Consider the following 144,179-nt stretch of genomic DNA (forward strand, 5'->3'; position numbering starts at 1 on the left):
TTGAGGAATCCCGTATTCGATGATTTCTCTAACATATAGACATCAGATACTGCCTTATCTGGGATATGGTAAGTCGATGAGCGAGGAGGCTCCATTGCATTGAGACTGATGTACAGGTCACAGACATTTTGTCAAAGCCCCAGGGAAAGGTCAAATCTGTGACTTTCTCAAACAACTTGGAGTCATTGAGAGACCTTCTTATAAGGGTCTTGCATGTTGCATGCATTGAGCTCTGGGAGCTATAGGGGGCTTGGGGTACTTACTGGAGAAACATATGACCACAAGGTGACTCACCCTCCCCTGGTGGTGCACTATGAACACGATGATTAGTTCTCCTGTGGGCCGGGATGATTAGTTCTCCCGTGGCAACTATGTAGCAGGATGATTAGTTCTCCTGTGAGGTTTGGATGATGTGTTCTCCATGACAATTATGTAGTAGGACGATTAGTTCTCCTGTGAGGTCTAGATGATGTGTTCTCCATGATGATTATATAGCAGGATGATTAGCTCTCCTATGAGGCCTGGATGATGTGTTCTCCATGGTGATTGTGTAGCAGGATGATAAGTTCTCCTGTGAGGACAGGATTGATTAGTTCTCCTGTTGAGGCATCCAACCCATGCAGTGTGGGACTCATGGGAAGTAACTCTGATCTAATCAATGAGCAGGGAAATCAGGATAGGGACCATAGTAGTACCGATGAACGCATCACTGTATCTACCGTACTCCCTATGCTAGGATGACCTTCATTGATCTGGGATCAATGATACTGGTTTGGGACCAGTTGTAGGAGTTGTACCTACTATGTTATGTACCTAGGGGGGGTAATATGGGGTACCAAGGGAGGTACCCAAGGTAATAATGTAATAATGGGATGGGCCATAGTAATAAATAAGGTGGTTAACCCATGTCATGTAAGGGACCACAAGTAGTTAATAATAATGTAAGGGGCCCATGGTATTAGTTGATGGTATAAGGAAACCATGGTAATGTTACATGGTATTGTATGTATGAGGCCTATATAAAGGCTAGAGACTCCACATATGAAGATGAAGATGAAGAGAAGTATTCTTGTATGAACAGGCATATGGCTTGTGGAGTGTTCTCCTTCCTTAAGGAGTGAATGTATGGTGTTGCCCTACCATAAGGGTTTTGATAATAAAGAAGCTTTTCTATCTATTTCTATCTTGTTATTCTTGGGTTTATTTCTGTTATCATATATCTTTTGGATCAGATCTACAACATACTATGACGCTGACTTCAGGTCGGTTGAGACTGGTCTGGGACCAGTGGTACATACTTTGAGATTGACTTTAGGTTAGTGGAGGACTGGTCTAGGACCAATGAGAGTGGTACATACTATGATGCTGACTTCGGGTCAGCTGAGACTGGTCTGGGACCAGTGGTACACACACTCTACATATGAAGATGAAGAGGAAGAGAAGTATTATTGTGTCTATAAATCCGAGTTGCAAACAAATTGCACATACACAGGTTGATAATGAGGATGTTCAAGTGTACAAGGATTTGAAGATTTTTATGGATAAATATGTGTTGCATGGTGATTTTTATGCTTCAGAAATGGATAATATGGATGTTGTTTTGGGATATCCTTGGATGAAATCCATGGGTACTATCAATATTAATGTGCAGAAGAAATTCCTCAAGCTATGGTATAAAAAGAAGAAAATTACATTACAGGATATTTCCATCCATAAACAGGTAGAGCACAGGGAGGCTGAAGCAGAAGATGTTCAAGGGACTGACATATCAGATGATGAGCCTTTGATGATCGACAATCAAACACAAACAGAGGCTGCAGAAGAAAAGGTTACAGGTGATGATACATCAAAGGAGGGCTCAGTGGTTGAAGTCATATTGAAAAAGAAGACACCACAACAGGCACCACAGCAGGGTGAAGTCAAGCAAAAGCCATCGTGGGTTAAAACTTCAACATATCATCACCCACATCACCCCGCAAGACAACCATCATGGAAACCAAGTAGTCACATGATGGATAGAAAGGAGAGACGATCCACCTACTACACATCAACACAGAAGAGCTGCCACGGTCAACTTCCATCTCAAGCGAGCGAGGCACCAGTGAGATCGAGGGTTCACCTTTCTCTTGGATGGCTAGATGCACGTGCATGGTATCAGTGGACTACTCTTTTGAGTAGATCTTATTATTTATGTTCTTCCCATGTTTCGGGGACGAAACATGTTTAAGGGGGGTGGAATGTTATGTACCTAGGGGGGGTAATATGGGGTACCAAGGGAGGTACCCAAGGTAATAATGTAATAATGGGATGGGCCATAGTAATAAATAAGGTGGTTAACCCATGTCATGTAAGGGACCACAAGTAGTTAATAATAATGTAAGGGGCCCATGGTATTAGTTGATGGTATAAGGAAACCATGGTAATGGTACATGGTATTGTATGTATGAGGCCTATATAAAGGCTAGAGACTCCACATATGAAGATGAAGAGGAAGAGAAGTATTATTGTATGAACATGCATATGGCTTGTGGAGTGTTCTCCTTCCTTAAGGAGTGAATGTATGGTGTTGCCCTACCTTAAGGGTTTGATCAATAAAGTAGCATTTCATATTATTTCTGGGTTTCTTATTGTTTCTCGGTATATTTGCATTATCTTGTATTCTTATATCAGATCTATAATATCTTGGATCAGATCTACAACACTTATTCCTCCCAAAAATATCCTCCGGCGATGGTGAATGTGCGTTGGCAACCAAAGTTCGAATAACATGCCCGAATCTCTAGGAAAAAGAATGCCATCACTAGGAGGAATACGATGAAGACAATGAGGCTTAGGCTCAACCACCATTTCCATAACTGGAGGTGGAGGTGAAGGAATCCATTCCAACCCTAGGAGGGTGTTGAAAAGTGTAACTAGGCTCGGTCTTCATAATGACATGTAATTGTGACTTTTGTAAATGATGTAATATAGGAAATAAAATTATTTTTGTATGCCTTGCTTCATGGGTTTCATGAGATAGAGATTTTATTTATTGGTGGCTCCCATTGAGAGCCTTAGGATTTATCATGAGGTCAAAGAATTAATGTCATGTACGAAGGGCTATTCTTGAGCATATGTAAAATGTATATGATTCTATGTCTATGTCTAGATAGCCCTCCAATGACAAGCACTTGCCATCCTCTTCTATGTCGGCCTACAAATTGTATGGAAGATCTCATGTCGACTCACCTCAATAGACACATCCATTCATAATGACATGTCTGATTAATATATGGGACAAACTACTATAAATAGGAGTGAAGAATTTTCACATAAATACAGTTCACTAACTCAAATTGTTCTGTAGTTTTCAGAGGGCAGTCATAGTAAAGGATTTTAGATTTCTATCTAGAGTACATAATTTGGATAAGGGAAAGACAATGAAGGGATCTAGGATTAGAATATCATATGAAAACAACTAACTCCTCCAAGGCATATGCAAAAGAATTGCAACCACATGAATTCTCACATCAATGAAGAGAGGATTAGCACAATAGTGCCCTGCAACTGCATCAACAACTAGCTTCGCACAACCACCTTCATACAACCATTTCTGTAGGTTGAAAAAATGTTCCTAAATAATAATTTAAAAGTTCAAAGGCTTCCTCGTCTATGCAAAAATTTTCGTAAATAATAATTCCTAAATAATGATTCCTAAATATTATTTTTTTCAGCACCCTCATCTATGAAAACCGTATAAAACCGCACCAATTATTGCATTGTTCATTAGTATCACATCACTCACTATGCAAATTGTTGAAGGAAGTGTAACTAGGTTCGGTCTTCATAGATGTAATTTTGATATTTGTACTTATTCGAGAAAATAAATACTATTTTTATAATATATGTCAATGAGTTTCTTGGTCATTGAAGTAGGTCTAGCACAGGTTAAAGTGCTATAGATGAGTCAAATAGTCAAGAGAAAATATTGAAGGCCTTAAGGGAATGTTACACTATGTATAAATATATATTAAAGTCAAAGGGAAACCTCCAAGCAAAGTCAAGTCTAATCCTATTTAAGGACACCTTCAAGAAGTTCCTTCAAGCATGCTACACCATCATGGAAAATATGTGAAGATTGCTTAGCAAATTAGCCACCAAACTACCCTCCAAACCAACCTACAAACAACCCTCCAAGTCGGCCTATAAGTCGGCTTAAATGGAGGGACCATCCTCTATTTATAGAGGTTGTCCACTCCAAATGAAATGTATAACTTGGGCTCTGAAATCTTCAAGAAAAGGAGGAGATAAGAAGAACAAAGGAAGCCAAGAAGAAGGGTCTGTTAGGGAAGCGAAGTTAGGAAAAAAGACAATGAAGAAAAATGACTATTTTCTTGGGTATACACAGTCACACATGTGAGGCAATGAAGGATAGTATGTGGCTATAGCATTAGGAAGATCACAATTTTATATTCCTCTTTGTTTGGGGCTAAAACAAGGCTTACAAGGCCTCCTACTCCAGCGTGGAAGGACTCTCAAGCGAAGTAAGGAAGCATAAAACAGAAGTATAAAGGATTGCTTCTAGGGCTAGAAACATTCAAACATGTGAGGTGCAGTAAGGGTATGACAACGACTAACAGTCCTTTGTTTGGGTAGGTGATCAAGACTCCAAGGACTCCCAAGCCTAGCAAAGGAGCCCATCTCTCTAAGGTGAAAGGACTAATTGGAAGACGAAGTGTTGGAAGACGAAGTGCTAGAAGACGTGCCGAGGTATAAGGTGCAGAAAGGAGTGACGACTTGACTTGTTCTTGGAGGATCTCTTTGTCAGGTTTCTAGGGTTTGGCATTGATTAATTGAAGCTTCAATAAGAGAAATTCACTAAAGGGTTTTCCTCTCAAGAGTAGAGAGGTTTTGGCCTTGACAGAGAGCCAACATCTTGTGTTCTTGTTTTTATGTTTTGATAGTAGTTTGATGAAGTACACACATATGCACTAATAATAATAAGAAGAAGAATAAGCTAACAATAAAACTAAAAGTACTCCATAAAGTTTTTATCAAGTAATGAAGAATCACACTACACGACTTTGCCCTAGATTCTTCAACATGGTATCAGAGCTAGGTTACACATCAAGGAAAGGGAAACTCAAGAACACTCATCAAAGGGAAGCATCTACAAAGTTAAAGCATCAAGCCTAGAAGTCTCAATCACTTCAAGGACAATAAGGTTCTACAATCCGTCATTCATCAAGGAGGTCTACAAATATAGAAGAAGAGCCTTGTATAAAGGCACCTACAAAGAGGAGTAGATTGAAGCAGAACCTTCATCAAGATACAAATCCTCAAGCAAACCTCATCAGCAAGCAAGTCCACTTGAAGGAGGAAACTTGAAGGACATCAAGATCCATGGAAGACAAGCCATCAGGCTTTCAAGGAGGAAGCAAATCCATTACATATCAAAATCTATCAAGTAAGTACATGTCTCCTTCTAAATATATTTCAATGTATTTTTGCAAGGAAAGCAATAAATTGGTAGGTGCCAATAAATTTCTTGCATGGAATAGAGGACTATTTACTACTCAAGGAGAATGAACCCCTAGAGCATGTCAAAGGGAACATCACTATCCCTTCTACGGAACATACTCAAGCCTTAGCCAAGTAAAATAAGGATGATACAAGATATCAAAGGATTTTGATAGAATCAAACAAAGACTCTTTCATTCCTTATGTCTCCAAGTTTGAGACATCAAAAGAAATTTATGATAAGCTAGTAGAGCTGTTCTCGGTATCCATAACCGGAGAAGTAATATCTCTAAGGAATGAATTATACAAGATGAAGATAAAAAAGGAAGGAATGGATCCCTACTTCATGAAAATATTTGAAATGAGAGAAAAACTTCAAGAGCTTGGGGAAGTCATGTCTGACAGAAAAATGACAATTGTAATACTCAATGCTCTACCTGAGGAGTGGGGAAACTTCACATCTAGCATATATGCCAAGAAGGAAGTAACCACTCTCAGTGAAATGTGGTCTCTATGCAGAATAGAGGAAACCAGACTTAAGGCAAAAGAATATGTGGGATCAAACGAGCAAGCATTTTCTACCATGGACAAAAGAAAGGGTAAATTTGGAAATTTTGGTCCACAAAGAACAAACAGCAAAGACATGTCCAATATCCAATGTTTTGGATGCCAAGAATATGGACATTACAAAAGGAATTATCCTAAGCTTAAGAATGAGATAAACAACAAAAGGAAGAGGGGATAATCTCACATAACTCAAGAAATGAAAGAAGAAGGAAATAAGGAAAAGAAGGAGATCCTCTAGATCTCTACTATGATTAGGTAAAACCCTTTACTTCTAGACTTCTTTCAAAATTTTGAGTAGAATAAGAGCATGTAGGAATAAATTAAAATTGCATGGCTAGAAACATCCTCTACAATCTAGCAGCAAATGTACATAGAGTTTTAGATACTCATGTAGATGTAGCATTTATGATAAGAACAAAAATTCATAAGTAGAAATATCTTCTAGTATATAGGAGCATGGAAGATATAGCTCAAGATATTCATGTAGAAAAAGCATACCTAGTATAGGACCTCATACATGATGAAAGGAAAATTGATCATTATAAGATTCTTAGAAAACCTACATCATCTAAAGAAAGGAAACATTTTCAAGGCAAGGATATTTAAGATACCATGATAGAATCTTCAAAAGAAGGTTCATGAACCAAAGCAAATGTCTCATTGGGAATCCCATTCATGGGTTTCAAGAAAATAATGATATGCATGCAAGTTAAGATGAAGTGAGAAGGGCCATACCAAAGGATGATCAAAGGAGAATCAAGATGAGGTATGTATGCATTTTAGTCATGTTATCATTTGTATATTATTGATTCATGGGTATAGTTATATAACATGATCAAGCATGAAAGAATCTATTTAACCAAGAACATTCTCGAAGGCATGTACCATAATGCAATGAAGGTCAATAAAATAATATGCTCACATAAGGAGCATAAGATTAGTGACTAAGAAGCAAGAAGAAATGTTGACAAGTCCAAAAATAAAGAATAAAGGAATGCTCTCACAAGAAGCATTATATGGTTGACCTATCTATCTAAGAAGAAGAAAATGAAGAAAAAGATCAAACATGTGAAGAACACCATGATCACCGGGAATCACTATATAACAAAATGCATTGAATATATCTCCTGAAAGAAGGTAGGACAACTTTGATAAAGGAAGAAAGGACCCTTGAAACCTATGAAGGCCTTGGAGATACAAAAGGTGCAGATAATTGATTCTACTCTATGGTGATGTCGTGATGAAGAAGCCATCCAACAAAAGAAGAGAAAATGTTGAAGCAATATCAGGATGAAGTCATGCTGGGCTACTAGGTCAAATCATGTAACCTAGAAAGTACTATGAAGCATCCATGAGGAGACTCGAGAGTATTCCAAAGTATGGACAAGATGACAAAGGAGTAGCCAAGATGACAAGAAAAATCCTAATAGTCACTTTCCACGAATCAATGACATGACAAAACAAGAAGGACAGTGATTAATGGATGGTGCCCTACCCAGAAGAAGTTTGATCAAAGACTTCATGACATCAAGAAAGGAAGGAGATCAAGCAGATGAAGGACCCACGAAGAAGAAGCTGTTGATGAAGCAAAGAGTCCCCAGTTAAGAGGGAGCTCTGACAAGTCCCTGATCAATAGGGAGTTTTTGAATCACCCCTGATTACAAAGGATTGACAATTGTGTTTTCCATTTCATGGGTCATGCACTAGACCAGGACTAACAACTGTAAGTCTAGATGAAGGTCATGAATGGAAATGTAGACACAAGATATACACAACATTCTTGTCTTCACTTGGGAAGAAAGAATGGGAGGATTAGGTAATCATTTGGTATCCGATACCCTTTGAGGATGTGTAGGGAATTCAAGACAAGATTCGGCAAGAGGACTAATATTCTTTTATGGTTGGGAACCCAAGATAAGAATAGTCCTATAAGGTCATATTCGAGAACGCCCAAGTGGGTGTTTATATTGAGAGACAATGATGAAGGTGTCTATAAATCATTGGTCTCACCAACATTGCAGCTCATGGTCTTGTAAAGAGATGGAGCTGTTAGTCAAGGCCTTGTACTATGAAAATGCTGATGGATATGATGCTATAACAGACGGATTACTAATCTGATTTCTCTTATGTGAATTTTTCGATATTGATAATAGCCAAACACCTTGTAATGTTGTATGAATACCTCCCTAGTTAAGAGGGAGTGTTGACAGAAGTGTAACTAGATTCAGTCTTCATAGATGTACTTTTAATATTTGTACTTATTCGAGAAAAGAAATATTATTTTTATAATATATGTCAATGAGTTTCTTGGTCATTGAAGTAGGTCTAGCACATATCAAAGTGATATAGGTGAGTCAAATAGTCAAGATAAAATATTGAAGGCCTTAGGGGCATGTTAAACTATGTATAAATATATTAAAGTCAAAGGGAAACCTCCAAGAAAATTCAAGTATAATCCAATGTAAGGACACCTTCAAGAAGCTCCTTCAAGCGTGCTACACCACCAGGGAAAATGTGTGAAGAATTCTTAGCAAATCAACCACCAAACGTCCCTCCAAATTAGCCTACAAACAATCCTCCAAGTCGTCCTGCTAATGATCAATCAAGTTTCCCTATAAGTCAGCTTAAATGGAGGTAAAATCCTCTATTTATAGAGTATGTCCACTTCAAATGAAACGTATAAATTGGGCTCTAAAATTTGAAAGAAAAATAGGAGATAAGAAGAACGAAGGAAGCTAAGAAGAAGGGTATTTAAGGGTAGTGAAGTTAGGAGAAAAGATAACGAAGAAAAATGACTATTTTCTTGGGTATACACAGTCACACATGTGAGGGAAGGAAGGATAGTTTGTGACTATAACATCAAGAAGATCACAGTTGTATATTCCTCTTTGTTTGGGGCTAAAACTAGGCCTACAAGGCCTCCTACTCCAACGTGGAAGAAGGAATCTCAAGCAAAGTAAGGAAGAAGAAAACCGAAGTATAAAGGATTGTTTCTAGGGCTAGAAACAGTCACACGTGTGAGGTACAATAAGGGTATGAAAACAGCTAATAATCCTTTGTTTGGGTAAGATATCAAGCCTCCAAGGACTCCCAAGCCTAGCAAAGGATTCCATCTCTCTATGGTGAAATGACTCTAATTGGAAGACAAAGTGTTGGATGAAAAAGTGTCAGAAGAAGTGCCGAGGTATAAGGTGCATAAATGAGTGAAGAATTAACTTGTGCTTGGATGATCTCTTTGTCAGGGGTCTAGGGTTTGGCATTGATCAATAGAAGCTTCAATAAGAGAAATTCACTAAAGGGTTTTCCTTTCAAGAGTAGAGAGGTTTTGGCCCTGGCAGAGAGCCAACATCTTGTGTTCTTGTTTTTATGTTTTGGTAGTAGTTTGATGAAGTACACACATATGCACTAATAAGAATAAGAATAAGAATAAGCTAACAAGAAAAGTAAAAATACTCCGCAAATTGTTATCAATCAACGAATAATCACACTACACTACTTTGCCCTAGATTATTCAACACAAAGGGCCCAACTCTTCCACACATAATAATATTATTTTGACATATGCCTCTGCAAAGATTCATAGTTCAAATCTCAAAGTTCTCCACAATTTGCAGATATCATTCAAGGAATCGGAATACCAATTTCCATTAGAACAAATTCACTTACTTTACAATTTTCTTTGGACAATTGTGATTCTATTTAGCAATTTTTTATAAATGTATAAATGTAATATGTTTTATAGGTTATATCGATTTAGAAACTTGTTTAAGCTTTCTATGACAATGAATTATTTAGATGTTTGTTTTGAAAACAAACAAAATCGTTATTGTAAATTAATGTCACCGAAAATTGCAATGTAACGAACTTACATTGAACTTGCAAATTTGATAAATGAAGAAAACAATGTAAAAAGATGATAATGCAGACCAAAAAAAAAGAAAGACATAGCATAGTACAAAACATATAGCCGGAACAGGAAAACTAGTCCATTAGATTACGTTTATGTACAATATTATAGTAGCATTTGCATTGGTAGAAAAAGTCATCTTGTTTATCTAATGAGTAGATTGCTAATGTTGTTTGCATGAGTATAGTGTATTGATTGATAATGCGAATTCAGATTGTAAATGTCTAGTAAAACGAAAGATCTATTAGGATGCCTGGAAATGCAATGAGAAAACACTATGCCCTTTGCAAATTTCTTAACAACGTAAACAAAGAAACCTGTCAATGTATATGTACATCTATGTTTTGGTGGTCTATCGTAAATGTGCCATGGGTCTCGAAGTTTCTCAAGGTTTCAATAGCATCTGTTTTGTTTGCACAATATTGGTCATAGGAAATTTTCTTGTAGGTCATATAATACTCTTTCCAGTTTGAAGCCCCTCAGAGTACACTATTTTTCTGTCTTGTCACTTGCGTGTATGATGCAATTTAGTTGGCAAAAACAAAGAAACTGAGTTTCATGTAAGCATATAGCAAGCACGAAATATTACTATACAGAAGGAAGTTTAGTGTGCATAATTTCAACTCATTGTTGTGACCTATTTATATTCAACCTCTTTCCACACAATAATCTCTTTAGAATTGACGTTTCTATAGATCTCTCAAGATTTCATTGTATGCACTTCGGAAGCACTTCCGCACAACTACCTCCACACAACTTGATTGCCACCTTCATATGGATATGGTATTTAAATAAAGCAATGTGTTCTTGTGCAAAATTGCATTTCGAGTTTCGTGTAAGTAGATAGCAACCAAGAAAAAGTACTATGCAGAAGCAAGTTCAATATGCAGGAGTTCAACTCTTTGTGTGGACCTCTTCACATTGGATCTCTTTCAACACAATAATCTCTTCGTAATCGACACTTTTAAAAATAAATTTTAATTATTGCAACTATGCAAACATCTTTCAAGCTTTTATTGTATACACTTCAGACTCACCTCCGCACAATTTTTTTCTCACAACTATTGTCGCAGTCAATAACGCCTTGTGTTACATCAAATTTGCACACACTTAGTCATCTCCGCATAAGTTCACTTGTACATCTATTTATGTACTCAGTAGCACCATTGGATTAATCCACACATCTAGAAATAATTAAAAAAGAGACTTAAGTTTTTTCTATTTTAACAACTCTTTCACAAAGCCCTCTACACATTCATGTAGCTGCCAGAAAAGTGTATTATTGCATGAATTTTCGATTATGCTGTCTCAGATGAAAGAAATAGAAATGAGATAAATCCTAAATAAGTCTATAATGAATAATAATTAAAATGAATTTTTGTTTACTTTATTCTAATACTCAAAGTTGTATATGTTGCATCTGTTGTGATTAGCATTTGAATCTGAATACAATTCACTATCTTGATAACTATTGAAGGTTATTGGGCTAGAAAGTGTTACTATTCTATTGCATTCATCTTTAATTAGGATAAGAGTTCCATAATGCAGGGGAAGCTGCATGGAGTGAAATATCTACATAACAATCTATGATCACAATAATAAATAATAATAATTATACATTGAACTATGATATTTGTTTTTTTGTAGCATTGTGAAAAGGTTTCATATTTTCATTTTGAGTAATTTGCTTATAGACATATACAATTGTGTTGCTTAAAGCAAATATATTTTTAAATAAGACCTACTGAACATAAAATATTTTTTTATTGTGTGTTTTGTTATGCGAAATCCATTTAAAGCTTATGTTGCAAGTCATAAAAGTTATAGTAGTCAATTTTAAATGAGTATTTTTTAAACATTATTGGATACAAAACTAGCTGTGTTGAAGTGGTTGTGCGTGTGCAAAGGTTTTGAAAGGAACAATGCATATGCAGATTTATGTATTTATATAACTTATATTATATATAGAAACCTCTTTCACTATGAGATTTAATAATTAAATGGCATTATTTAATAATAAATTTTACCAATTTCAATAATAATAATAATAATGTTATAGATGAAGTTTTGCTGGTAATAGTAATCAATATGAAAGGCATATACTGCATACAGAAAAGAGCAGAATTGAAAAATTGCGTTATGTAAAAGCAGAAGAAAGGAGAAGAAGAAGAAACACAAAAATTAAAACACTTTCATTGTGCGGAGTGCAATTTCACCATTTTTCATAGACGACATAATGAAATTAACGGTTCAGTATCCTTTTGGCGAAATGGATGGATCAACATGTAATTGAAAATATAAATGATATTACCTTTAACTGACATTGATACAATATTGGATGCGATTGTTGGCAGCTCGTAAACAAGTTGTTGTTATTAGAAAATATTCACATTTAATTTGTTTCATACATGGAGTAACTAATTTTTGAATTTTGAGATTTTTTTTTGAACTATTTGTACTATTTATCGGTAATGTATCCTTTAATTCACTAGAAGAAAATGAGAAATTAGTGACTAGGCGACTAAAAATGTTAGTCACCGCAACTTTTCCAAGTGAAATACTACCAAAAATGAGCATTCTTAAGTGACCCAGCTAGAAATGACTAACATAAATGACTAATTTAGTCATGGGCTAAAATATACGACAAGCTAATAAATAGTACAACTAAAAATGACTAACATGAATGACTAATTTAGTTTAGGAACAAAAATACGACTACCTAAAAAATACTACAATAATACAAATTAGTCATTTATGTTAGTCATTTTAATTGTGTCACTTCAACAATCTAAACTTGCAAGTGATAGGGGGTTCAAATGCTGTTATAGATTGGTTGAAAGGTTATACTTCCTTAAACACTTCTTTATTGGATCAATGGATGATTAGAGTTATGGAGATGATTAGAATCCTCAAGCTTATATCCTTTGATCACATTCATAGAGAATTAAATTCAAAGGTTGACAAATTATCCAAAATGGGAGTGGTCTTACAACTAGGTCAAATACATTATGAATAATAACTGCAAGGAGAAGTGTTGTTAGTAGAGGACACATTTCCTTTAGTTGAAGACTTAACTTCTCATGCACATCTACATTTTTTATTATTATGGTCCTATCCATTGAACTTAGGATACTAGTTTTTAACATGGATATCAAGTTGTTTATGTTGGAAATATATCCACTACTATGGGGGGGGGGGGGGGGGGGGGGGGTGGTGAATCAGTAGTGTGGCCCTTTTAAATTTTTTCTAAAATTACTTAATATTTTATACCATGCACGTACTAAATCACAAACCATAGATTAGAACATCAAAAATAAAGAATGCAACCATAAAAACAATCAACACATAAACACAAGTGTTTCTGGTGGAAAACCCATCCCGAGAAAAAAACCCCCTGCTGCTGCTATGCTACTCAATTATTTTATTAATCGTCAAGCAAATTACATATGGATAATCTCACTCCAATGAGCCTTGAAGACTCGCTTCTTTCACAAACTTTTGGTCCTTTCAGATAGGAACCTGTTTCTCTCTCGGATCCATGGACTACCATCCACTGAAGGCCACCATGGTTAGTCGATCCTTGCCCCACTCCGTTAGGACTATCCAACTCTTATTGGATGGAGAAAACTCTTCCCTTTACTAAATCCACCAAGTCACTGTCTAGTCAAAGCCTACATGCCTTAACTATCTCCATGAAAGCCTCCTTTCATCTATTTTCTATCTGGACTCTGAAAACTTGCTCAACATGAACACTGCGTCAACGTATCATCAAATCTATATCAAATGATATTTGCAGCACAAGCTGCCATAAAAAATCCAACGAAAAACTCCACACCAGCTGGAATACAGTCTCCTCAACTCACTACATCAATCCACACATCAAACTACTCACTCACTGCATAATGTGATGACTTAAATATGCTTAAGCTCACTGCTTCCACAACTGCAAATTGATTCAGTAAATCTGTATAATATGGCTTAGACAGTTTGTAAGCTCTTCTCCAAGCTCTCACTCACTCAACACACACACACTAGATAATCAATCAACCAAATCAGCTCAATGTCTTCCTCTATTTATCAAATTCCTGAGATGATTAACTTAATAAATGCTACATGTTATGGAAGACTCAACAACTCCTTTCACATGCTTCAGATTTGGTTTAGGATGACATCTTGACCAAATCAAGAACTAGTTTCACTATCCCTTTGATATCTTCAAAACTGATCCGCTTCTAGAGACATCACAACCTTTTTTGACCACATACAAAAAATTTCCGATCAAGACATAATATAAAAACCAAATAAAACATTTGAGGAGTGTGAGAAACATGGAGAAAACTCATCTACAAGCCTGGTCGCTCCCACGACACACTGTGCAAGATTCTAGGTCCTTAGTTGTTCTCATGACACATTGTGCCAACGACTAGAGTTGCTCCTAGAAGCCTTTGTGCATGCGTCCAGTGAAGAGAACCTTCTTTTTCTCCCAATATGGACTGAATTTCGAAAAACTACTCATAAAGAAAATAATTGGGTCTATTCTACACAAAAACCATGTCTCAGAATTTTGAAAGTCATCTTCATTTTCCCAGAAATTCCAATCCAAAGCTTCCAAACACCATACTCAACAATTGGGCCAAAATTTGAAGTAAAACATATGTTCTTCAATCCAGAACCTCTGCCACCTGATCCATCATCTTCTTATGCTCTTGTACGCTCCTCCAAGCCTCTACAATAGGTATGAAACTAATGAATAGGCAAGGAACGAGTATAAGACATGCTAGACCTATTATTCTAACTTTAGGACCTAGACTAACACCTCCAGCTCCTCAAGTAGAAATGTCAACAATTCTAAACACGTCCAACATCTGTATCAACATCTCTGACCTTTGTAGTATCATATCCAAGTCTTGAAGCATAAAAAGCGTGCCATACAACTGCCTCTAACACTGGTGGAAGCACCTCACACAGGAAACCTCAAACCATCACATGCAGCAACAAACCAATGTCTCCAAGACAAGTAGAGACATATGTAGCACCAAGAGATCAACACTCCAACCACTTGTAGCATCTACATCTGACACCATGAGCAATTCACCATCCTCTTGTAGTAGCAACATCTCCAACCAACACATCATGTCTGGAAACCATCTCCTTAGTAGCCACAACATCACTTCTACTAGGTCTGGTCATAAGTATTTTGACATCAATGCCAACTTAACAAGACCATCACCAAACATGCATCCATCACTCATGCATATAAACAACAACACCAAGAGCTCGTTGACATCAATGGAAACACCAAAATGCCAAAAAAATCTCCCTTTGGCATTGATGGCAACCTCAACAGAACATGTGAGACTAATTCATCAATCAAAAATATCTCCCCCTTTGACATCAATGGTAAAGGGCCATGCAAAAATTGAAGTACCATGCCAATAATGTGCCGAAAGAGAAAAGTGCTACCCCTGTCATTCTCAACACCATAACTAATGCATCCCATAGAAGTATCCTCCATAAGATAAACATGTAGAACAAGTAAACTGATTGTGAATACTGCTACCCAATGCCATGCCAACTCTGAAGACTGAAACATGCTCCCCCTAAGCATGTAATGGAGCTACAATCAATCTCTTCTAGTTGAAACAACACATCTGCATGCTGCAATGAGACTCCTTTCCAAATGAAAGAGACTAATACTCATGAACCATGATTCATATTGACTTTGGACATGCTACACAATTCATAACAATACATAATGCTTCATGGAGCAAATACATGGTTGTGACATATACACAAGAGTTGACATATGAATCCTCTAAAACCTCCTATCACCAACCATGACTCTATGGTACCAATATTACATCATGCACCCACATTTGTGGGGATAATTCAATGATATACATCATAATACATGACTTGGACATCCATTGAACCATACATAGTAAATGACAATCCATACTAGACACCATGGGTCTCTCCATGAGCAATGTGCCCAAAAGATGACATAATGACAATCATGAATTTTACATTCACCCACAATGGCGATCTCATCAATACATGCCTGATACATTAAATAACATGAGTACATGGCAAATTAATCCAACACAAGGCCTCCATGTTCAATAACATACTCTCTCAATGTGTAGCAGCAATATAGAAGCACTATCTAAAACATGTGTTAGTGTATGGGGCCATCATCCCATCAACAAATATCCTGTAGCAAAATCACCATGCAACCACCATACTCCTCATGTGCACCAACAAGAAAGTAAACTAATAGAAACAACATAGGAATATGTCATAAGTAGCAACAAATACATCCATAAGATAATGCATCATAGGTAGTAGCAACAACAATAACATTATGTCCAAGCAACAACATCCAACAAACCAAGCATTTTAGGTAGCAACTAATACTTATCCTCATCAAAGGTGAGAAATATATCATCAATGAGGCATAAGCATCAAATTGGTGAGCAAAAACACAAGTATACTCCATATATGAGCAACAATCATCATAACTAAACCATCCAAATACATATCATGAGTAGCAACATGATGCATCTAAAATCGTAAGCATGACCAATAAAATGCATACTCTAGATGAACTAACTCCAACAAAACATATGATCTCCATGGACGCAACATATGCATGACAAAATATAGAAATATGATCTACAAGTAAGATCATCATCAAAATAACAACTATGTCATGCAAGCATACCATCTTGCAACAAAATCAATTCCAAAATCACCATACAATAATTCTATCTTATCCAACATGCAATGTGTGGCAACAACAAAAAAATCTTCTTGACACACAATGCCAACACATTCCAAAACCATTTAGAAGCACAAATCCTCCCCTTGAATGTTTTATTCCTCATCACACTTATACAATTCACATAAAGTAACTGTATGGCTACCATATCAACAAACACATCATAAACACTCCAAGATGCAGCTGCTCGAAAAACCATTAGTAACAACATAACTGATCCACCTCCAATAATACAGGCTGATCCTATGGACCTGAATGTGCATGAGGCTGAAATGAAATCATCATATGTTGTTGTAAACTCCATAATACACTCCCCTTGAGGTTATGTACCTATCATAATCTGTAGTCCTTAATAAGTATGCATGAAATAACCATGGAGTGTAGGAGGGAATGCTCTTCACTAGTTGAAGATATGGAGCTCCTTCTTCTTCCATACGATCTTGGGTTTCTTCCTTTCTTCCTTTATCTGTTTCTTCTCTTCTTTCACTAGTTTTTTTCTAGATCCTCTTGGTTTTTGCTTCTTTTGATGATTTTTCCTTGAGTTATGGGGCAACATACAATCTCTTGCCATATGGTCAAATCTATGGAAAATATAGAACACCACATGGCTAAGAGGATAAAATTTTCTTCTGCTCATGCCAAATCTAAATCATGCATGAAATCTATATCTCCTCCAACGGTTAGGCGTACAATCTATTGCCTTATGGCCAAACAAGTGACATGAGTTACAATAACCATAAAAATCACAAGTATACCTGTTGGCCATTCTCCTTGGCTACTAATATTGTTGGAATCTTTGCTGATATGGTCTATACATTTTTCTCCAACAATTTGCTGCAATATGCCCAAACTTATGACAACTGTAGCATTGTATCTCATGCATCAAAGGAATGAAAGGAATTTGCTTCCTTTGAAATCTAATGGAGCTTCCATGATCATCTCTAGGAGCAAAGGATCTTCTGAATGTAGGTGCTCCTTGAGATTTTCTTCTCCGCTGCTGGTTTTGTTGCTTGATTGGTTGCTCGTTTTGCTTGCTTTTTTGCTGCTAGTTCTTTTTTTTGCTAAATATCTATTAGATCTGCTTCTTGTTTCCTTGGATCTCATTTTTGTTGCTGGTGTTGTTTGCAACAGGTTTCTTGGGTTCTTCTTTGATGTTCTTACCTGCATGCAAACTAGATTCACCCTTTTGAAATCCAAGACCGAATTTATCCAATGGTGATATTTGGATTTCAAGTGAATTATCCAAGGCCACAGTACTCTTCTCCATCTTCCACTGCTTTCTCAAGGAAACAATTTCAACTTCTAATTTTTCACATTCTTCTACCTTTACTTGATATTGTTTCCTCATTCCTTCCTCAACTCTTTCAAACTCTACCATTTTAACTTTCAAGCTCACAACCTCTTCCTTGAGCTTGGCCTCCTTGTCATCACAGATATGCAAAAGTTTCTCTTGATCCTTGCATGCAACTATTAGTCTAGAAATCTCAGATCTAAGACTTTTAATAACATTCTCATCTTCACTATGTGCTTTAGCATGATCTAAATTAGAATCATCAAGATTATAACTTAATAAAAAATCATCACAATTCATACGTTTAGGAGCATGAATTTTTGGGTCCTTCTCATCATCCTCTGAATCATGTGCACTAGAAGAATGAGATTCTTGTAGCTGAGATTCTTGTTTCTGTAAGCTCTTCCTTTTCTTCTTATTTTTGTTCTTCTTCTTCAAATTTTCAAAATTGCTGCTGGTACCATCTCCAAATATGGATTCTAGCTTGTCCCACATATATTTGGCACATTTCAAACCCACTAGTCTCTTCATATCATCATTATGAAGATTCATATACATTATACACCATGCTTGTGCATCCTACTGCAAAAGTTCATCTGGAATTGGATCTTTGCCACAACCCTCACACACTACTTTCCAAATGTTAGGTTTGTTAGTGTCAGTCTTTCCAGCCTTCCTCCAGTGATCAAATATGCTCTTACAAAGTGATTTTAAAGTGTCAAGGTCAAATTTTGTCATTTCAGTGAGTCTTCAAGCAAAATTTGGTCACTAGGCATTAGGTCTAGGGTTTGCTTTCACTCCTTCTAAAGTTGTCCAAATGTCAGTCCATGTCATCATTCAGCTGAGCCTATCATCATTCATAGGGTTTTCATTATCATCTCAGTGTCTAATGAGTCATTGTACACCTTGTTCATGCTTCAATTGCGCCTAGGTAAGGTCATTTCCCTCTCCTAGGGTTTTGAAGGCAATTTCTCTTGGACGGTCAAATCATCGGCAAAACTTGTATCCAAATGTTCATACACCTTCCCCTATCCTTCATATACCTTATCAAATGCTTCCCATCACTGAGATTCCCCAAATTCCTCATTTTCGCACAAACCCTAGTTTCTAGCTACAACCTGGCAATTTTCTAGGTTTGGCCTGTGTTTTGCCCTTTTGGACCCCTTCCCCTCACTCAATCTCTGAGATTCCACTTTCCCCTGCTTCCTAACATCCTTCCCTACTTCCAAAAATTTCCCCAAGAATTTAGAAGCCTCTTATCCCCTTCATTTCGCTTCATTTCGACAAAATTCCTTGTTCCACACATCGGGACAAGTTTCACTCAAAATATGTTTCAGGGAAATCAAAGATGAATTTGGGAAAACTGAGAGAGGTTTTTGTTCACAACATGCCAAAGAAGAAAAACCTCCTTCACTTTTTGCACAGGTTTCATGGTTTTAGAGAAATGTAAAAATTACAATCGCCAGATCCAAGGAGGTTGGCCAAGGCACTAAAACAACGGAAAAGGCCCGATCCACTCCAAATTTTGGCCAAAGCCTCTTTGACTGAGCATGGTACTTTATTGAGGACTCCCAGCCCAAATTTCAAGAAAATTGGAGAAAATTTTGTCAATTGTGAATTTTTTGTGCCAAATACAGGTTTTCTTTTCGTTGGGCAACTCCTTTTTGGGAAAACTCAGAATTTTTGGATTTTTCATGCAAAGATACACTTGCTCAAGAAAGTCAAAAAACAAGCAAAAAATGACTTTCTGCCACCTTTTGACACACAGGAAGAAGTCTTGGGAGATTGCAATTTGGGAGGGGAAAATAACCACCAAATTCAGAAATTCCACTTGGGTTGGAAACTATACATCCATACCTTTCCAACAAGCCCACTTTTGCCTCATTCAGACACCTGGAAGTGCCTCAAAAGCAGCTCCAAAGTAGCGCGACCTGTTCAGGATTAGGGCACGACCTGTTGGGCAGTTTTTCACAGAAATCCACCTACAGCTCAACAAAACGCAGTTTTGACTGGATTTGACTTTTTTGAGTGAATTTTGATCCTCCTTGTTGTAAATGATGTAACTTTATGATATTTTGACACTTATTTATCTCTTCTAGAAGATTCATTCAGGAGATAGGCAAAAATTTAATGAATGAATTGGTTTCCTAGTTTATAGAGGTAAGTTGTTTTGACTACCTAGTTTTTAGTGCTCAGTTTAGAATTGGTTGAAACAGCTCCTAGGATAGTGAGCTCGACCCCTAGAGGCAAGGAAAGATGTTAGATTGCCTATATTATGTACTTTCTTGGTCATTTTCATGGTTGGACTCTTGAGGGAGAAGGCTTCTATTGTATTACTCATTGTATCTCTGCAATTTTGGCAAAGGAAGAAATACCAGGGTTTTGCAGTCCTTTTTGGGATTCCTGTGGTTACATGTATTGATGGTGTGTTTCTCTTTGTACTTGTAAGTTTTTTATGTGATTCATCTTCTTACTTTTCCTTCTGCAAATTAGGCAAATGAAGTGTTAAAGTAGAATTCATGATTGCCATGCTCTGCTTTTAAGTTTGCTTAATATTTATGTTTTCATCTGTCTAAAGAGAACTCTTGAAGGTTTCTTGCTCTCTTTAGCTCCTCACCGGTCATTCCTATCCATTCACTTAATTCAAAGGCATCAGTAAAGTCTCCTACCTTGCCCCAAAGAACCCCCTGCAAAAACTGTGTCCAATCCCCGCACCCAAAATTGCCTTTCCCCAACTTTCCACCAAAACCCTAAAAATCCCAAATCAAACCTTTTATCAGTTTACTAGCCTAAAATCAGTGTTTCCTCATTGGTTATCTCACCCGTTGAAGATCCCTACCGAGATAGACCGGAGAGAGCCCTCTCCTACCCCGTAGGGATAGGTACGAGGCTAAGTGGTTTGATGTTGCCTTGGAGTTTACCTTTTTCAGCCTGAGGTGAAATTTCAAGCGCTAACATATTGGCGTCCATACTGGGGAGAACAACTTGTTTGTGGATTGATGTGTTTGTTTCATAAGTCTTAGACAGAGCCTGAAGTTATGCCAGGTAGCCTTCGAAACGCTTTTGCTTTGCATAAGCAGAAGTAGATAAATGCTGCTTCAGTGAATCTCCGTGAGCTTGTGAATACAACCACTTCGATTGCATTTTACCCTAGTACATGTATCAAGTTCAGATCTGATTTTTGATGGTGGACAACGATCAGACACTGACAAGGCTGAAATCATTCACTAGCGACTCCTTCACTGAAAACTCTAGAGATCAATGCTTCATGGTGACTTCACTGCAGAGAGATCAGTAGCTGTGAGATTTTCAAGATGGACCGAATCACAAGAAGATATGCTCCCTTGAGCCGAGATCACATCCCTGGTTTTCCAAATAAAATTCCGAAGGTAGATTGGTCAAGGAATCTGCCTACATTTAAAGATGATGGTAAGAAGGATGCTGCTTTACATTTAGTTAGATTTCATATGCATATTCGCAAGTTGAAGGTGGATTTTCCTAAAGATTGCTTGATGAAGATATTCTTGGCCACTCTGGAAGGTGAAGCCCAATCATGGTATGAAAGTTTGCCGCCTGCTTGTATTTACTGTTTAAAAGATTTTCATGCTATGTTCATTGAACGATATAAGGACTCTTATCCATCATTAAATTTAGTTCAAGACTGTTGCAAGCATGCTTATAGTTTTATTGAAAGCCTTGAGAAATATTATGAAGATGATAATTTTATGGACTATGAGATCATGGAGGCTCTGTATGAAAATCCGTTTACGCAGCACACAGAAATCTTAGAGGATACTTGTCAAGATCAGCAGGCTGAAGATTTCCATATGGTTGAAAATGAGGAAAGAGCAAATGTTGTTTCGGATCTGCCCACAGAAGACAGCAGCATGCAAGTAAGTCCAGTGCTGATTGTAGATTGTGATAATGCCCAGTCAACTACTTCAGAACTAGATTCAAATTATGATGACCAAGCATATCTTGTGCTGAAGCCCATCAAAGAGAGCTCTGCTGTTGAGATCATAGACAGAGTTTTGGATTCAGATGTTCATGAACAGCAAGGTGAGACCTTTGTGCAAGTAAGTGATGAATCTCCTTTCAATAGCTCAGTAATAAATGATAGTTTGAGTGCCCTATCGTATGAAGATAATTACTGTTCAAGCAGAAGAAAACAAAAGGCATTGTCTCCTTTGTCTGAAGAGGAGATAGATCAGCTCTTGAAAGGTCTTGTTACAGCCCAAGCTACAGCAGATTTGCAGTGCACACATAGTCAGGAAAGTGTTGGGAAAACTTCTTCCTCTGTTGAAAAATATGACTGTCTTGTAGATCAACAAATAGATAATGTTTTCCTTCACAAAGATGATAATCCGGCTGTCATATCATTTGAAGATGACCCACCATATTTTCAAACTACAGAAGATCAGAGCATACAGGATTACCTTTCAGATTCTTCATATGTTTCATGTGTTGAAATGTTTTTCCAAGAAGAGATCTGCTCATCCATTTGTTCGGAGTTTTTTGAAGCTTATGAGCATACTTTTACTGAAGCACATGATGAAGGCAGATCAGAATTTGAAACAAAGGACACCTTGATCTTTCAGCACGAGGTGGTAGTGGTAAAACTTCATGTATTTCAAGATCCAATGGAAACCCTGTTGCAGTCAACAGTGAAGGTGATTATTGCAATATTCAGTGATGAAGGAGAATATGGTCAACTATGTTTTTGGATGCCCAGTGATAGGTTTGTACTGTTGACCAGAAGTTCTGATAGGAAGAATCAGTCAAGAAGCCATCTTCTTGATTGGTTGCATTGGCATTTTGATATAGTTTGATGTATATTATCTTATAAGAAACACAGGTGGTTGTCATCATGATTTCAAATCTTGATGTACTGCTGCCCTTCAATAAGCTTTGTAAGTTTTTGATTTAGTTAAGTCAGTCATGAGTCATGAGTTAGTTTTCAGTCATTTAGGTTTCATAATTGTGTCGGCTTGAGTCAGGTTTTAGTCAATAAATGAGTCAAAGTCTTGTATTTTTTGTCAAATAATGACTCCATTGCCCAATGATTGAAAGGCACTGGTCTGCTCTCCCAAAGGTCTGCGGTTCTTGGCACCTCCAAGGAGCTACCATCCCCATTGGAGCCAATGTTAGTGTCAGTCTTTCCAGCCTTCCTCCAGTGATCAAATATGCTCTTACAAAGTGATTTTAAAGTGTCAAGGTCAAATTTTTTCATTTCAGTGAGTCTTCAAGCAAAATTTGGTCACTAGGCATTAGGTCTAGGGTTTGCTTTCACTCCTTCTAAATTTGTCCAAATGTCAGTCCATGTCATCATTCAGCTGAGTCTATCATCATTCATAGGGTTGTCATTATCATCTCAGTGTCTAATGAGTCATTGTACACCTTGTTCATGCTTCAGTTGCGCCTAGGTAAGGTCATTTCCCTCTCCTAGGGTTTTGAAGGCAATTTCTCTTGGGCAGTCAAATCATCGGCAAAACTTGTATCCAAATGTTCATACACCTTCCCCTATCCTTCATATACCTTATCAAATTCTTCCCATCACTGAGATTCCCCAAATTCCTCATTTTCGCACAAACCCTAGTTTCTAGCTACAACCTGGCAATTTTCTAGGTTTGGCCTGTGTTTTTCCCTTTTGGACCCCTTCCTCTCACTCAATCTCTGAGATTCCACTTTCCCCTGCTTCCTAACATCCTTCCCTACTTCCAAAAATTTCCCCAAGAATTTAGAAGCCTCTTATCCCCTTCATTTCACTTCATTTCGACAAAATTCCTTGTTCCACACATCGGGACAAGTTTCACTCAAAAGATGTTTCAGGGCAATAAAAGATGAATTTGGGAAAACTGAGAGATATTTTTGTTCACAACATGCCAAAGAAGAAAAACCTCCTTCACTTTTTTCATAGGTTTCATGGTTTTAGAGAAATGTCAAAATTACAATCGCCAGATCCAAGGAGGTTGGCCAAGGCACTAAAACGACGGAAAAGGCCCGATCCACTCCAAATTTTGGCCAAAGCCTCTTTGAATGAGCATGGTACTTTATTGAGGACTCCCAGCCCAAATTTCAAGAAATTTGGAGAAAATTTTGTCAATTGTGAATTTTTTGTGCCAAACACAGGTTTTCTTCACCAACGGGTCGCGCGCCGCGCGCGACCTTTTCATTGGGCAACTCCTTTTTGGGAAAACTCAGCATTTTTGGAATTTTCATGCAAATATACACTTGCTAAACAATTTCCAAGAAATTTCACCAAGTTTTGGGCCTCCAGAAAGTCAAAAAACAAGCAAAAAATGACTTTCTGCCACCTTTTTGACACACAGGAAGCAGTCTTGGGAGATTGCAATTTTGGAGGGGCAAATGACCACCAAATTCAGAAATTCCACTTGGGTTGGAAAGTAGACATCCATAACTTTCCAAAAAGTCCACTTTTGCCTCATTTGGACACCTGGAAATTCCTCAAAAGCAGCTCCAAAGTAGCGCGACCTGTTCAGGATTAGGGCGCGACCTGTTGGGCAGTTTTTCACAGAAATCCACCTACAGCTCAACAAAATGCAGTTTTGACTAGATTTCACTTTTTTGAGTGAATTTTGATCCTCCTTGTTGTAAATGATGTAACTTTATGATATTTTGACACTTATTTATCTCTTCTAGAAGATTCATTCATGAGATAGGCAAAAATTTAATGAATGAATTGGTTTCCTAGTTTATAGAGGCAAGTTGTTTTGACTACCTAGTTTTTAGTGCTCAGTTTAGAATTGGTTGAAACAGCTCCTAGGATAGTGAGCTCGACCCCTAGAGGCAAGGAAATATGTTAGATTGCCTATATTATGTACTTTCTTGGTCATTTTCATGGTTGGACTCTTGAGGGAGAAGGCTTCTATTGTATTACTCATTGTATCTCTGCAATTTTGGCAAAGGAAGAAAGACCAGGGTTTTGCAGTCCTTTTTGGGATTCCTGTGGTTACATGTATTGATGGTGTGTTTCTCTTTGTACTTGTAAGTTTGTTATGTGATTCATCTTCTTACTTTTCCTTCTGCAAATTAGGCAAATGAAGTGTTAAAGTAGAATTCATGATTGCCATGCTCTGCTTTTAAGTTTGCTTAATATTTATGTTTTCATCTGTCTAAAGAGAACCCTTGAAGGTTTCTTGCTCTCTTTAGCTCCTCACCGGTCATTCATATCCATTCACTTAATTCAAAGGCATCAGTATAGTCTCCTACCTTGCCCCAAAGAACCCCCTGCAAAAACTGTGTCCAATCCCCGCACCCAAAATTGCCTTTCCCCAACTTTCCACCAAAACCCTAAAAATCCCAAATCAAACCTTTTATCAGTTTACTAGCCTAAAATCAGTGTTTCCTCATTGGTTATCTCGCCCATTGAAGATCCCTACCGAGATAGACCGGAGAGAGCCCTCTCCTGCCCCGTAGGGCTAACTATGAGGCTAAGTGGTTTGATGTTGCCTTGGAGTTTACCTTTCTCAGCCTGAGGTGAAATTTCAAGCGCTAACAAGATCCACAAGATAAAATTTGAGATTTTACATTTTGTGCCATACCTTTTAATTTTCAACATTGAATACAACCATTTTTAATTTCTTTTTTTCAATTTCCGCGAAAAAACCCCTCATCTACTCTCCAGCAATCAAGCTACAACCAAGAGCTTCGTTCTGATACCAATTGTTGGAAATATATTCATTACAAAGAGGAGGGGGGCGGGGTGAATCAGTACTGTGGCTCTTTTAAATTTTTTTTGCAATTACTTAATATTTTATACCATGCACACACTGAATCACAAACCATAGATTAGAGCACCAAAAACAAAGCATGTAACCATAAAAACAATTAACACATAAACGCAAGTGTTTTTGGTGGAAAACCCATCACGGGAAAAAAACCACGCTGCTGCTACTGCGCTGCTCAATTCTTTTATTAATCATCAAGAAAATTACACATTGATAAGCTCACTCCAATGAGCCTTGAACACTTGCTTCTTTCACAATATTTTGGTCCTTTTAGATAGGAACCCGTTTCTCTCTCAATCTACAGATTACCATCCGTTGAAGGTCACCACGATTAATCGATCCTCACCCCACTCTGATGGGACTATCCAACTCCTATTGGATGGAGAAACTCTTCCCTCTACTGAATCCACTAAGTCACTCTCTACTCAAAGCCTCCATGCCTTCACTACCTCCATGTGAGCCTCCTTTCATCTATTTTCAAACTGGACCATGAAAAATTGCTCAACATGACCACTACAACAACATAGCATAAAAGCTTTATCAAATGATATTTTCAACACAAGCTTCCATAAAAAATCCAACAAAAAACTCCACACTAGATGGAACACAGTCTCCTCAACTCACTACATCAATCCACTCATCAAACTCCTCACTCACTGCATAATGTGATGACTTAAATATGCTTAAGCTCATTGCTGCTACAACTGCAAATTGATTTAGTAAATCTACAGAATATGGTTCACACAATTTTCAAGCTCTTCTCCAAGGTCTCACTCACTCAACACACACACACACTAGATAATCGATCAACCAAATAGGCTCAATGTCTTCCTCTATTTATCAAATTCTTGAGATGATTAACTCAATCAATGCTACAGGTTATGGAAGACTCAACAACTCATTTCAAATGCTTCAAATTTCATTTAGAAAGGCACCTTGACCAAATCAATCATTAATTCCACTATCCCTTTGATATCTTCAAGCTTGATCCACTTCTAGATACACCATGACCTTTTTCGGCCACATACTCAAAATTTCCGATCAAGATATAACATAAAAAACAAATAAAACATTTGAGGAGCAAGAGAAAATTGAGAAAACTCATCTACATGCCCGGTCTCTCCCATGACACACTGTGCAAACTTCCAGGTCCTTAGTCGTTCTCATGACACACTGTGCCAGTGACGAGAGCCGCTCCCACAAGCTTCTATGCCCACGTCCAGGGTAGATAACCTTCTTTTTCTCCTAATCTAAACCAAATTTCCAAAAAATGCTCAAAAGGAAGATCATTGGGTCTATTTTACACAAAACCCATGTCTCAGAATTTTGAAATTAATCTTCATTTACCCAGAATTTCCAATAAAAAACTACCACTTCATTCCAAACACCATATTCAACAACAAGGGAAAAAAACTGAAGCAAAACAATTGTTCTTTAGTTCATGAACTCTGCCACCTAATCCACCATCTTCTTTTGCTCGTGTACAATCCTCGAAGCCTCTACAATATTTATGAAATTAATGAATAGGCAAGGAACAAGTCTAAGACATGCTAGACCTATTATGCCAATTTTATGACCAATACCAACACCTCTAGCTCCTCAAGCAACAACCTCAACAAATCTAAACATCTCCAATACCTGTAGCAACATCTTTGACCTCTGTAATAACATCTCCAAGTCTCGAAGCATAAACAACATGCTATATAACTACCTCCAACATTGGTGGAAGAACCTCCAACACAAGAAGCCTCAAACCATCACATGAAGAAACAAACCAATGTCTCCAAGACAGTTAGAGACATGTAGCAGCAAGAGATCGACACTCCAACCACCTATAAAAGTAACATCTCACACCATGAGCAACTCACCATCCTCCTACAACAACAACATCCCCAACCAACACATCTTGTCTAGAAACAATCTCCTTAGCAGCCACAACATTACCTCTACTAGGTCTAGTCATAAGTATGTTGACATCAATGCCAACTAAACAAGACCATCACCAAACATGCATTCGTCACTCATGCATATGACCAGAAACACCAAGAGCTCGTTGACATAAATGGCAACAATTTATCCATTTTGAACGTATATTATGAACATAACAATATTAGACTCTTATGAAATTGTTTTGAATCCTTGGGGATTTTGATATTGTCTGAACATTAGATGTTGTAAATATTAGAATATCATGTCATATATGTGAAGCAGATTTAGTATATGTTAGATCATGCAAATTGCACCTTTGCATTAATACTCTGTCCATCCCACCAGTGAACCAAGATCCGATTAATGTTTATGTGAATTATTAAATTAAATAAGAACTCAAGATCAATAAACTATGGATATGACCCCTTAACCAAAATGCCAGATTGGGGCATTTGGAAAGGCATCCACATGCACCCACATTATTGCCAAAAGTTTAACCCATAGAGCTGTATGTGGAGTTGAATATGGAGTTGTAGCTAGTGATGCACATGTATCATGCGATGATTGAAATTAAGGCTGACTACTTATGTATATGGGTGATTGAATGTCAACCCATGGATATATATATGACACTGAAAAATCTGACGCTGATGAATATTTTCAAGTACATATGGGCAGAAACTCTAATGTCGTACTCTGATAGTTTGGTAGTATTGTCAGATTTTACTTGCATTTTTTGTATTTAAAAAAAATAACCATATTATCATATATCTTACAATACTTCAGTCGTATATCCGATGACAATTGAAACTTGGTCGAATATCTAAAGAGCATTCAATTTTTGTTAGATATCTGACAATTAGCCAAGTCAATTACCCATCAAAATACCATAAATATTACACTATATCTATGAAACATAATACCATAAACATTATATCATATCTATGAAATATATAATACCATAAACATTACATTAATATCTATGAAATACCTAAGTTTAAAAAAATGCATATAAAAAGGTGGATTTTCATATCTTTATTATTTTTTATACTAATAGTCTTATTGTTAGAGATTTTTGTCTTTTTCTTCTTTTCTCTTTTGGTTAATTTTCTTTTAAATTTAGAAAACATTTCTTAAAATAATTAGTTTCAACCATATAATTTTATGGAATGTCAAGGATTCTTTTTAACACTACATTTATTTATACATTAAAAAAACATATTAAACATCTAAACTTTACAATCTTACACTAAATTGTATTGTTAAATTGTTTAAAACATAAATAAATAAATAAAAACAAAAAACACTAATATTTATAATGCTCACTACTCCTTGATCCTTGTCAAGGAGTCCCCCTTTCAATTTTCCACAATTGTAATGGCGAATGTAATATTTATTTATCATTATTCAAATTTAAAAGTAAATTTTCCCGTTAGGGAGTATCCTATTAATTGAAATACAATGAGCCAATTTAAAAGGTTTTTCCAGAGTGTGCACCATATCGACATTATGGTAAACTTCTTATTCTCACTGGTAGCAATGGAGGATTTTGAACTAATAGCTATGCAGGTGGGTGTAAGAAGGAATGGTATTGAATGTGGAAGACATAATTTGATGCCAGATACAGGAATGGTACCCATGTTTCCACAAGGTTTCCATCAAAACCATTCTGCTAGATGAAGGGAACTTATTCCTCCCCAAAATATCCTCCAGCGATGGTGAATATGCGTTGGAAAACAAAGTTCTAATAACATGCCAAAATCTCTAGGCAAAAGATTACCATCACTAGGAGGAAGAAGATGAAGATGACGGGGCTCAGGCTCGACCACTATTTCCATAACTGGAGGAGGAGCTGAACGAATCCATTCCAACCATAGGAGGGTGTTGAAAAGTGTAACTAGGCTCGGTCTTCATAATGAAATGTAATTGTGACTTTTGTAAATGATGTAATAAAGGAAATAATATTATTTTTGTATGCCTTGCTTCATGGGTTTCATGAGCAAGATATTTATTTGTTGGTGGCTCTTATTGAGAGCCTTAGAATTTATCATTAGGTTAAAGAATTAATGTCATTTATGAAGGGATATTCTCGACCATATGTAAAATGTATACGATTCTATGTCTATGTCTAGATAGCCCTTCAACAACAAGCACTTGCGATCCTCTTCTATATCGGCCTACAAATTATATGGAAGATCTCATGTTGACTCACCTCAATAGACACATCCATCCATAATGACATGTCAGATTAATATATGGGACAAACTACTATAAATAGGAGTGAAGGATTTTCCCATAAATACAATTCACTAACTCAGATCCTTCTGTAGTTTTCGGAGGGCAGTCACAGTAAAGGATTTCAGATTTCACAGTAAAGGATTTTGAATGTCTGTCCATAGTACATAATTCAGATAAGGGAAAGACAATGAAGGGATCTAGGATTAGAACATCATAGATCTCAATGATATTCAGATGCGTAGTAGCAAAGGCACGTTCTAATATGTATCTATGAAATTTCGGTGGATAAAAGACAATGTGTATTCAGATCAGTTATGTTCTTGGTGAAGGACAAGACTACAGTTCTGTGGAAGGGAATTCAGATTCCTCTAATAGTTGCAGTTCAATAGCAGCGAAGAATATGAACTATAATAATTCTATTAAAATAATGTATGGGTTTCTATTTTCATATTCATAATTCCAGACCACAAGTTACATGGAAAAACGTGTGGTAGGAATTGGATCTTTTGGAATTGTCTTTCAGGTAAGGCTTTTGCCCATCTATATCACATTAGCCTGTGACAGTGTCTTATTTTTTTCATGCTAGGAATGAGAAGTCATAGATAGTACATTTTACATGATTTAATAAGAATATTGTAAATTTATTATACTTGTTCTCCCTTACCTAGGCTAAATGCTTAGAGACAGGGGATATTGTAGCAATTTAAAAGGTTTTGCTGGACAAATGATATAAGAACTATGAACTGCAAATAATGCACCTTTTGGATCATCCAAATATTTTCTCTCTAAAGCATTGTTTTTTTTCAACCATTGATAAGGATGAGCTCTATCTCAATCTCGTGTTGGAGTATGTACCAAAGATAATTTATTATGTAGCAAAGCACTACAATAGGATGAATCAACTGATGCCTTTTCTTTATGTAAAATTATATACTTATCAGGTTTGGAGATCCTCACTTCCTGTCCATTGTTGTCAAAATGATTTGGCCATTTTATTCTATACTTAGAAATATATTAATTTTAATTTTTTGGCTTTAGATTTGTAGGGCGTTGGCCTATATTCATGGTGGTATTGGAGTATGTCACATGGACATAAAACCACAGAATATTTTAGTCTATCACTTAAGAATCTTGTTTCTTATTTTCATTATTTATCATAATGTAGTGTTCATTTTATTATTTCCTCCATTAATTGAGCTAAAACTTCAATAGGTCAATCGTTACACTCATCTGCTTAAGCTTTGTGACTTTGGAAGTGAGAAAGTGCTAGTGAGAGTTTTGATAGTTTATTGGAGTTACAGTGAGAGTTATTTAGGGATTCTTGTCTATCCAAAATAAGCACACTACATGTAGTCATCAACAATAAATAAAGCAGAAGAAGTATAACCAGAGGAATAAAGCCCTACTGTAGCTCGACAATGAGTTCGTGAGAATTTCCTGAAGCCAACAACCACAATCCCAAAGATGTAGATTATCTCCAGGATCATTTGAATCTCGTGGAGTGAGTTTGGGATGATATAGTAGATGATAAATTGATACAACACATTATAATTAGTATAGTCTTAGTAGGATTTGGGGAAGTGGTAGAAAAATTGAATATTGATCTTGAAATCAGGATTATGTTTTAGTGGTTGAAGGAATCTATTTTTTTCGCTGAGCAGTTAACCTAACTTATTATGTTGTTGAAAAATCATATTGTTGCTAGAGATATTTATTATTGTGGAAATATTGTTCTATTTCAATGTTGTCTACTGTTGAATAAATGAATATTATTGTTGATTTATTGCAACCCTAGTCAAACATAGGGCTAAAATTACCCTAGTACATAACATGAATCACATAGTTGAAGATATGATAGTGACAGAATAGGATGATGATTGCACAGTATATAGGCAAGCTGCAGGGGAATTTTTATTTGTACGATATCATTTCCCCCCTACCAATTCTGGAACATTGGTTATGGAGTCGATAGGGCTCATTCCCCAACCATACATGTTCAAAAAGCACATTGGCATGTCGAGCCATTTTGGTGGGATTATGGGTGACACTTTGGTGATCCCTTGTAGTATGATTCTAGGCGACTTTATTTTTTGTTGCATCATCGACATTTGTTAGCCCCATTTCTCAATGCGAGATGGGTGTCAGTAGATCTGGAGGATAGGTGGGTATTTAATAAGACTTAAAATAGGAGGCTTAGTCAAAGATGTACTATGTTTTTATTCAATATTTGTACATCTAACCTACCTCAAATATCATTGCGTCTTGCCTAACCCTTCATAAGAGACAGTCCAAGATGATGTCTCACCTAACTTTTCTTCAAATATTTTCCACATACCACTTTTGTACTCCTATATATAATTTACAATTGTGGCAATTCTCTTCTTGCACTTTTCCTCATGTTATGATTTTCATAATTGTTTACTTTGAGCACATATCCTTGGTATCTAAGCTTAACAATTAGGCTCTTTCAGTGTTTATGCTAGGTTATTTTGGAGTCCCTCTAACCCAATGCTCTCCATGAAAAACATTATGTGCTTTAATTTGAGTGATAAGAATGTGGGTGACTTCTGAAAATTGTTTGTAATTTCTCTATGTATCTACACTATTGATCACTCTAAGTTCTCCTTATTCATGTAGATTTTATTCTTCATGTTTGTAAAAAGTTATCGATTTTTCCATATACTAGTAAAATTCTACCACTTTTCTTAGAATTTCCAAACCTAGCATAATATCCTTCAAAAACTACCCAAAATCAACATAATTTCTATAGGTTCTTGGAAACTAGTAGAATTTATGTAAAAGTAGTGCTGAAACCAGCGAAATTCATTGGAAAATTGCCAAAAGTAGTAACTTTCCTAGGTTTTTGTAAACTAGAAAAGTTTTGTTGTAAACTTTTTAACTTTTTGTTATAAATTTAGAAGTACTAATTTATTTGAGGCCTAGACTTAAAAGCCTCAAAACAAATAGTCCTGATCTGTCTGCTAAATCATTTTCTCTTTTTCTAATAAATTATAGATTTTCTCTAGGAGTTAGGTTTAACTATCCCAAATATTAATTAGCTGTTGTGAAGGTTTAGTACTTTGGTGATTAAGTTATTCTATATGAAAATTACACTTGAAGTGTTGTTGTAAGCACTATTCCTCAAACTAGTTCATGGCCATAGTGATGAAATAAAAATCTAGTTTGAATCTTTCGAGATTGATAAACTTACCCTTTTATTGGGATTGATTTAGTTTTCTTTCATTCTCAGTGCTATGATCTTGAGTTTGTAGGAAACCATTGAAGGTTGTATGTATGTTTACAATGTTACCAAAATTTGAGGCAATTTGATGTGGAACATACTACTGATGTCCTTTTGCAAATCATGTAGGCCTGAACAATGGAGTGGGTTATTTCAATGTCTGAAATTATATGAAAGTCACTTTTCTCTGTCAAATTCAAAGACAACTACAAAATTGTTTATATAATTGTCTTGTTGTATCCAACGAGGTCTAAGTCAAGAATTTCAGCCCAATCAACACCATACAATTAGAGAACTTATTTGTAGAGTAGTCTAATGAGGCCACATATTTTCCCGGAAAATAGTGGAAATTCCGGCATGGTTTTGGAAAAAGATTTGGCAAGAGTTTTGGGAAATCTAGTTTAGAGGTATCAAGCTTCAAGTTTTGGGTGCCCCAAGGGTTTTTGGTGGTGCTCAATCAATTTCCACAATAAACAAATGATTCAAACACTCCTATGGTCATATTTTTTGAAAACGAAAATGGTCGCATTCCGACAAAAATGATTTTTTAGGCGAAATTGTGGCCTCAGTAGACAATGCCCTTATTGATACAGAATCTAGTACATCATTATTTGAACATAATCATGGAGTAGGGAGATTGCCTCATGGCTTCCTTTTGATATGTTTATGGAAGATGCAATGGAAGGAAAACAACTTCCGACCACATCTGCTATTGAGATACTGGCTGGTATGTGGAAGTTTACATAACAGATTGTTTTTCATAATTTTTTTGCATGGAGGCGGGTCCTTTGTCCCACAAACAAAGGGGTCTCATACACCAATTTGGTGTCTGTCTTGGCCGTGACCTTAAAAATAGATGATTATATTATTTTATTATTATAATATAAAACTTGTTATTTTCTGAAGTTTATGCAAAATTAGGGAAACACAAAATTTTTGATTCTTTAGTTTAAGTCATGGTTTTTTCCAAGAATTTGATCTCTTTACTTATATAGTTTGGGCAACTGGTGTACAGAATTGATAAATTCCCTACAGGATGTAAATGGTGCCAGTTGGTAGGAAACTTTCTTAGGTCTATGGATTGCTTCTCTTCAGTTTGTTCAAAGGTTAGAAAATAACCCACAACTATTTACTCTTATCTTTTGTAACATTAAATCAATTTATTGGAATATCTGAAATAATTACTCGATTTTAATTGGAAGGGAATTGCAAATTTTATTATTTATTGTTTTGGTTTACAATGTACCTTCTATCCATATGTAATTTTGGTCATATTCCATGAACAAGAACGATATCCCCTTCAAGGTCCTATACCCCACTTAGATACACGGTTGTCCATATTTCTTTCCATTACACCATTAGCAGTTATGAAGATCATTGAGGAAGAAGAGAGAATTCTTCAATCTGAAGGGAACATTGCAATAGGATATTTTGCAATGATGAACAAGCTTGATAAAGTGAGGAAAGGGTTAGGTACAAGGAGAGAAGCCTCAATATCAAGCCTTAATATTTTGGGACAATTTGAGGGTCTATTAGTACCTCCTCAATATATAGCCTTTGCAGCCAATCAGGTTGCTACCAAAGCCACAAATGTTGTTTCAAGCATTTATGGTGGGAATGTAAGCTTTGATTATTTGAGAAACAATGATAATTCAAGTAGAACATGTGTCTGGTTTTTGTCAGTAAAAAAAGCTACATTATATTATCATAATTTCAAAAAAAAAATACATCAATAGATTATATGAGTACATCATTGCTTCCACATTAGGAAAAATAGCAGGCTTGAGAGCTAACAAGAGTTCTTCTATGGACAAGATTGAGCCTGTGAAGAAACCAAGACAACCCATGTCATTGATTATTTCTGACCAAAAGTAGCACAAGAAGATAATTTTCCAGAATTACACATTATGGGAGTGGGTTGGGTGGAAACTGTGGCGGGCTACAAAGAATGATGCCCGCTCATGCATGTGGTAAATGAAGGTGCTCCACTTGAGTCTCCAATGCACGAAGTTGGTCATTTGTTCATTGGAGCTATCACCGAAGGCCATCTATGGAGTCAAGGAGTTCATTTTGCGTCTGTTGGAGGTCATTGATGTAGGCCACTAGTTCATACCATTCATCGTAACACTGTTACCTCAGAGTCTCCATGGTAAGATGGAGATTGTTCAATTGTGCCGCAATGGAGTCCAGGGTGGTCGGGGCCTCTACACAGCCCGAGGAGTGACTTGGGGACATGGCTATGTTGGGTGTGGAGCTTGATTATCTTATGTATTCAAAGGTTTTAGCCGGATGTATACCCCAGGAAGACTGTACACCCCTCTACACGGGGGGTGCGGGGGTTCGGGCGTAGTGCCCCCGAAGCTAAAATAAACAGATGTAAAATTTCCTTGTAAAAGTATAGTAATTTCTAGTCAATCTAGGCTGTTCATTAGGCGGATGATCTGACAGTAGAAGTTATGTTTAGTTTAGGGTTTTTTTTCCCTAGAAGGCAACCCCTCACTATATATGAGGGAATTGTATTGCGTCTATGTATATGTATATTCTAAGTGAGGAAAAGAGAGGAGCTTGAGAGCGAAGAGGGAGTTACAATAGATCTACTATAGGTTGTATCTCTTCAGTTTGCTGGATATTATAATAAAAGAAGGACTGGCTATTTCTCCATGGACGTAGCCCAAACTGGGTGAACCACATATATCTGTGTCTCTCTTGTTTTATGCGTTTTCTATGTTTATATTTCTGCAATATTTTATGTGTTCCATTGCTCTGTAATATATAATCCTAACAATTGGTATCAGAGTCGAAGGTCTATTTGGCTGATAAACTCGTAGGAGAGAAGGGTTCTTGGTTCGAGTGGGAGCAATGATGGAATATGGTAGGTTTAGGGTTGAAAAATTCAACGGCCAAAAGTACCAGCTGTGGAAGATGCAGATGGAAGATTATCTATATTAGAGAGATCTGTACCTACCATTGAGCGAAAAGACAAAGAAGCTGACTAGTATGACAGACACAGAATGGGATATTCTTGACAGAATAGCACTTGGAACAATATGGCTGTGCCTAGCAGCATTAGTAGCATTTAATATTTCAAAGGAAACGACAACAAAGGGTTTAATGTTGGCATTAGCCAAACTATATGAAAAACCCTCGGCCTCAAATAAGGTATTTCTTATGAAGCGTTTATTTAATATGAAGATGTCAGAAGGTGGATCTGTTGCTGATCATTTAAATGATTTTAATACAGTTACTAGTCAGTTAAGTTTTGTAGGGGTAACTTTTGATGATGAAGTTAGGGCTCTGTTATTTTTGTGCTCATTGCCAGAAAGTTGGAATGGTTTAGTTATGGCCATTAGTAACTCTGTCTTTGGATCTAGTACTTTAAAGTTTGATGATGTTGTCGGTGCAATCCTTAGCGAGGAAATGCGACAGAAAAGCTCCAGTGAGACATCAAGTAATGCTTTGACTGCAGAGACTAGGGGAAGAAAAATGGAAAGAGGAAAGAGCCCAGGATATCGCAGTAAGTCAAGAAAATCCAGATCCAAGTCCAGATCATGGATAGTGTGCTAGAAATGTGGGAAGAAAGGACACCTGAAGAAAGAATGCAAGTCTTGGAAGGGAAAAGAAGGAGACACACAACAAGAAACTAAGCATGAAGCGAATGTAACAGGTGATGTGTTCCAAGATGCTCTGATTCTTTCATTAGAAAATATTATTGATTCCTGGGCGGTAGATTCAGGGGCTTCATTCCATGCCACACCTGATAGGAAACATTTTCATGATTATGTTCAAGAAGATTTTGGATAGGTTCGATGGGGTGATAATAAACCCTGTAAAATCATTGGAATGGGTACAATTTTCTTAAAATAGAAAAAGGAAATCAGTGGATATTGAAGGAGGTAAGGCATTTTCCAGATCTAAAGAGAAATCTGATTTCAAGAGGGCAGTTGGGAGGTGAAGGTTGCGTAACTACTTTCACAGATAAAACCTGGAAGGTCACTAAAGGATCTCTGGTAATAACGAAAGGAGGAAAGATTGGTACATTGTATTTATGCAATGGTATTTCTAATTATGTTAATGCTTTAACCTCTACAGGAGAAGATACGACATTGTGGCATCATAGGCTCAGGCACATGAGTGAGAAGGGGATGCAGATTCTTCACTCAAGAAATTTGTTGCCAGGTTTGAAGCATGTTGATTTAAAATTCTATGAGAATTGTGTTTATGGAAATAGAAGAGAGTCAGATTCCTTAGAGTTGGGAAAGAAAATAAGAGCGAAAAATTAGAGCTTGTGCATACAGATGTATGGTGACCTGCTCAGGTATCATCTCTTGGTGGCTCTCGTTATTATGTTACTTTTATTGATGATGCAACCAAAAAAACATGGATTTATTGTATTTAAAATAAATTTGATGTATTTGATACTTTCAAGAAATGGAAAGCTTTGGTTGAAAATGAGACAAGAAAAAGGTTGAAGTGTCTCAGATCAGATAATGGAGGTGAATATTGCAGCAAAGAGTTTGATAGGTACTGTTTAGAGAATGGAATTTGTAGAGAGAAGACAGTTCCAGGAACACCACAAGAAAATGGGGTGTCAGAAAAGATGAACAGGACAATCATGGAGCATGCAAGGTGCATGAGATTGCATGCAGGATTGCCTTTACAATTTTGGGAAGATGCTGTAGATACTACTGTCTATCTAATAAACAGAGGGCCTTCAAGTTCCTTGAATGGTGGTATTCCAGAGGATGCATGGACAGGTAAAAAGGTAAACTGCTCTTTTTTGAATACTTTTGGTTGTGAAGCCTTTGTCCACATTAATAAAGAAAATAGAACAAAGCCTAAGGCAAAATAAAATAAATGTACCTTTATTGGATATGGTGTTAATGATTTTGGTTATCGCTTTTATGTTTATGCAAAACACAAAATCGTTAGGAGCATAGATGTCATATTCAATGAAAAGGTTTTGTATAAGGATCAACTGCAGGAAAGAAATAGGAAAAGGAAAATAGAGAATAGATAGTGCTTGACGAGATCACAGAAAAAGTGATGGTGCCTGAAAATCATAATGATCAATAGCCAGAACAACAACCACAATAGCAAAAATCACTTAAAACACCTGAAAGTGGTGTTAAAAGATCTACTAGGATAAGTAGACCCCCTGAACGATACTCTCCTTCATTATATTATGTATTGTTGACTGATTTTGGTGAACCAGAATGTTATGAAGAAGTAGTGTAGGTAGAAACCAAGAAGAAGTGGGAGCAAGCCATGAAAGAAGACATGGACCCCTTAGCACATAACCAGACTTGTGACTTAGTCAGATTGCCTGCAGGGACAACAACATTGAAGAATAAATGGGTTTACAAGTTGAAGGAAGAAGATGGAGGTAGAAAAAGGTATAAACCTAGACTTGTGGTGAAATGGTTTGCACAGAAAAAGGGTATAGACTTTGATGAAATATTTTCTCCTGTTGTTAAAATGACTTCAATCATAACTATTTTAAGTCTAGTAGCAACTGAAGATTTGCATCTTGAGCAATTAGATGTAAAGACAACCTTTCTCCATGGGGATTTGGAGGAAGAAATATATATCCAACAGCCACAAGGATATGAGGTAAAAGGGAAGTAGAAACTAGTGTGCAGGTTGAAGAAGAGCTTGTATGGCTTAAAACAGGCTCCAAGGCAGTGGTATCTAAAATTTGACATCTTTATGTCTGAACAAGGTTATACTAGGTGTCACTATGATCTTTGTGTATATCTCAAAAGGAAAAATGATGGCAGCTATATTATATTGTTATTTTATGTAGATGACATGCTTGTTGTAGGTTCTAACATGCAGGAGATAAACGTGCTCAAAAGAAAATAGGCAAACCAATTTGCAATGAAGGATTTGGGTGCTGCAAAACAAATCCTTGGTATGAGAATAACTAGAGACAGGAAGAATGGCAAAATAACATTGTCTCAAAGTGAGTACCTAGAAAATGTGTTGAAAAGGTTTAATATGCATAATGCAAAACCAATTAGTATACCTTTGGCTAGCCATTTCAAATTAAGTAAGGAGGCCTGTCCCAAGACTTAGGAAGAAATGGCTCATATGTCTAAATTTCCATATGCATCAACAGTTGGAAGCTTAATGTATGCAATGGTCTGCACAAGGCTTGATATTGCACATGCAGTGGGAGTTGTAAGAAGGTACATGAACAACCCAGGAAAAGAACATTGGATGGCGGTGAAGTGGATTCTTAGGTATTTGACAAGTACCATAAATCAAGCATTATGCTTTGGCGGTTCAAACATTGCTATACAGGGATATGTTGATGCAGATATGGCAGGTGACAGATATAACAGGAGGAGCACTATAGGATATGTATTTACTCTAGGTGGAACAACTGTTAGTTGGGTTTCAAAAATCCAAAGTGTTTTTGCACTTTCAACAACAAAAGCAGAGTATGTTGCTATTACAGAGGCTAGTAACGAAATGATTTGGTTACAAAGGTTTCTGGATGAATTGGGTAAAAAGCTGGAGTTGGGAAGGTTATACAGTGACAACCAATGTGCCATACATCTTGCCAAGAACTCTGCATTTCATTCCAAGACTAAACATATACAGCTCAAGTACCATTTCATACAGTCAGCATTGGAAGATGGACAATTGAAGTTGGAAAAGATACACACTTGCCAGAATCCTGCAGATATTAACAAAAGTTGTAACCAGGGAGAAACTGAGAATTTGCTCAGTTTCAATTGGTCTTCAAGTATGATGAAGAAGATGAGAAACAACCAGTCCAAAGTGGAGTCATTGTCTAGCAAATGAAGCAGCGATGGAGTTGCTATAATCAGTCTCCAAGTGGGAGATTGTTGGGTGTGGAGCCTGATTATCTTTTGTATTCAAAGTTTTTAGCCAGATGTATACCCCAGGAAGACTGTACACCCCTCCACACGGGGTGGGGGGGGGGGGGGGACTTGTCCCCCTTGCAGGGGTTTAGGGGCAGCGCCCCTGAAGCTAAAAAACAAATGTAAAACTGCCTTGTAAAAGTCTAGTAATTTCTAGTCAATCTGGGCCATTCATTAGGCGGATTATCTGACAGTAGAAGTTATGTTTAGTTTAGGGTTTTTTGCCCTAGAAGGCCACCCCTCACTATAAATGAGGGAATTGTATTGCGTATATGTATATCTGTATTTTGAATGAGGAAAAGAGAGGAGATTGAGAGCGAAGAGGGAGTTACAGCAGATCTGTTGTAGGTTGTATCTCTTCAGTTTGCTGGATAATATAATAAAAGAAGGACTGGTTGTTTCTCCATGGACGTAGCCCAAACTGGGTGAACCACATATATCTATGTCTCTCTTGTTTTATGTGTTTTCTGTGTTTATATTTCTACAATATTTTATGTGTTCCATTGCTCTGTAATATATAATTTCCTAACAGTCTACCTAAACATCAAAGTGGCAGCTCCCAGTGGACTCTGAGCCCAAACTGGGCACATCCTGTGACGAACGGTTTTCCATATGATGAACAAATCCCCCTCTGTGAGTGCGACCTATCTGTCTTGGCATACAACTAACTCCTCCACCAGTTGCACCACCGCGGGGATGAACCTAGCTACCCTGTGCAACCCACCACACATTCCTAATATGGACCAAACAAAAAAATACATTTCTTACCTCCCCGACGTTAGGGTTCACTGTATACCTGGTGCAATTCCCGTACCCCTCCCCATTGTCTTCTGGTTAGTTGGGGGGCGCACTACCCATCTCTAAAGTTGACAAGCTGCTCCAGGGAAGAGCCATGACCCAAATTATTCACCACACTGCCTCTCCAAAGGAGAAATCTTGTTCATTAAGTAGACCCAGAGTGAGGTAGGGGAAGCAAAAGCCCACCATCCACACTCTCCAACCCTAGGACTGTAATTCTCGTCATGAAAGCTATTCCAGTTTTCTCCCGGATCTCATGGCCAGAGTTCTTGAATGTTCAAGTCCCCCACATATCCACCTGCACCAAAATCGTCCTACACCATCGCCCCAAGCCTTTGCTTCATCAGGATGTCAATACCTCATTGCTCTCCTACACCCAACACTCCCTCGTCATCACCCAACAACTGCAAATGCCCACCCTCCTACCTTTTTTGCACATTAAGTAATGCTCACGGGAGGAGCCTAGGTCCCAATGACCTTTATGACATTCATGCTACATGTGGAGGCCCATCTTGCTCCACACTTCAAAGCTCAACCACCTGTCGTGATGATTGGACACCCCCATCGGGGAAGCAGAACATGTGTCTTATTTGGATATTCTTCCCTGGTTTTTCCTATGTATGCTCATATGTTCTCATATGGATATTCTTCCCTGGTCTTTCCTAATAATGTGTTCTGATATGTAAGCTCCATATTTTCCCTTTACTATTGCTAGAACGAAAATCTAGATATTTTTTTTGGTTTGTTGTATTCTTAATTCATTCTCTCCAAGTGGTTTTCTCACTATGTCTCACCATATATAATGTTTTTGTTGCAAATATACAAAGAGAACAAGTTTTAAAAATGTTAAGATAACTTTTATCTTTCTTTCAGGTGGAAACATGTGGCACCTGATTGTTGAAGCTTGCATTGCTAGAAGATTGGTTGATTCATCAACATATATTTGGCTTGGTTATGTGGGAGAACTAGTACTGCTTCACTCAACACCAGTTGAAGCATCTCCTTGGTCTGCATTTATGGAAGGAGCCACACTCTTTGTTTCACTTAAAAACACTCTTATTGCAACACCTGCATCGAGGTATTTTCAAGTCTTTTGGTGCAAACATTATTTATGTTTGGCATATAAAATTCATGGAGATCTAAAATTTGAGTGTTTTTTTTTTCCCAACGGAAAAATCGTAATCTTTCGTTATATGGTGAAAAATTACATGTAGTAAATGCTGTTCAGCATATGCGGATTTCCTTCATAGCTTGTAGTCTATGGTCCTTTCTGTACATGTCTGTATCATAATAAAAAAATCATCACACAAGATGATGCTGTATCAAGCTGTCAAAAATAAACATCACGCAGGATGTTTGTATAATAGCAAAATATATAATTTCACCTTGCAGGATGATATTCATAAGTAAAAACTAGATTTCTACATCATCATATATACATGGCAAAATCAGTGGTCATCCACCTGGGGGTAGATTTGGTATATGTAAGGCCTGTGGTAGTATCGGTACTATGAGATGCCCCTCTGTTCATGGATTATCCACTGCCCTCCTGGAATGTGCATGGCTTCCTTAGATAATCCGTCGGCACAGTGATTATGCTCCCTGTAGATATGACGAACAATGATGTTATTAAATTGTGATTTGAGATGCAGAACTTCATCCAGAATATTTAAGAGTGTGTGTGCGTGACATCTAGATTTCAGATGGATCCAGTTTATGATAATATTTGAATCCCCATATATCTGTAAGTCTCTGCAATCATGATTTAATGCAAAATGCATAAGGTGTCTAATGGTAATGAGCTCAACGAAATTATTCGTTCCTATGCCCAACCCATATTAACTTTGAAATGATGATGATCTGATAAATATAGAATGAACCCCCCCCCCCCACATCCATGCTGCTGCGTAGCACCATCGAAAAAGGCCCATGGTATGGAGTGATCTATGGGGTCCGGGGCAGCTGGTCTGCGAATGCGAGGAGGGGTATATTCCGACAGTTCATGATATGTTGCAACAATTTTTGTAGTAACAGATTGCCATCGAATCGAGCCATTTTCAAAGATCAGTTTGTTCCTAGCCAGCCAAATTGCCCAGCTAATGATGAGGGGTAGGCACATGTGGTTTGTACCAGAGTGAGCTCGATACCAAGCCTCCCATGCTACTGAGATGTTTTCACCCTCCCAAATACCCATGAAGCTGATCTCCTCAGTCACCTCCTTCCATATCTGTTTAGTTATTTCACATGTAAGAAACAAATGAGCGGTCGATTCGAAATGTTGTTTGCAGAGTATGCACCAGGTGGGACCATGCACAAACCTACGCATGAGCGATTCCCCAGTGGGAACCTTGTTCCGGAGTAAGCACCAGAAGAAGAGTTTTGGCCGGGGTGGGGTCTTTAATTGCCAGATGATCTTCCACCAGCTCTGTATTATTTCCGGTTTTTTGTAAGTAATCAGACACAGGTACCCTTCCTTGGGGGAGTAATATCTAGATTCAGCCTTGTCCCACATGAGTTTGTTTGGTCCATCTTTAATGCGAATATGAGATTCACTCAGAGCATTCGTGTAATCCTCCCAGTTTTGATGCGAGACAGGAGGCAGATTTAACTGCGCTGCTATTTTCCATGCTTGAGTGAATATGGATGAGTTCTCCTGATTCGCAATGTGAGCTATTACTCTAGCATTATGTTGTTCGAGTAACCGAATAAGCTCTTGTGGGAGATAACACCTCCCTCCACCTCCTGTCCATGGATCCATTCCGATGTGTGCCTTGGATCCATCATTTATTCTCCATATTAAATGGTTGCGAATGAGGGGGAGAGAGTACAACAGAGCTTTCCATATTGATGATATGCTTGTTCTATTCCAGCCAGGTAATCGGATCTAATCCATGAGTTGTAAGGGCCATATGTATTTGTGGTATGAGATAGATGTCCAGATATTTTTCTTTGTAAGCAAAGTCCATCCCATTTTTGCAGCCAAAGCATGTGAAAAGTGTGTAAGATCCTTAAGGCCCGAACCTCCCCACTTCTTTGGCAGAGTAATGTTGTCCCAGATGATCCAAGCAAATACTCATTTATCCTGTCTTCCATTCCAAAGGTATCTACAACAAGATTTCTTTAGGCGAGCAAGAATACCTCTAGGTATCCAGGCTAAAGCCATCTAGAATACAGGTGTGGCCTCCAATACTGATTTAATGAGAACTAGCCTCCCTGCTCTGGATAGAAAGCGTTGGCTCCAGTGCGAGATCCGTTTCTCTAATTTTGTGATCAGCCAGGTCCAATCCGCGATCTTGTGTCCCGTCGGCTTGATCCAATAACCCAAATATTTGAACCCCTGATCCAACGGTCGAGGGTTATAAGGGAAACGATGCGAGGCTAGTTCGGATTCTTGAGTTGAAGTATAAGCCTGGGAAATAGTTGATTTTGAGTGGTTAGCCATCATACCAGTCGCCCTGTAGAATGAGGCGAGAATCTTATCAAAGGTGGTCATGTCCCGTACACTTCCATCCAAAAATATGATGACATCATCTACAAATAGGAGGTGTGTTAAATAACACTGATCAGTGATCTTCAAGCTTGATAATCTACCATTCTGCTTTTCATGATAGATGAGTCTGCTCAGTCCTTCCATAACAAGAAGGAAAAGGAGCGGGGAGAGAGGGCATCCCTGCCTGAGACCCCTTTCAACATGGAAAAAAGGGGAGGCGGATCCATTAATGAGCAGACTGTATGAGGGGGTTGATATGCAGGCCATTATCCAATTTGTAAAAGGAAGGGGAAAGCCCAGGTGAATAAGCATCATTTTGATATAAGTCCAGTCCACCCGATCAAAAGCCTTGGCTAAGTCAATTTTGAGAATGATACCTTTAAGATGGCAAGCTTGGATAGAATGAATGCCCTCTTGAGCAATGCCAATCGCTTCATGAATCTGGCGATCTTCAAGAAAACCAAAATTTTCAGGGAGAATGTGCTGAGAAAGAATAGGTCTGATACGATTGGCAATGATTTTCGAAATAATCTTATAGAGGCAATTGCAGAGGGAGATGGGACGAAAGTCATGAAAAGAGACAGGGGAATCAGTCTTAGGAATGAGGGCTATGAAGGTGGAGTTGATAGCATTGAATAGCCTCCCAGATGAATGGCATTCCTCCACAACCTGAAGAAGATCCGAGGCCAATATATCATAGAAAGCCAAATAGAATTCAATAGTCCACCCATCAGGTCCCGGGCTTTTATCCTTCTTGAACCACTTCAGAACCCCCTCCAGTTCCTCCAGAGTAACCGGCGAGGTTAATTCATTTGCTTCTTCCTCACCTACAAAATGGGGGAAAAGTCCAGCCACATGAATGATATCTGCTAAGTTGGCTTCATGGGGTACTTTGAACAGACTCTGAAAATGAGATATGCCCAGTCTGGAGAGTTTTTGGAAATTTTCTGCCAATTCTCCATTAGGAAGGGGTAGTTTCCAGATCGTATTAGTGACCTTCCTTCCTTTGGCATAATTCTGGAAAAATCTGGTATTGTCATCTCCTGCCTTCAACCATATGGCCCTGCTCTTCAATCTCCATGCTTCCTCCCTTTCCTTAAGAATCTTGTCTTTCTGTTGCTCAAGCTCGATCAGTTTGCTCTTTTCTTCAGCTGAGGTAAAGCCAAGATTCCTATCATCCATCAGTGTTTCCAGCTTAGCTTCAATGTCCAGAATCTTTTGATCATCCTTGGCCTTCTTCTCCTTTGCCCAAGCCATGGTTAATTGTTTAAGCTGAGAGAGATTATGGCAGAAACCCTCTGCTGCCGATCTGTGATTAGATATAGGGTGGGACACCCAATAGTCCTTGATCAGTTTAGTATACTCCTCATCTTGAAGCCAGACATGATTGAATTTAAAGGGAGCCCTTGGCTTGGCTTCAGGTCCCAAAATTTCCAAATAGATAGGAGAATGGTCGGATTTACCCCTTGCCCCGACCCATTGTCTGTATCTGGTCAGTCTCTGGAGTAGGGGGATTTTGATCATGAATCTGTCAAGTCTCCTAGCCAGGGCAACATCCCCTATCCTCCGGTTCCTCCAAGTAGGCATCAGCTTATTCATGGGGATATCAGCGAGTTGATGTAGCTCCAGAATGTCTTTAAAGAAATCGGACAAGGGGTCAACCTGTGCATGTGATCCCCAGGATTCCCCAAATCCCATAGAGAAATTAAGATCACCCCCAATGATAATCTGATCTATAGATGTCATGCTTAATCCAAGAAAATTTTGCCAGAATTCCTCTCTCCTCTAGCAGGGGCCATATACATTGATAATCCTCAAGGTCTCCCCTAGCTCGGCCGAGAAGAAATCCATGCCTATGAAACCCACTCCCCCCCAAGTGGCTAATACATTTATTGTTCGAGGATTGTAACCGATGGCTAAACCTCCAGCCCTACCTATGGAATCCAGCACATGGTGATGCCATCCAGGTCGCAGGGTGGCGAGGGTATGCTCAATGGAATCAGCATTGCCCAAAGTTTCTTGTAGCATAAGGATATCAATTGGTTCATTCTCAATCAACCTCCGCATGGCTAGTTTCTTGGAGGTACTAGCCAGACCTCTGCAGTTAAAGGATAGGCATTTCATGGTGGAACCCCCTCTGGGGTTTTCAGTGCTCTAAGGACCCCTTCCATGGTGGATTGCTTGCCGGTTACTACCTCAGCTCCAGCTTTCAGAATAGCTTTGGATAGGTTAGATTTGCGCCCCCGGGATGAAAGAGCAGGGGGTCCAGGGTAAACCATTCCCAAACCAGAATGTGGGTCGGTACCAGATAAGGGCCTTGACCGAAGGTTGTAAGAGTGTGACAATATTTGGCAGGACGAGGCCACGACCTCAATAGGGAGTGGAGAGGAATGAATAGTAGGAGAGGATGGTGCATTGATGGGCGGAGGGGGGGATATTTCACAAGTAACCAGTGATGCAAAAACAATCGAAGGTGCATCAACGGAAAGTGATAATGAAGGTGAAATCAGAGGGGAGGAAGTAGATGTACCCAATTTCCGCGCCACCTCCGCAGCTGCTGCGGCCCTAGCCTGAGTCAAAGGGGGCGAGGGTACCCTGTTTACTTCTTCTGCCTCCTTCGATGATCCACCCAAGTTGAAATTATTTGGTGTCAGTGTACTCATACGCGATGCTGAACCTGGGGCTTGGGATGCCGACACCGGAGCATTTCCTTTTTGAGGCGAAGGCGAGCCTAGGGAGTCTGCTATTTTCGTGAGCAGAGGGCATTCTTTGAATACATGCCCAACCTTGTGACACCTTCTACAATGAAACGATACCCCCTCATAATCCAAGATCTGAATCCTGGTGTAATGCCTCCATTTCAGGGTGATCTTCTCTTCTAAGCCCTCCCTTGTGTCCAAGTGAACCAGTATTCTTGCTAGCGCCTGATTTTTTGTCTGAATATAAGTCTTATCGTATTCCAAATATGTTCCAAGGGCGTTGCCAATCCTAATGTACACTGCTTCAGACCAAAATTGTAGTGGTAGACTAGGTAATCATACCCAAATAGGTCCCGCTCCAATTTGTTCCCACTCCGGGTTGAATAGTGGTGACCAGCATTTGAGGAGGACCGGTGCCATCTCTATGTGCCAATATTTGGCTAGGATCAGGTCGGTGTATTCAGATTTCAAAAAATGTAGGGCAAACCAGCCTCGAGCCAGGCTCTGTACCTTCGGTAGCTCCTGAAGAATGCCACCCCATATCTCCTGTACCCAATTTGAGAGCCTGGTTGCTGAGTAAGCCCTCCCTCGCACATGTCTGACAATTACTCTGTTGGCCTTATCCACGACCTTGCCCATTGGGATATCTTCACCAAAGGTGATGGTAAGATCCTTTGTGGACTTCTTCACACACTTAACCTTTCGCTTTCCTGTTCTCGATGCCGATGGGTGCTCCGTCAATGGATCTGATCCTATATCCTTTAGGGGAGTCGCCAATTTAGGGTTTATGACCGGGGAGTCGAAGCATCCCGAAGGGAGGGAATTAGGGTTTTCCAAAACCGGATGGGGCGATCTCTGGGGGGCACTGGGTTAAAGGAGGGGAGCGGATCGAAATTAGGGGAAGGTGGCGTAATAGTAGAGAGAAGATTGAGTGTACCAAGGGAAAGCGGGGGAATATGTAAACCCGGGGTCTCCAAGGAGAGTTATCCAATACGCAACGGCGTTGTAGAAGATCCAGGGAGTGCAACAGTCGACGAGAGAGCCGGGTGAGAAGGTGTAGATCCGTTTATGCTAAGGTTAGTGTTGTGACCACAAAAAATGGATTGACCTTCATAAGGATCCTGGGAATAATTGATCGCCTCTTCCTCATAATCCATTGCTTCCATAAACGAAAATAACCTTCGAAACCGCCAGGAAAGGAGTTAGTTGACCGAGGACGGTGAGATGGTTGTCGAGCGGTCGAGGAAAACAGGGAAACAACTATCGCTTTTACCCAAAATAACTGCGATTTAATTTCAGTTCTGTCTCTGTGCAGGTGCAGGGAGATGCGGTCGCTACCTCCCTGCCTGCGGCCACGTCAAAGCCCAGAACCCCATTTGTTTTTTGATAGTCCTTCTGAGATAATCAGTCTATGGATTAGCTCGAGAACTTCAATCTAAAATCCAAGTTGTAATACAACAATTTAGTATTTTTAAATATCATAGATGACTTGGGGCCTTGTTTTTATGTTAAGGTTTTTTCTTGGACTCTCTAGTTTTGTCAAAGAGAATGTCATTGAACTCTTCACTGCTTTGATGGAAGTTTACAAAGCTTGAGAAATTTTATCAAATAACAATCAATGGGTCAGACAAGGAAAGGATTGTTGTAGCCAGTATTTTGTGTGGCACATCTCTTATTTGTGGATGGAATGTTCAGGTGACATAGATTTCCAAAAACTTGTGGTTTGAAATATTAAATAAATCCTTGTTTCAATATTCAGACACTGAAACTTTGATTACCTAGCCATTCACTATAGAGTCGATGATGTAATAAATATAGATAATTCAAAGATATGTAGCTGTGTACAATCTTGAGAAATTATATCAGATTTCCAGATGCCTGAAAATGATTTCTTAGCAAGAAATATTTTATTGAGTGTTGGAAAAAATTCTGAGCAAAAGTCTCTCCTTGTTTAAAATTTTCTTGTTAAGGTTCTTATTATTCATCTTACCTCACAGGTACACACAGTACTATGCTTGGGAACTAGTTTCTTGGGAGTGAGAGTTTCTTGAGAGAGTTGGGAACTTGTTTTGTCACATCACCTTCCATGGATTGCCCAACTATAGAGTGTGAATGTAAAATTAGCAATTTTAGGGCATGAAAAGACCAACACTGAATGTATACATGTTTTCAATTAAATAAATGCAACATAATGATCAAGCATAAACTTTAATGGAAATCCACACCCATTTCACTCAAACAAAAATAGAATTAAATTGCCTATTTACAAGCAGAAATATGATACTTGTCTTGTAATCAAAGGATGTTTAAGAACTTGCTGCATACAAACAATTTTCTACCCAATTGTAGGCATCTAGTGCAATTTCCATCTCCAAGTTGGTCTATGAGACCACTAGGGAAAATGAATCAAGCTATAGACTCATAGCTTACTTAACCCAACCCAATTGCTCTCAAACTTAACAAATCTCCTCTTGACATGGCTATTGAGGTAACTCATCAAGCCATCAAGCAATGATGGCATTCTCATCCTCTGGCCTACATAACACAAGGAAGATCTTTCCTTTTTCTTGCTCAATAGTCCCTCAAGAATACTCTTCCCTTCCAATGTTGTTAGTGTAGGCAGGGAGAATTCATTATGTTTATTACAATTGGTGGATGTGGTTAATTTGGTGGTGCTATGTCTCAATTCTAAATTATCTAATGAACAAATGGATAATTTAATGGGGAAATGGGAGGTTTCCTAGTGTTATGCTTGGATATAGCGTCACTGTAGTTTATTTTCTTGTATTTGGATTGCATTTCTTTGTGATGAACTATTTTGAAATTGTATGTGAAGTTTGAACCCATCATGGCATCCACATGAAGAAGGTGGGCTTTATGTCTATTCTTTTCCTTCATCATTTGGAAAGAACAAAATTGTTGAGGGTAATTTTCCAATCACAAACCTTTCACTTGGAAATAGAACCTGACCTTTTTGTATTGTTCCTTGGTATAGTATCATACCTTACCCTAATCAAGGGGCTCCAATTGTTGCCAGGAAACAAATTTTTCTAACATGTGGAGGAATCTCAGTAAAGCCCTCAGTTGTGGTAAATTCTAGAACTCTTGTATGAGTTGTTTTCTATTCTGGGAAGCCTTCTCACTTCCTCCATGTTGATCAGCCATGTCAAGGCTACAAATCTGAATCACATTGTGATATGAATACTAGTTATCTGTTACCATCACAAATGTGTCCTTATTGCAATAGGTAAACAATCATAACAACATGGATGAGAGTGATCTCAAACACAGACTTCAAAATCCAACACAAAATCAACATGGGTGCATATGTGAGGTGTTTTAATACACTTACTCTTCCCTCAATGATTTAAAAACATGGGTAGGCCCTAGCTTCTTTTGCTTGGAACATGCTAGATCCTTTCACAAATTTGCATATTCTAGCTCAATCTAGTGCCTCAATTGCAGTTCCCCTTTACATCAAGATCTACAATATAATGTTGGTAATATATTATCTCCAACATTCCTTTATCTCTTTTTCCATGGATGAATCTATGGTTTTTTTCTACACCCATAATTTAAATGTGATTTAACAACTAGATAACTCCTTGCTTTGACATAATTTGATCAAACCTCAAAATATACCCAAAGAATTTCAAGCAAAGTTTCCTTAAGCATTGTTGTTGCATACTCCTTTTCACAAGATGGAAACTTTTGTTTTGATTATGGGTATGATGGAGAGGAAGATCCTTAGATATGCCAAATGGAACATGCCCTACTAGGAAATAATTCATTCCCTGGTATAATAAGTTTCTCTAAATATTTATATTATTGGGAGAGATTTTGTCTCCTTTGCAACCATTGCATTATAGAGTTTGTTCTAGGATTGGGAGTATTGCTAGGCAAATTACATGCTATTTTGTCCCAATATGAAATTTGTTCTTCTTCCAAATTTGAATTTAAAAATTTCTCTTTGATGACATCCTCATCATTACCACTATATATCTACAACAAGAGTATGGGAGGATCAAATTCACACCCATTTTCCTCCAGATCATACACATATTGCAACTCAACCATTTGATTATCAACAAAACAATCCTTCTTAGTGTCATAATTGTCATAGATATAACCCTATTCAAAATACATAGAATATGATCTGCATCCATTCTAGTCAAAATGTGATTCTAGATTCAAGTACATATAATGGATATTGTTACACTTTATTCCCTGGAAAAGTTCTTCAGTTCCATGATTACATTCCTCATCAAATAATGCTAGGTTTGGCAGAAGTCAATTTAATATTTTCCTCAAGGATCTATTCTAGAATACCTGTTTGATCAATTTTATCTACATTGCAACCAAGCTCCTTGAGACAATCATGGGGTTTCCTCTGTTGTAAGCCTGTGATGTTTTGTTTACATACACTCCATTACCAACATCCTTTTCAACAATGTCATTTTCCATATAGATTGCAATGCTATCCTTTTTCCTCTTTAGAATTACTTGCACTAAGATCCTTATAGTACTTCATGGTCCATCTTGATGTTGATCCACTTGGAGATTCTCTCCATGATTCATACTCAGGCATGGGATAGAAAGAAAATACTTGTACATCCTTATGAGTTTCCTTAACAATAGGGGTAATGTATTCAACAAGAAATGAAGGAATCTTGTGTCGAGATGTCATGCAATATTTTGATGTATGAAACATCATAATCCTAATCTTATAACCTCTCAGTTCAAGTTCATATGAGCTTATGATCCAAACTTTCTAGAGCATATTTCATCATCCAGAAAATAACCTGATATAGTTAGGTATATTAGTTATTCTTGCCAAAAGTTAGCATATATCATTGATTCTTCATGCCACATTCACTATCATTGGCTTTAATTCTGACACCACATTATTGAATGTAGAAATCACTGCCTCGACATAAGATTTTGATGAGAAAGAAACAAATCCATAGCCACCAAACTTTCCTATTTTAGTTATTCATGTGACTTTAGCATTCAAAATGTTTCCCTTCTTAGCAATTTTTATTTATTTAATTTTTTTTTCAGTTTCTCAGTGGTTAGTGTCTTAGCAAGATTACCCACATATATTGTAATGGGATGACAGTAAATTTGGCTTCTTCTATCAAACGATTTAAACCAGATCCATCTAAACTTTTTTCTATAATGTTACTAATATCTGGAAGAAAATATTAAATTTACCCCAAGTAGTGCAGCCCATACATGGGCATCAAGTTCAATTGGCATGTTTTTGATGAAGTCCTCTACCTCATTAGTCAACTAGCATGACCAAGAAGGTTAATCGTGCAACAAAGTGGGTTGTTGTTGGGGTAATGAAGCAATCTTGATTCAATGCATCTACTTTAATTTGCACTTTGTAATTAGCATAGTCAAAATAGTGTTACTGAATATGAAATTGTAGTAGGCTTGAGTTGATTTTGAACAACAAAGATGGCTTTCATTAATATGCTTGAAAGACAGGCCCAACATCCATGATCCAACTAATACATCTTCATGTGTGTATGTTGGGAGAATAACATTGTTTATTGAAATGAGCTATGCCACAACTCATGATACCACATGCATTTCCCTAGTTACATTACAAGGGACCAACTCGACTCATATAGTTGATATGTCCTTCTTGTGGTCCATGTATATTCTTCAACATACCTATAGAGAAGATATGATAGAAGGACATCTATCTTCCTCTTGGTCGTTGTCCTCTTCATTGATGAAGAAAGAGATATTTTCTTCTCCTATCAGTTCTTGCAGCCTCATATCTTCTCTGATTTCATCATGATAAAACTGCACTTTGTTATCATAAGAAGACCTTGGGAATTTTCTACCAACAACTTGCAAATTCTCTGTAAGTATCTTCTCAGAACAATCATTTTAGTGAGGAACCTATATGATGAATAGTTTGTTGTTGGGTCTAAAATGCGGATGCAAATTAGAGTTTCATTTACTATCAATCTGGGTAAGTAAAATTCGAGGATCATCCAATATATATGGACTTAGAGACAACTAAACTAAGCTAGGTGAAGAAATGCCAAAGCTCCCTTACAGGAGGTCTTTCATTGGGATCTCCAACACCTATTCAGTCATTTAACAAAATGGAATCTAAAGACATTATGACAAGTGTAAGAAATATTAAAGCTCCCTTACAGGAGACTGTCCATTAATATTTCTAACATCTTAATCAATTAACTAAGAAATGAAGGCATTTAAACATAATTCAAATTGATTACAGGAAATATTAAAGCTCTCTTACAAGAGACTATTCATTTATGTTTCTAGCATCAAGATATTTAAACTAATGAAATTAAAAACAAAAATGAAATAAATCTTACTATAACAAAACAAGTATGCAAGTGAGGCAGTGGGGGCCATCCATAGCTCCACAAGCACGCTTAGAAAGAAGTCAAATGTAGAAGAAAATCCAATCCACTTTATTTATCGTCAATTGAAAATTGCAATTATAAGCTCCAAGTTCTACATTCCAAGAGTTCCTAATCTCTACATTACAATCATTCTAAAATCTAAAATTACAAATGAAGGACTAAGTTTCTAAATTCTAAAAGTTAAGGTTACAAAATGAAGATTCCAAATGAAGGAGATAACACTCCTATTTATACAAAAGCTATGATAACAAACTCATAAATGTAAATCCACTATTCCCTCCATTGACCCACATATTTCTCAACCAATGGTGACACATAACCCTATCCTCCATGATCTCCTCCATGAGGTCCATATCTTCTCCATGAGGTCCATGATCTACTCAAATTCGAATTTGAACATAGAGTGCCACATAAATATGCCTTGGAAGCTTCCTTTGTACCTACACATGTCAACAAACTCATTCTAATTGTTAGGTATAAGTATATGGAGATTATTTTCTAAAGTTTAACCATAAATTCTCTTAAAAATACTAAGAATTAATAATGTTTTGGAAAACACAAAAGTAACCCATATAATGATGAACGTGAAGCTGATGTGGTGACATGGTGGTGGATTAGAGGTGAGAAAATGTGTGAATGGAGTGAAAGTGGATGTATTTTAAGGATAATTCCTAGGCCCAACATCTGTAGCTTGGGATTGCTGATGAGCACTATGAGATTCTGGAAATAGACCATGGATTTCAGGCATCATGGAGAAGGCCAAAGAAAAAAATGTAGAATTAAAACACTCACTTTTCACCTTTGAGAGCAACTAAGAAAGTTCCGCATGAGTACCTTCCAATCTAGTTGACCCCACGTGGTAACCTGCAAGAGTTTCCCTTGATTTTTCTAGAATTGACTGCAAGTACTTTCACTGTGCTTCTATATGACCTTGCAAGTGTCTTTGAACCTGCTAAAAACAAAGGCTCAAAATCAATGTGACTTTTTTAAGTTCATACTTCACAACAACATAGTAAAATCATCTACAAAGTATGGAAGACAAAAAAATGAAATATAACCCTTACCTCCAGCTATTCGTGTAACCTTCTTTGTACCTCCATTTTCATCCTCAGAGTCTTTGTGATTTGTAAGGTGCTAAGATACAAGAATAGAATGTTAGCTAGATCTTCCTTAATCTTAAGAAGAAAACATCATTTGGAGAGGATAAATATCTTAGAGACCTTAAACCCAGAGAACCATACTCTCCTAATAGAAATAGACTACAACAATCTCACAAATCCTAACAAAATTAATAAACATTTTTTTAACAAAAACCACCTAGTTTTTGGTTGGAAAAAGATCGATTAAAATTTGGGAACATATCAGTCTGGGAATTCTAGAGTGGAGTCCATAAAGGAATGCACTGAGAATAGAAGGTGGGAAAGTTGTGGTTAACTCCTACCAGCCTACAGCTAGACCATAGCCCAATCAACAAAAAAATTGAAAGCATAAACCCAAGATATGAGTAGGTTCAAAAAATAATAGAGTTTGAATTGTATTTATATCCAGATTGAATGGACAGACTATCATAAATAAAATTACATAAAATAGACGAAATAAATTGTGTTGTGTGTAAACAAATGTAGATGAAAATATGATAGTGGTGCTTACTTTTTCATATTTGTTGGAATAATAGTGCCGACCTAGTGTGTTTCATGTGTCATCTGGTATAAAGAGGAGTTTGCATTTAGTTGGATGGAATGAAAGTTATTCTATGCCTAGACTTGGCAATGCTTCCAACTCCAATGGTGGTGCAAGGGAGCGTTAATATTCTCAGCAAGAAGAAGCTAGTTCAAGAAACATGATGATGGGTATTGCTAGTAATACCTAGTTTGTTGTAAGTTCGGAGAACAAAGAAACTAATCATGAATCTGGAAATTGGGTTCCAATGAACGAAATCCAAATGGACTTGGGGATATTGCTTCTTTGATGTTACATCCACTACCAAGTATTCCTTGGGGATCACATCATATTCCATTCACCCAAGCACCTAGGAGAATTTCTTCTCAAGGAAAATGATTATTATCATTTTTTTCTAGGTCTTCACAGGATAATCATTTTAATCCTTCTTGGATGTTCATTCCTCTTCATCATAGATGTGCTTGTGTCACCAGTGAATGGGTTGCAAGTCCCACAATTAATTAGATCAACAATAATATTGATGGAACACCAGGGTGATGGGTTGGTAGGTTTACCATTTGGGTCACTGCAAGCAATTACTGTTGATGGTGATGGACGCAACATAATAATGACTATGGTTTGTACCTTACCAAGATTTTTTAATGAATCTTATTTTTAGAGACAATGACTACTATATTAATGCCATTTTTTATGTAGTTCTTGAATCTCCGATGTAGCTATAATTTTAGATAATGTTTGAGGTGGATATATGCCTCCCTCCTAGATTTGGTCCCTTCCCCCTTCTGTATTGTGTTGGAAACTCAGTGCTACGTAGAGCATTTTGGCAACATTCTCCTATTACAGAACATTGTAGGAAAACTATTTATGTACAATAGTTACACTTACTGCTTCAAATTGTCTGTGCTGTGAAATAATATCCTAACAAATGCCTCCACCAGGTGATGTAATATACAACAACATATATAATGCACCCTCTTTCTTTGATTGAAACAAGAATTATATTAAAAAAGTTGTCAAGAACAAAATTTACAAGATCATACATGGAAGTGCAGGTCCACTTAGGGTGCACACTTCCCTATTGGAATCTACTGTCTAATCATCTAGACTTGAGAGACAACATGTTATTACATATGAATCTAACTGAAAATAGAGTAGCATATTTCTTAGGCTCTAGAGATTTTAGAACTCTAATTGATTACAAAGGGAGACAAGGCACCAAGAAAAGCAAAGGAGAATTTCAAGGCTCTAATAATTTAGGACAATAATAGAAAACAAAAGGTTGGGAAAGCACCAAGAAAAGAAACATAGACTCACATATTTTAAGTACCTTCTTTCCCATCAGTGCCAGAATCAACCATCCAATACATAATTGATTGGTAGTGTATTAACATTGTTATTCACAATACAATTTTTCATGAGTTCTGTCTTTGTTTTTATTTTGATTGTAAACACTTACATAGGGTACACTGTTGATTGGAGATCCTCAATATTTAGTCTGGTGTTTTCTATTAGGTTTTCTAAAAATGGATTTAGAACCAAGGTAGACTTCCCATTGAAATTATCCAAGATACTTGGACCCTGCCAACTTTTCCCTCAAAGAAATACAATTTGTCATTATTGTCAATGTCTACATATCCTTAATTGTTCTACCCAAGTTGTATTATCTTTTCTTAGTTCCCTTGCAAATGCATTGACATTTGGCTTTGCAAGGCCTCTTTTTCCTTTATGTATCAACTTTGCATTCCATGAATTCCTGCTTCAGAAAGGGAAATATACACAAATATAAATAGCCTATAGGTGCTCTCTTGTAAGACTTGAGTCTTTGATATTTCCTTAGGCCTCACTTTGCAATAGTGTAGTGTTGAATATGGGAAGTGAACGTGAAAAAAGAGATTGAAAGTTCAATGCTTTGCATGCAAGTAGAGCTATTTGCTTCAATAGCCTTTAAGATTGTCTACTGGAAGGTATTAATTCCATTCTATTTGCATGTTAAGGTTATGCCAGGTATTAAGTAGTGCCTTTTTTCCAATGAGGATTCCAAATTTTCAAGTTCAACTGCCTTGTTATTTCTCCCCCTCTCGATGTGATAACTTGAAAACTTTTGACTAAAAGGAGGAATTCATGGATTCTTTCACCAAAATCTGAATTTTCAATTTCTTTAGATCTCCTTTCCTACTGAATGTCTATGACCAATGAGGATTCTCCAAAACAACATGTATCTTTAGAGTTTAATCCTTTTGATAACACCATTTACATGCCTATGATAAGGCCCCTGAAATCTGCATTGTTGTTGGTGGATGAACCTAGGCCAACATGGAAAAGGATTGGGAAGTATAACTTAAGAGCTTTAGATTTTCTAGCCAAACCATTACTTGGTGCTGTAGATATTCCATATTCATCAGTCTTTTATACTTTAGGAATCACTTATTCATTTTCCATGCTTTATTTGTGCAAATAATGGGGGGGGGGATTATTTCTAATTTTTTAGTATATCTTGTATGTTAGCCTAGACCTACCAAAGAACATAGCTAGGAACTAGTTCCACACAATTTTTATGAAAGCTTTCCCTTTTAAATTAAAGAGGTAATTTTTTTACCATCATGAAATCAATTGATCGCAGATACCAATCCTGAGAAAAGGAATTACCACTACATCCCAAGGCTTCCACTATTTTTTGGAAATGCTCAAGTAGATGAAACAAGAGTCAATTGAGTCCTCCTCTTCTTTCAGGGATAAAACATATTTGGATGGGAAGATGAATCATGAAACATTTCTTCTTTAAGTTTATCATTGTTAGGATCTTTCTCTGCTTTACAAGATATAAAATATATTGGCCATTTTAACTGTTGATGGCATCCAAGGGTATTATTCTAGTGAGTCTTAATTAGGAGAGTCAAATTTTTAGTTACAATTACCTTCTTTTCATCGTCTAACTTCTTGCCTTGTTACTCTGATCCTAAATTTGGCAGTTTTCTTGTGAGTTCTCTTTTTCATTACAGTAAATGCACTCTCTTTTATCCATGAGGATATTCATATCCCCATATTTCCATTACTATGATTCCATTTCAATGTGGGGAGACATCAATGTTGGCCTAAACACCTATTGTTCTAGGGTTGTATACTTGGCGATATTTGGACCTAGGTTTTTTTCATGGCAACACTCATCCTAACCACTAGACCATATCCGGACATAATTGGTAATATTATTTTGAGTTTTTTATTCAGAGTTTATTACTTTTAGAGGTTGTAACAATGGCATATAGTATTGATGAAGATTTGATGGAAATTTTAGCTAGGTGTTGAGAGTCCAAGTCTGACCGAAGATACAATTGTTACCCTTTTATTTCCAAGGAAATTATCATGGACAAAAAGGGATGTTTTTTTTTCACATTTTTGGATGGCATCCCTAATAAACCCATCAGTATAAAGTTATAAACTAATGTGCCTAATGTAGGGGGATTTCAAACTGGTCACCTACTGGCACATAACTAGCTAAATGCCCAACAACATTGGCAACAACTAGTTGAGCTAACTACTTGGGCTACATAGGAGTGTTAACCATGTTCAACTGTGTCAAATCTATAAAGTTTAACTTTTTTCAAGTTCCTACAACTCAACCAATATGGCACAAAACTAACCAAATTCTCAAAAACATTGGCAACAACCAATTGAGATACATAGGAGTGCTAACCATCTTTAGTTGTGTCAAATTTATAAAGTCTGATGTTTGTTAAGTTCATACAACTAAACCAATATTTTATGTTATTTAAAATTTTGAATCAGGCTAGAGAGGCGGTGACCTATGATGGAATGGAACCATAATATTGCTTTCTTTCCATCCATGTGAAGCATGAAATATGGTCCTTTATTAGGGGGTGAATATCTTTAATTTTTTTATAGAAATTAAACCCACAGGTGTGATACATTGAAGATAACATGATGCTTTTAGGTCATTTTCTTAAGAAATAATTTTCTAGGATGATATTTTTCCAAAGGGAGAATTTACTAGTTACCAACCTTTGAATTAACTTGGTCTCGAGAGATTTTTTCAGTCGGTTATGTTTTTCAATGTCAAAGATCCCACACATTACAGGTTCAAAAAATTTCTCCTAACTGACAAGGGAGAATTATGTGGTGTCTCCATTACCACCATTCCAAAAGAAGCACCTGATGATTTTCTCTAATTTGTCCAGAACCATACTAGGTGCAATATTTGAAAAGAAATAATAAATTGGTGAGGTAGGGAGGACATACTTGGAAAGAATCATATCATTATTTATCAAGAAGCAATTATACAGTGAATCAGGGGTGTTAGAGAGCATAAAAATTGATGGTAGAAAGTACACATCAAAGAAATGAGTACATAATGTTACCAAATTGTTTTGGCAACAATATGAAAACTTTATAGGAGTAAGGGACATGATCCAAAGCAATGATGGAAAAACTTGGATGCATACATTCTGCAACAAACTACCCAACTACTTGTGATAATTAAATTGGCCTCCATAATTTATATCATGGCTTTGACATTATGTGTTTGTAACTTTGTTTTAGATGTTCAAGGCATCGGGCCCTAAATTAATTTGTTACTCCTTTTATATATTCTTGCTATGTACCTTTCCTCAGGCTTCTCTTCATTGATGCACATTGCTTCTTGTGAAAGTACTTTAATGGTCAATTATGTTTCTTTTGTTGTCATAATATTACAACAATATTGTAATGTAGATTTGGGAAATTGGAAAAATAAGAGCCTTAGAGGTACTCTTACTAGGTAGGAGAATCTAATTGGTTTAGAAGATAAACATTTGTTCCGCATTTATCTGCTTTAATATTGCCATAGTACTAAGATTGGTTGCAAAAATTCTTGCACTCTGCAGGTATGTTGCAGTTGGAAATGAGCCTTTCCTAAAGACATATAATGACACATATGAATTTTACTCTTCCTATGCTTCAAAATATTTAGAAAGCTCTCAACAAGGTAGGTTTAGGAGACCAGATCAAAGCGACTGTGCCCCTCAATGCAAATGTGTAAAAATCCCCAGAAACCAACTCAGTGCCATCAACTGGGGATTTCAGGCCAGAAATTCGTGATCTCATGATACAGATTATTCAGTTTCTAAATGGCAATGAAGCACATTTTACTGTCAATATCTACCCATTTATGAGTTTATATGATAACCAATATTTCCTTTGGAATTTTCCTTCTTTGATGGTACCAACCAACCAGTAATTGATGGGACAATGCAATATTGCAATGTGTTTGATGCAAATCTTGATACTTTGATTTGGGCCTTGAAGAAAGAAGGCTTCCCTAATATGCCCATTATTGTGGGAGAAGTGGGTTGGTCCATTGATGGTGATAAAAATGTGAATCTCATGTATGCACAGAGGTTCAATCAGAGCCTTCTAAAACAAGTGATGAGTGGCAAAGGAACTCCAATGTAGAGTGGAGCTATCGAAGTATATTTGTTTAGCCTTCTTGATGAAGGTGCTAAGAGCATAACACCCAGTAACTTTGAAAGTCATTGGGGCATTTTCTAGTATGATGGAAAACCCAAATATCCACTCGATCTTTTGAGCCTAGGTTAGTAGAATATGGCATAGGTTAGTGCAAGTGGTGTGAAATACCTACTTGGAAGGTGGTGTGTTCTCAATATAGAAGCTCCAGACCCGACTCTGGTGTGTCCTCAATCCAAAAGCTTCAGAATTGAAATCAAATATAGAAGTGTACCTTGGTTTTGTTGCACCACATGCCAAAAGAAGAGCATCATTTTCAGTGCGAAGCTTCTCCACAGAGAAAAGAGAGTCAACTCCAACATTTTCATTCACAACAAAATTAACACCTTCCTCTACCATCAGAACAACACGTCATTGGACAACATCAAGTTTATTTGTTTCCATATTAGGAACTCCATACATCATCATACCTCCAATTCAATCAACACATTCATAAACAATGACAAAGTGCCCAACTTTATTAAGTTGATCAATAACAACCAAACAATCTGGCATGCTACCCACTATAGCAACTTTCTTCTTGCACCCAATGACCAATCCATATCAAGATCTAGTTCACCACATCATAGAAAACAAACAATTTATTTTCAAAATGATAAGCATCATAAGAATGAAATTAAGAATTATAAATGAAAGACACATACCATGTCCTCTTCTCAGGTGGACATGGAACCATCCAACCTTCTTCAAAAGCTTTATCAATGATGGCACATTCAATAATTTTAATAGATACTAGATTTTCAATGATTCCTAGTACACATGCACCTTCACAAGGGGCAGGGCATACATGTCTAGTGAATTTAGGAAAATTATTTGTTTCCAACAGCCGGTCAAATGCTTCTCGCCAATGCCCTTGGTGCACTAATTCATTCCACTCAGGTATTTTGTTCCCAAGAGGACATATAATAGTTATCCTACATGGAGGAAAATGTTTCACATGTTCATAATATAGACAAGTGTACAATCTAGAAAAAAAAATATATAGGAGAAAATTCAGGTGCCATGTCAAGAAAAAGGACTAGGAAACCACATTTTCACTCCTCCAATGGCATGATTATGGATTTCAAACATCAATGTCATAGCCAATGTACATATGCAGAAAATGGGATATAAATGCAAAGGATGAAATGTCTCATGGGACTAAAATGTCTCGTATAGACCCTTTTTCCATCACAAAGGTCTTGGACCAGGCAGTTGATGCTTCCAAAAGACCCTCCTTTTTAGTATTAATAAAAAGAAATGTGAGACACTCAAAGTAGAGCACTCTCCCAACTCCAATAATAAGTCATTTGAGTGGCATGTTTGGCATGTTGTTTCCTTTTTTCCCAGGATTATGACTTTCTACAACAAGTTTCCCAGGGGGCACTCTAGTGCAGTTAGAAGAGTTGGGGGGCATTTCAAAGAAAGGATGTGAGAGCTTTGGGGCCTTGATGTTGTTCTGAATTTTTTTGCTATTCTAAAAGTGAGTATGGATATCTTCCCTTGATAACAACCTTTGAGAAAAGCCAAGTAATTTGTCTTAGATTGTTGCATGTCTCATTTTATATGTTTTCTTGTCAATTTTGTAGTGCTTTAGAGCTCATTTGTTTCTACTCTTGCAATTTTCATCCAAGCCTTATCACTTTATCTATTTGTTCATTTTTATTAAATTATTGTTTGTTGTATTGTACTTCAACTCATTGTATTTTTACAAAACTAAGCTATTTATCTCGGTGGCCTGGTGTTTACGTGTGACTTTTGTCTACTTGGTGAGATCCTTCAAGGAAAAATTTATGCATAGAATTCTCATTAATATGAAATAAAATGTAGGAATATTGTTTACAGATTCTATGTTTATTTAATAGCATTGGCTTCTACATTACATGTTTTTGAACTAATGTTTGAATTTTTCTTGGATACCATGATGGAGGTTTTTAATGGATAAGTTGAGATGATCATGCATATAAACATTTTCAATTTATAAAATCCCTACCAATGTTTGTGTTCAAGAGGCTTTGGAGGACTGAGGCTCAAATGTTGTTCTCAAATCATCCATAACAACTAAAATGGCTGAGAGTGTGTAGTTATTACTTAAGTGCATGAAGGTGATGGAAAATGCTACTTTCTTAAGTGAGCAGAATCAGGTAAATTTTTTTTGATGAGTGTGGTGTAATGAGATTTTCTTGTTAAAATGGAGCCAATGTCTTTCATTGAAGTTAATAGCTTAAGTAAATATTCAAGAACTAGTGCAATTCAAGCCAATTTACTTATTCTATATGATAGTTTATGTTCTTTCTTATTAACATAAACACTTGTTGGAGATGAATTTAAAGTTAAAATGTGAAGGAATAGAACTCTCCTTTATTGCCCTTGTGATTAAGGTTATCAAGACTCTCGACTCTCTCTAGTAAGTGGGGATTTTCTCTGCATTTATTTTGTGAATAGTGTCAATAAAATGTCCTGAAAAAGTTCTGCTATATGAGCAGTTCTTTTGTTTTGAAGACTTCAACCTTGTATTGAAATAGTTTCTTGTTTTCAAATTTTTGTTATGAAAGCTTCTTAAGACCTTGAGAGTGATTGCTTTTGTCAGGATTGCTTTTGAGGCACAACTCAAATGGTTCAGATTCTGGGAGATGTGAAAAGGTTGCATGAAGTTGGAGCCCTTGATGAACATCTACAACCTGTTACTAAAGAATTGTTAGAAGAGGAAGAAATAATAAATTTAGAAGGGAAACAAAGTACCAATGCAAGTATAGTTTTACTCAAGCATCAAATTAAGTAGTTTTCCAATTTACTTGCAATGCATCAGACACATGAAAATTCCATTACCATATCATTGTAGATTAAAAATTAGTGAAATGAGATTCTTATTTACAACTAGTATGGTATGGTAATGCCATTACAATCAAATTGCAATGCCTCCTGTAAAACTTCACAAGAATTGAATGACACTATATATATTCACCCAAAGTATCCAAACTAGAAAAATCCAAAACAAGAGTAACCAATGTTTTCATCATCCACATTTTCTTCCTCTGAGTCACTTATAACTATTAGTTTAGAATCCTTTTGAAGTTCAAAACAAACATGCTTGGAAGTATTTGTTGAAAGGGAGAGTGAAAACTTGACATATTTATTTGTTGAAAAATTGAGGTTGATACTTGGATCTTCCACATCTCTATTTATATCAATCACACTATGGTTGCAGGATGGCACAAATTTTAATAAGCTTATTTGCCTTTTCTAGATTCCTACCTATTGTATCTACTTTCTAATTAGATGCCCCAATGTCTCCATAGTGTATATCCTCTCCATGGACCTTATCATCAACATGCCTGGAAACATTTTTTTCATCTTTGTATGGGCACTGACTTCCTATTGGTTTTCCTGTCCAACTAGAACTTGATCCTCCAGAAGTGTAAGCTTCTGTGTGTAAACATCAACAAAGTTATTTTTCATTGTTTAATTCAAACTACCAACAATTGAGGAGATACAAGAATCAACACCATCTTTGATTTGAACCTAAATAGTCTTATTATCTTCGAGTATTTCCCTAATCACAATGACCATTAGATGCTCATCATGTATTGTTTCTCTCATTATATCTATTAATATAATCCACAAAATGTATCCCTACATTTGAATCTTAGGAAAAAAAACATATGATTATTATCATTTAAATTATCCATATCTCTTGGAGCCCCAAAATCCATTTGTTTGGGATAAGATTTAGCTATAGCCTCAAAAGAAACCCTATTATATGTTGAAGGACCATTATGTTCTCTTGAGTCTTGACAAAGTATGATGGAATGAAACTAGGTGAGGATCAGGTCCAGGTTTACCATGTCGAAACCTAGGTTCATTAAGATGATGACCTTGGTTTGAAGATATCCACCATACAAACTAGAACTACCCATACTTTTCGTTTTCATCTCTCTTTCATCATAAAGAGTAACATACTAAGGACCTGTAACCCGCGGAGGTCCATGGTATTCATTACAATCAATTTATTAGAATACATGTCATGTCCACACGTTTTTATATTTAATCTCTGCATCCAATGTGGAAATTTCTTATTATGATATTTATTGACATCATTCACATCATTTTGAAGAAGTCGACAAAGGTCAACATAATTATTTTCACATTTACAACTTCCCTCACATTTGTTGGTTCCTGAAGCTCGAGCACTAATCTAGGTGGATATTAGTGGCCACCCGAAAATTCCACTTGGACCCCCACCATTATTTCTTTCAGTTTTTTCAGTTTCCTTATTTGTAGCACATTTTACTCTTTTTGGCAGTTTTTCGGGTCTTGAACTTCTGGAGTTGTTTTGAGGCCCTAAACGACATTTTTTGGGAAAACTATGAACAACATAGGTCCATGGATCGATCTTGCTCATACCAAAGTTTTATTCCTTGGATAGATCTTTCTAACGAGGTGTTGTGCACGTCAAACGAAGATCGTATGCCAAAGTTACAACCCTAAGAGGTTGATGTACCAATTTACCCAAAACGGGGCCCATAGTTTGGCGCTTCATCTCCTATGGTTAGGGTTTTGGATGTTTAGGGTTTTCCATTGTTTCTCAACAATAAATAGGCCTTCGAGCCTCATTGGAAGACACTTCATAGGCATGTAGCTGCCACATCTCTCCTTAGAGATAAGCTACCATCGCTCAAGCTAGTTTATTTTCATTTCTGTTTGTAAGCATATTTCAGTATTTTACATTAATGAAATGAAGTATTATTTTTGTTGTATCTTTGTATTTATAGTTATGTCTGTAATTTGTTGCATGTTCTTGTTTAAATCTGGATCAGTGGTATCAAAGCCAGGTTGCTCTTTCTCTATTTCTCTTTGCATGTCCCCAACGAGGTCGGGATATAAGGACTTAGGGCTTGAACTAGTCGAACCTTTGCAAGACCAGCCTTGCAAATATCGATGGCCTCCCATGGCAGATGAAAAGAAAGACGAGGGGGTAGGAGATCCTATCAAAATATTTCTTGAAGAGGCCCTCGAGCGAAAAAGGAACGCGATGATGGACAACTTTTCCCAGATCCTTCAACAACTACCCAGGGGCAACACATCTACTTCCAACAACTACTCTGGAAGTGACACACCCTTTAAGGTACAAGTTAGCTTTGGAATTGGTCATATAGATGCAGACGCTGTAGATAAATGGTTAAATATGCTAGAAGGGTATTTTTGTGTCCATCATTTTTCTGGCCGGGAAATGATTACTTTCACTCTTCTCAAAGTTGCCCCCCACATCAAGGACTGGTGGTCCTACTGTGAGCAAAAGGATGAAAGTACATCCTCACTTTTTTCAGCCACACCCACTTGAAATTCATTCCTGAATTCCATCAAGGAGTAGTACTACCATGTCAAAAGCTATGAGGATAAATACATAAAGTGGACCACACTACGGAAGGGAAGGGACCAAGACGTGCCGGAGTTTACCAATATTTTTTCATACCCTTCGCACAAAGTTGGGTAGCAAGGATTCTATGATGCATTTAGTACTCAAATACTGCAGCTGCCTACAAAGGTACATCTAGGATGAGATGGAGTTCCTGTACATCTTCTCGATCGACACGACATACCAATACACTGTCAAGATTAAGCAGAAGTTTAAATAGAAAAAGCAAGACTTTGGATTTGCAAATCCGAAGCAAGGGAAAGGCGTCCCCAAACCGTTGAACAAAGGACAAAGTCAAGGTGGGGTGGGCAAGGACAACTAGCCAAATCCATAAGCAAAGAAAAACACCACGAAGCCAAAGAAGGACATGGGAAAGTTGTGTGACTTCCATAAGATCTCCGCTCACAACACAAGTGTGTGTTGGGCCAAGCAGTCACTGGTGGCCAAGCTAAAATCTTTCGAATCAGATGCATGTTTAGACTCTGAGTCAGAACCCAATATGGGGAATGACAAAGGGAATCAGATTATCGATGCGGAGCCCAATGCCACCATTGCAACCACGAAGATCCAGAAGGAGGAACCCGAATATCCAGAGGAGGAGGAGCGCCTCTTCCACTCCTAGATGTGGGTAAAGGGCTCCCTGCGACAATTCATTGTCAACAAAAGGAGCCAAAAGAACCTCATTTCAGTAGAGGTCGTGAAGTGGCTGGGCTTATCGACCACATCACATCCACAACTGCACACCATCAGGTGGCTTCACCAAGGACGAGATCTTTGTGTGAGCCAGCAATGTCGCCTTCCATACAACATCAAGCCCTTCAGGGATGAGGTATTGTGTGACGTTGCTATCCTTGATGTTTGTGATGTATTATTATGCCAACCATACTTGTGGAAGCGACATTCTATATATGAGTCAGGGCCTCGTGCTGTTATTGTTACTTTGGGAAATAAGTTGTACAGGATATCGGAGGTAGCACCGCCTACCACCATCTCTTTGGTTACTGTAAAACAATGCAGTAAGCTCATTTCCAAAACTAGGAAATTTGTTTTCCTGATGATACACCCTCAAGGAAGGAAGAAGACAGTGGCCATGGCCTCCAAACAGAGCCCCTCTGCACGACACCTATAGATGGACAAGGTCGTGGAGGAATACGAGGACATCTTCACCTCCCCTGTAGTAGTTCTCTGCACTATCAGGTCAACACTCCATAAATTTGACCCTAGGTACGTCGTTGCCCAATGGACCAATCTATTGGTGCTCCGTTCTGGAGAACGATGAAATCAAGAGGTAGATTCAGGAGATGCTGCAAAAAGGTCGCATCCGACCGAGTTCATCACCTTGTGGGAGCCCAATGGTGTTGTTATAGAAGAAGGATGGGACTTGGAGACTTTGTATTGACTATCAGGCGCTGAACAAGATCACTGTCTGGAAGAGGTACTCGATCCCACAGATTGATGACCATCTGGACCAACTAAAGGGGGGAAAATATTTCAGCAAGATTGATTTGAAGTCAGGATATCACCAGGTACCAATAGAACCCTTTAATGTGTGGAAGACTACCTTCAAAGCTAAGGAGGGCCTTTTCGAATGGTTGGTTATGCCTTTCGGCTTGATGAATTCTCTTGCAACCTTCATGAGGCTAATGGATGACATCTTGTGGCCATTCACCAACTCATTTGTAGTGGTATACTTGGATGACATCTTGATCTTCAGCCAAAGTTGGGAAGAGCACCTCCACCACATCCGACAGGTTCTCCAAACATTGCGATAATACAAGTTATGTGCCAATTTGGAGAAATGCACTTTTGGCATGGCCCAAGTTCAGTATCTGGGATACATTATTGATAAACAAGGGGTGCATGTGGATCCAACCAAGATCCAAGTAATTTAGGATTGTCCATCTCCAACCACTTTGACAGAGCTCTGCAACTTTCTTGGTCTTTCCAACTTCTACTCCAGGTTCGTGTTGGGATTTTCTCATATCACTTGGCCCTTGAGTCAAGTCACCAAGGGAGGAGTGAAAGAAAAATTCTTTTGGTCTAAATCTCAACAAAAGGCATTCACAGACTTGAAACATCGTCTCTGCTCGGCACTAGTGCTTGCATTACTAGACTTGCAACAACCATTTGAGATCAAGACAGATGCCTCTGACTATGCTATTGGGGCAGTCCTTACTCAACACAGGCATCTAGTGGCATATTATAGCAAGACACTTTCAGACACAGTCCAAAAGTATCCCGCTTATGACAAAGAGATGTATTCCATTGTACATGCCTGCCAAAAATGGAAGCGTTACATTTTGGGGAAGGAAATGATCATCCACATAGACCACTGACCCCTGTAGTTCATACAAATGCAAGGGAAGTTGCAGAATGATCACCATTAGAAGTGGTCCACATACCTGCAACAGTTCCATTTTAATATCAAGTATAAGAAGGGTAGCACCAATAATATTGCATATTGCCTCAGTCGACCACCGATCATGGCGTTAACCACCATGCTCAACTCTTGTGGGCACGAGACTTCTGATTGGCCACTTCTCTACAAAAGCGACCCAAAATTCGACCACACATACCAGACACTCTAGTAGGGTCAGCATGTTCTAGATTTTCACATCTAGGATGCCTTGTTATGCCATATGGGTCACCTTTGTGTTCCTTTAAGTGAGCGTGCCAAGATGATTTGGGAAGCACATTAAATCGGGCTGCTGGGCATTTCGAGGTCGAGAAAATGGTGGCAGTACTGCAGAAGTATTTCTATTGGCCAAATCTTCAACACGATGTCGAGAAGTACATCAGATCCTACACTGCCTGCGCCATTACCAAACTGCCATCAAGAAGCAAGGCCTCTATACTTCGTTGCCTACCCCTAGTTGACCTTGGGAATCCATCTCCATGGATTACATGTTGGGCATTCCTTCTACTAAGCATGGAAATAGTTGTGTTTTTGTGGTCATTGACAGGTTCTCAAAGATGGCCATTATGGTAGCCTGCAAGAAGAATATCATAGCAGAAGCCACTGCTAAACCCTTCTTTGAACGAGTGTGGGTACACTTTGGGATCCCATAGTTTATCATCTCAAATCAGGACAAAAGGTTCCTCAGTACATTTTGTTCCAGTATCTGGTCGATGCTACACACCAAACTCAGTAAGTGCACAATCTTCCATCCCCAAACTGATGGCCAGGTAGAGATTGTCAACAGGATGATCATACACATTTTGTGCATGTACAACTCAAAGCATCAACACACATGGGATGAGAGCATCCCCAATGTTTAGCACATCTATAACCATGCTCTCTACAGCTCGACTGGCCACAACCCTTTTCAGGTGGGTTTGGGATTCCAGCCACTATGTCCCATTAATGTGGCCATGCCATTTGCAGCTACTCAGGAAGATTCGGCTCATGTCCAATCCGAAACAGATAAGGAAAATAGATTCATTAAGCACATCCAACATATCCGCTAGTAGGTCCATGACATTCTGGAGAAATCAAATGCCAAGTACAAGCAATGACACGATCAACATCGGGTGCCACAAAAGTTTCAGGTGGGCAACAAAGTCGATTGCATTTGCAAAAGGAATGCCTCACCGAAGCCTATCGGAAACTCAGACCAATCTGATATGGTCCTTACACCATTACCAAGACTATGGGAGATAATGCATTTGAGATCAACATTCCCCCATTCCTTGGCCTGCACCTAGTGTCCAATGTGGACTGCCTTCAGCCATACATTCCACCATTACTAGACACATCCGACATTGTAGAACAAATCACACCAACAGAGTTAAATCCAGATTGCATGGAACAAGATGCAACTGATCGGATCATGGACATGCAGATCAAGCACACTCGCCAGCTGAATATCCAAATGTATCAAGTTGTCAAAGCATGCCAACTCCTTCATCAGGGCAAGTGGCTAACCAGGGACCAAGTTCAGTACAAGTTTCCTCATCTCATGGAGGAACTCAATGCAATGGGGACCATTGCTTCCTAAGGGGTGAGGAATGACCCAGGTGGATATTGGTGGCCACCCACCAATTCCACTTATACCCCCACCATTTTTTCTTTCAGTATTTCAATTTCCTTATTTGTAGCACAATTTACTATTTTTGGTAGTTTTTCGAGTCTTGAACTTCTGCAGCCTTTTTGAGGCCCTAAATGACAATTTTTGGGGAAAAATAGGAGTAACATGGTCCCATGGACCGATGTTACTAATCCAAAAGTTGTAGTCCTTGGATAGATCTTTCTAACGAGGTATTGTGCGTGTCAAACGGAGATCGTATGACAAAGTTACGACCCTGGGAAGTTGATGTACCAATTTACCCAAAACGGGGCCCATAGTTTAGCGCTTGATCTCCTAGGGTTAGGGTTTTGGATGTTTAGGGTTTTCCATTGTTTCTCAACAATAAATAGGCCATTGAGCCTCATTGGAAGATAGTTCATAGGCATGTAGCCACGACATCTCTCCTCAGAGTTAAGATATCATCGCTCAAGCTAGTTTATTTCCATTTCTGTTTGTAAGCATATTTCAGTATTTTACATTAATGAAATGAAGTATTATTTCTCTTGTATCTCTGTATTTATGGTTATCTTTGTAATTTGTTGCGTTCCTGTTTAAATCCGGATCAAGCACTTTCATAACAAAAATAGGCAAAGTCAAGTAGCAAAAATGGTCCACTAGTCTCTTTTCATCTGCTGATATTAGAATGAAGTTTTATTAGAGGCACTGTTTCTTTGTTTGTTTTGGTTAGAAAAGGGTTTTCTCTTGGTTTTTAGTGACTTTCAATTTATCATATGTAGCATGTTGAGAAATGAGAAAAAATAATGTGTCACATTTATCTTTCATAAATTAATATTGAATGAAAGGATACAGAGTTTAACCAAGCTACAGTTCGCTTTGCTAAAGGCGGAGGAACATCTTAAAAATCTGCATAAGAATACACCATATACAGAGTTTGAACATAAGTAATATATGGATTTTTCTTTTGCAGATATGTTCTTTTTTTCTATCCAAGATATCACAACAAGAAAAACATTGATATTGTAGAAATTGTTTGAGGACCTCATCGAGGTCAATTTTTCTGATGTCCTACTTGATTGATACCTTCTCATATGTCAGGAAGGCTTTAAATATGAATTAATATGTACCTAAAACAAATTAGATTCACACTTTTATAGATATAAAAGATAAAAAAAAAAATGTCAATGCCTTCGTTTAATTTTTACTTGACTCTATTGTGAGAAAGTTACAGGAAATGTGATTGGAAAAGGGATGGGGAGACAATGCAGAGCATGTCTTGGATATGATTAATTTGCCGTTAGAGATCCTTCAGGCATCTGAGCCATCGACTTTGGAAATTTTTCTAGTAGGGATTCCTATAGTTTTTAATGTTGTGATTCTTTCACCTCATGGTTATTTTGGGCAAGAAAATGTTTTAGGAATGCCATACAAGACATCGGTGGACATGTAAGCATATTTTTTATAATTGCAATGTATATTCCATGATATCCTCTTTTTATTGTTTGATTTTATTTTGAACATTTTTTTTTATATTATTTTGTCTTTTAACTATGAAGTTGTAAATACTTGGTATCATGTCCATTTAAACAACAACCAATGCTTGAAGATGAAATTAGTATTACACGATATTGAGTGGAATCCTTATAACTATTTTGTGAGGTATTCATGACTATTAGAAAGTTTACTTTCCTGTTGTTATTTGAGCACATGCTTTTTATATACTTTACCAAGTTTATGTGTTAGAAAATGAAATGTTGTTGCGAATAAAACGACAATGATTAAACAACACACCTCAAATTATTTGTTTTCACGAGTTATTTACAACTTGATATTTTTAGAATGTAACTTAGTTGGCATGATTGTGCCTAAGATTTCACTGAAGGTTGAATAATATGTTACTATTTTTTCTTTTCTATGGTGACATTTTATATGCTTTGTTTATACAGGTTAATTGGCCACATACTGGCCACTATCACCCAACTGAAGAAAACTTGTCCGAGTTTCTTGCTTGTATGGGGAAAAATGGCTTTGATATTGTTGATGTTGAGGTATATGTCGTATAAATTATTTATAGTCTACTTTAGTTTATATTCTATTGTTCATTGTATTTCATGTCTTACACTCTGCATTGTATCTTCTTTTGTTTTCAGAAAATGAACTTAGTATTGATGGTAAGAAGCATGAATTGAAGAAAGAGGATAGCAATAACATTGGAGCAAAAAATGCAAAAGGAGAGAGAGAAGATAATCGGTTTAGTGATACCCTTAGAGCCAATATCCCACATATGGCACACACATAGAGATTGATGGTCAAGTCTCCAGAGTTGGTGAATTCACTTGCAATGTCTTGACAACACAATGATAATGTTTTGAAGTGATAAAACATAATTTTATGTGTAAATTGTAGTCCAACATCCAATATTAAGTTGGAAACTCATATTGTAATACTTTAACATTTCATATAATAGAATTTATGTAGCTGAAATTATTTATAGTTGCACTTGATATTGTTTAGTATTATAATTAACATATGCAACTTTGTGTTTTCATATTAGATGAACATTCACATTGTATGACATTTTTAAAATTTAGTCACAAAATCATACTGATTAATTTATGTTGATTATTAATGAATGCATAAAATCAATCTAAAACTATTAAATTAGTAGTTTATATTGATTAATGATGAATAAAAATAAAATGAATATACAACTAAATTAGTCATTTATAATGATTATTAATGAAAGTAAATAAAATGAATATAAACTACTAAATTAGTCATTTATATAATGAATATGAAACTACCAAAAAAAGATAAATGACTACTGCAAATGATAAATTTGTGATTAAAAATGACGACTACATTTTTCATATGTATGACTATTAGTAGCTAATTTACAGTATCTTATAACACAATCAAAATTTCGTCATATTTCTTTGGTCATTAATTAGTTTCAAATGATAACTAAAATTTCCATATATATGACTATTAGTAGCAGTGTCCTATAACATGACCAACATTTTGGTCAAATTTCTTTGGTCATTAATTGGTTTCTAGGGTGATCGTACAGTAATATATTTTGTTATATATTTAGTCATTAATTGTGGCAATTAATGACTAAATTTATGATCAAATATACTACTAGATGATTGAGACAACAAATTAGTGACTAAGTTAAAAACGACTAAAAGTTGGTCCTATTATAATATACTGTAAATTAACTACCACTCATCACCGACTGAAAAATGGTCATTTATATGCAAATTTTAGTCGCTTTTTTAGTAACTAATTAGCCATTTTGTACTAGTATTTTTTGTTTTTTAATTGCTATTTATTTCGTAAAACACATTTCACATGCAGAATACTAACATGTATTGGAAATGGAAAAAGAAAAAGAATTTAGAACTATCAACAATTACTCTGGTAGCAAAAAATCCCGTAGTTTGACAACTATAATCCGATTTTCAAAAAAACTATGCCTTGTTTTCTAAAAAATCATGTTGGAATTTTTACTATTTTTTGGCCAAAATTGTGGTGGGTTTGAATTATGCAAATTATTTATGCTATTTTCCATAAATTTCTATTTTTAATGAGTAGGAACGGGAAGTGTATTTCATTGACCAAAAACTTTGTTTAGTGAAGTGCAGAAAAAGTTCATTGTGTGAAAGAAATTGTGAAGCTTTCATTGTGCAGCTGTCTGCAACTTGTACTGAAAGATTTTATTGGCAATGTTTTAGTATTAGAACATAAAATAAAGTTTCAAAACATGTGTTTAAATACAAAGGTATCATAAAATCGATACAACAAAATAGTTCCCGTAGGTCAATTTGTCTACAAGGAACTATATAACACATCTATTTCACTATAGGCAGAAAAGGATGTGTCAGAAACATAATTAATTAATTATTCTACTGAATGAAATCTATGCAGATCTGAGGACAGTGTGCCAAAATTCTATTATTAAGAGATATTTGTCTGAGATGCATCCATTTCCGACACTATTGTTACCGCTATTAATTTTTTTTATTTTATTTTTTGATACAATATGGCTTTGTGTAGAGTTTTCACTGTGCACAAGAAACTTGGTTTATACAACATAAATTTTAGTTGTAATATTTGTAAAATGAGAATTTCATACAAGAAACTAAATAACCCAGATTTAGAAAACGAAATTCAACAATACCAGAACTGTAATATCGAGATTTATTTCACTGTGGGAAAAAATGGAGTGTCACAAACATAATTAATTAAGAAAGGGTGTGTTGGAAACATAGTTAATTACTACACAAAATGAAATTTGTGGAGGTATAAACACATTGTATCAATATTCTATTATTAAAAGATATATGTCTAAGATGCCAAACCATTTCTAGATGTTCAATTTTGTTTAAAGCAACAACACAACACTGTATGTAATAGAAAAGCTAAAAGCATTTTTTTGCAAAGTTATAGAAACACCATTGTAACATTGATATAGAATAAGATTCAATAAGAATTATAGTCAAAATAAAATGTCAATGACCATAATGATATCTCATATTTGTACGACATCATATTCAAAACATAGACTTAAAATGCAAAATTGTTGAATAGAATCAAAATTGTGCAAAGAAAATTGTAAAGTAGATGGATTTGTTGTAGTGGGAATTGGTGTTTCACTTGCTTGAACAACATATGTAACAAAATAATAATAATTTTTAACATGTATTACAAGATAACAACTCATTCTAGAAACAGTTTCACCATTTTTCAATGTAGTCTCTATCAAGGGCAATTGTAACTTCCATTTTCATGTTTTTAGTGAAAATATCTTTTTCAATTTCCCTAGCTTCTTCTTGCACCTCGACAACCCACCTAGAATTATGCTTATTGACCTTGGAAAAATTAATTAGCCATGTGTCAATATGTTCTTCAGTAAAATCAGTGATGCTATCAAAGTTCGCTACCATTTTCTATTTTTTCTCCTCTAATTCAGTTTTTAACCTGTCATTTGAAATTAACTCAGAATTGTGCACATCCATGGACCGACTAAGTCTTTTATAATATCCATTTCCCTGAGATACACATTACCTATCCTTTTCATAGGTCACTATAGGCATAATTGATATTCTCAAGTGTAGTGACCCTTTCTGCCCATCCAGCTTCCAATTACTTCACTCGTTCAGTATATGATAGCAGTTAATTTTTCTTTTCAAAAGCATAGAATATTTCTAGCACCCGCTTAAAAGTATTTAATTCACTGGAAAAAAAAAAATATTTTCTCCTATAATATTATTGTGAACCAATTTCATAAATATCATTAGTTTCTCTCACAAGTGCGTAAAAAATGCTTGCCATACATCATCAATAATTTCTAATCTTTGGCATATGTTGTCGAGGATATATTCCTTCACTGCATTAATAAGATTCACAATTATTAAATGGTTGTGATACTGCAACAACTGAACTTGACAATGGAGTCATCAACAAAGGAACTGGATTTGCAATGTGTAGTAGTTCTTTTAATTTGTTTTTCAACAACTGATTTTCTACAAGCATGTTGATAACGTTTTGAGTAATTGCATCATTGGTAGATTATTGCAATACTACGAGCCCCATTGTGTCAACGCTAGAAAAGTCAATATCAACTTGTTTTTGATAAATAATATTTGTATTTTCAACCTTAACTTTTTCAACTCAATTTTTTTCTTGTCCTGTCACATTTTGCATTTTGCAATGTGATAGAACATTCATCGTAAATAATGTCCTCTTCTGCAATTTTCTCCATTATTTTCTTATTATCTTCTAAATAAGTAGCAACCAAGTTAGGTGGTTCACTTCTATCACTTTCACGTCTATATCCTATTCAATGCTTTCTTTATTCATGGTAGTTTTGGACACTTGTTCATCTCAACGATTTGCTGATTCACCAATAACTAGTTTTCTAGAACTAGGATTCTTCCTCTTTCCTAGAATTGTGAATGACACTGCACCAACAACAAGTGTAGAAGGTGAATATTGTTGTGCAACACTTAGGGATTTTTGTTTCTGTCTTGCTTCAACTACTCTTTGGGCATCCATTGTCGATAATGAATACTTGATTTTCTGCAAATTCAATAAACTATGTGCTATGTAAACATATTTTGGACTATGTGCAATATTTTCTTACACATTATGACATGAAAAAATTGCATTGGTTCTTTGTTTAAATGCAATTTAGGTTATTAGAACAAAGAATATCCAAATGCGAGAGGCAAAAGAAAAAAAAAATTCTTCACAAATCCATAAACAATTATGTAGAAAAAGAAATACATTGTAGAGAAAATTGCAAAAGAACCTGAGCAATTGAGAAAATGAATTGTTGAATAATGTTGAATCCGTAGAGATGTGAGACCAGGAAAGTATTCACTAATGCAAATTTCTATGTTTCTCTTCTTTCCATTGGAAGATTCAAATACTGCTTGGTTGATTGTATAAGTGCAAATAACTTGCTTTGTTTATCTACTACTTATATTTGTTTCCAATGTCTTGTAGTTTCACAATTTGCTTCTGCAACCCCAATTACCAGTTGTTTCTATTCTTCTCATGGAAACTACCACATGCAACACTGTTAATAAATAGAAATTGAAAATAACAAAGACAATGTTTATGGGAAGTAATGGAAATAAATACCGATAATGCAAAACCATCTTGTCCACTTACTACATAATTTGCTATTGATTTAATATCATTGAAATATGTGGCATACAAAAAGAAATTTATGATATAATATAAGACCATTGTCTATCAAAACTAGGTTTTGAAAGGTTTTCTGGTGCATTTTTCAACTTAAATTACCAAAAATCTGTCAATGATTTCTTGGATTCACGATTCTGAGTTGAAATTTTTGCACAACCTGACAATCGTACAAGTTTTCGAAACAACTAAATGCATATATACAGTAATAAAAAATCTTATGACAATTATCATAATTAGATTTGAAACTATCAACAATAACTGTAAACAATCATTAGTAAATTTTATGTCCAAATGTCTTTAGATAGGTTCTATCAAGAATTGATTTAGTTACTAAAGTGGTCCCCACCATTGAATCACCAACGATTTGATTTACTTTGAAAGTGTAATATGAAAAACAATAAAAGAAACTTGATTTAAGAACACTCTGATACACGATTTCCAAGATCATGGTACAAAGGTAATTTCCATAACACATTACTATTGGAAAATGAAAATTTCAAAGCGAATGTTAGTGGTAGGTGGTAAATTAAATCTCAAAATTCAAAAATTATTTGATTTCTTACTTTGGCAACACTTATGTCTTAATATGCTCAATATATGTGTACTAAATAACAAGAATGTATGAAAAAAAATAAGTACGAGTTCATTCTGATGATGTACAATTACGTATTATTATTATTATTAATTATTTTATTGAAATCAAAGCATGGCGCTAAAGAAAGGTGTATATTTTTTATTTGTTATTGAATATGCACAACCATTTTCGAATAGCTACTCCAATATTCAATAAAGTTATTTGGTGGACACAACAAAAGAAATCTGCATGTGCATTTGTCCTCCACACACACTTCCTTTGAACAAAACCTAGGTCATCTGGTAATCTTAGGAGAATAAAGACACCTTCGTATAGCTTCCATTGAATACAACAATCATTAGATTCAATGTTATTATTAAATAATTATTATTACAATAAATATGTGCGGAACGATGGTGTGTGAAACAAGGAACATAAACCTCCACACTGATACACATCCTCATTTGCATAGAAAAAGCTCTACACAAGAGCTCATGGAGTATTTGCATGTTATTATTAATTAACTTTAAGTTTATGCTCTTATGCTCTTAAGTGAAAATATTTTTTTATGTGCTAAGTAATTTTCACTTTGTATTTTTTGTCTGAACACCTACAAAACTGCTCTTTGGATGCAGAGAGAAAGTACGAAAAGATGAAATCTATATACAATATCAAATCTCATTTATCAATTTTAGTGTTGCATATTGTAACAATTTTTAGTGAAATTAATATTTGTGTTTATGACATATTGTATCTCATAATAATGAAAATAATAGCAGGTAACGTACAAACTGTTGAAAGGATTTGGTATTCACACTTAGAATAGAAAAATTAATCAATTAGAAGTACTACTATTAATATGCATTCAATAAATTCACACGCAATGATGTTACCACAACTAATTATAAATATATTGATAAGGCCATATCTATTGACATTATAAAATACCCTTTTCGATATCTATTTCATGAATTTAGGTATATATTGCTTTTAAAATAATGATATTTAGAATTTGATTGAGTCGTCATGGATTAGATAGAAAGCTACAAGATTTGGTTGGAAGTGCTATTGGTGCTGGTGTTGATGTGCTCCTTGCTATTTTAATTATTTCTTGTAGCCCAAAATATTTGTCGATTGAATAGTTTAATCTCATTCTATTGTGATATGCTCAAATGATGATGCAATATAAATATGGATGGTCAATTTTTCTTTTTGAGTTGTCAATTGCGAACCACTATTTGGTGTTAGCTTTCTGAAAAAAGTTGTGTAGAAGTGTTTGTGCATATACAAAATTAGTGGTTATTTTATTATTTCTTGATTGTGCAAAGTGCAAAGGTTAATACAATGAAAGCTCAAGAGATTTTTGCACATCATGAACTTGCTATGCAATTTTACAAATATGCATGTGTGTTTATATATATATATATATATATATATATATATATATATATATATATATATATTGGTCTCGTTATTATTATTATTATTATTTATCAATGTATTTCACAACCACGGAAATAACTATGTGAAGAAAGTTGTGCAAAAATGGTTGTGTAGGACTCGTTGTCCGAAGTAAGCATGTGCAAATAATAGCAAATGTATATGCATAAACATAAATACTTTTCATATGCTTGAATTTCAAATGTCAATAAACATGTCTTGGTTACAATGTTGATTACAACTACAATGCCCAGTTTCAGAATTGCTAATGAAACATGTCTTGGTAACGATGTTAATTACAGTTACAATGTTCAGTTTTAGAATTGCTAATGTCTAAATCATTTGGAATATAAATATTTTGCAAGTTGATTTTGATATTCATGCTTTTCGATAGGAAAGCTTCTTTCTACAAAGCTTGCATTGTAACCTTTACAAAATGTAATTAGTATTATTTATCTATTTTCTTAAATGGTTTACTACAGAGCTTCAACATGGAAGGGTTATCAACGTATGGATTTTTTCAGTTGCTAGGACTAGTAGTTGCAACTCTTATTCTCATTGTGATTATATTAGAGGACATCAGAAAATTTGCAAAGAAAATATGATAAACTGTAATTCTACAATCGCAAGTGCCTTTCTACTTTGTGGAAAGGAACTTTATAAAATGAAATTTTATTATTTATCTGAAGAACTAAGTTTAGTTAATGTTGAATAATACAAGTACAATTGCCAAATGTGAAATTATCTAATCCAAAATTAGTAAATAGTAAAACAATTTTATGAAATAAATGTCCTGAGTACATATTACGTTTCTAAATAAATGCAAAAAAAACTTGTATTTATTGATAAGAGAGCTCTGGTTAATCAAAATAGAATGCGATCTAGCATATTAATAAAACAAGCTACCTTGGAGTAGATAAATGTTGGGTTGTGTTATATTCTTTCCATGACTAGCTGACGTAGTTAACTAGGGGGTTGGGGGAAGGGGGGGGTGGGGTGTGGAGCCCCCCCCTTCATTGTACCGATTGTGTAGCAAGGGGGGGGGTCACAAGGGGTTTGAGGGGTAACCGTAACCCCACTTTATGGGGTTCGGGGCAGCGCCCTGGAAAATTTTGGTTTTGGACCATATGTTAGGTGGGGCAAACCCACCTATGGTTTTGTGCATGATTTTCGCACATGGTTTTGGACGTGATGGTTTTCGGTCCATGGTTTTGGATGCGATGGTTTTTTCAGTCCATGGTTTTGGATGCTTCGGCATGTATAAATATGTATTGTAACATTAAAAGGAACATAATGAAAAATCAAGCTGATAGTCCCGGTTTTGGGATCCAGGGTAAAATCTCTGTGTATATGTGTTTTTTATGTGTTATGCTCTCGCATTGTTTATTTTCTATGTTTTAGAATTCGTATGCAGGTAATTTCTGTATAGGTTTAAAACCTTCATTTGGTATCGGAGCTGTTTTGGCTTCAAGGGGATGCCTTTGTTGCTGAGGGGTTTCACTCGGACCTGTGGTAGACCATGTTCAGTGGGAGATCTGCGAGATCGATTCTAGTGGTGAAAGAAGATGGTGAGCAGTGGAAAGATAGAGATCAAGAAATTTAATGGTTATAGTTTTGAGTTGTGGAAACTCAAGATGGAGGATCTGTTGGTGGATAAAGATCAGTGGATCGCGGTAGATCTGGGTACTAAACCAACGGGAGTGTCCGATGAAGAATGGAAGAAGTTGGATCAGAAGGCAAAGAACACAATACGATTGTGTGTCTTAGATTTAGTATTGCTGAATGTATCAGGGGAAGCTACGTCGAAGGATTTGTGGGACAAGTTAGGGACTTTGTACCAATCTATGTCTCTGGTGAATAAATTGTTCCTGCGAAAAAAGCTATATAACCTGAGGATGAAAGATGGAGACTCGGTGACAGAGAATCTGAATGCATTTAATACTATGGTAAGTCAGTTAGCATCTATTGATATTAAAATTTCAGATGAAGATAAGTGCATTAGTTTGTTGTGTTCTCTAACAGATTCATGGGATAGTCTGGTTATTGCAATAGGTAGCAATGCAACTGCCTTGCATTTTGATGAAATAGTCTCATCCTTGCTAACGGAGGAGATGAGACAGAAAAATATGGAGAGCCAGAATGGTGATGCCTTATCTGTACGAGGACAGTCCCAGAGCATAAAAAAAAATAAGTCATCGAGTGGGAGATCTAAATCTAGAGGGAGATCTAAATCTCTAGGAAAATCTGTAAAGGTGGTGTGCTGGAAATGCGGAAAGGAAGGGCACTACAAAAGGGAGTGTAAATATAAAGCTCCTGATAAAGGAAAGGGATCTGATGATGCTCCTTTTGCAGAGGCGAAAACCACCTCAGATGAAGGTGGGGATGTGTACTTGGCTTCTTCAAGTACACATGTAGATCATGAGGCATGGTTGATTGACTCAGGTGCATCCTTTCACTTCACTCCCCATAGAGAGTGGTTCTGAAAGTATGAGAAATATGATGGTGGTGATGCCTTCTTGGGGGATGACATTAAGGCTAGAATCATTGGTCATGGAAAAGTAAAGTTGAAGTTGCAAGGTGGAAGGGTTAGAACACCTCCTGGTGTTCTGCATATTCCTACATTAACCAAAAACCTGATTTCTGTAAGCAAGCTGGATGATGCAGGTGTAAAAATAGTGTTCGAGAAGGATACCTACAAGATGGTTCGGGGAGCACTAGTATTGATGTGGGGAGTTCGGATTGGAACTCTGTACAAGCTGCAAGGTAGCAGTGTTTTTGATGGGTGCAACAGTTATGTGGTTCCTGAAAGTGGAGCAGAAAATATAGTGGTCTTTGGAGAGAATACCATGTGGTGACATCAAAGGCTTGGACATATTGGAGAGAAGGGCCTTCGAATACTTCATGGTAAAGGTATGGTAGAAGGTATGAGTAATAACTCTCTGGACTTTAATTTCTGTGAAAATTGTGTATATGGGAAGCAGAATCATGTGAATTTCCCCTCTGGTGGTAAGAGGGCTAAACATATATTAGAGATTGTGCATAGTGATGTGTTTGGACCTGTGAAGGTTCCATCACTGGGCAAGTCTCTGTACTATGTATCATTTATAAATGACTTGTCAAGGAATACATGGATATATTTCCTTAAGAATAAATCTAAAGTCTTTGACAGGTTTAAAGAATTTAAGGCTCTGGTGGAAAACCAGACAGAGAAGAAGATAAAGGTGCTGAGGACATATAACGGTGGAGAGTTTTACAGTAAGGAATTTGAAGAATTCTGTAAGAAGTGTGGTGTAGCACGATAGAAGACTATTCCATATACACCTCATCAAAATGGAGTTGCAGAAAGAATGAAAAAGAAGTTGATGGAAAGGGAAAGAAGCATGCTTAGTGGTGTCGGGTTAGGACAGGAATTTTGGGCAGAGGCGGTGGGTACTGCATGTTACCTGGTCAATAGGTCACCTTCATCAGCATTGGAGGATAAGACTCCACAAGAGGTATGAACTGGTAAGAAACCCTCTCTTTCACATCTGAGGGTATTTGGATGTGATACATATGTACATGTTCCAAAGGAGAAAAGAATCAAGTTGGATAGTAAATCTGAAAAGTGCATCCTTATTGGGTATAAGGATGGTTTAAAGGGTTATAAGCTTTAGAACCTAGTAACAAGGAAGGTTGTGTATAGTTGAGATGTGGTGTTCAGAGAGGTGAAAGATGTTATGAAACATGAATTCCAACCAAAGGAACCTGAGAATATAGAGTTTGAGTTAAAGGAGGAAGAATCAGACTCTACAATAGAGGAGGAATCAGAAGATGAAGAGCCACAAACTCCGGGTGTGAGAAGATCAGTTCGAGAAAGAAGGCAGCAAAAAAGGTATAGTCCATCTGCTTTGTGTTCAAATTATTCTTTGTCTATTACTGATGATGATCCCAGAATTGTGAAGGAAGCAGTGGATTCAGAGGATGGAAAACTTTGGAAAGAGGCCATGGTTGGTGAAATGGCATCTTTGCACAAAAATGAGGCTTGGGATTTGGTGGAGTTACCGGATGGAAGGAAACCCATTGGCAGCAAATGGGTGTTCGAAAAGAATACAAATGCAGAAGGAAAGGTGGAGAAATACAAAACTTGGTTGGTAGCAAAAGGTTATTCCCAGGTTCCGGGAATTGATTTTGGTGATATTTTTTCTCCTATTTCCAAGGTAACTTCTACTAGATTACTTTTATCTGTTGCTGCTGCTTTTATTTTTGAAGTAGAACAGATGGATGTGAAGACACCATTTCTTCATGGGGATCTGGAAGAGGATATATACATGAAGCAACCTGAAGGCTTTGCGGTGAAGGGTAAGAAAGAACTTATATGCAAGTTAAAGAAGTCTCTATATGGGTTAAAACAGTCACCAAGAATATGGTATCAGAAATTTGATACATTTATATGGGGACTTGGCTTCACCAGAAGGAAAGCAGATCACTGTGTGTATTTTAAATTAATTGGTGACTGTGTTATTTATCTGGTCTTGTATGTGGATGATATGTTGCTAGTTGGAAATGACAAAGAAATTATCTAGGATTTGAAGACCCAATTGTCCTCCAAATTCGACATGAAAGATCTTGGTGTTGCAAACTATATTTTGGGCATGGAAATTAAAAGAGACCGAGTAAAGAGGAAGCTCTGGTTAAACCAAAGGAAGTGTGTCGAGACAATACTAAAGAGGTTTAATATGCAGGATAGTAAATCAGTGAAGGTTCCTATTCCTATAGGTGTGAGGTTATCTACTGAACAATGTCCCAAGACAAAAGAAGAGGAAGAGGACATGTCCCGTGTTTCATATGCAAGTGCAGTTGATAGCCTAATGTATGCAATAGTATGTACTAGACCAAACATTTCACATGCAGTGGGAGTATTGAGCAGGTTTATGTCAAAACGAGGGAAGGAGCATTGGACAATAGTGAAGTGGGTTTTCAGGTATTTGCGTGGCACTAGTGATTATGGTTTGTGCTATCAAGGAAGACCAAGATTGGACAGAGTGTTGGATATCCATGTCTTTGTTGATGCAGACTAGGTTGGAGATTTGGATAAGAGAAGATCTACAAGTGGGTATGTGTTTAACATATTTGGAGGTGCAGTCAGTTAGATGAGTAAGAAACAATCTGTAGTGGCACTATCAACTACAGAGGCAGAATACATGGCAACCACTCACACAAACAAGGAATTAGTTTGGTTGCAGAGATTGTGTTCAAGTATGGGGTTTGTACAGGAAGCTATAAGGATAGACTGTGACAACCAAAGTGCAATTTTCTTGGTGAAGAACCATACAAATCATTCAAAGACAAAGCACATTGATGTTCAGTATCACTTTGTGAGGGATATGATAGAAGAAAAAAAGGTGTTGCTGGTAAAGGTGGAAATTTTGAAGAATACTGCAGATGCATTGACAAAATCTGTGAGCTCTGAGAAGTTCTCTTGGTGTAGAGAGACAATGGGTGTTTCAGGGCTGGAAAAATGACTAAGCTCTCTTGTGGCTCCCTGTGGAAAGAAAACAACAAGTGGGAGAATGTTGGGTTGTGTTATACTCTTTCCACGACTAGCCCACGTAGTTAACCAGGGGGTTAAGGGGGGGCAGAGCCCCCCCCTTTGTTGTGGAAATTGTGTAGCGAGGGGGGGGTCACAAGGGGTCTTTCCCCCCCTTTGTTGTGGAAATTGTGTAGTGAGGGGGGGGGGTCACAAGGGGTTTGAGGGGGAGTCATAACCCCATATTGGGCAAACCCACCTATGGTTTTGTGTATCATTTTTGCACATGGTTTTGGATGTGATGGTTTTCGGTCCATGGTTTTGGACACGATGGTTTTTTAGTCCATGGTATTGGATGCTTTGACATGTATAAATATGTATTGTAACATTGAAAGGAACATAATGAAAAATCAAGCTGGTAGTCTCGATTTTGGGATCTAGGGGAAATATATGTGTATATGTGTTTTTTATGTGTTATGCTCTCGTATTGTTTATTTTCTATGTTTTAGAATTCGTATGCAGGTAATTTCTATATGGGGTTAAAACCTACAATAAATTTCATTTCATATACGATCTGCTCAATTATGACAATATTAACACATTTACAAGTTATTTGCAAAAATGACGGTGGGGCGAGAGAGGAGGAGGGCCAGAGAGTTGAAAGAAAATATTTCATCACATGAAATACGAAATGATTTCAGACATTATCTGAAGAACAAAGTTCGGTTAATGTTCAATAATACAAGAACAATGGTCAAATGTGCAATTATCTAATCTAGAATTAGTAAATAGTAAAACAATTTTACACACAAAATATCTCAAGTACATGTTACTTCTTTGAATAAATGCCAAAAAAATAACTTGTAAGTATTAAAATAGAATGTGATATACCATATTAATAAAATAAACTACCCTGGAGTCGCTGAAATTCATTTCATATCGTTAAAATCGATAGTATTTGAACATTGTTTCACATATGATCTACTTAATCATGACAAGATTAATGCAGTTTGTTGGCTTGTGGAGGCTTGACCCAAGTTCAGTGTTAGTTAGCCAAACAAATCCCTAGACTACTGGCGCTTTTCGCATCAGCCCGTAGATCATAGACCGAAGTCTCACCCAAAGCAGTATGGGGGGATGCTGGAACCAAGTTTTTGCACTCTGAGATGGTTGTGATGTCAATTTATTCCTTCTATTCCTGCCTTCGCGCAGGTCACTTAGCTCTAGGGCTTGCCAGACTAGCCCTCTATTTCGCCCTTTAGTACCTCCGCAAAAGGGTACGATTGACCTTTGCGCAACCCTAACCTGTGGCTCAGGTACTTTCGTACTGCTATGGTAGCATACCGTGTAGATTCCCAAACTAGTCTAAGTGTCTTACTTATTGCATTAAACAATCATAGTTAGCACCATGTAAACACATGTTCTTACTTGTGTTCACTTAACCAAGGTAATTACATACATTCGTGCATCATATAAGCATTAAATGAAATGTATACATAACATGTCAAGATGCATTAACAGGAACAAGGACACATAATTTGCAAAATATTTCTCTTTATTGATATCTTTCAAGTGATTACAGACTCTATCCACCCTGTGCACATAGTTGTATGGGTCATCGCACTCAACTGTGGACTTCCACCCTAGGCCTCTATGCACTCAGCTACAGAGCCTCTACCTACGCTACGACCCAAAACATAGACTTATTACTTCAGAGCTATAACTATCTGACTCAAAACCATTACTCTAAAACTACTTAAATCTTAGCTCATTTCATACAATCCCATGGTCCGCGGACCATGGGTAGATCTATTACAACCGACTTTACTTTACAAAAAATAAGGGCGAACAATCCTTTGTGACTGATGACACCTTCGTGTTCCACGACCAAAAAATACGGAGTCTTTACGAGTTTATTACAAAATTTAACCTGAAGCATGGGCTTTTAGCTCCAAAACTATCCTTTGGGGATCTCGTTCCCAACAAGCCCCAAACATAAACATCATGAATCGCCCTCAAGTCACTCGGTAGGCACGGATATCTTTACGTGAAAACCTTCCAGTTCGACTCATATGATTGCAACCTCAGCTGTGCACTGTGTGGCCACCTGCTTCGCGTCTTCGACCATCTGCTTGGTCACTGCTCCTGAACTGTCGGCCTGAAGCTTTTGCTGTGTCGCTTGCAGAGTCGCAAGCTTGCCTTCAATAGATCCTATCACCGTGTAAGCCTCATCTAGCTAGGGCTTTAGTCTTGCCTTCAACACTGCTTCCTTGTGCAGCACTGCATCCACCTGTTCCTTCAGTTGCTTGGCCTCCTACAGCTTTGTTAGTCTTTGTGTCATAGCGATGGTTCACGTTGTGCCCTTAACCTCATCATAGTGCTACTGTAGCTCAAATGATTCCATCTCTAGTTTCTAGATATTGGGGTCCTCTTGCAAGCTTGTCAAGACCTCAAATGACTGCTCAAAAAGTTGTGTGTATTCTACTACTGCACTATCCACCTTCGCTAATGCTTCTGTGACAGTGTTCGCCCACTGCTCCTTCACTTCTGCCAAAGTTGAAGGATGGGCCTTCAACTGTAATTTCATGATTTGTAGGTTCAACTCCAACTGAACACTTGCCATCTCAATACAAAAGTTGCACACCCCTATGGATAGCTTGCAAATGTGTACCTAGACTGGCTCCTCCTCCGGAATGACCAACTCTGGGAGCATTTGAAATGCCTCCTCGATGACCTGCATAATGTGCTTGCTCTGATTGGTTGCCTCAGTTTCAATGGTGATGACAGAATCTTAATGTAGTGCCATCTGCTCATTGTTGATCTACTATTCATTGATCACCTGGCGGGTGCAATGCTCACTGGACCTCAGGTCTCCAATCACTCCATCCTTTAAGAGGTGAAGCATTTCATGTGGGAGTGCTGCTAGATTTAACCCTACTCCCTTTAGGGTGCTGACAGTGGGTTTGTCATCCTCATTCTCTATAGCCAGTGCTCCATTGGGCAACACTATCACACAGGAGGCCTTCGCGTGTAGCATCTCGACAGCCTCTGAAGTGATAATAGCTAGGCTGGTAGACACCATGCTAGCCTATGACGTGCAGGTCTACAGCTCCTAAAACCCTATCTGAATAGCCCCCAGGATGATCTATTGTTGTTGCTCAGATTGTTGCAGGGCCTCCACGATGACATCCCTCACTGTGTCACCGATATCATGCAAGTTGCCCTCTGTTAGTGTGATGGGGTCTAGTGATGTCTTTGTAGCCTTTGATTTCTTCCTGGACCCTCCTTTCTCTTGCTCCCTTAGGCGCTTGATGCGGGTAGACGTCTCATGTGGGTCTGCATTGTGTTATTATGTCTCCTCCTTTGTCTCAGGTGAAGGAAACCTTGTGCCTTTGTCAGAGCCCCGCTATGTCCCACCTTTCTGCTTCACTGTCTGTTGCGTAGCCTTCCGCTCTGCCTGGGCTTTATCGGTAGCCTATGTTTTCCTCTTTTCAGCCAGCTGTGTCATCTTAAGCTTAGCCTCTTCCTTCTTTCTCTGTGCGATAGACTTGCTTTTTCCCACTACCAAGTCTGTGGTAGCACACCACTCTGCCAACCATTGATCAAGTACCGCATCAATGGCATCATCCATTGCTAGATAAGGCAAGTCGTACCATTTCTATGCAGGGTCATTCCATGCCCTGATGGATACACGATGGAAGTCTACTTTAAATTTGGCGTAGCCCTACAGGTTGGCTTACACCATAGGCGAAAATCACTATTTGTGATTGATGGCCATGTGGATGTTCATCTCCATCAAGATCCAAAATATATTGCTGTCCCTGACTCGTTGTGCGTCCTTGGTCACCCACAACGAAACGTACTTCGTTGCTTTTGGGAGGTCTGGCGCAACTGAAGGGAACTAGATGTCCTTTGGTAACTCTCACGCTACCTGCATTATTGATAGCAAGAGCCACGCATAGTGGAACGTCTTTCTAAGCTCCTGTGCTTTGCAACAACTCGCCAAGAACTCTCTGTGAAGGTAGTAAAACCAGTTGACCTAGACTCCTTCGGCGCATTGGGCTGCTAGCATGACAACAAGCGCTGGCACCTCATCAGCATGACAATTCCTCATCACCTTCCCTACTAATATCTATGTGGCTACCTTCACAGCAGGGTCGTAGATGTTAGATATAGCATATCCACGTGACTTCTTCAACAGTTTAAACTTTTCCTTCATAGACTCTGCGAGGGCTTGTTCATTACCTTTTCTGCCAAATATCATGGCTGGATTCTCTCCTGTATACAAAAATCATGTTATCCAGTGAATCAATCTATCCGTGATGGGTATTGGATCCTCTAGCCATAGAAACCCATCATGCACCATGCACATTAGCTGCTTGATGACCAATATTGTCACTGGGGTTTGGTTGTAGTGAGGCACCCAAAGCAAGTTGAGAAACCTTGCCTTTTCTACTCCTTTGAGCCACCTCTACGGCTCCAATGCGGTCATTCCAGTATTTGTATCAATGATGCCATGCATCAGCTTCTTGGTCGCCAGATTTTGGGGACTTCTCATGGTTGGCCAAGTCCTAGTCTTCAAGTTTCAGTAGAAGCACCCGTGCCAAGTTTGCTCTGTCTAAAACAATCTCATTCGGTAGTAGAGGGGTTTGCAAGGGGGTCTTGCTCTCATCAATGTCCTTCGGCACCTTGATCTTGGGCTTGCACGAAGGGACATACTCAAGAAACCGAGTAATAGGGTTTGCACCCTGGGCTTCAACCTCCTCCACTTCAACTCCCACATCCTTATCATCCATCGGGATGTCTTCAATGTCTTCCTCCTCCGACTCCAAATTTATGGCCTTGACTTTCTCTTGTGTGGTGGGTTTCTCCTTGGCGTTGTGCGCATCGATATGCCAGGCTGCTTGCCCTTTTTATCCTTCATGGTCTCTTTGGTTGGGTTCGGCTTCAGTCTCAGCGTTCTCGGTAATTTAGGGACTTCGGCTAATACCTCGACAACCTCTGGAGTAGCTACTTCTGCCTCCATCCCAACTTTCGACACTGACTCCTCTACTCCGGTATCTACAACTTATGTGGGTGCCGACATAACGCTTTCCAACAGTGCTTGCGACATCTTTGGTAAGTTTGCAAATGTTAGAGTCTCTAAGCCTCGAAGAATTCTAAATTAATGTGTGCCTGAAATCTCAACAACTAAATTCTCAAAATGCTAAGTGTTTTTTGCTGGACAACCACTTCCCCCCAAATCTGATCGTTCCCCCCAAATTCAGTTCATTAATGCTGGATTGGCGGTAGATTTTCAAGGATCTGAGGCATAAATTTATTCTTAAATGCTGGCCGCCCACTCCATTTGGCCATACTTCTACTATCAAATCATGAAAAACGACTTTAAAGGTCACTTTCTGGCCAACATGTGCTATTTCTCCCTGGGTAGCACAGCTCCCTTCACGCTGCTACGAACCCTGTGACACTTCCTTGCTTTCCATAGTCCTCAAATCGCATAGTTCCCCAACTCGTGCAGTGTAGTTTATAGTCCCATGCCTCCTTTCAGCTACCTAGAGCACTAAGACTGAGCTACCTTCATGTAGTCACATGGGCGGACCGTCAGTGTATGGCTTCAATCGACTGCCATTCACCTTTCCTGGGAAGGGTTCTCCATTCAAATTGACCAGTTGTACCACTCCTCCATCAGTAATTTCCTCATAGGGCCCTAAAAAGTGCATTTTGAACTTCCCTATAAATTTATCAAACTTGCTGTCGTATAATAAGACTAGGTCATTTACCTTAGAGGTGCGTATCTTAATGTGTTGATCATGCCATGATTTTCCGTGTTGGTTTTGGACCTGTTGGTGAAATCTAGCCATAAATCTCTCTTCCTCAAGCTCATCTAGCTGTGAGCCTTTCCTCTATGACTCTGTGATCCGTCATACCTGTGAGCGCCACTACGCGCAAACTAGGCACAATATATTCCATAGGCATTACCACTTCAACACCATAGACTAGCCTAAAGGGAGTTTGTCTAGTCAAATTCTTGCACGTCATCCAATAAGCCCATAGTACTGTAGTTATGCGTAGGTCCCAATCACTTTGATGAGAATTACAAACCTTGGTCAGTGCATTCTCCAACACTTTATTGAATGCTTCCACTGTCCCATTAGCCTGCGGGTGATAAGGTGTACTCTTTTGGTGATATACTTGAAATTCCTCTATCAGCCCGCTGATTGTCTTATTCAGAAAGTGCGTACTGCGATCACTCATAAAGATCTTTGGATAGCCAAATCACGCCAGTACTTACTCAAAGAGGAACTTTGCAGCAGTTGCACCTGTGAAATCCTTCACAGTCTGCGCCTCCACCCAATGAGTCAAATACTCCGTCGTGGCGATAATGTACCTCGCTCCCATTTTTCCTTGGGGCTGGATGGGTCCTACAAAATCTATTGCCCATTTCTCAAAGGGTTGTAGTGTCATCTATGGATTCAGAGGCATCTTATCCCTTTGCGATGGTCTATCAGTCCTTTGACACACATCACACTCCTTGTAAGATGCTTTTGAGTCCTAATGGAGGGTTGGCCACCACAACCCTGCACGGTCACTCTCCCTGCATAATGTCCTCCCACAACGCCCCCATGAGCATTTGTGAGGATGCTGTTTATTTCAAACTTAGGTGCATCTCATCAAAATATCTCATCAAATCCCATTTTATATAGATACCCAACAATGACGGAAAAATCTGTCGTGTGCACCACTAATTCCTTCTTCTACTGGACGGTATATCCTTCTGGGGCAGTTCTTATTGTTAGGAAGTGTATTATATCCTCAAAATGACCGTCTGTGATGTGCACAACAAATAGATGCACACCAGAAAATCCTTCTTTCAAATTAGTGGGTTCTTCCCCTATTTCAATGTGCGATAGATGGTCTGGTCCTGTGTTTAGTCATCTAGGATTCACAATAACTTCAAAATCATACTCTTGGAATAATAACAGCCATCTATAGATTCCCCTCCCAACACAGGCTTATTGACCATGTATTTCAGCATGGAGTGATCTGTATACATCTTAAAATAGCCCCCCAGCAAGGAGTGCCTAAACTTCTAGAGCACATACACTGTGGCTAACACTTTGTGCTCGGTGGTGGAATAGTTCTTCTCCACCTTGGATAACCTTCTGCTTGCAAACACAATAGGAAGGTCCAAGTCTCCTCCACTAGCCTGTGTGAGTACTGCTCCCAACACTATACATGACACGTCAACATGTACATGAAACTTCTTCTTCCAATCTAGGAATACTAGAATCGATGTGGTGACCATCTTTTCTTTCAATACATCCAAGCTCTTCTTACAGTCCTTGTTCCAGCAGAATGTGACATCCTTCTTCAACCACTTCTCCATAGGCGCGGTGATCTAGGCATAGACTTTGATAAAAAATTTGTAATATCCCATATGTCCTAAGGTAGCACGCAACTGTTTCACACTCCTCGGTGCTTCCAAGTTCAGTATCACTGCTATCTTCATGGGATCTACCATCAATCCCTGTCTGCAAACCACATGACCCAGCAGGGTCCCAAAAGGAACACAAAAAAAACACTTCTTTAGATTGAGTGCGATCTAGTATCTTTGACAAGTATCTAGCATCAGGCATAAACTAGCAACATGGCGTTTTACCAGTCCAAACACAATCCAGTCATCAAAGAATACTTCCAGGAACTTATGAATAAATTCCTTGAACGCTGCAATGACTACGCACGAGAAGATCGCAGGCGCATTATTCAATCCAAATGGCATTACAGTGTACTGGAAACAACCCCACTTAGTCGCGAAGGTTGTCTTGCTCGTATCCTCCAGCAAGATTTTGATATGGTGGTACCCAAAGAACCCATCAGTGAAGGAATATGCTTCTTGGCCACCTACATTGTCCAACACTTCATCAGCGAATGGAGTCGGGAAAGGATCATGTACGCAAGCATCATTCAACTTTATCAGATCTACACATATCCTTATTTCATCCTTATGCTTCTTCTCCTATACCACCATTGGGCTTACCCAATCAGATTCTTCCATAGGGTCAATGATGCTTGCCACAAGCATCTTGTCTAGCTCTAAGCAGACCTTCTCCTTATAGTTTGGATTGAGACGGTAAAGTCTTTGCTTAACCAGCTTCATGTTGGGTTTCAACGTGATCTTCATAACACCTAGGTCAACGATTATCCCTTTTAAATCTATAAAATTGGTAGGGAATAAATCCTGGTATTCGCAGAGCAATTTAGCGACCTTATCCACCATTGCATTTTCCTAGTAGTCTCCAATCTTCGCGAATTTGGGCTCTGCCTCCGTACCCATGTTTACTTGTTTCGTTTTCAGCGGCATGTTTATATCGGGATTCTCAATCTATGGTCCTTCAACCTCTTGGTGGTCTTCTATTTCAGGGATGTTAATCTCTCCTAGATCCTAGTCCTCTCCTTCTATGATTACATTACAGCATTCCAGCATGTGACTCATCTGAGTAGCCCACTAAGGCTGAATCAGATCCAAGGGATCCTGAGGTATCCTAAAGGTTGCTGCTTTCACCTCTTGCAGTGCCTCATCAATATAGTCAAACCCATAGTCAAACCCATCCTCAAAATTGAATGTCAGTATGAATCCTTCAGGCAGAATATCCCGTTCACCTGTACCATGGTGAAGCTCTGTTTCTACGTACCAGTTCATCGGGATGACGTCCAGGGTGTGACAGAATAAGTGCACCCATTTAAGTTTGGGCTTCTCTCCATAAGCCTAGGCCCATTTGGCCAAATGCATGCGCGGATCATCCTGCCCATCATAATCATCTATCATTCGTACCTTTGGCTTCCTAAAGAGTGTTCTCATCATCCTCCTACAGGCATAGCCAATCATCAAAGCTTCCCTTATGCATACCCCACCATCTTACAGGCATAGCGCGCAGTGCCCAATCTAACACCTAGAAGCACTGCTTTTTTGGTACCTCCCTTTCAAATGCATCCAAAAAGAGATCTGCATCATTTATGCCATCATAAGTGGGCATATTCATTACCCTCGATGACACACAGCGTAGCAACCAGGTCATCATTTTGCAGCTCAGTGTAGTGACCTCATGTAACTGATTCTGCCAGCGCTCTAACCCTTCATTAGAGTCCGAGGTGCAGGAAATCTCACGATCCCATGTAATTCACCCATCTACTGTTGGATTCACCCAATCTTGGTCTCATGCTATTATCTTATAGATACAGTCCATATCATCATCACTCTCATAATCACAGACTAGTTCAGTATAGCGCAATCCTTCAGTAGGATCTAGGGGTACTATTATATGAAGCAATTTCTTCTTAAATATCATTTTTCACTTATTTAGGTTGATTACCTCGTTCATATCAATATCCAAATCAATTCCAGGAGTGCAGTATAGGGGTTGTTTTCATCCACAATTTCTATTACTTCAAAGTCAGCTAGTGCGCTCGCACCTTCAATATCTACAGTCACCCCCTGTAGCCACCCCATGGGGATGATCTTTTGCTGGTTCGCCATCCTTAGCTGAATTGGAGACCATTCTGTGCAAGTCTCCCCATCCATTCCAAAGTATGCTTTGGTAGGATGTTCACATTTGACCCCAAGTCCAAAATAACCTGATCCATTTCATACTCACCTATCTGTGTGGTCAACCTCATCTCCTGTCCCATCCTTGTTTTATGCTTACCAATATTTCATACTATGTGCAACTCACCTGGAGTGTTTCCGACACATCTATTTATGAGCTCCTTTAGCCCCTTTACAACCTTGCTATCGTGCAGTAACACTTCATACAGGTCTATTGGAAAGTTGTAAGAATAGAAGGCTTATCCTTGCTTCCCGAGGTGGTGGCCTCAGCGAAGCTCTTCTTAGCTTCCATGAATGTTTCTCGTGCGCACTCCAAATCGAGCTCAACCTCCTTCACCAGAGCTTTGCGAACCCATGCACTATCTTCGAGCTGTTTCCCCTTGTCATCTCCTATTGTGATTCCACTTCAGAGCACTATACTCACATTCGGATCCTCTACACGCGGTTCAAACCTCATCATCTACAGGTTCTGAGTCGGCTGAGGTGATAGTTTTCCTTTGTCACGTATCCTTGCTATCAGTGTAGGACAGTCTTCTGTTTCATGATCAAACAGGGTGAAATATTTGCACGACGGACATGTTGGGTTAGTGCAATTGCGGGCATATTGTCCTGGTCCTCTGTAATTGTAGTAGATCAGCTATCCCCGACCTCTGCAAGGTCCTCCTCTTCCATGGCCTCGTCTGTGCCCCTGAAAGCTTGTCCACGCCATCCCCGTGGTCTAGTCAGGGGGCCACGTTTCTGCCTGAACCCTATAGGCGGGGTTCTATCCATCATTAACTCATATCTTCTGCAGTTACACTCATCATGCCCTACTGATATACAGAGTTGTAGAATAGTTGTTGCGGTGTCTGTACAAACTTCTGCAACAAATGTTAGTTATCTGTTGCATGTTTTCTTGCTACTTGACATATAACGCACCACAATGCAGGCCCCACGCTCGGTCTTGCCTGAGCTTCTAGCCTCAAAGGCATCGGTCCTCCTCCTGCAATATAGTTGGCAAAGACCAGGCAATGGTCTTTGTCATGCCCCTGACCCTTGCATTTTAGGCAGCATACCTCTTCGCGTGCCTCTGGTTGAACCATTCTGTCTTGCTTCAAAATTTGCATTACGAGGCAAAGGTTTTTCAACTGCTCATGGATTTGCTGAACCCCCAGATTTGGATCTTACATCAGTGTTTCATGTAGTCTCATGGCAATCTCTAAGCCCTCCACCTGAGTTGTTATCTTCTGTTGCGACAGCACAACCCTTAGGTGCGGCAGGAACGAAGTCACAAACCACTCGCGGTGATGTTCGTCTGTTAAGTTCATATTAGCTTCATGGATTTTACACTTAAATCTTTGATCTAATTCCCAAGGTGTCTCGCCTGGCTGCATCGTGATCTCCTTGAATCCCACAATCGAATGTGCCTCAGATTTAGGCCTACTGAATTCTCTATTTAGTGTTGTTTGGATGTTTTCCACTCAAGCATTTGGGTTATCATTAGAGTACTTGATGTACCAGGTTAGTGCGCGATCCTATAGAGCACTAACCAATGTCACCTTCTTCATGTGATCATCTGTAACACCCTGAGATTCCCATATAAATTTCGTGACAAACCAGAATTGGTCCGGGTCATCATTTCCCAAGTCTTTAAACAACGGTAGCTTTACCGAGTTTGACATACTGAACTACAGTGGAGATGGAGGTGGTATGGATGAAGTCCCAGGTGATGGTGGTGAAGTTGGAGGTGGTGTGGGTGGAGGTGGAAGTCGCGGGAATCCTTTTCTTATTAAAGGAATAGTACTTTGCAGAGAAGCCTGCGTACTCCCTCTTCGTCACCTTGTGGAGGTGGAATCAATGGAATATATTCAGGATCCTTTCTTGCTTCGTTTCTGTAAGCTTTTCTGCTTGGCGTAGCTCCAAACATCAAGGTAGCTGCATAACCCATTTTTTGCACAATAACATTTTAATCCAGGTATTCAAATATTTCAAGTACTTACCTTGCGGTCCTTTGAAAAATTGCTACTCCACGTCGCTATAGCTGGCTGAGGTATCGACCATGAATTCAGTCACAAATCCTCCTATGATGCGATCGAGCCAATGATCGACATCATGGACAATCTTGTCCTTAGATGCTTCCAATATTTGTACTAGCTCTGGGGCCCAAACAATAGGACCATCAAGTCTCCACCTTCCTTGGCTATCTGCTAGCTTCGCGATCCACTCGTATAGCTCAACCAAAAAGGAACAAAAAAATATATCGTGGATCTCTATATATAGGTACCTGTCCAACCACTGTTCCATTGTTAGTCCCGGGTTTCTGTTTTCCCGTGCCGCGAATGCGTGGATCTTACTATCCAACCAGTCTTCGATCTCTTTCTTAGTTGGATTCCAATGATTTGACATCACACATCTCTTATGTAGATTCAGGTCCCAGAAACAGAACCATTTGTTATCTTGTGGGGGCCTGACCCATGTTCAATGTTAGTTAGGCAAACAAATCCCTACACTACTGGCCCTTTCGGCATCAGCCTGCAAAGCGCGGACCAAAGTCTCACTTGAATCAATATGGGGGGATGTTGGAACCAAGTTTCCACACCCTGAGATGGTTGTGATGTCGGTTTATTCCATCTATTCCTGCCTTCACACACACTTAGTTCTAGGGCTTGTCAGACTAGCTCTCTATTCTGCCCTTTAGTACCTCCACAAAAGGGTACGATTGACCTTTGCGCAGCCTTAACCTGTGGCTCAGGTACTTTCGTGCTGCTATGGCAGCGTACCGTGTAGATTCCCAAACTAGTTTAATCGTCTTACTTATTGCATTAAACAATCATAGTTAGCACTGCGTAAACAGATGTTCTTACTTGCGTTCACCTAACCAATGTAATTACATACATTTGCGCATCATATAAGCATTATAAATGAAATGTATACATAACATGTCAAGATGCATTAACAGGAACAAGGACATAGAATTTGCAAAATATTTCTCTTTATTGATATGTTTCAAGTGATTATAGACTCTATCCACCTTGTGCACACACCTGCAGGGTTCTGTGCACTCAGCTGCAGACTTCCACCCTAGGCCTTTGCGCACTTAGCTGTAGAGCCTCTAGCTATGCTACAACCCGAAACTTAGACTTCTGACTTCAGAGCTATGACTATTTGACTCAAAACCATTACTCTAAAACTGCTTAGAGCTTAGCTCTTTTTATATAATCCCATGGTCCACAGACCATGGGTAGATCTCTTACAACTGACTTTACTTTACAAAAATAAGGGCGGGCAACCCTTTGTGACTCATGACACCTTCGTGCTTCGTGACCACAAAATGCAGAGTCTTTACATGTTTATTACAAAATTTAACCCAAAACATGGGCTTTTAACCCCAAAATTGTCCTTGGGGGATCCCGTTCCCAACACACTTACAAGTTATTTGCAAAAACGACAGCAAGACGAGGGCCAGAGAGTTGATAGCAAAGATTTCACCACATATAATATGAAATGATTTTAGACATTAGATATCAATTTCTGCTGTTTGTTAAAACAATTTGTTAATGTTCATTTTTTGTAGTCTTTTTTTTTTTGTAAGCTGGGGTGGGACTCTCCGATTTACATATCCATTATGTACCCCTCTATGGGGGAGGGTAGCCCAAGATTTGAACCCAAGACTTCCGGTTCGGTGAGACTTCATTTCCACGGCCCTTGCCGCTTGAGCTACCCCATGTGGACCATTTTTTGTAGTCTTATATATAAGAAAACAAAGAAAATTGGAAATATTGGTTAAAGCCACATGGAAATATTCAAATTAAAAAATGCACTTTGTTATAGGTGCTATAAAAAACTAAAATATGACATTCATATAACAAAAATTGTATTCAGATTCAAATTTTAATTATTATAGCTATGATTAAAATAAACATCAAAGCTGAAACAAATTTTCGACAATAAAAAATAGTTATTGAAGATGTATTTTCATTTCTGTTAACAAAAGAGAAACTATGTTCAAATTTTTCACAAAATTGGTAAATTGTATCAAAATTGCACAAATCAATGGTTTTTTTTAAAAATAAGGTATATAATTCAAATTCTATTATCATAGTTCACTAGCATATTCATGACTGCCATTTCAGTTCTTTTGCCTCTTTAACTTTGTGCCCTTGCATTGTGGAAAAATAGCAACAATTAATCCACAATTAATTAAATACATATAATAAATGATAATGTGACTGAAACAAAGCTATGGGATGGAAAAAGAAGAGAAGAAAAAAAAATAGATATGTAATTGATCTCGGTAATTTTGGATATAGAGAGTAGCATTCGATATCTAAAGAGTTTATGAAACCATTTATACTTGGGCCCAAAAGTAAATGAATTGGAATCTGTGAACCATTCTATGAAAAATCCATTTGTAATGAAAAGCAAAAAAAGATGCATTCAAATATTAAATGAATTCATAATAACATATATAAAAATTCTGAACATTTGATCACTAGTAAACAAAAAAATGAACACTGCAAGGTTTAAGGAAACTTACACTATGTAAAATCATGTGTCCTTATTGCTTAATTGTTAACTGTTTTCAGCGTTTGTGCCTTCTTGAAATAATTTCTTTAACTTTTCCTATGCAATGTTTCATAGGAACAACTATAATTTGGAATTTGACACTTTGACTGAATATCTCTTTCTCAATTTTTGTGATTCTTCTCGCAATTGCGCAGCTAAAGCAAAGTTATGTTCATTAACATTAACATTAATTACCTATTCATTTTGGACTATGAATCACAACAAATAAACAAATATATGGTTATTGCCTATACGAAAATAACTAAAATTTTCAAAAAAAGAAAAATGTATAGCTTTTGCAGTCTTACAATTACTCAAAGTGTAACGAAGCATGTACTGCATCATGGTCACTCTAGTACGAATGTGAAACATGAGAATAACATTGTTGAGGAGGGAAATTTGTCCAAATGTGATCAATAATATTTCTTTTCCTAGAAATAAAATTCCTCGTTATCTTTTGTAACTGTTCGAATGATATATATATTCTAATTGTTGATTACTTATGTTTCTATTTGAATTAATGTCGATATTGAAATCTCTAATAAGTATAAAAATGTAATCACCAAATGTGAATTGTGCCTTTTCTTTTGCTATTTCTTCCATGATCATGGAAACAGGTACAAGTGGCGTAACATATACATTTATTGTGCATATTTTACATTGGAAATATACTTTCTACAAACAAGTTTGATTTTGTTATTGAAATTTTTTTTCATTGATACAATTTCTATGTTCTCTTATATGCAAGTAAGTACTCCATGAAGATAATTTGATATGTTGAAATTGAATTTACGAAATTTAGTATTGGACGATGGATATTTTAAATGCGTTTCTTGGATACAAAGAATCATAATATTCATTAAATCTTCATCACACACAATGTCATTCACATGAGCACGTAGACTTCATGTATTCAAACTTGAAACCATTAAAGTATTTTCATTTTCTATCGACTTTTCTATGCACTACAATTTCCATGATGGTTTAGTTATTAATCGTTTCATTTCTTCTAGTACTTTCTTATTTACACAATTTGTTGTGTGTGTTAGTATTTGAAGAAGATACAATGATTCCTTCATTCTAACACGCGAAAGTGTTGTGTAAACTAGTCCATGTGTTGATATGCCACTTAGATCAAATTGAAGTACATTTAACATTAAACCATATGATTAGTTAATTTTTTCTCACACAAGCTAGCTATATCGGAATTTGTTTGCGCACTATAGTTCTAAAGCACTTCCTCAGTCACATGTCAATGGATTTGAAATACAAAATATTGGAGTCCAATCAGATGAAACATTTTCATCATACAATTCACGATACTTGTTTCTTTGAAGTTTTCTGATATCTATATTTACACAATCTATCCATAATACATCAAAATTATTATTATTTTTCATATATGTTTTGCATATCCCATCAGTGCCATTGACGAGGCCATATTTTGTATTATAGTTCCTTGCATATTGTTCAACACGAAAAATGCATTTGATAAGTATTCTTGACGGTAATCTCGTTTTATTTTCATATGCAACAAATCATATTTTCTTATCGCGAGATTCGTCGATTACATCAAGAACTATTAGTGCTTCATTTACATGTGAAAACATTTTTTCGTTATGATTTTGTACATATTTGTTTCTGTAAAATAGATATGGAAACAATGGATCCATTGGGGCAGGTTTGTAGCACTTATCGTTTATATATTTTATGTCTTCATCAGATTGTTGATTCACTCACATTTTTTTAAGGATTTCAATGAACTTGTTATATTTTTTACGCATTGTCATGCACAATTCATAGCATTTGACTTTCTCTTTCCAGAAATCATATACTAGTTTTTCGCCCACTAAAATTGGTTTCTAAAAAATCATAGAATCTTTGATCGATTGTGCTTGGAACAAGTCACTTGAAAATATAACATCAATATTTCCAAAATAAGCCAACGAAGTATGCTTAATTTCATGTAAGTGTTTGTCGACGTGGTATAATAATGTTGAACCTATCAAAGACACTTCATCAATTAGCATAATATGAAGTTGTTCACAATGTTTTGTCAATGTGTCTAATTTTTCACCTTTAAGCGAAATATATTATGATTTGTTAAATGGTAAATGGAATGCAGAATGTAATGTTATACCACCTAGATTGAACTTCGTCTTCCCTGTATATGTTGTGATGATTCCTTTTAATTAACATTGGTCATATCCGAACATGTTATTGTATAAGTGAATTAGATATTGGAATATTGCTATAATAGTAAATGTTTTTCCAACCCTCGCACCACCTGTTACAAGTACATATAATGGGTCATTTGGATTTTTTTTCTTCTCATCAACTATTTCTTTCACTATTCTTGCATATTTTGGATTAAGAATTCTCATGATTTTATATAATTCTATTTATTCTAATACTTGTGGTTGCTTTACAAGTTCATAAGGTCTCTCAACAATTGATTTTGCATTTTTAGCCTTTTGTAAATATTGTATATATGATTTGATATCGTATTCTTGATAACATTTTTCATTTTCCATTTCATCACAAGCAAATAAATTTCTTTCAAACAATTCACTCTCTTTGTTTTCAAGATTAGTAACTATGCTATCAATATCAATCCACTTTTTCATTGTTTCATTGGTGAATTTTCACTCATTACATTTTATGGTTTTCTCAAATAAGAAATATGCATTCTTCCAACTTGAATATAGTTCCCTAAATACATTTTCATCTCTATGATATGGGACATACAACATCAATTGTTCTCTGTAATAGTTATCAACATCAATATGTTTATTATACTTTACATACCTTATAACATATGGTATGTTAGCATTTCCTCTTTTTTTGCCTTGCAGTGTATAACATGATGTAAATTCTGCTAAACATACATGTTCGATGTTTTGTAGTTGTTGCAAATAGTGATCAATAATTGATAAACATGATGTGTCTTTTGAATCATTCGATTCACGTTCCAAGTCTCTTGGTTTATTTAGTAAAAAAATTCAATCATATATTGCTAAAGTGTTAATAAATATACATCTTCTTGAACCAATATTTAGTGGCAATGACATCACCATATATATAGCTTATTGTGCAGGCATTTTATGTAAGTTCAATCAAGCTTTTCCAAGTCGGTTTCAATGACATCAACATCATATTTTTGACAATCGCTTCACACATGTTTAAACATTGACGTCATTGTTTTATCTAGCTTTGTCATGTATGAAATACAATAAGTAGTTGTAGCATATGAATCAAGTACAAAGTGAGCATTATTATTTGCACCCTAGATTAACAAAATATGTTGAGCAAAGCTATTAGGCAAAATGTCTGTTGGTTCTCTTTTCAACAAAATTGTTCTCTGTCTCATAGTACATTGAATTGCATGGATATAGTCGTATTTGCTTATGCTTATTTTTTTAGAAAACTATCAATTGTATGTGTCTCATCATGTTCCATATTCTCTAGTGCATCAAATATCATTCTTGCATTTGCTTTTGTATTTTAATTTTCAAATTCCATATGCTCAAGTATTCATGTTCTTAGCATTGGTGGTATCAGAAAATTGAACCTGCAATCCATCTGTTTTACTTTCTACAAGTTCTTGTGTGATTATGATGTTGGACAATTTTCAGATTTGTAGGTAGTTTGGTTGAATCACAACATAAGTACATGTCTATGAAGTTTTTTATTTCAGTATCCATACTTGTTCCATAGATGGGGGAATTTTTAATCCATATCAATCCATGTTCATGTTGGTGTTATGCAACCACTCACAAAATAGAAGAAAAGATAGATCACCGACTTGAAAAATAACCTCCTCAAGGGGGAAACCTCCTTTACATCACATAAATGAACAATTCTTGGATGATACAAATGATAATACTTCCTTGGTATATATAGGATTCTAAGGCATCATGATATAATTAGAGGTTACATAACAATAATAATGTAAGGGCACAATAATAACAATAGTGGGCTTCTATGGGGCACAACAATAACAATATGAGGGACACATCGGCACAATCATAACAATAGGGGGATACACTAACAGTATTAATAAGGGGGGTAAACTAGTATTACAGGGAACTAACATGCCCCTCTCCTTCAAAAAATTGTTGTCCTCAAAGCTTGAGTAGTTCCAAATTCTTCTGTATAAAATTTTATCCTCCCATGTGTAATCTTTAGTGGGTAATTTCTTTGGCTTAATGAGATACTCTAAAATTAATTGATTTTGTAGCTATCAGGTTATTATTTTCATGATTTATTCAAGCTCAAATATGATTTTTACTTCTTAATTAAGTTATGGAAACATTGTTTGAACTGGGATCTTGTAATCGATAACCTTCTTTAAGCATGAAACATGGAAAACTAGACATACTTAGGAAGACACAGGTAGCTCCAATTTGTATGCCATAGTACCAATATTTTGCAACACCTTTTAAGGACCATAGTACTTGGGTGACAATTTATTATCCTTCTTAGCTTGTTTGAGGGACATTTGTTTGTATGGTTGTAGTCGTAAAAATACCTAGTCGTCTGCATCAAAACTTCTTTCACTTCGATGCTGATATACCTATTGTTTCATTTGATTATGTGCCAGAGTGAGGTTATCCTTTAAGAGTTGGAGAACTTGTTGTTGAGAATCAATGTGATCTTACACTACTTGTACCTTAGAATTTTCTCTAAACGATGATGTGATGGATGGTGGATGATATCCATTAAGTTCCATAAATGGGGTCATTTTTACTGTAGTATGGAAGGAAGTGTTATACCACCATTCAATTAGAGGTAACTATTCAACCCATTGTGTTTTTTTATCAAATACAAAGCAAAGAAGATATCCTTCCAAACATTTGTTCACTATCTCAGTTTTCCCGTCAGATTGAGGATTATAAGATGAGCTATGAGCTAATTGAGTACCAAGACAAGAAAATATTTATGTCCAAACATTTCTGGTGAAAATGGGATCTCTATCACTTATAATAATCTTTGGGTTTCCATGTAGATTTTGAATTGTTTCCGTAAATGCAGTAGCAATTGTAATTGCTTTAAATATATGAGATACTGCAGAAAAGTCTGCATACTTGGTAAGTCTATCAATTACCACCATGATGACACTCTTTCCTTCAGACTTAGGTAAACCTGTGATAAAATCCATTGAGCCCTCCTCCCAATGCTAACTTGGAATGACTAAAGGTTGTAATAGACTCGTGGTCTTAATTGTATCAACTTTATTTTGTTGGAAAACCAAACATTCTACCACAAAGTTATAACTATCAAATTTAAGGCCATCCCAAAAAAATCCTTCTTGATCCTATGGTAAATTTTTTTCAAATCTTGAGTTCCCTCCTAAGGGGGAGGTGTGCAATTCGAAAAGAATATTTTGTTTGTGTTGAGAATTCTTAAAAATATATAAGCAATATTTGTACCATAATTAATCATTTTTCCAGCTAAATGTATCAGACGCACTGGGATCTTTCTACAACTTTTGAATGAGTTTCCACACCTCTTTGTCATTATTCCATTCATCAGTTGCTTTGGTTATCCAATCAGGTTGGATAAAATAAATGGCGCAAAACAATGCTTCCACATCCTCATCCTTTCTTGAGAATGCATTTGCAACAACATTTTGCTTCCCTTTTTTGTAGATGATTTCGAAGTCATAACCCAACATCTTTGTGACCCATTTTATTTTCTCTTTGATAATATTTGTTCCAAAAAGTATTTAAGACTATCATGATCTAATTTTACCTTGAAGTGTCTTCCCATTAGGTAACATCGCCATTTCTTTAGTGCATGTAGTATTGCCAACATTTCCTTCTCATAAATTGGTTTGTGTTTTGATTGGATGACTTTCAAAAGAAACAGGTCTTCCTTCTTATATTAAACAACACCAATTCCATTTCCTAAGGCATCACATTCCATAATAAAGGTTTCTGTGAATTCTGGCTTAACTAAGACTGGTGCTTGGCGCATTTCCTCTTTAATATGTTCAAAGGCCTTAGTTGCTTATGGAGTCCAAGAAAATGCATCTTTCTTCAGTAATGTTGTTAGAGGTGCTTCTATTCTCCCATAATTCTTATCAAACTTGCAATAATACCCTATCAACCCGAGAAGTCCTCGAAGATGCTTTATGGTTGTGGGGATTTTCCATTCCTTAATGAATTTTATTTTTTTAGGGTCTACCTTAACACCCTCATGAGATACAATATGACCTAAATATTCCATCTCATGTACTCCAAAGAAATATTTAGAGTTTTTTTCATACAATTGTTTCTCCTCCAATAGTTTAAGCACCCTGTCAACATGTTGAACATGATCCTTCCAAGACTTGTTGTAGATTAATATATCATCAAAAAATTGTAACAAATTTTTTCTAAGGGTGGGTTTGAAAATGGAATTCATCAAACCTTGGAATGTGGAAGGTGCATTAGTAAGGCCAAAAAACATGACCAAAAATTCATAATGACCCTCATGAATTATGAATGTTGCTTTCAAAATGTCTTCAATATTCATTCTAATTAGATGATATCCTGAATGAAGATCCAACTTGGTGAAGTAAATTGATCCATGTGATTCATCCAACAATTCATCAATGATATGAATGTGCAATTTATCTTTAATAGTGATCTTGTTAAGCTTCCTATAATCTAGACACATATGCCATGATCCATCCTTCTTGTTCACCAATACTATTGGAGTAGAGAAAGAACTTTGACTAGGATGAATTATATCAACCTTTAGCATTTTTGCAAACATATGTTCAATTTTACTCTTTTGAGCATAGGGATATTTGTAAGGCCTAATGTTTGGAAGAACATTTCCTGGAATAAAATGTAGATCTAGGTGGATATTGGTGGCCACCCACCTATTCCACCTAGACCTCCAATTAGTTTCAATTGTTTCCTTGTTTATTTTATCATTTGATATTTTTAACAGTTTTTTGAGCCTTGAACTTTCGGAGTAGTTTGATCCCCTAAACAACGTTTTTTTTTAGGTCTGCTATAGGTATATAGCCATAGGTAGGAGATTGTGGAAAAATGTGTAGTACTCGAAGAGACCTTTCTAACAAGGTATTGTGCACGCCAAACAAAGATGATATGACCAAGTTACGACCCCGGGAAGTTGGCTACCCAACTAACCCCAAAGGGCCCATAAACTCTTGGTGTTTCATCTCCAGGGGTTAGGGTTTTGGTTGTTTAGGGTTTTATCATGTTTTTCAATAATAAATAGGCCCTTGACCCTCATTGTAACACAGCTCAAAGGCATGTAACTGCCACATCTCTTCTCAGAGATAAGCTACCATTGCTCGACATAGTCTTATTTCCATTTTGTTTGTAAGCATATTTCAGTATTTGATATTAATGAAATCAAGTGTTATTTCTACTGGATCTTCGTATTTATGGTTAGATCTATAATTTGTTGTGTTCCTGTTTAAATTCAGATCAGTGTTATAATAACGGTCTCCTCTTGCTTTGTTTTACTTTGCATGTCCCCAACGAGGTTGGGATATAAGGAGTTAGGTCTTGAACTAGTCGAACCTTTGCAAGACAAGCCTCGCAAATCATGATGACCTCCCATGGTGTAAGAGAAGAAAGATGAGGGGGTAGGAGATTCTTTCAAAATATTGCTCAAAGAAGCCCTCGAGTGACAGGGGAACACGATGATGCACGACTTTGCCCATATCTTTCAGCAGTTACCCAAGGGTGCCACATCTCCTTCTAGCAACTACTCTAGAAGTGCCACACCCTTTAAGGTAAAAGTTAATTTTGAAATTCCAATATTTTATGGCCAGATAGATGCAAATGTTGTAGATAAATGGTTAAATTTTCTAGAAGTGTATTTTTCTATTCATGATATTTCCAGCTAGGAAAAGATTAATTTTTCAGTTCTCAAAGCCACCCGCCATGTCAAGGACTGGTGGGAAACTTATTGCGAGAAGAAGGATGAAAGTACACCCTCACTATTTTTGGATGCACCCACTTGGAATTCGTTCTAGGACACCATCAAGGAGCAGTACTACCCCATCGGGAGCTATGAGGATAAATACATAAAGTGACCATGCTATGGCAAGGAAGGGACCAAGACATGCTAGAGTTTACCAATGTTTTTCATACCCTTCGCATGAAGGTGGGTATCAAGAATTCGGAGAAACATTTGGTACTCAAGTACCACAAATTCATACATAGGTACATCCACGATGATATGGAGTTCCTAGACATCTCTTCACTCAGCACGTCGTATTGATACACTATCAAGATTGAGTAGAAGTTTAAATAGAAAAATAAATACTTTGGATTTGCAAATCTGAAGCAAAGGAAAGATGTCCCCAAACTGTAGAGCAAAGGGAAAATCCAAGGTGGGGCGGCCCAGGATAATCCTTTGAAGCTGCAAGAAAATAACAACACCACAAAGAGAAAGAAGTGCATGGGAAAGTGGTGTGAGTTCCATAAGAGCTCCACTCGCAACACAAGTGAGTGTTGGGCCAAGCAGTCACTGGTGGCCGAGTTGAAGGCTTCTGATTTAGACGCATGTTCCGAATCTGAGTTAAAACCTGACAAGAGGAATGACAAGGGGAAGAAGATCATTGGCGCAGAGCCTAGTGCCACTGTGGCCACCACCAAGATCGAGAAGATTGAGCCTAAAGATCCAGAAGGGGGGGAACACCTATTCCACTTACAGGAGTGGGTGAAGTGTTCTCTGCTGCAGTTAATTGTCTATAGCGGGAGCCAAAATAACCTCATTTTAGCATAGGCCATGAAGTGACTGCACCTACCAACTACAACACATTTGCAACCATACACCATCAGGTGGCTTCACCAAGGATGAGATCTCTGCTTTAGCTAATAGTGTCGCCTTCCCTACATCATCAATCCCTTCATAGATGAGGTATTATGTGATGTTTCTCCTCTTAAAGTTTGTGATGTATTATTAGGAAAACCATACTTATGGAAGCGACATGTTGTATATGAGTCTATACATCACCCTGTTATTATTTCTTTGGGTAGTAAGTTATACATGATACTGGAGGTAGCCCCACCTACTGCCATCTATTTGATCTCTGCTAAGAAATGCAGTAAGGTCATCTCCCAAACTGGGAAATTTGTTTTCTTTATGATTCACTCTAAAATTAAGGGGATGATTGTAGCCACATCAATGGCCCTTGGGAAGGGTTCCTCAAAGTAGTAGAAGCAGGTGGATACGGTCATGGAAGAATACAGGGGCATCTTCTCCTCACCCACATGAGTACCCTTGTATTGTCAGGTTAAGCATTCGATAGATCTGACTCCTAGAGCACCTCTACCCAATAGGTTGATATATCTCTACGCCATTCTGGAAAATGAAGAGATCAAGCGGAAAATACAGGGGTTTCTACAAAAAGGGCACATCGAACCAAGTTCCTTGCCATGTGGGAGCCTGATTGTACTTGTACAGATGAAGGATGGAAACTGGAGGCTTTGCATTGATTATCGAGCATTAAAAAAAATCACTGTCAGGAATAAGTATCCAATCCCACAGATTGATGACCTATTGGACCAACTCAACGGGGCCAATTATTTCAGCAAGATCGATCTGAGGTATTGTTATCATCAAGTTCCAATAAAGCCCACATATGTATGGAATATTGCCTTTAAATCCAAGGAAGGCATTTTTTAATGGTTATTTATGCCCTTTGGGTTGACAAATGCCCCTGCTACTTTTATGAAGCTAATGGATGACATCTCGTGGCCCTTCACCAAATCGTTCGTGGTGGTTTATGTGGATGACATCCTCATCTTCAGCAAGAGTTGTGAAGAACACTTGCAACACATTCGGCACGTCCTTCAAACTCTTCAGCAACACAAACTGTGTGCCAAATTTGAGAAATGAACCTTTGGTATGAGTTAGGTCCAATACTTGGGTTACATCATAGATGAATGTGGCATGCATGTGGACCTGACTAAGATCCAAGTCATTAAAGATTGACCAGCCCCGACCGCTCTAACGGAGCTTCACACTTTTTTGGGCCTTGCAAATTTTTATCGGAGGTTCATGTTATGATTCTTCCATATCACTTGGCCTTTGAGTCAGATTACTAAGGGTTGGGAGAAAGAAAATTTTTCCTGCTCTGAGTCCCAACAAAAGACATTTTTTAAGTTGAAGCACTGCCTCTGCTCTGCACCGATACTCACATTTCGAGACTTGTGACAACCATTTGAAATAGAGACAGACACCTTCGACTATGCTACTGGTGTAGTCCTCACCCAACATGAGCGTCCGATGGCCTATCATAGTGAGACACTTTCCAATACAATTTAAAAGTACCCCACCTATGATAAAGAGATGTATTCCTTCATGTAGACTTTACGACAATGGAAGCACTACATTCTAGGGAAGGAGATGATCATCCACACCAATCATTGACCTCTTTAGTTTATACAAACACATGGGAAGTTGCAAAACGATCACCATCAGAAGTGGTCTACATATCTGTAACAATTCCACTTGAACATTAAATACAAAAAGGGTAGCACCAATCATGTTGCAGACTGCCTCAGCCAGCCCCCAGTTGCAACACGGAATACTGTTCTCAACTTTTGTGGTCACAGGACCACTGGATGGCTGCAACTATACAAAAATGATCCAGAGTTTTCCTCCACATACCAAATGCTAGTAGATGGAAAGAAATTTCTTGATTTCCACCTCTACGACACATTATTATGCTACTTGGACCAAATTTGTGTTCCTTCAAGCGAGCATGACAAACTAATTTGGGAGGCACATTACAGTCAGGTCGCAAGACACTTCGGTGTGGAGAAAACTATGGTTGTACTACAAAAGTACTTTTATTTCCCAAAACTCTGACTAGATGTTGGTAAATATATCAGATCCTACACTACTTGCGTCATCGCCAAGGAAACCATCAAGAAGCAAGGCCTGTACACTCCTCTGCCTACTCCCAGCCAACTGTGGGAATCCATCTCCATGGACTATATGTCTGGCCTCCCTTCTATCAAGCATGGTAATGTTTGTGTATTTGTGGTCATGGAAATTTTTTCTAAGATGGCTACATTGGCGGCCTACAACAAGAGTATCATAGCAAAGGACACTACCAAACCCTTCTTTGAATAAGTATGGGTACATTTTTGGATCCCGCAGACCATTATATCAGATCGGGATAACAGGTTCTTGAGCACATTCTAGTCAAGCCTCTGGACACAATTGGACACCAAGCTCACCAAGTCGACTTCCTTCCATCCCCAGATTGATTTCCAAATGATGGTCATCAATAGGATGATAGTGAACATACTCTGCATGTACAAATCCAAGAATCCTTGAACCTAGGATGAGAGTCTTCCATATGTGCAACACAATTATAATAGAGTTCTCCATAGTTCAACTGGTCACAGTCCCTTTCAAGTGGGTATAGGATTTCAACCATTGTGTCTGATTGATGTTGCCATGCCTCATGCGACTACACAGAAAGAATCCACACATGTATTGTCTGAGGTTGATAAAGAGACTAGATTTAATGAACGCATCCAAAACATCCATCAGTGGGTTCATGGCATCCTGGAGAAGTCAAATTCCAAGTACAAGCAGCGACATGATCAACATCAGGTGCCACACAAGTTTCAAGTGGGCGATAAAGTTTGGTTGCATTTTTAGAAAGAACGCCTTACCAGAGCCCATCGAAATCTCAGACCACTCCAATATGGTCCTTAAACCATTACCAAGGCTGTGGTAGATAATTCTTTTGAGATCAACATTCCCCCATTCCTTGGTCTACACCTAGTGTTCAATGTGGACCGCCTTCAACCATACTTCCCACCATTACTGGACACATCAGACATTGCATAACAACTTACACTAACAGAGTTAAACCCAGAATGCATGGAAGAAGCCATGAATTATCATATTATGGACACACAAGTCAAGAACACTCACCAATAGAAGATCCAACTATACCGGGTTATCAAAGCTGGCCAACTCCTGCACCAATGCAGGTGGCTCACAAGGGACTAGGTTCAACAAAAATTTCCTCACCTCATGGAGGCTCTACACACAATGGGGACCATTACTTCCTAAGGGGGGAGGAATGATCCAATTGGATATTAGTGGCCACCCGCATATTCCACCTATACCTCCATTCAGTTTCAATTTTTTTCCTTTTATTTCAACATTTACTATTTTTAGCAGTTTTTTGGGTCCTGAGCTTCCAGAGCAGTCTTGACCCCCTAAACGGGCGGTCCATTGTAGGCCCATTTCCATAGGCAAGATCCTATGGAAAAACATGTAGTACTCGGAGAGACCTTTCCAACAAGGTATCATACGTGCCAAACAAAGATAATATGACCAAGTCATGGCATCAAGAAGTTGGCTGCCCAACTAACCCCAATGGGGCCCATAAACTCTTGGCATTTCATCTCCTGGGGTTAGGGTTTTGGTTTTTTAGGGTTTTCTAATGTTTTTCAATAATAAATAAGCCCTTGAGCCTCATTGTAACATAGTTTAGAGGCATGTATCTTCCACATCTCCGCTCAAAGATAAGAAACCATCACCCGATCTAGTTTTATTTCCATTTTGTTTGTAAGCATATTTCAGTATTTAATACTAATGAAATGAAGTGTTAATTATGATGCATCTCCATATTTATGGTTATATCTGTAATTTTTTGCATTCTTGTTTAAATTCAGATCAAATGTATAGAATGATCATGATCAAAAATATGTGGGAGGCTTTTAGGAGTCTCAAATACCGTGGAATGATTGTCCAAGACTTTTTAGAGATCTGGAGAAATAGATGATTTTGATGTTTGAACCTCTAGTGAGCATAATTGTGCAATTACACCTCATTGTTCTTTCTTTAGAAGATTTATCATTCCATTAGAGTTGATCATCTTTCCTAGTTTCCTTGCGATACCCCTTAATTCAACTTCCTTTCCTCCCCAAAAACAATTCAAGAAAAGTTCTTGGAAACTAAAAGCTATCATCCCCAAAGATTGTAACCATTCGAATCCTAGTACAACATCAAAACCACCCATTGGAATGGAAAGCATTGGAATATTCAATACATATTCCCCCATGGCTAGCTTGATATTATGGCACTTCCAGAGCAATTTATAGTTCCTCCATTTGGAACCATCGCTTGAAATTTTGGTGTTGGATATAGGAAGCAATTCAATTCCTTGGCTTAGTTGAGAGGGAGGGTATATCATAGTCTTGATTGGAGAATTCATTTTGAAGAATATGTTTCTACAAGTTAAGTAGGAAATGAAAGTCTATGATTGAGGAATATTCTGTCAAATATTCAGTTGATAGTCCTACTATGATAAATTGAGAAGCAACATCTAGTTGTATGAAAGACCCTAAAGGTTTGTATTTGTTTATGTACATTTGAAAGTGTATTACTAATTGGGGTTGTGTTTGTATAGGTAAATCTCTCAAATTTTTGATAGCATGTTGGTTACTGATCATTTTGGTCAGGAGAGATTTGTTGAGGCTTTGCGAGTGAAGCATTGCTTGGGAGGACATCTGGCTAACACCTTGCGTTGATGTCTAGGTCTTGAAGTATGGAGGGTGGTGTTGGTCATAGAGCTCTAACCTTAGATATGCACCTAGATCCCTGGATTGATGGTTAGTAATTAAGCCTGATGGTACCTAGATAGCTTGAAATATTTAGTCCATATTATTTCCACTTGGATATATTTCCTTGGTTAGGAATCTAGTTCGTGGCATTGTGATCCCTAAACTGTTGAGAGACCTTGGATAGATTTCCCTGGTCAGGAATCTAGTCCATGGCATTGCGGTGCCTAAACTTCTTCGTAGGTTATGTGCTTTGAGATCTTCTATGTACCTCTATGATTATATGTAAGTATGAAACATCCCTAGTTAAGAGGGAGTGTTGAACAATGTAACTAGCTTTGGTCTTCATAATTGTACTTGAGTCAATATGTAATATATTTGTCAAAGGAAAGCAAATTTTTTATTATTATTAATTGAATTGACTTGTTAAAGCCTGGGCTTCATTCTTGGGTCAATAGTTATAAGTCAAGCCTCCATTTTAGGCTTTAGGGTTATTTACTTAATTGAAATTCAATTCTTGTTTGGTCAAAGACTCCCCCATTCAAGTCTCCTTGTTGTTGGCCTCAAGTAAATCATCATCAAGTCAAGTCGGCTTAACCTTATATAGAGACACATCTCTTCAAGAACTCATGTCAGGATATTTCACATGAAAACAACTATATATACAATCCTAAGGACTTCGAATCAAACAAAGTGAAGGAGCTTGGATTTCAAAGAGATGAACTCGTGGGATTTCAGAGATTAGTGCGAAAATCATAGGTATAGGTTCAGTGTAAATCTCAGAAGAAGTTTTGATACTACTGTGATGAGTTTCGGTATACGATAGGGAAAATAAGTTTGATCAATTTAAGAGTGATGCGTTTTAAAGAAAGTGCGTGTTACAGTTCGGTGCTAGCACAGTGTAGAAGCTCGATGCTATTGTAGTGAAGAAGTTTTGTGCTACCTCAATGATGCAGCCTAAATATTACAATGAATTCTTGGTATATTACAGTGAGGAAACTTGGATCATTGCAGGACCAAGGTTTGAGTTTGGGGTAGTCATCACAAGATCGATGCCAAGAGTATATTATAGTGTTGATCATCATTTTTGAACCGAAGCATATATTACAATATTGGATAGATACATAAATTTGTTATGTGACTAATTTATCAAATGACTACTACTCATGTAGAGTTTATTTATGAAGCATACTACTGGACTGTGTCATCACAATGAGAATCGAAGCTTTTCTGATGCATCATCGCATTGCTGCAAGGAAGAACACATTGAAGAATGCAATACTAATCACAATTTTCACTTGATTGAGGGAGTCTCTAGTATAGGTTGTGAAGGTCTTGGTCATCTCATCTTATTTTTTAATCTACTGAAGCAATAATTTAGATGGGTTTTCCCCTAGAGTGGGGTTTTCCCTTGGCTACATGCCTACATATCATGTCCTCTACTATTTGTTGTTTGGCATTAGTATTGATGATAAAGAAGAGATAAATTGAATGAAAGAATAACAATAAGGAAACATCACAAGACAATGTCATAATAAGAGAAATTGATTAACTGCCACACTTTGGATTTCTCAACACTGACTTCTTGAAACAATTATCTACTCTGACTAGTATATAACTCATGTTACATTGCCTTGTCATCTCCACTTTAGCTAAGGAACTCAAATTCTCTACATGCGCTAGTGTTACATAGTATTTTTTCATGCCTCTTTTTCACTTCCTGTTCCATATCTTGAAGTGCCAAAATGTTGACGACTTTGGAGTATATCCATTATAATACACAGATAAAAACATCCTTGAAAAACCAAAGGAAAACTAACCCGAGTCAATTCTGAAGAAGGTTAGCTAAAACCGTAATTTTTAGGGCTAGTGCGCTTTACTCCACTACCTGTCCATGCTGATGGCAGGTTGCAGTGATTTACCCTAGTGCTGGCAGTGTGGGTTTTGATATGAAAACCCACGTTGAATCTCTTCTGGCAGGTTTTCCCAAAATGGGAGATAAGGTTCATGTGCTAGAAAGTTAGATAACAACGAGATGGATATTGGTTATTGCAGATATGGTCAAGCTCTCCCATTTGGAGCTCTTGATCTTATCTTTGTGGTCCTTCCCCTTGAGATGTGGACTTTCCTCCCTCTTTTTTGGATCCCTAACTCCCTATCCCTTCTTATAAATCCCCAAATGGTGGTCATTGATTGTCTGCATTCCTACACTGCGATTATGCCCAAATGTTGGTCATTATAACTTGCAGGAGTGCTTGAAGAGTATTTTCTTGGACTTGGACATCCACCAAAAGGAGGTCTCCAACATCAAGGAATAGGTTGTATGCTTCCCTTTTTAGCTTATTAATATATACATCTACTGTTCACTTTCCATAATTGTGTAAATGTTTATGATTTTAGCTTAATACTCTTTGATCTATTAAGTAGTTTATGTTTGACGTATGCCATATATGCTCGTATACCTTGTATTTCTCTTTGATATTTCTTGCAGGTACTCGGACGTGAAGAACAAGTAAGGAGTGAGCCTAGAAGTGAAGGAATCAAAGTCATCTCAAAAGAATTGAGCAATTAGCATCAAAGTGAGGTAGGCCAATCTCTCTATGCATTTGTTAAACATAAGCTATGAAAGTGTATGTTAGTTTGTTGCTAGACCCACCCATTGGGCTAGAGATATCACCTTTTTCCGCAAAGGGGATTTTCCTTCAAAACAAAATTGCAACTCCACTGGGGAAGCTATAGCGTCTTCAATATCTTTTTCGAACTGATCTTTTGATTAGTTTGACCAAACATTGAGTTCTCAGTTAGTTTGAGCATGTACAGGTCTGCATAGCCACTAATTACTACCTTAGAGTGCTGATTCTAGAGTGTTTGTTGAATTTTATTTTTTATTTTTTGCCTTATTTATCGCCCAACGCATTTTTGACTCATATAGTCGCGCTGCCAGTGCACTTTCCTTTAAAGTAGTCATTTTGATCCCATGTTTAGTGCCAATTTAGCCATTATGGCCGCACTAATCTCATAGATTTGTGAAAATTAGGGTTTATCTACCAAAATCCAGTGTGTCTCAGCCCCTTAGGTCTTTTTTCTTGTCCATTGTGATTGGATTTATTAGTGTTTAGTCTAATTATCTTGTTTGATTAGGAAATTCTTATATTTTGAGATTTAAAATGTTTGGAGTGAAATTGGATTGATTCTATGGTTTTTAGGTCATTTGTGATCCAGGTGGATATTGGTGGCCACCTGCCAAGTCCACTTGGGCTCCCACCATTATTTCTTTCAACTTTTCAGTTTCCTTAATTGTAGCACAGTTTACTATTTTTAGTAGTTTTTCAGGTCCCAAACTTTTGGATCCATTTTGAGGCCCTAAACGACATTTTTTGGGAAAACTAAGAGTAACATGGGTCCATGGACCTATGTTTCTCTTCCCAAAGTTGTATTTCTTGTAAATGAAGATCGTATGCCAAAGTTACGAACTCGGGAAATTGATGTACCAATTTACCCAAACGGGGCCCATAGTTTGGCGTTTTCTCTTCTAGGGTTAGGTTTTTGGATGTTGATGGTTTTCCATTGTTTCTCAACAATAAATAGGCCTTCAAACCTCAATTTAACATAGTTCAGAGGCATGTAGTGTTAGGCCCCTATACTACTAGTGTAACCCCTTATTGTTATTAGTACAACCCCCTTATTATATTGTTGTACCCATGTAGTCCCCATATTGTTACTATTGTGCCCCATAGAAGCCCACTATTGTTATTATTGTGCCCTTACATTATATTGTTATGTCAGCTCTGATTATATTATGACGCCTTAGACTCCTATATATAGAAAGGAGGTCTTGTCATTTGTATCATCCAAGAATTGTTCATTTGTGTAATTTAAAGGAGGTTGCCCCCTCGAAGAGGCTGAATTCTAAGGTGTTCAACTATCTTTTCTATCTTTTAGTGAGTTGGTTTCATAACATTTGGTATCAGAGCTTTGGATTCTAAGGTTTCGCTGCTCCAAATAGGTCATCGTGGAATTTTTGCTATAACCTTTTTTCTGCGATGTTTCAGAAGTGAAAAGAAAAAACCCATTTGAGACAAAATCTCACTGAACCTCGGTTTTGAATTTCAAAGCTTTTCGCGCTATATTTGCGGAGATATGATATGAGGAAGTTGGTATTTTTGCAGACTCCTAAATTACATTCCAAACAGGTGACCTGGGGAAAATCGTCATAAATTTCTCTCTGAGCATCGGATTGAAATTTCATAAGAAGGTACAGAAAGAGGACGGACTATAGTTTCTTGTATATATTTTTTAGAGCCAAAGGTCAAAACAGTGACATGTGGCACGTTCTACAAGTTCGCTCTATTGAACTAGTCTATAATCAGGTCACTGTGGGGGATTTGGAATAAATCTTCCTTGGAGAATCCAATTTGGATCAGAATAGTGGCATTGGAAAGAGGACACAGAGGGATATTGCAGATCACAATTTTAGAACTTAAAGATATGAAAGGAAAGAGTTACAGTCGTTTCAATATCTAGCTCCTAAAATCAAGAAAAAGTTGTTGGAAATAATACTGGGGGGGTGAATCGGTATTGGAAAATCAATAATATTTTCATTTCCATTATCATATTCATATACGCTACTTTAGTTAAGGATATCCGCATATATATGTAACTCTGTTTAATGCAACTAGCGTATATCCAGTAAACTTATGATTTAGTTAGTTGATCTTCAATGAGTGCATCAGAACATTATAAACCATATGAACGGCAAACAGGTGCAGTAAAACAGAATAGATCATCACACATAAGAAGCACACATGAACACCATGATATAAGGTGGAAACCCAATGTGGGTGAAAACCACCTGCTACAATTCGTCTCTATCTTCTTTTAATAAGAAACTTCTTTTTACAATATTTCTGTACTGGTGCAGTCTTATACCAGTATGTCAGCTTCTACCTGCAGAAGGCTACAACCTTCTCTCATTCTCCAGCTTCTCCTGGAAGGGAGCTACAATCCCCTTAGCTCTTGTACTAGTTGATGTACTAGTACGAAGGTGCTGACCTATAGAAGGCTACAACCTTCTCTTTTCTTCCAGGGACCATGTTTCATAAATTTTCAGACTGGGTCCATAAATACAAAACAATCACTACTACAATATAATCATTAACTGTGAATCACTCAACAACTGAATCACTGAAACCCTGTCATCAAAACAAAGTCACCAGAACACAGACCAAAGCCCAGAACTCTGCAACAACCACTAGAACCAACAACAACCTGAAATATCAAATCTCATAATGTATATGCTACTTGACTGTGTCAAATCAGAGTGTGTACGCCCTTTCACTATAGAGAACCTACGTACAGATATGAAAATAATTACTTATACCTTCGCTGTAATTTCCAACTTCAGATATACCCAGACCATAAGATATAAAGGATAAAACATGCGTCAATATTAAGATCTATTCATGATCATACCATATAATGATAATACATTTTAGTCTTCAAGATCCCGGTCCATCAACCTTTATCAACCGCATAGATGCCTCCTTGGTTCAGATCAAGCAAAGCATCACAAACCCATAACCAGCATACTAGATCTCATACTTCATCAGATATTCATCACTTGCACACTTGCTCCTCTTAGCCTAATGATCTTCTCCTCATATAGGTTTAGGCTTCTCTCAATACCATAGTCCAAAACCATGTAGGACCAATACCTTTGACCCAATATCTGGGGTCAACACTTCGGACCAAATACCCTGGACCAATACCAAAATACCATGGACCAAATACCACAGATACAAACTTAGTTTTCCAACATGTACATGCCCTTCCTTCTGTGAACCTGCGTGTGTACGTATACGCCCCTTTTGTTCTGCTAACCCATGTGTATACGCACTTTCATCAAGGTTAACCTGTGTATACCTCTCTCTTGACCTGCTGCACTATGATCTATCATCTAAGTGAGTTGCCATCAAGGACAACACTTGTATCATACCTCTGAGTGAGTTTCCATCAAGGACAACACCTGTATCATAATGCCAACAATCTCCCCCTTTGGACTTGATGGCAACCACCACACCAAGTCACTCTCCCCCTTTGACATCAAGGGCAAAGGGCAGACCAAGAAGTTCTCTCCCTTGGTATATCTTCTGCTATCCATACTCCCCCTGAGTACCTGCTGAAATCTCTGATTGAGCTCCCCCTTTGTATATGCCAAGATGTACCAATCTGTCCATGCTCCCCCTGAGCACATGCAAGGTTTGTAAAAGCATAACATGACTCTATACATACATCAATCTCCCAACCAAGTGGGAATACACCATTTTTGACTCATCCACCCAACCAAGTGGGGATATACCAAATGTTTATACATGACTCAAAAACAAGAAACATTACATCATCCATCCCATGCATAGTGGGGTAACAAAATACATCATATGACTCACAAAGACCAAGGACCTAAACACGACCATGATAGTTATCAGCAACTATCATACACCATATGATCTACACCATAAGCATCTGTCACTAGCATCCAGACCTGTAACCTGCAATCCATTTTCTTGGTCAATCAACAATCAGTAGCAAGATGTGTCAATAAGCATCATCACCAAAGACTTCTAACCATAATGCCAACAATGCATTGTTCAAAGCATATGCTCCCCATGAGCCTGTTCCAACCACCATATACCATGACCAAACTATTTCCTGAGTCTGTTCTGCTGCTTTTTCTTTAGAGCTCCATATACACGAATCTGCAGCCTATAACTCGCGTATATAAGCGACTTATATTCATAATATCTACGTATGAAAATTGGAATATTGAAGGTCTGAACTTTTAGTTTCCCCTGTGTCTGTTATGTTAGCTAATTGAGTTATGCCACATCTTTCTGTCTCTAATTTTGTCTTCTTCAATACCTGGAATTGTGATGATGTATGATCTTCTTGCTTTGGAGTTCGAATTTTGCTCCTGCATTCCCTTACTTTATGTCCAAACTTGTTACATGCATAACATCTTACATGTTTCATATTCCTCCTATAGCAGTCAATGGCTTTGTGACCAAACATATTGCAAGCAAAAAAATATCCCTTGAAGTACCTGGAGCGTGATGATCTTTCTGTGTGATGGTCTTGACCCATTTTTCTTCTGCATCTAGCTGCAATATGTCCAAAGTTATGACATACATAACATTCAAAATTATTCATTTGAGGAAATAACCAACTATCACTTCCATAGTTAGGAGGAAAAGATCTTCCTTGAAGAATTTCTTTCCTTGGTTGTTGCTAGGATTGACCACTTATCTCTTTGTTGATCATTTCAAAATTTGCATTAGAATTCCTTTCATCACCCCGTGAGCTAGATTCACTTTCGACAGTTTCATAAAAACCAAGACCAGTTTTCATAGCAAGGGATCTTTGACTACTAAGAATATCATCCAAAATTTTAGTACTGTCTTGAAATCGTAACAGTTTATCCTTTTCTTCTAATTTACCTTTTAAGATATTTACCTCAACCTGATGTTGTTCTTCCTTTTCCAGATATTGCTTCCTTATGTTTTCTTTAGCTTTTCTTCCTTCTTCCACTTGTTGCCTTAATTCGAGCACTTCATGTTCTTGTTCTTCAAGATCTTCTTTTAGAGAGAGGATCTTAGATTCAAGTCTTTGAATTGTTATGCTCTGATCTTTTACTACATCCTGCAGCTGCTCCCTTACTCTGGTTACTATCTCCAGCTGTTCTTTTAATCTGGTAACTTCTTTTGTTTCTATGTCCTTATTTTCATATGCCATGAGAAGTCTAATGTCTTCATCACTATTGGATGAGTCGTTACTTTTATCATGAGTATAATAACTTCTATTACCTTCTTCAGACATCTTTTCTTTGTTATGAGGGCATCTAGCAGCGTAGTGACCAACTCTACCACATGAAAAGCATTTGAAAGGTAGCTTACCTTTGAACCTTCCAGATCCTCGTTCAAGATTCTTGACAAAATTTACCTCATATTCTTCTTCTAAAATGTATCCTGATTCACTGAGTTTTTCTTTTCCATTTGCTGATACTTTAAATGCGGCTTCTCTCATATCTGATGGTCCTCCTTTTCTCATCTCAAAAGCAGTTAAGATTCCATGTAGCTACGTCATAGTGATTTTCTGCAGATCCTCCTTTTCTTCTATGGTAGACACTTTGGATTCAAATTTAGTAGACAAGTGATCCAAATCAAATCCATAAACGACTGTCATAAGAACCTTGACTTTATCGAGACAAAACAAATCCTTGAAGAATCCAAAACAGCAATTGAAAACACCCTGAACCAGTGGCCATGGTAGTTGGCGCGGAACGACGAGGACCTCGGTCAAAGTGCGCTGATCGAGGCCCATGGAGACTGCGCAGGAGGTCGATGTAGCCCCTGGGAGCCCCGGAATGGGAAAAGGAGCTAATTTTCGATGTGCTGGACGAACAGGGCTAAAATGGTAGAGCTTTAAGCACTTAGTCACATTAGGAGCCAAAGGATCGTGGGTGGAGAAACGAAAAGCGCCATCGTACAAAGGTGGGACCCACAACTTGGAAACTGGCGGTTTGATTAGGGCGCCCTTGAACGGTAAGAGGTTTTGGAGAAAACGGAGCGATCACACTCAGCGATCGACGCGTGGCAGTGGAGGTGAGAGGAAAACCACTATGATTGCGCATTATCGGTCGAACAAGTCAACCGCGCTCGACGTGCATATGACATTGGATATGGAGGAGCCCAGATCGGATGGCTGAGATTGCGCCCGACAGACAGAAGCGGAATCGACAGGGAATTAAGCCACGATTTAAGGGGATTTGGAATCCGTTGACCACCATGGTGGAGAAAGAAATGAATCGACGAGTGGGCTGGCACTGTTTTGATGGAGACGTGTGGCTACTTCTCGAGCATTCATGCTGAAGCCAAACAGGGAACTCCAAGCACATAGGCGACAAGCGAATCGACGCAAGCGGGAGAGGAACCGAACATGCATGGAGGTCGAATGGCTAAAGCCATGAACATAGACAGTTGAATGGAGATTCAGAGAAAGAGAGAAGAGCGAAGAGTCCAAGCGACCAAGAGAGATAGTGAACAGTGAACCCTGAGAGGAGGACTGAGCACAGAGAGCAGTAAATCCAAGCAGAGGAGACAAAGGGCCGAGCTAACCACAGGTAGCATCGAGCACCAGAGAACTTGAAGAATCAAGCCTTCCCATAGAGGAATCTGTCTGGATTGAGCATCATAGTTGGCTCTTTCCACTGTAGACCGAGGGTCACAACACTGGTAGGAAGAACAAGAGTCTATGTACTCCAAGTGGCTTGGGGAATCCAAGAACCACCTTGCCAAGCAAAATCTACTTCAGGAGAACTCATATTGAGTCCCTGCATTGTAATTTATCTACTGAAAGACACAATAAAACAAGGCCACCACTGAAGTTGGACCGGAGACGTAGCCCTGGAGAATAGGGTGAACTCCTTATTAAAAATTGTTTGTGTATTTGTGTTGCTTACTATATTTATCTGCTGTCTTTCCATTTATTTTCTGTGTATTGGAAATTTGATCGATCCGTTGCTTCAATAACACAGAACACACACCAGCACATGGGTCTGTAATACCTTTTTTGTTTAATAAATCTTCAACTGAGGTCACTCATAGGGTGATTTTCAGATCAACAAGGATCTCAAAACTTTTTCAACTAAGACAACTTCCTTATTTTCTTCACCCAGATTCCTCATACAATTGACAATCTCATCTACATGCAAGAAGTAATTAGATATGCTTTCATTACTATGCATCTTAAGAGTTTCATACCATATTCTAAGAGTTTGAAGCTTAGCCCGTTTTACCTGATCATCTCCTTCATAGCTCAAAATGATTTTGTCCCATATTTCTTTGGATAATTTGAAGTGCATGACCTTGACAAATTCTGATTGTGACAAACTTCCTAATAAGATAGTAACAACTTTGGCATTGAGTTCATATTGCTTTCTATCTGCTGTATTTGTAGGAGTTGCTGATGGATATGTATATCCTCCTTCCATGATTCCCCAAACATCCATTCCAAGCGATTGTAGATATGTTGTGGTTCTTATCTTCCAGTAGACAAAATTGATCCCATCGAAGATTGGTGGTCTGATGGATCCCTCTCTTTTGTGATTACTCATCTTGATGGATCTTCCTTCAAGCGATCAAGCTTCTTCTGAAGGACCTGCTCTGATACCAATTGTTGGAAATAATACTGAGAGGGTGGGGGAGGGGGGGTGAATCAGTATTAGCAAATTAATAATCTTTTCATTTCCATTATTAGATTCATATATGCTACTTCAGTTAAGGATATCTGCGTATATACGCAACTATGTTTAATGCAACTAATGTATATCCATTAAACTTATGATTCAATTAGTTGATCTTCAATGAGTGCATTAGAACATTATTAACCATATGAATAGCAAACAGGTGAAGTAAAACATAACAGATCATCACACATAAGAAGCACACATGAACACCATGATATAAGGTGGAAATCCAATGGGGGTGAAAACGACCTGCTGCAATTCGTCTCTATCTTCTTTTAATAAGAAACTTCTTTTTACAATATTTCTGGACTAGTGCAGTCTTATACCAGTACGTCGAATTCTACCCGCAGAAGGCTACAACCTTCTATCGTTCTCACGTAGGTGCTGACCTACAGAAGGCTACAACCTTCTCTTTTCTTCCAGGGACCACGTTTCATAAATTTTCAGACTGGGTCCATAAATACAAAACAATCACTACTACAATACAATCATTAACTTTGAATCACCCAACAACTGAATCACTGAAACCCTATCATCAAAACATAGTCACCAGAAAATAGACCAGAGCCCAAAACTCTGCAACAACCACTAGAACCAAAAGAAACCTGAAATATCGAATCTCATAATGTATACGCTACTTGACTGTGTCAAACCAGCATGTATACGTCCTTTCATCAGAGAGAACCCACATACAGATTTGAAAATAATTACTTATACCTTCGCTGCAATTTTCAACTTCAGATATACCCAGACCATAAGATATAAGGGATAAAACATGTGTCAGTATTCAGATATATTCATGATCATACCATATAATGATAATACATTTTAGTCTTCAAGATCCCAGTCCATCAATATTTATCAACCACATAGGTGCCTCCTTGGTTCAGATTAAGCAAAGCATCACAAACCCATAACTAGCATACTAGATCTCATACTTCATCAGATATTCATCACTTGCACACTTTCCCCTCTTGGTCTAATGATCTTCTCCTTATATAGGTTTACTCTTCTCTCAATACCATGGTCCAAAACCATGTAGGACCAATACCTTGGACCCAATACCTGGGGTCAACACTTCGGACCAAATACCATGGACCAATACCAAAATACCATGGACCAAAACTTAGTTTTCCAACGTGTACCTGCCTTTCCTTTTGTGAACCTGTGTGTACGTATACATCCCTTTTGTTCTGCTAACTAGCGTGTATATGCACTTTCATCAAGGTTAACCTGCGTATACCTCTCTCTTGACTTACTGCACTATGATCTGTCATCTGAGTGAGTTACCATCAAGGACAACACCTGTATCATACCTCTGAGTGAGTTACCATCAAGGACAAAACCTATATCATAATGCCAACAAAAGCAAGATGAGGAAGTTTGATGGCAGTGATCCGGTAAATTGGATACTTTAGATGGAGCAATATCTTGATCTACATGGTGTACCACTATTACAAAAGGTATGTATTGCATCTTCATATTTAGAAATGGATCAATTTTTATGGTATAAATGGCTTTGTTCTCGTAAACAACTTGTTACGTGGTCAATTTTCACGGAGGAAACGATAGCACATTATGAGGATACAAAGAACAACGCCTTCTTTAGAGCAACACCACAACAATTGGAAAGAGTAAAAGGGCTTTGTTACATAGTGGAAAGTAAAATTATGGCAACAAGGAAGTCTACCCCTCACAACTATAAAGATGGAAGTGTTGTTTCTCCTAGCCTTCCACAACCTACAAGGGTTACACCACAACAATTGGAAGAAAAAAGAGAAAAAGGGCTTTCTTACAATTGTGATAGCAAATGCACTAAAGGTCATAAGTGTGCTGAGAAGAAATTATTTTACATAGAGTATGAAGAGGAGGAAGAAAATGATCAAGAAACCTCAAAGAATAGTATATACACCAGGAACCAACCCTAGATAAAGAAGAAATGAATCCGATCATATCTTGTAAAGAATTCAAAATAATTACTACTCCTCAAACTATTAAGATAGAAGGAAATATCAAGAAGAAAAAGGTTCAAGAAGTGAAAGATCACATCGAGAAAGAAGAAATGAATCCAACCATATCTTGTAATGCATTGGCCGGAATTACCACTCCTCAAACTATCAAGATAGAAGGACATATCAAGAAGAAAAATGTTCAAAAAGTGAAAAATCACATCGAGCATCAAGAAATGAATCTGACCATATCTTGTAAAGCCTTGGAAGAAATTACCACTCCTCAAACTCTAAAGGTAGAAGGACATATCAAGAAGAAAAAGGTTCAAGTAGTGAAATATCACATCGAGCATCAACAAAAAGTTCTCCAACTTTTAAAGGATAACGCCACTTTGGTGCAAAATCGAATGAAACAATAGGTAGATCAACATTGCAGTGAAAAATGTTTTGATGTAGGTGATTGGGTAATTTTATGACTACATCTCAAGAAAGCTATTTATGGGAAGGAAATGTTGGCAATACTACATGTAGTTAAGAAATGGTGACCTTACCCAATGGGAAGACACTTCAAGGTAAAAATGGATCATGATAATCTTAGATACTTTTTAGAACAAATATTATCTTTAGAAGAACAGAAAAAATGGGTCACAAACATGTTGGATTATGACTTTGACATCATCTATGGAAAAGGGAAGCAAAATTTTGTCACAGATGCACTCTCAAGAAAGGATGAGGATGTGGAAGCATTTTTTTGTGCTATTTCTATTATCCAACCACATTGGATAAACGAAGCAAGGGATGAATGGAAGAAGGACGAAGAAGTGTGGCCACTCATTCAAAAGTTGTAGAAGATCCCAATTCAAACAATATTGCCAGAACTTGAAGAGGAAGGAAAAAATCATATTGGAACCTGGAGTAGTCACAGAATCAAGAACTCGACAGCTACGAAATCGACCAATTTCAGAGTATCTCATCAAGTGGAAGAACTTACACGCTGAAGATTCCACATGGGATGACAAGAATTTTCTACAGAAGCATCAAGAACTACTCAAGCGTTGAGGACAACACTTTTTGAAGGAGAAGGGCATGTTAGGCCCCTATACTACTAGTGTAACCCCTTATTGTTATTAGTACAACCCCCTTATTATATTGTTGTACCCATGTAGTCCCCATATTGTTACTATATTCCCCATAGAAGCCCACTATTGTTATTATTTTTCCCTTACATTATTACTGTTATGTCGGCTTTGATTATACTATGACCCCTTAGACTCCTATATATAGGAAGGAGGTCTTGTCATTTGTATCATCCAAGAATTGTTCATTTGTGTAATGTAAAGGAGGTTGTCCCCTCGAAGAGGCTAAATTCTAAGGCATTCAACTATCTTTTCTATCTTTTTGTGAGTTGGTTTCATAACATGTAGCTACCACATCTCTTCTCAAAGATAAGCTACCATCGCCCTAGCTAGTTCATTTCCATTTCTATTTGTAAACATATTTCAGTATTTTAGAGTAATGAAATGAAGTACTATTTCTGCTGCAGCTCTATATGTATGGTTATATCAGTAATTTGTTGCATTCCTCTTTAAATCTGGATCAGTGGTATCAGAGCGGTCTGTTATTTCTCTGTCTTTCTTTACATGTCCCCAATGAGGTTGGGATATAAGGAGTTAGGGCTTGAATTGGTCGAACTTTTGCAAGACCAGCCTCGTAATTCCCAATGGCCTCCCATGGTGGATGAAAAGAAAGATGAGGGGTAGGAGATCCTATCAAAATCTTGCTCGAAGAGGCCCTTGAGCGACAACGGAACGTGATGATGGACAACTTTGCCCAGATTCTTTAGCGACTACCCAGGGGCGACACATACACTTCCAACAATTACTCTGTAAGCACCACACCCTTTAAGGTACAAGTTAACTTTGACATTCCCATATTTGAGGGTCAGATAGATGCAAACACCATAGATAAATGGTTAAATATGCTAGAAGGGTATTTTTCTTTTCATGATTTTTCAGCCAGGAGAAGATTACTTTCGCTCTTCTCAAAGCCGCTCCCCACATCAAGGACTAGTGGGAAACCTACTGCGAGCATAGGATGAAAGTACGGCCTCACTGTTTTCAGCCACACCCACTTGGAATTCATTATGGACTGCCATCAAGGAGTTGTACTACCCTGTTGGAAGCTATCAGGATTAATACATAAAGTGGACCACGCTACGGCAGGGAAGAGACCAAGACATGCTGGAGTTTACCAATATTTTCCATACCCTTCGCACAAAGTTGGGTATAAAGGATTCAGAGCAGCATTTGGTACTCAAATACTGTGGCTACCTACAAAAGTACATCTAGGAAGAAATAGAGTTCCTTAACATCTCCTCACTCGACATAGCATACTGATATGTTGTCAAGATCGAGCAAAAGTTTAAATAGAAGAAGAGAGACTTTGGATTTGCTAATCTGAATCAAGGGAAAGGTGCCCCCAAACCATAGAACAAAGGACAAAGCCAAGGTGAGGTGGCCCAAGACAACCTGCCAAAGCTGCAAGAAAAGAACACTGTCATGAAGACGAAAAAGGACATGGGAAAGCGGTGTGAATTCCATAAGAGCTCCACTCACAACACAAGTGAGTGTCATGCCAAGTAGTCACTGGTGTTCAAGCTAAAGGTTTCAAAATCAGATGCATGTTTTGGCTCTAAGTTAGAACCTGACAAGGGGAATGACAAAGGGAGGCAGATTATCGATGCGGAGCCCAACGCCATTGTTGCCACCACGAAGATCCAAAAGGAGGAACCCAAAGATCCAAAGGAGGAGGAGCATCTTTTCCACTCCCAGATGTAGGTAAAGGGCTCCCTGCTACAGTTCATTATTGACAGTGGGAGCCAAAAGAACCTCATTTTAGTAGAGGTCGTGAAGCAACTAGGCTTACCAACCACCTCACATCCACAACCATACACCATCGGGTGGCTTTACCAAGGACAAAATCTTCGCGTAAGCCAACAATGTCGCCTTACATACAACATCAAGCCCTTCACAGATGAGGTATTGTGTGACATTGCTTCCCTTGATGTTTGTGATGTATTATTAGGACAACCATACTTGTGGAAGCAACATGTTGTGTATGAGTTAAGGCCCCGTGCGATTATTGTTACTTTGGGGAATAAGTTGTACAGGATACTAGAGGTAGCATTTCCTACCACCATCTCTTTGGTTACTGCAAAACAATGCAGTAAGCTCATTTCCAAAACCAGGAAATTTGTTTTCCTGATGATACGCCCTCAAGGAAAGAAGAAGATGGTGGCCACGACCTCTAGATAGGGCCCCTCTACATGACAACTACAAATGGATAAGGTCATGGAGGAGTATGAGGACATCTTCACCTCCTCCGTAGGAGTTCCTATGCACTGTTAGGTCAAGAACTCCATCGATCTGACCCGAGGCGCACCGCTGCCCAATGGACCAATCTATCGGCACTCCGTTCTAGAGAATAATGAAATAAAGAGGTAGATTCAAGAGATGTTGCAGAAACCTCACATCCATCTGAGTTCATCACCTTGTGGGAGCCTGGTCATGTTGGTACAGAAGAAGGATGGGACTTCAAGACTCTGTATTGACTATCGGGTGCTAAACGAGATCATTGTCCGTAATAGGTACCCTATCCCATAGATTGATGACCTCCTAGACCAACTGAAGGGGGAAAAATATTTCAGCAAGATCGATTTGAAGTCAGGAAATCACCAGGTACCAATCAAACCCTCCGATGTGTGGAAGACTGCCTTCAAAGCCAAGGAGGGTCTTTTCGAATGGTTGGTTATGCATTTCAGATTGACGAATGCTCCTGCAAACTTCATGAGGCTAATGGATGACATCTTGTGGCCATTCACCAACTCATTTGTAGTGGTATACTTGGATTACATCTTGATATTCAGCCAGAGTTGGGAAGAGCACCTCCACCACATCTGACAGGTTCTCCAAACACCGCGGTAACATAATTTATGTGCCAATTTGGAGAAATGCACTTTTGGCATGACTTAGGTTCAGTATCTAGGATACATTATTGATGAAAGGGGGGTGCATGTGGATCCAACCAAGATCCAAGTCATTCGAGATTGGCCATCTCCAACCACTCTAAGAGAGCTCCGCAACTTTCTAGGTCTTGCCAACTTCTACCGCAGGTTTGTGTTGGGATTTTCTCATGTCACTTGGCCCTGGAGTCAAGTCACCAAGGGAGGAGTGAAAGAAAAATTCTTTTGGTCTGAATCTCAACAGAAGGAATTCACAGAGTTGAAAGATCGCCTCTGCTCGGCACCAGTTCTCACATTACCAAACTTGCAACAACCATTTGAGGTCGAGACAAATGCCTCTAACTATGATATTGGGGCAATCCGTACTCAACACGAGCATCCAATGGCATATCATAGTGAGACACTTTCAGACACAGTCTGAAAGTATCCCACTTATAAAAAAGAGATGTATTCCATTGTGCAAGCCTGCTGACAATGGAAGCATTACATTTTGGGGAAGGAAATAATCATCCACACAGACCACCGACCCCTACAGTTCATACATATCTAAGGGAAATTGCAGAATGATCGCCATCAGAAGTGGTCCACATACTTGCAACAGTTCCATTTTAATATCAAATATAAGAAGGTTAGCACCAATAATGTTGCAGATTGCCTTAGTCTACCACTGATCATGGCGTTAACCACCGTGCTCAACTCTTGTGGGCACGAGACTTATGATTGGCCACTTCTCTACAAAAGCAACCCAGAATTTGGCCACACATACCAGACACTCTTAGAGGGTCAGCATGTTCCAGATTTTCACCTCCAGGATTCCCTGTTATGCCACCTAGGTCACCTTTGTGTTTCTTCAAGTGAACGTGCCAAGATGGTTTGGGAAGCATACTATAGTTGGGCTGTTGGGCATTTTGGGGTCAAGAAAATGGTGGCAGCACTACATAAGTATTTCTATTGGCTAAATCTTTGACAGGATGTCGAGAAGTACATCTGATCATTCACTGTTTGCACCATTGCCAAACTGACCATCAAGAAGCAAGGCCTCTATACCCCATTGCCTACCCCTAGTCGACCTTGGGAATCCATCTCCAGGGATTACATGTCGGGCCTTCCTTCTACTAAGCATGGAAACGACCATGTTTTTATGGTCATCAACAGGTTCTCGAAGATGGCCATTATGGTGGCCTGCAAGAAGAATATCACAGCAGAAGCCATTGCTAAACTCTTCTTTGAACGAGTGTGGGTACACTTTGGGATCCCATAGTTTATCATCTCAGATCAGGATAGCAGGTTACTCAGTACATTTTGGTATAGTCTCTGGCCGATGTTGGACACCAAACTCACTGAGTCCACAATCTTCCATCCTCAAACTGATGGCCAGACAGAGGTTGTCAATAGGATGATCGTACACATTTTTCGCATGTACAACTCAAAGCATCTAGGCACATGGGATGAGAGCCTCCCTTATGTTCAACCTAGCTATAACCGGGCTCCCCACAACTCGACTGGCCACAACCCTTTTCAAGTTGGCACAGGATTCCAGCCACTATGTCCCATTGATGTGGCCATGCCATTTGCAACTACTCAGGCAGATTCAGCTCATATCCAATCCGAAACAGATAAGGCAAAGAACTTCATTGAGCACATCCAACATATCTGCCAATAGGTCCATGAAATTCTAGAGAAATCAAATGCCAAGTACAAGCAACGACATGATCAACATCAGGTGCCACACAAGTTTCAGGTGGGCGACAAAGTCTAGTTGCATTTGCAAAATGAATGCCTTACCAAAGCCTATCAGAAACTCATACCACTCTGATATGGTCCTTACACCATTACCAAGGCTATGGGAGACAATACATTTGAGCTCAACATTCCCCCATTCTTTGGCCTGCACCCAGTGTTCAAAATGGACTTCCTTCGGCCATACTTTCCACCATTACTAGACACATCTGACATTGCAGAACAACTCACACCCACAAAGTTAAATCTAGATTGCATGGAATAAGTTGCAACTGATCAGATCATGGACACAAAGATCAAGCACACTCCCCACCAGAATATCCAACTGTATCGAGTTGTCAAATTAGGCCAACTCCTTCACCAAGGCAAGTGGCCCACCAGGGACCAAGTTCAACAAAAGTTTCCTCATCTCATGGAGGAACTCAACGCAATGGGGACCATTGCTTCCTAAGGGGGGAGGAATGATCTAGGTGGATATTGGTGGCTACCCACCAAGTCCACTTGGACCCCCACCATTGTTTCTTTCAGCTTTTCAATTTCCTTAATTGTAGCACAATTTACTATTTTTAGTAGTTTTTTCGTGTCCTGAACTTTTGGAGTTGTTTTGATGCCCTAAACAACATTTTTGGGAAAACTAGGAGAAACATGGGTCCATGGACCTATTTTTCTCTTACCAAAGTTGTAGTTCTTGGATAGATATTTCTAACAAGATATTGTGCACGTCAAACAAAGATTGTATGCCAATGTTACCACCCCAGGAAGTTGATGTACCAATTTACCCAAACGGGGCCCACAGTTTGGCGTTTCATTTTCTAGGGTTAGGTTTTTGGATGTTTACGGTTTTCCATTGTTTCTCAACAATAAATAGGACTTCAAGCCTCATTGTAACATAGTTCAGAGGCATGTAGCCACCACATCTCTTCTCAGAGATAAGTTACCATCACCCTAGCTAGTTTATTTCCATTTCTATTTGTAAACATATTTCAGTATTTTACAGTAATGAAATGAAGTATTATTTCTACTGCATCTCTATATGTATGGTTATATCCATAATTTTTTGCATTCCTATTTAAATATGGATCAGTTTGACTGTTACTTGTTGCTTGTAAGTGTCACCGAGTTTGTAGTTTGTTGATTGTTTAGATATGATCGTTTGTTAAAATCATTCAAAACATCAATTTTCATTAGTTTTGGCTTGTCTTTTGCAAGGTCGATTTCAATTGCATTAGGTCATCTTGCAATTGGAAAATCATATTTTTTGTTGATTGAAAACAGATTACGTTGTTTGGTTTACAAGTTGAAAAGGGTGCATTGTTTATCCATTCAAAAGAGAGAAGTGAAAGACATTTTCAATTAAGTGAATTTGGATTTGATTCGATGTTGCTTTGATAGGTGCATCATTTTTATTAGAAGCATTGGAATCAAAATCTCATTTTTTGTTTTATTAAATATTTTATTACATTAGAGCATCCCAAAATCAAAGAGAACATCATTTATATATAGTGCATCTTAGTGGAGTAGACATCATTTTTCTTTCGATAGATTGCATATAAGATAATGAACATTGTTTTTGCTTTTTCATATTTCATTTGGAAATAAAAGTTAGTGGAAGCATGTTCTTTGATGCATTCTCTTGTTTGATGTATTCATTGATTGAATTCTCTTCCCTTGTTAGTCTAGCTTTCATTGAAGTGAAAAGTTTCCTTTTCTCATATAGTTGCATTTTAGGATTCAGGTGACATCGTTTGAGCCAAAAAATTGAAACATAATTGAAGAAAAACATTAAAATTTACTCAATTAACCTAAAGTTCATTTGGAACTTAACAAAAAAATTTAGAGGTCTAGGTTAGAGATGTGTTCCGATGTCTATAAACCTAGCAACTGTTGTTATCTGCCAGCATTGTATCCCGGGGGTGAAATCTCATTCCACATACGAAATTATATAGGATCATTCTCTAGTACTCTCGGGTATATTAGAGGTGCTCCACGTATGGCAAGTATATGGGAACACTCATCGAATGGTTATGCATTAGACAACGCTAACACAGACTTGTGGTCCCCGTACCATCGTGTATATATTGGGCGAACCCACTAGATTGTTATCCTTTAGCCACAGGTAACTAATTCAGCCACCTTGTAGATGTGATACACCGAACATAGCATTCGGGGAGATCAACTATCATACATTAAGTCCTTTGTTTCAGTTAAGGTGTATATAGAGGTTCACAAATACTTGGTAAACCCTCTTTCCTAGTCCACCCTTTTTGATTTATTTCTTTTTTTTAAGTTCCAAAATTTAACTGCCCACGATAACATGACTTACCTATGCAGTTATGCTTGGCCTCACATTGATTGATTAATAGTAAATTTTAATTATAGCCTCAAATAAACCACCTCCTATTTATTTTGGGAGAAGGTCATCGTGGCTGAACCACCAAGTTCGCCTTACATATCCCCTTCATAATCTGACAATGAAGGGTCACCACAAGGAGTCCATCCTTAGATTTCACAGTCACTTGAAGCCCAAGGTTTTGAACTTGGAATTATCCCAAGTATTCAACCCTTACTTATCGTCCTCCACCCCGAGAGTCATTATCTTTGGAATCTTATCTAGAAACTCTTGAGGTTCCACAGAGGTATTTATTATTCCCTCTGAAATTTCTTTTTGATCCATTGAGCATATCTCCTCAACGACCATATATTCTATTTGATAATCCCAACATACCTTTGGATCCTTCTGCTCAATCATCGTGGATTCCCCCTCACTAACTGTTTCCACCCATGGCATCAGAAGGTGAGATTCCAACCTCTCCTTGAGATCCTCCTCCAAAAGTCTCAGCCACTCACACTCTTAGTGTTGGAGATGAATCTGAATATAATGTTCTACATGAAGGCTTTCCGTATGTGGGATGTATGCCACCTCCACCACCACCTGAAAGTAGTGAACATTTGTTTCCACCAGGTTACACCTATGTGGCTCAATTGGTCTCAGGTACTCCAAGTGTGTCTTCACTTTATCATAATATCATTTGGTCATTGGGAACCATGCCTACTTCTGGTCTGTTTGTTTCAAGCGTGGCCTCTCAAATTCCTATAAAAACTACAATTTCTTCAGTTTCTGTACAACCGACAGTTACGATTAGGATGGTTAATGTCCCTATAGGTTCCTCAAGTCCTCCATTAAGTGGACAATATGTCCACCACCTATCCCACCACATGGGGGGAAACAACTACCTCCTCCATATATACCTCCTTTTTTGGGTGGAACTTATGTGAGTAGTCATGCTACCAAAGTTAATCAAAATGTTGGCAGTGTAGCTTATCCTAGTGGATCATCTATTCCATCCGGATCAGAAAAAATCTCGTATTAACAACCTCTTTCAGCCTATATACCCTACCAATAATCGTATCTTCCATATGGCTCACAACAAACTCTAAATCCACCTTTTAATCAACAAGCGGGACCCCAAATACCTCATTTGGGACATCTGGTCAATTTCAAACTGGAACCTATCAGTACCAACATGGAACTCAACAAATTCCACAAGGAACTTTCCAACAAAAATATCCTTATGTATAAAAAGGACCTTATGTGCAACAAGGGCCTTATCAACAACCATTACAACAGAAAAACCAACCCTTGTACCAACAAGGCCAACCCTTACAGCAGCAAGGTCATCCCTTACAGGAGGAGGGTCAACAATTTTACCACTAGGGTCAACAATTGCAACATCAACCTTATACTCCCTACTCTTCGCAAGTTGCTTATCCACCTTATGGTTCTTAACGGCCTATGATGGGTCAGTATCAATCTTACCCTCTTCAAAAGCCACCTTTTTGGGGACAAAATATACCTTTTTATGGTCATAATACCTCTCAGTGGGGGAAATATCAAACTCCTTATGGTCAAACTCTGTCGCTTTGGGGGCAGAACCCATACTAACAAGGTTGGAATCCACAAGTTGGGCCTTATCAAAGGCCCCCCATGGCTTTCAATCCAAAATTTCCATTTCTAGCAAGGTTGGAACTATTGGATGTGTTAAGGTTCACAAATGACCCAATGCTCCATTCGTCATATTGGCCTCCGGTTCCTACTAAGATTTCTAGCGATTGTATGAAATTCAAAGGAAATTCTGGAGAAGACCCCCAGGCCCATGTTATGACTTACCATTTACAGTGTTCATCCAATTCTTGGGTTGATGATTCTATTCGTCTACATCTTTTCTAGAAAACCTTGATGGGTGATGCCGCAGAATTGTACATCGAGTTACCTCGAGGTGCCTGCCAAGAATTCAACACTTTGGCAATGCCCATTAGAAAAATTTTGAGGTCTAAAATGGATCTCCTAAGAAAATGTACAGCCAAAATAAAATTTATAAGAACAAATAGGATTCAAGATGATGATGTCAACCATGGGGGATGATTCACCATTTTTGGGGTAAGAAAGTAAAAAGATTAAAAAATAATAAAATAATAAAACAACTTTTTCAACTTATCTCCCTAAGGTTTTACTCAAATTTTGAGTGGGATTACTCGTTGGATGTAAAATTTAATTCCTAATCCATGGATTACCCATGTTTCATACATTCGATGGACCTTACTACACGAAAAATGAGAAATACATGAAAAAAATGTGATTGCAATCACATTTTTCATGTATTTCTCATTTTTCGTGTAGCAAGGTCCATCGAAAGTATATAACATGGGTACTCCTTGGATGAGGAATCAAATTCTTCATCCAACGAGTGTTCCTTATCAAAATTTTAGTAAACCCATAGGGAGATAACATGAGAATACGAATTGAAAAAATATTTTTTCTTTTTTCCCTCTAAAATTTGATGATGTAACTAATCTTATTTTATTCTTTCCACTATTATTTTATAATTTCCTTAGGAGGCCCATTTTAGACCTCAAAATTCCCCTAATTCTTCTTTACTCACTTCCAACTATCGGTTCGATATGAAACTAGCACCCACCTCCTTACGTCTTTGAAATAGAATACTGCTACCCACATCTCCGATCATACCCATGAATGGAGACATTGGCGTCGCCTTATCAAGTTCAATATTCCTGTTGAAATTTTAACTGAATGGTTTACCAAATCATTCGTTAATAAAGTTGCCAAGGACATAGCTATGGGTGGTTGTGTAACTGAAGATCAAGCCATTTCCCATGCACAATATCTAGATTTGGTATATTCCCAATCTGGCACATTGTATGATCTCTTGCCTAATGCTCTGAGACTGTCTACTGATCTTGCATCTTCCAAACCTCCAAAGGCATCTCCCGTCGAAAGTATTATTGGGTCAGTGACTCAAACTTCTAGTAAGATTATTTTTCTTCCTCCAAGCAGAAATCCGTTTCGACTTCTGCATCCAATTCTCCTTTGAATCCCTTTCAAAATCCTAGTAAAACCTCTGAGGTTAATGTCGTTCAGTCTACCACAGCAAACAAAACCTGAAAAGGTAAAAATAAGGGTAAAGGAAAAGCCAAATCTTATACCCCAAAAAATGATCCTCTGAAATCATCTGTTGATGATGCATCTAAAAGTAAACCCAAATATCCTTGCCTAATGTATGGGGAAGATCACTATACCAAGGATTGTCCCTATCGTGCTGAAGTTAGTTGTTTGTTAAAATGCACCCAAGGGACACTAACCATATTAAAATAACCTTTTCCATCACAACAAAACTAATTGGTAGAACAACCACAACCTTCTACATCTTCGGTCTCTCAGGTTTATATGAGTGGAACAACACCTATTTTTGTTTCCACTAAGTCAAAATACTATCTGACTCCTCCCAAACAGGTGGTGGAGAAAGAAGTTACTAATACATCCTCCACTTCTACTCCACCCAATTTTGGTCCTCTTCATATTAAGAGGCCTAGTAATGACTTTGTTATCTGACCACTTTCTAAGGGTGTCCTTCATAAATCATCATACAATCCGAATGCACGAGCTGCTCAACATTATAATATTGTAAAAGATTTAGCTCAAGCGCCTTCGACAATGTCTACCTTGGAAGCTCTCCAGAGTTTTCCATCGTAGAAGAAAGCATTACTATCCACTATAGGAGGAATTGACCCTATTGATTCGAGTCTGATTACCTTTGACTTGGGAAATCATGTTCCATGTCTTCCACATCAACTTGCCTTTCTAATCCAAGTCATTATCGAAGGTAATACGATCCACAATAGTGTTATTGATGAGGGTGCTTCCACCTGCATCATGTATTTCGCATGCTAGAAAGCTATTGTCTCTCTACCTCTCAACTAATCTCCTAACACCTTATAAGTCTTCGATGGTAGAGGATATCGTCCTTACGGTATTATAACTAACTTTCCCATAACGTTGGAAGGGAAAACCTTTCATTTAGAGTTAGAAATCATTGATGCCAACTTGAATTATAACCTTTTACTTGGTCGGATTTGGACCCATGCTATGTTTTTCATGGTTTCTACATTGTTCCATGTGCTTCGCTTTCCTCATTAGGGGAAAATAGTCATTGTTGATCAGTGAGCCTTTTTCTCTTCTATCTATTTGAATGACAATGTGCCATATCTGGGAAATACTAACATCACTTATGAGAGTGTTTGGGCAGTTCATTTTAAAGACTCTTCTCTTATGGTAACTTTTTCCCTCCCACCTCTAAATGTCTCTTTCATCAACATGATCTCCACTTTAAACGATCCTTAGATCATTTCCCATCCCAATCAAGTTGATTCTTTTGGCGATGTCATGTTGCTCAGCCCAGCAGAACGAGCCTATCAAGATGTTGTGTTGGCTTCAATGGCTACATCTGAAAGTCATTCTAATCTTATTGTGCATCTAGACATGTATTCACAATTCCCTGGCTTGGTTCTTGGGATTCTCTAGATCCCTTGATCGAAACATTTCCAACCGACGAGAGTATCACAAAGTTTATGTCTCTTGAAGAAACTCCCTGGAATGATAGCCATCATCGTTCCTCGTTTCTCCTGAGCCTTGGAGAGATTTCATTGTGTTTAGAAATCTTTGTTTCCCATGCACTGAATTATCCACTTCAAACGCCTATTTTGGTGCATGAAGTTTTGTCTGAATCAAATATGGGGAACATTATGTAGAAATTCTCTCTACAAATCTAGCTCTATAGAAAATCTATTGTAGGTTAACCCGATAATGCAATATAAGTCAAAGAAGAATACTATAACCTACTTCTACTATAAAAGTTTGTAGAAGCTTAAAGATAGAGCTGAACACATATAACCAAAAGAAGAAGAATCAGTGCACAATACACATGAGAATACTTCAGGGAAAGCCTCAGCTAAAAATCCCACTATCTGTATTATCATACAAGGTGGAAATACATAGGAATTATACAAAGCCTTAGCTCAAATAGCTAGCCAGATCTCAGTACAATCCTCACAAATGCTCACAGGCAAACTTGGCTTCTCACAAGCCTTCCTCTCTGCCCTCCAAGCTCCTATTTCCTTGCGCTGTTCATAGTGGATGATTCTCACCTCACCAAGTGGAACACTGCTCTCACACACTGTCAGAACTGCGTAATCCTCAAGGAATTGTTCCTCTCTTCATGCATGAGTTTTCATTATAAGAAAACACATGCAATTGATAGTACACTATCCTTCTCTTTAATCTCACCTGGGTATTTCTCAGAATAGACATGCATGAGTTACTGATGAGGGAATATTTAGTTATCTGGAGTACACTGGTTGAGTGCATGCATGCATCAATTGACTGATAACTCACAATTAGTTCCTCAAACAGTTTCGAACTAATTTAACTGGACTTAACTCAGTAAACTGAGTTAACTAATTACAACTCAAATACAACTCAACCTTATCTCCTTAATTTAAAGGATAACCGTTGCATCACTTCAAAAAGACTTATAACTTGAATTTCTCCAACTAATTAATTCAAAATGAATTAATTAATTATTTCCAAGTAGATGGTAAGACTAAAATTGTTTTTAATTCACAATTTTAATTCAAGGAAAAAATAAAATTGGAATATTCTTGTTGCCACATTTCAACACTCCCTCTCATCAAGAAAGGGATTGTTTGCCACCCTGATCCTGTCTCTATGGAACTCGAGTTTACACTTTGACAATGCCTTTGTCAAAATGTCAGAATCTTGCTCCTATGTCGAAATATACTGTAGCAACATGATCCTCCTTGCTATACAATCTCTGAGATGATGATACTGGATTTCGATGTGCTTGGAACTATCATGAAATACTGGATTCTCAGAGAGTTTGATACAACTCTAATTATCACAATAGATCATAGTTGGATCCATCCTCTGATGAAACAAACCAACTAGGATTTTCCACATCCAGATGGCCTCACATGCTTCCTGACACTCAGCCATGTATTCTGCCTCTGTCGTTCTCAGTGCAACCAACCTCTGTTTCCTGCTATACCAAGAAACTGCCACTGACCCAAGGTTGAAAATCCCTCTTGATGTGCTCTTCTAATTCGATGGACTGCAACCAACCTCTCTTTCTTGTTGTACCAAGAAACTGTCGTTGACCCAAGGTTGAAAATCCCTCCTAATGTTCTCTTCCAATGTGATGGACTCCCTGCCAAATTTGCATCAGTGAAGCCCTGTAGCTTCACTCCCTTTATCTGTTTGTACCATAATCCATACTAATATGTGCCTCTGAGGTATCTCAATACATGCTTTGCCACTTTCCAAAACATACTGGTAGGCTGAACCATCGCTTGACTCGGCTAGTTCACCGCATAACACAAATCTGGTCATGTGTTCACTAAGTACATCAGTGAACCCACAAGCTGCCTGTACACAGTAGCCTCTACTACTTCTCCTGAATTAGCATCCTCCTTCATCCAGTTACCTGGTAGAGGAGTTTGCATGGGCTTGCACTTCCCCATGTGGAATCTCTTGAGTATCTCGTTGGCATACTTTCCCTGAGACACAAACAACTCCCCATCCTTCTGCCACACTTCCATGCCAAGTAATGCATGAGACCCATGTCTTTCATCTCGAATTCTCTTGCAAGGTATCATCACCAATCAATATGAGATCATCAACATAAAGTACAATGATCAACATCTTACCTTTCACCATGATGTGTTATAGGTTCACATCTGCTTCACTCTTTGTGAAGCCCAACCCGGTGAAGTAGTTGTCTATCCTAGTGTACCAAGAATGAGGTTCTTGCTTCAGCCCTTACAATGCTCTCTTGAGTCATCACACATGCGACTCACGATTGAAGGTCTCAAAACCTTCCGGCTACTCTATGTACACCTCTTCCTCAATTTGGCCATTGAGGAATGTAGTATTCACATCCATCTAATGGATCTTCCAATCCATCTGTGCTGGTAGTGCCAACATAGATCTGTTAGATGAGTACCTTGCGACAAGAGCAAAAGTATCATCATAGTCAATCCCCTTGACCTGTGAAAAGCCACAGGAAAAAAATCTTGCCTTATGCTTCTCCACACTGCCATCAGCAGCTTGCTTTACCTTGTAAATCCAACGAGAACTCACAACTGACTTATTCTCTGGTCTCGGAACCACGTCCCAAACACTGTTATGAAATATGGAGTCATACTCCTCCACCATAGCATCAACCCAAATCGGCTGCTGCACTGCTTCCTCGAAGGAAGATGGCTCGGTCTCAACACATTCCCCAGTAAGGGCCATGTATCCAGTGTACCTCTTAGGTGACCTCCTCTATCTTGAGAATATGTTTCTCCCACATTCGCTCTCGCATCCTTCAACAATCTATCAGCTTCTCTTGTGTGCTTCCGTCCATCTCTATAAGACTTTGCTTGCGTGGATGTCTCCACTCCTGGAACCTCTACATGTGGCTGCTTTGCATCAATCTGAGGCTCCTCCTCCTTAGGAACCAACAATTCCTCCATAGCCTGTAGTTGGAGCTCCTTCTCAAGGGAAACTCGCATGGCCTTCTTCTCATCAAACTTGAGATCTTTGTGAACCACTATCCTCCGACTGGCAGGTAAGTACACTCGATAGTTGTGAGGTGTATCAATGTACCCCACAAATATCCCCAACTCTGTTGTAGGCTCAATCTTCTTTTGTGCATCCTTTGTCACATGGCAATATGTCGATGAGAAAAAGATCCTAAAGTGACCCACATTTGGTCTCTTACCGAAGAAAGCTTCCTCTGGTGTCTTCATCCCAAGCATGCGATGTGGGCTTCTATTCTGAAAATAGACCATTGTGTTGCATGCCTCAACCCACAAGTGAAGTGGTAGGCCTTGGTCATGCAACATTGCCCGTGTTGCCCCTACAATAGTTCTATTCTTCCTCTCGGCCACCCCATTCTATTGTGGGTTATGAGGTGCCATCAACTCTATTTTAATTCCTTCCGCTACATAGAAGTCATTAAACTCTTGAGAGACATATTCTCCTCCGTTTTTGCTTCTCAAGGCCTTTATCTTCTTCCCTGACCCTTTCTCGACCAAAGCTTTGAACTCACAAAACCTTGTGAAGGTTTGGTCCTTCTTCTACATGAAATGAATCCATCATTTACGAGAATAATCATCAATAAAAATCACATAATACCTTTGCTTCGTTGTGGATGCCATCGAGAATGGTCCACACACATCAGTATGAACTTGCTCTAATATAGCCCTTGCTCGATTGTCTCGATCATGAAAGGAATACTTGGTGTAATTTCCCAAGGTACAACCTTTACATGTGTAAAATTGCTCAAGTTTACCTTTGGGAAGTCCTGTAGATATCTGTTGCATTACCTTTAAAGCCCCATGATGCAAATGGACCAACCGCCTGTGCCACAACTCGCCAAAGTCTTGGCTTTGCACCAATTCTGCTTTCGTACTCAATGCTGCACAATCATCTACCTCTAGTTTATAGAGATTCTTCACCAAAATCCCAATCCTCTTGGTCTGACCCATGGCTATGTGTCTTAGGAATGCCTTTCCTTTACTAAAGACAACATTGTAGCCTTTGTCCTCCAAAATCACAACCGATACCAAGTTCTTCTTCAGTCCAGGCACATATATCACATATGTCAAGGTGATAGGAGGTCCAAGCTCCCTCTGAAAAGCAACCGTGCCCACTCCTGAAACACTATACCTTCCATCGTCACCCATCTCTATGCGCATCTTGAGGTATTTCTCCTAGACCAAGGTACTGAATAAATTTTTATCACCAATCATGTGGAATGAGGCTCCACTGTCAAGAAACCAAACACAACCCATCATTGATGACACCATGCATGCGATGAGGGTGAAGTCCATTTCAAACTGAGAGGCTAATGCTTCACCTTCTGATCCTTCCGAGGATTCCTTCTTGGACTTCTTTAATGGGAAATTAGTCACATAATGTCCCATCTCGTGACAATTAAAGCATCTCACTTTAGACTTGTCACCCTTCTTCCCTCCATGAGAAGAATTTGATTTGGAATGGGAAGCCTTCCCCTTCCCTTTCCTTGCCTTACTTGCTAAGGCCAGATTTTCTTCATCATGATTCTTGTATGAAGAACCATCTCGTGTGCTCCTCCTAATCTCCTCTTTCATAAGATCTAAACACAGTCATTCCCAATCCGATAATTTCTCCCTTCCATTCATAGAGTCCTGGTAGCTATTCCAACTCTTTGGAAGGCCAAGGAGAGCAAGGCTCACCATATCATCGTTGACAGTAGTTATTCCCACATTGCCAAGCTCATCTCTACAGGTGGTGAGCTTGTTCAGATATGTGGAAATAGCATCGCCCTTCTCCATCTTGATTCTTCGAAGCTTATCCTTGAGCACCAATTTCTCTAGTCATTATTGTTCTGGTAGAGGTCCTTCAATGTATTCCACACTGAAAATGGAGTATCCTTTCCATGGAGACTCGAGACAATATGGTCTCGAAATCCCTCAGGGATGATCTGTCTCGCCTTCGCCACACACTTCTTCCACTCAGCCAACTCTTATGCATTAGTTGAAGTTGGCTTTGGGATTTATTGATCAATGAAATCCTTCAAGCCATTGTCTTCTAATACAACCTCCATTCTATCTTTCCATACTATGTAATTCGAGCTACCTTCCAAGGCATACTCGAGTCTCAGGCCATAAAATTCCATTAGCCAACCTTGAATTATGATATGAGTTCGATTTGCACCTGCAACCCCGAACTTCAAACTTCGAATTCTCTTCTCAGTATACTGTTCACAGCTTCGATCATGTAGAGATTCTCTCTACAAATCTAGCTCTGTAGAAAATCTGTTGTAGGTTAACCTGGTAATGCAATATAAATCAAAGCAGAATACTATAACCTACTTCTACTATCAAATTTTGCGAAAGCTTAAATATCAAGTTGAAAACATATAACCGAAAGAAGAAGAATCAATGCACAATACACATGAGAATACTTTGGCGAAAGCCTTAGCTAAAAACCCCACTATTTGTATTATCATACAAGGTGGAAATACATAGGAATTATACAAAGCCTCAGCTCTCATGGCTAGCTAGCTCTTAGTACAATCCTCACAGATGCACACAGGAAAACTTGGCATCTCACAAGCCTTCCTCTCTTCCCCCCAAGATCCTATTTCCTTGCACTATTCCTAGTGGATGATTCTAACCTCACGAAGTGGAACACTACTCTCACACATTGTCAAAATTGCACAATCCTCAAGGAATTGTTCCTCTCTTCATGCATGAGTTTTCTTTGTAAGAAAACACATGCAACTGATAGTACAATGTTCTTGTTTTTAATCTCAACTGGGTCTTTCTCAGAATAGACATGCATGAGTTACTGATGAGGGAATATTCAGTTATTTGGAGTACACTAGTTGAGTGCATGCATGCATCAACTGATTGATAACTCACAATTAGTTCCTCAAACAGCTTGGAACTAATTTAACTGGACTTAACTCAGTAAACTGAGTTAACTAATTACAACTCAAATATAATTCAACCTTATCTCCTTAATTTAAGGGATAATTGTTGCATGACTTCAGAAAGAATTCTATCTTGAATTTCTCCAACTAATTAATTCAAAATGAATTAATTAATTATTTCCAAGTAGCTGGTAAGACTAAATTTGATTTTAATTCACAATTTTAATTCAAGGAAAAATTAAAATTCGAATATTCTTGTTGCCACATTTCAACACATTATTGTTACCTTGCCCATTGACATTTCTGTCCAACCTGAGATTGTGAAAATATTTCAACTAGAATTATCTTTTCCTCGCAATGAGATTAATATATTCTTGCCTTCTTTCATGGGATTTTCTCGCCGAGTTTCTACCATTCGTATATTATCGCAATGGGGCATTCATCCTATGACTCGTAACCCTCACTCGCTAGGGGGGAATGCAGGCATTGTCATTTATGTATTTCATTCTACTATTTGGCTAAGTCAATGTTTACAAGTCATGCCAATAGTGAAACTCTGGTTTTACTCTCTGTTGATCGATTACTCGAGTCCGAAAATGGGTTCCATCTGAATTTTTTTATGTTTTTTTTGTGTAAATACTTTTGTACATTAGTGTGCAGTGTGCTTTCACTGTGTTAGTTTTCTTTTCCAAACCATTTTCCTCTACTTACCTCATGCTCTACTTTTTTTACAGATGTCATCCAATCGTTACATCAGTTTTGCTGATGGTGCTTGTTGTAGTACACAGAATCTATCTTCTGTTGCATGGGCAATCTATGACCCTAATGGTAAGTTAATGAATTTACAAGGTATATGTTTAGGTCTACGACTAATAACATTGCCGAATATAGTGCAGTCATCAAGCTTTTGTCAGAAGCTATTGCTCTTGGCATTAGAGAGTTAATAATAAAAGTTGATTCACAACTCATTGTACTACAAATTAGTGGAAAATAATTAGTTAGAAACCGTCAAATTTTGAGAATGTATTTGTGATTCCATCTCTTGGAACGAAACTTTTATTTTATTACTTATAATCACATTCTGAGACACATGAACACATTAACAAATGAATTGGTTAACTATGTGTTATAAGCATCACATAATAGACATGGTGAACATAAAAACATGTATATATATAGAGTGTTAGCAAAAGATTTTGCTACATCAAAATGAAAAAATATGTGTTCTAAGACACATGGCATCATAAGCCTACATTAATGAAGAAGGTAAA

At 37.9% G+C, this 144,179-nt stretch overlaps 2 pseudogenes; both read left to right on the top strand.

The window, feature by feature from the left end:
- The first annotated feature begins 33,307 nt into the window (after positions 1–33,307).
- Positions 33,308–48,782, top strand: LOC149181887 (mediator of RNA polymerase II transcription subunit 33A-like; annotated as a pseudogene).
- Positions 48,783–52,375: 3,593 nt separating this feature from the next.
- LOC149181888 (glucan endo-1,3-beta-glucosidase 5 pseudogene) lies at positions 52,376–86,934 on the top strand (annotated as a pseudogene).
- The last annotated feature ends 57,245 nt before the right edge of the window (positions 86,935–144,179 follow it).

The sequence above is a fragment of the Pinus tabuliformis genome, chromosome 3_2, assembly GCF_031772625.1.
Source record: "Pinus tabuliformis cultivar Carrire ecotype Pingquan chromosome 3_2, CPIR1, whole genome shotgun sequence".
In the NCBI taxonomy this organism is placed as follows: domain Eukaryota; kingdom Viridiplantae; phylum Streptophyta; class Pinopsida; order Pinales; family Pinaceae; genus Pinus; species Pinus tabuliformis.